The sequence below is a fragment of the Crocodylus siamensis genome, chromosome 13 (assembly GCF_052110815.1).
Source record: "Crocodylus siamensis isolate JL-2025a chromosome 13, ASM5211081v1, whole genome shotgun sequence".
Lineage (NCBI taxonomy): Eukaryota > Metazoa > Chordata > Crocodylia > Crocodylidae > Crocodylus > Crocodylus siamensis.
The window spans coordinates 3,658,452-3,799,754 of record NC_143407.1 but is presented as its reverse complement, the minus strand read 5'-3'; the positions used below and the strand labels follow the sequence as shown (position 1 = coordinate 3,799,754).

Below are 141,303 nucleotides of genomic sequence, written 5' to 3'. Positions count from 1 at the left end.
CCTGTTCGTGGAAAGCGAGCGCACACCGGGGGGTGCAAAGCCCCCCGGGCCAATTTGTTATGGTTTTGAAAGAAGATTTGCATATTTTGATTGCACTACATTCACCCAGTTGCAGTATGAATCATAAGCCCTGTATTTGGACGATATGAACTCGGAGACCCCTGGCTGACTCTTTGGCTGTATAATATGCCCTAGAAAAGTATGTCTGGAGGTCAGGCTGAGTGTGTCCAGCACAATTCCCTGCGTCAGCCAGCTTGCACGCTTTCTGGCTAGTGACCAGTGCAGTTACCTACCTATTTTCTGCGGCCCCCGTCACCAGGACATCTGGGAACCTCTGTGTCTGTTCTTGCAACACCCCTCTGAGCAGGGAAGTGCTGTTCAACCCCATTTTCAAGATTGGGGAACCGAGGCCCAGAGATTGCCCAAGGTCATGCAGGAAACATATGGCAGAGTGGGCATGGGGCCCGCGTCTCAAGCCCCAGGTTAGTACTCGAATCAGTGGACTGACCTTCCTTTGTAGCAGCTATCTGTTCTACCATCGCCCTGTGCTCAAATGGACCATAACAGGCGGCCGGCAGCTCTCTTTCAGTCTGATTCAACCTCCCAATGTTTTGAGGCTGCTTCAGATACCATGTGAAAAATCTTAACCGCTTGAGTCATAATACAGGAAGAGGTTCAAGAAGCCCTTTCTTTCTATGGCAATTCAGGATTTCCAGTACCAGTCGACACCAGAAGCCCAAAAGCAAACACCCCTGGCACTGTCCAAGGCAGGAAAAGGTCCCGGGCACTGGTGGCTTAACTGGCAACCTCCTTTGATCTGAATCGGAGCTGAAATTCTGGACAGTTGCGTAGACGCGACGCTTTTGCTTGGCCAGGTTTGCACGCTGGAAGTCCCTTGCCAGCTGCAGCGCGTGACATAGTGGGATCGGGGATTGCTCCCAAAGGACTGAGGTGATGGGGAACTTACCGTTTTGTACGTGTCCTTGATCTGCTTTACGGTTTGGCTCCTCTTCTCACAAGGGAGGAATCTGTGCTGTAAGAGAAAGCAAGAAAGGTTTTCAGACTAAAGAGCCTGCTGCAGGGAACTGCACTGTAGTGCGCCACGAGCTGCGACTCTGGGTATTCAAGAGAGGCAGCTCCGCCCCAGCTGCTGTTGCACGACGAGATCTCTGGAAAGGTGGAAAAGCAAAAACTGTTGCTTATTCCACTTTATCTTCCCTTCCCCTGTGACAGCAGCCTCCTCACCCCCCTCTCCCCTTACCTGCTCCCCTCCCTTAATTCTTTGCTTTCTTCTTTTCTATCTTCTGTCTCCCTCTTCCTCCAAAATTCCCCTGTACAAACCCACCTCAGCCCTGTGTCTCATTCAGAGTGAGATGTCTGTGACCGAAATGAAACTGGCTTGCTGTTTAAAAATAAGGCGGGTGTCTCGCATAGCAGCCCCTGGCAGGTGTTTATATCCTTTCCCCTCCTCTGTTTGACGTTTGAGACTGTCGGCTCTTTGGAGCAGGAAGTATGGCCGCCTGCTTTGTACAGAGCCCTATGCAATGGTGGTTGGGCACTGGTTGACATCTCAGGGTGCAAATACTAATTGCACGTAGAAATGTTCCCCATAGGTCCTTGCCTCCTAGACTTCCAGGTTTGGGATGTGTGCCAGAGAACAGCCCTCAGGAGCTGCTCTAAGGGGAGAATCTCTCTCCAGGCTGCAGAGTCTGAGGCTTGCTGTGTAGAGTTGCTTATTCACTGAGTCATTTTGCTGCCCGATGACACACTTAGGACACCGACAGCAGGCAGTTTCAGGAGCTGAAGCTGCCTTCTGCGTTAGTTGTGCCTTCTCAGCCTGTGCAAGCAGCTCCTTTTAGGTAAGGACTTCACTCGGACCCTTTTTTGAGCCGGTATTTATTCCAGGGCTGCTGACTGCCATTTAACCGTGAAGAATTGCTTCTAAAGCTTACTATTTAAATAATAGCATCTGAGATGCCAGAGGTTAGAAGAAGCCATTTGCTTCAGCTGATCTCGAATATCCCTCATCTAGCTAGTGATACCTGCCTCCGTCCCTCTGGTTGCGAGTGCAGTTTTGCCTCCCTTGCATCACACGAAGGGTTAGAGCAGTTTGCCTGCGTTTCTAACGCGCCTCTTGTAGTGTGAGCGGTCTTGTCCTGTGTTTGCCGATGCTGGAGGCAAAACACTTCAGCAGTGCAGGGGTAGGGTACCTCGGCAGCGTATCTAGGGCTCTTCCCTGCACCCCTCCCCTTCGCTGCTTCCTGAGTTTCCAAACCGCTGGGTTCCTAAACCTCTCTCTTCACTGCAGGGGCCTGTCTGCATCTCACATGGCTTTGGCAGCAAAGGGCCCCGTCCCTTCCCTATGGGCAAGTACAAGTTTCGTGCCGGAGGTGCTCCCGGCTATGCAGCAGCTTCCTGCAAAGGTGGGAACCCCGCACGGGGCATGATACTCACACAGCGCTTCAGCGTGTGCCTCAGGTCCAGCAGCTTGTTTCCAATAGTGTCCACATGCCGCTCGATGCTCCGGTCGCTGCCTTCGGCCTTTGGTAAGACTTCCTCCAGGTAGAACTGGATCATCTCTGAGACGGACTGGCAGCCCAGCTGGCCCTGGAGGAAGAGGCGTTAACTGCATTAATGGCGGGTCACTTTTTGGGAGAAGAAATCGTATAAATCATCACTGGAAAGAAGCCTCCTTCTGTTATGTTCGCTGCTCAGAAGACTCATTTTGCAGGTAGACAAAAGCTTATACAGCCCTTTCCCACCATCCTCCCCATGCAGTAATTCAGTGGCAGCAAACGGCGTTATCCTGCTTTACTGGTGCAGAGGTAAAGCAACATCATAGAAGCCACAAGATCCTGGCTCCCCCCACTCTCTGCTCTGACCCCAGGACAGCTCTGCACAGGGAAACAGCAATGGGAGCGACTATCTTGGATGGATGCTGGGCAGACAAAGCAACGAGCCGGTCAAATACTCCTAGATCAAACTGACCCATTGCACCACTGCCCAACAAATGCGCCCTGAAATTTGCATCTGCTTCATGCTGTCCTTTTGTTATAATAAAATCTGAGCAGATAGGCAAAGGAGGACAGCAGACTTAGCTGAGAATTCATCACAGTCCGCAACAAAAAATCTCACCTTGAAATCCTTTAGTAACTCCTCCTGTAGCAGCAGGATGTCAAGTTCATCATCCTTGTCTTGCTGTGAAAGAAGGCGGGAGAAAGGTCAGCTCCTATCCAGGTAGGCAGCCTTACAGTATCTTCATTTTTGCTTTAGAAAGGCACTGTACTTTCTCAGACTGACTGGTTTGCCTGACTCTGTATAATCTCATTAAGGCAAGTGCTGGAGATCAAGTATTTCCCCTGCAGGACTTGTGTACAGCCTACTGCTAACTTTCACATCCTCATAATCTCTAACCCGTGTACCCGGTGCTCCGGTGGAAGCGGACTGAAATTAAAAGTTGGGAAGAGAAATAGTTGTATCCTTGGGTGATTTTATTTTGCATGTGCTTAATTTCATTAGCCTACATTTCAGCCCTACTTAATTTCTTCTGACTTCAGACAGTGTGCACATGACAGTACTGCTTGCAAAGCACATCACACCTTGTGTTTCAAGTAGGTGGAAAATTGTGCCAACCACTTCAAGTGAATTGCTTACTCAATCTGTCTAGCTAATGTATTTATCAACATGGTGCATCACTGCTCCGGATAGAGGGGGGAGAGAGAGAGATAATAACAGGTCTTTAAAGGGGTCACCAGCTTCAGCATTTCTTTCAGAGACTTGTAGCAAACTTTAAATGAAAGCCTTAAGTCCCTTAAACCTACCATTCCTTGTAGCTCAGACAAGCAAAGTCATTATTCTGAATTTTAACTGAGACCCATGGCTTCTCATTTTAATTTGATGTTGTTAATATAGGTTGACGTTTGCTTTAAATCGAAATTTAGATGCATTCAAGCTACTGTACCAGCACTGATTCAGTGCAGACCCTTCTCCGTGCCTATTTTGCTCAGCTCCACCAAGACCTGCTTCATTGCAACTCTCACCCTAAAGCTCCCTGTAGCAGTAGCACCAGCTTGGAAACCTTTCCACAGACAACATTTTTCAATTGGATGTGGAAATGGGTGCAAGAATATGCAGAGCTTCCCTGGGCAGAGAATGCCTGGTCCCAGCTTTGATGCCTTGGTGTATTCTCTCTCCCAAAAATTAATTGTGGAGTCAAGTCTTTTCATCCTCCTCCATCACTGACTACAGTTCAGTGGCACCCTCTTAGGCTAGAGTTGAATGTAACCCTTTCATTAGCAGCATTGTATAATCTGCAGCGGATTTTTTTCCCGTGTAATATTAGCACGTGTTGAAATTCATTGTGAAAGCTTTTGCTTTTGCTATCATTGCAACAAGAAAGAAAGTGCTGCAGTTTTTCTAGCTTCTTAGCAAGCGATGAAATTGCACTACTTATTTCAGTCATAGACAGAAGCACAGAACCCAGCATCTAAATCTTTTTTTGCCCAGAGGAAGCTGCCTTGTGCATCTCTTTTGCTCTAAGCCAAATCACTGAATGTGCAGAAGGAGCCGGTAGAAGGACAGAGAAGCTGGCAGGTGTCATACTCACAAAAAAGTTCTTGACTTGATTAAATTCTGTCCTCAGGGTGTTGAGCCTTCGCAGCAGGCTGTCCCCAACTTGTGTGCAGCTTTCTTCTGGCTGCAGGCAGCTGGCATGCTGCAGGCTAGCAAGCAGGACCAGGCTAACGAAGGCAGTGAGAAGTTTCATTTCTCAGCTGAGTTTCCTTCCTATTGGTCCAGTTATCAGCTGGATTTCACAAGAGGCAATACGCGAGATCTGAATGCCTTCACCTTGATGGAGCCCCCGTTTTATACTCTCAAAACATCCTCTCAATTTCCTTTCCCATTTCCTGAGGAGTAATATTTGGCTTTAAGTCATTCATTAAAAATGTCACTTGGGTTTCCCGTCAAGAGGTTTCCTGTGCTCTGACCCCCTCCCCCCCTCCCCCAGCCCATCAAATCTTTTTGTGCTTAGACATGGCATTTTTTTTACATTAGCCACATTTAAATTTACAAGAAGTAAGCAAAGAGGAAAGCTTGAATGGTGATACGAGCTTTGAAAGGTGCTGAGTGGAGTTTGCTTCTGCATTCTCACGGGTCTTTCCTATTTTTAGGTGAAAAAGCCTTATTCTTAGGGGAAAAAGGGTTTCTATTTTTAAATCTCTGTAGCACACTTACCTCCTTTTTATATTTTCTTCTAGGCCAGTAACACCATAAAAACTCCATACAAAAAGTGGCACAGGTAAATTAATCCCCCCTCCACACCCAATAACCAAGAAGTATGAGTTTGAGTAGTTGTCTCTTTTAGCTACAAAAAAAAGAAAAAGAAGGAACTTTTTTCATCCACTAGAAAGTCCTATGAAAAAATAAAGGAAGGAATAAATAATGTCTTATCTAGGATTTATGAAAATTAGTATTGGGCAATTAAAATCCCATGCCAAGAATAGGGATGTTGCTGCTCGTGTTCTGGTTACAATGCAGCTTGTGCAGCAATTTGAGCTTGGCGAAAACTCCCCTTTCTCCATTCAGACACAAGAACCACTTTGTCTACTGGACAGGCTGTTCTTTGCAGGTCCCCCACTTCACTTCTCTTCACCCGCTAGTCGTGATGTGTCGTTGCTGTGCTCCGGCAAGTACCTGCAACGGTCCATCATGCGGGTGACTCCATAGCAGGGGCACGGGAAGCAACTCTCCTGTCTTGCTGCTGGCCTGTAAGCAATAGACAGCAGTAGTCTCCTCTTGGTCCAAAGAAGTTAGTGCCTGACACGCCCATAATCTGCACCGGGTTAATACACCTAGCAGTAATCCCAGTTTGAGCAAAGTTTAGGGTCTTGCAATCGCCTCCAGCAAGTGAAGGGTCTTGTCCCTAACTCTCAGGGAATATTCACATGGACAACACTTGAAAGTCTGTGTAGAAGATGATTTGATGAAGAGGCCTTGATGAAGAAGCTTTGTAAAGAGCTTCTGGGCTAAAGGGACTGTAGGAAGACCATCTCTTCTCATGAATTTCTCTTCAAAGGTTTTGCCCTCTTGCAGTAGAGATGCTCTCGTTCTTTAATTTCATATTAAGATATTTCATTTTCAACCACATAACACTTGGTTTCTTTATGGTTTCCAGCATAGAGGGAAAGCATGCTGCCCTCGTAACATCAGTGTTTTATCGACCGCCGCTCAGATGGCGACTTAGGCATCGGCGCAGGAATCGGTCTGGACCTGGCCCTGTGGTGTGACCTGCCCTCGGCGTGGGAGGAGATCAGACTGATCTCTAGTGGGTGCCATGAGCTGGCCTGTTTCAGAGTTGCCTGCCACAGGTTTCCATTTCGTGGACGTCTGAAGCATCTGGATCTGCTCCGTGTCGCAGGAAGATGTGGAGCACGGGTCTGATGTGCTATGGCACTAGCTACGCTCATGGCGTTGCCGTTGAGAACGAGCTGTATGCACCTCGACCACACGCTGCCTGCAAGGCACGGGCGGCGGGAACTGTGCAGGTGTCTGATGAGACTGAAAGAAAAGCAGGTCACTGGCAATATGGGACCTACCCTCAGTTGTACCCAAAGAAATGCATGCCGCACCCTATTAGCTTGATTTCCATGAGGATTAAGGAATACCCTCTCCCTGCTGAAACCGCACGATCATGGACAAGCTGGAAGGGACTTCAAGAGCTTGTCTAGTCCAGCCCCCTGCTCGAGGCAAGATCATCTCTGACCAAACCATCCCAGGCGCAAGCGGTTGCCTCTGCTTTTATGTTACTTGAATGTAATCGCTCGCAATCTGTGAGAGAGGCGTTTGCAGAAATCTGTCAGGTGCATTTAAGAAATTCCATTTTGTTTCAGTCAGCAGTCCAAAAAAAAAAAGGCTGTCTTAATTAAGGGCTGTAGGGCTAAATGAATCCTCTAGTGCAGTAAGTGGAGCTATACCAGGGAGCCATTTAGTTGAGAGGCTGAATTTCAGGCTGCTTTGCAGTGTATCAGGGCTCTGCATTTGGAGTATCAACTCTCAGGGGAGTAACACTTCTGTTTGTGCTCATCTGAAGACCTAAATATAGGATTTGCCCATCCTGTGGAAAAGGCGCCCTAGCGCACATAGTTTTATTACATTAAGCTCTGGGTGATGCCATAGAGAGAGCCAGTTAAACTTGTGCACTCCAAAAGAAATGCAGGCTTTCAGTTTTATGAGATGCTGGGGAAGCTGGTTAGCAGTTTGGCTGCTGACATTTAATTTTGCTTGTAATCTGACAAAGCTCCAATTCTGGAAAGAGCATTTGATGGCCATTTTGCAATTTTTTATTTATTTTTTTTAGGAATCTATGCAAATTAGGTACAGCCGTGGGGGGCCCCTGGGAAGTACTGACTGGGGATCATGAATTTTGGGCATCCCACTAACTGCAAACTTAGGAGATATCACCGCTCCAGTGGCAGAGCAGCCTGTGCATCACTTAGGGTCCTTTTTATCGGAGGAAGTGTAAGTATTGCTTTCTCCATTTCGCCAAGGCATGGTGAGAGCCGGTGACGCGCCGCAGGTCAAATGCAGCATCAGCGGCAACTCCAGAACTAGGTTTAAACCATCTTGAATAGTCCAGGAGCAGCTGAAAGCCCAGCGCTGGCATGATGGCTGGGCAGGGAGATGAACAAGATGACCTTTGAGGTCCCCTCCAACCCTGTGACACGAAGGCTGTGATCTTGCCTTGAGCTCTCGTGCATCGCTGGGCATCCACGCTGGTTCACAGGGAGGGAAGGCTTCTGTGCAGGTACAGAAGTCTGCTGACATAGACCTTGTTGTAGGGATGAATTTAACTCTGTTTCTTTCACTGCTTACCATGTTTTCCCAGAGACCAGGTCCACCAATACCACCGGGGCTCCAGAGACTTGCAGCAAGCAGCTTTGGTGCTGCTGGTGTGGGGCAGGGGTGACAGAGGTCTCCTTTCATAGTTTCGTAGTCAGTCGGGTCGGAAGGGACCTGAGCAGATCATCGAGTCCGACCCCCCGCCATGGCAGGAAAGGGTACTGGGGTCAGATGACCCCGGCAAGGTGATTGTCCAGCCTTGTCTTAAAGCCCCCCAGGGGAGGAGCCTGCACCACTTTGCTTGGAAGTTGGTCCCAGACCCTAGCCGCCCTGACCGTGAAGTAGCGCCTCCTGATATCTAGTCTGGATCTCCCCTCTGCCAGCTTGTGACCGGTATTCCTGGTTTGTAACAGGCCACCAGGTCCCCTCTCGGCCTTCTCCTGTGGAGGCTGAACAGGTTCAGCTCCCGGCGCCTCCCCTCGTAGGGCCTGCCCTGCTGCCCCCGATCATGCGAGTGGCCTCCTCTGGACCCTCTGCATGCCGTCCACATCCCTCCTGAAATGCGGCGCCCAGAGCCGGACGCAGTCCTCCAGCTGCGGCCTGACCAGTGCTGCATCGAGGGGGAGGATCGCCTCCCTGGACCTGCTCGAGATGCATCTGTGGCCTTCCTGACCGCCTCCCCACACTGCCGGCCCGTGTTCATCTCGGCATCAATGATGACTCTGAGATCCTTTTCCGCCTCTGCCCTGCTGAGAAGGGAGTTCCCCAGCCTGTAGGTATGGTGCTGGCTCTTCCTCGGACAAGTGCAAGGTGCTGCACCTGGGGTGTTGAATCCCATCCTGTTCTCATCCGCCCACCCCTGTAACCTGTCTAGGTCTGATGGCAGCCTGTTCCTCCCATCTAGCGTGCCCACTTCCCCCCACATGTTAGTGTCGTCCGCCCACATCTTTGACCTGGAACAGCTTCGCGGCCGAGGAGGAGCAGCAGTGCTGCAGTCCCCTCCGATGAATTTTGTTCTTCTTGCTGAGCTGAGAGCTTATCACCGAGAGGTTTCTTATCAGGAAGCTGCATGTGTGGCTCTAATAAGCTGTATGTATCATGGGAGCCAATACTGTAGTGCAAGATTTTGGGGTTAACACGTGCAAGCGGGAGATGTGTGCATTCACATTTCTGACTCGACTTAGTCCTATCGGGTTTCCTGGAAGTATACTAAGCCTGTGCAGGCAGCTTGGCACTGGCTGTTGAACTTCGGTGTGGTTATATCAAAGTCTGAGAATTATCACCACAGCCAAAGTACAAATAACCACTTCAATGCTGAAGAGTCTTCCTCTGACACTTCTTTACTTTTCCATTTTCCTCCCAGGACACACCTGGGTGTTTTTTAGTTATGTTATGATAACATTAAGGGCTTTTAATACCAAGTTAAGCATCAAGCATCCAAGAAAGAGAAAGTAGAAATCACTTTGGCATTTTCTTTTGAAAGGGCATGGGCTAGATTCAAACAGTTTGCCCTTCCCAGCCTTCCCATTGACTCTGCACGTGCCTGAGCAAATCACTTCTCCTCTTTGTGCCTCGACCAGCCGTCTGCCTCCTTGGGTCTCCTCACTTAGTTTTACTGGCCAGCTTCCCTGTGTGCCTTGCTGCAAAGATACTGGATCTGATGATTATAACTTAAGGTTACTGTCTGAGCAACTGAAGGAAACACACCCTGAGGAAGGAAGAGGACTGCTTTGGTCCCAGGGCTTGTGCGACTGTGATCAAAGTAATGAAATGGAGAAAAGGATAATTGCATCCAGGTAACTCCCTGCTCCGGGGAAGGTCCGTCAGCCCATCTCGCCCACTTCTGTTTCTTGTGAGGTCGCTTTAAAAGGGGCATTTCTAGTGATGCTTCATCTGAGTCATCTCGTGATATGTCATCTACTTGATGCCCATTTTTCTTCCCAACCTCTGACGCAACAACGTGCTTCCTTCTCTCTCACCAGCAGACGTTATGAGGAACCTCACCAGGAGAGAGAAGAGAGCATTGTCTCAACAGCCTGCTCATATAGGCATGCTTTTAAAAGTGATTCACGTTACGCTTGGGCTACAGAAGTTGCTTGGTGTGACTTAGCTAACGTCAGCTCCCAACAGATGTAAGCTAACCGCTCCGGAGTGTGTCCGCACGGGATTTTGCTCTGCTTAGTTAATGCACTTAAATGCGTGCTTCTAGGTTAAACCAGGTAGAGTTTCGGATGTAGGTAGCTTCTCAGAGTTTGCCCACGCAGTTATCTGCCGCAATACCTCGCCAAGCACGTTGGTGAACATCTGTGTGCGCGGACGGTCTTCCACACCGTAAGGGTGCGTGCAGCAACTCATATCAGAATACCAAGAGGTGCAAATTTGGTACTTCAGAGCAAGTGTGCACAGGAAGCAGCCGTAAAGAATGCATTTCCTGTCTAGTGCTTCCTCCTCTTGCCTTAGAGACCCTGTGTGCCCAGATCCCCCTTCCCTTGGACCATGACCCCAGGAGGAAGCAACTGCCTGATTCGGTGTCATGGCTTCATTGCACAAGGTGGTGGAGAGACGGGCTTTTGAGCTGGTGTGAATCCCAATTTGGCACCACCAAAATCTTCATGACTTCTGACTTCAGGCAGGAGCAGGAGCTGGGTGGTGATCTCTAGCAGGGGCTTCTTGGGGTGAATAGGAAGGTCAACATTTTATCTGTGGCTGGTATAAACTTACATAATTCCACTGAAATCAGTGGAAAACGCTTGCCTAGGCACTTTTTGCCCCTCCTCCCTCTTCACACTTCTCTGAGCAATCTTCAGCTTTCCATAGCGTCAATTCAGGCTGACATCAGAGTCACACTTGGCCCTTCGCAGTCCCCCCTTCCCTGCCCAGCAATCTGTTTTGATTTTGTGTTGTGCGCGTGTATATTCCAGGATGACTGGGCCGTATCCATTCCATAAAGGAAACTGCAGTCCATGCGCTCATGAGATGTTATGTTTACCTGTGTTTCCTTTTCGCAGAGGCTGCATCAGAGATCTTGACGGTGCAGTTTCAGTCTGACTCGCTCTTGCTTACTGCTGTGGAAATGCATTCACTGTGCACTACTACAACATGGTTGCATGAATGAATGAAGTACCTTTTCCTAAAGAGTGTCCGAGGAGTGGGTGTATCTCTGCACCTTTAGGAAATAGCTTTAACGTTTTGCCGACAAGACAGTTTCAGGAAGGAAAGCATGTTACTGAAAGGTCACGCATGCCTTTCCCCCAGTCTTCTAAGAAATTCCTTGTTTGCAGGAAATATGCAACAACTCCATGACCCTGCCGCACAACTTGTAGGATCCTGTATTCAGGTGAATCCTTCACCTGTCCTTGATGGTTTCATCCTTTTAATGTAGCTTAGCTGTATTCAGGACCGGTGCACTGCACCTGCATTCGGTGCTAGCTGAAGTAAAACCCCCCGGTACACAGAAGGACAAATAACAGTGTCTCGAACAGTTTGGTCCAGCGAGTCTTCCACCTCTGGTAAGCATTGCACGGGTAATAACAAGGGACAGCTACTCATAAAACAATGATCATATTGTGCTCCTGCTGGCTACGATATACAGCCCTGTTGCAAAGGTGTCGTGTTCTCTTTAATCACAGAATCACTGAGCCGGGAGGGCCCCGGACAGATCATCCAGTCCGACCCCCGCCACGGGCAGGAAGGAGCACGGGGGGGGGCAGGGGTCATAAGACCCCAGCCAGGTGCCTGCCCAGTCTCCTCTTGAAGATCTCCAGGGACGGTGAGAGCACCCCCTCTCTGGGAGCCTCTTCCCAGCTCTGGCCACCCTTACCGTGAAGTAGTTCTTCCTAATATCCAACCTAAACCTCTCCTCCTGCAGCTTGTGGCCGTTGTTCCTGGTGACTCCCACAGAGGGGGGCCCTGGGGAACAGACTTCCCCCGAGTCCCTGCTGCTGGCCCCTGGTAAGGTTGTACATCCCCCCTCGGTCTCCTCTTGCGGAGACTGAAGAGAGTCAGGTCCCTCCGCCTCTCCTCATCGGGCTGGCCACGGAGGCCCCCGACCACACGAGCGGCCTCCTCTGGACCCTCTCCAGGTTCCCCGCGTCTGTCCCGAAGTGCGGCGCCCAGACCTGGACACGGGACTCCAGCCGCGGCCTGACCAGCGCCGCATGGAGGGGGAGCAAGACCTCTCCGGGCCAGTTAGTGCTGCCCCTGCTGATGCAGGACAGGGCGCGGTCGGCGCTGCCGATGGCTCCGTCGCATTGGCGACTCGTATTCATCCTGGAGTCGATCCTGACTCCAAGATCCCTCTCTGCCGCTGTGCTGCCGAGAGGGGCAGCCCCTAACCTATAGCCGTAATGCTGGTTCCCTCTCCCCGGGTGCAGCACCCCGCACTTGTCCTTGCTGAACCGCGTCCTGTTCAGGTCCGCCCGCTTCTCCAGCCTATCCAGGTCTGCCTGGACGCGGTCCCTGCCTGCCGGCGTGTTCACTTTACCCCACAGCTCGGTGTCATCGGCGCGCTTGAGCAGGCTGCTCTCCGCACTCTCGTCCAGGTCGCTAACGAAGATGTTGAACAGCACCGGCCCGAGGACCGAGCCCTGGGGGCCCCCGCTACCCACACCCCCCAGGTCGACATCGACCTCTGGGTGCGCCCCTGGAGCCGGTTTGGCACCCGTGTGACCGTGCATTCGTCCAGGCCGCAGCCCCTCAGCTTGCCCACCAGCATTAGCGGGGACACCACGTCGAAGCCTTCTGGGAGTCCGAGAGACGACATTGACTTCCTCCCTCTCATCTAGGGTCTTTGTTCCCTGGTCACAGAAAGAGACCAGGTTGGTCGGGCAGGATCGGCCTGGCACGAACCCATGCTGGTTACCCCTCAACACCACTTCCCCTGCAGGCTCTCACAAATGTGGCCCTGGATAATTTTTCAAAGACCTTCCCCAGGATAGAAGTGAGGCTGACTGGCGTGTAGCTGCCAGGCTCTTCCTTCCTGCCCTTCTTGAAAATAGGGACCACACTGGCCCTTTTCCAGCCCTCAGGGGCTTGGCCCGAGCACCAGGAGTCCTCGAACAGCCGCGCCAATGGCTCCGCAATGACACCAGCCAATTCCCTCGGCACCCGGGGATGAAGGTCATCCGGGCCCGCCGACTTGGACACATCTAAGCCCTCCAGGTAATCCTTAACTAGGTCCGAACTAACAGTCGGGGGACTCGCAGCCTTCCCGGGCCTCCCTACGCTGTCACCCGAGAGCGCCCGCTGTCAGCGGACAGGGACACGGAGGCAAAGACCATGTTGGAGAGTTCGGCCTTCTCTCGCGCGTCCGTCACCTGCTGCCCTGCCCTGCCCTGCCCCGTAGGGGTCCAGTGTTACCCCGAGACTTCTTCTTGCTACCTGTATACTTGAAAAACGACTTTTTGTTATCCTTAATCCCAGAAACTAATCTAAGCTCCCGTGCTGCTTTAGCCTTCCTCACCAAATCCCTACAAGCTCGGGTCAGGGAGGTGTGCTCCTCCTTGGTCCCTGCCCCCTGCTTCCACCGCCAGCACGCTTTTTTCCTTGCCCTCAGGCCAGCTTGGATATCCGTGCTCAGCCGTGAAGGTTTCTTGGACCCTTTTTCTGCCTTCCTGTGCAGAGGAATTGCATCCTGCTGCACCCCAAGGATAGCCTCCTTGAGGAAGGACCACCTTTCCTGGACCCCCGGGCTCCGAGTGCCTCCCTGACTACTGCCCTGAGCTCGTCAAAGTTGGCTTTCCTAAAATCAAGCATTTGCGCTGTGCTAGTTACCCTCCCCACCTTCCTCTGAATAGCAAACGGGATTATTTTGTGACCACTGTCCCCAACCTCCCTTGTACTAGCACCTCCCCCACCAGGTCGTCCCCAGAGGCTAACACCAGATCCAGCATGGTGTTTTCCCGAGCGGGGACGAGCACCTCCTGCCCGAGGTGCAGGTCCTGGACGCTCTTCAGTGGGTGGCTAGATCTGGCCGACTGCTGCTCCCAGTTGATGTCAGGGAAATGCGTATCCCCCACGACCACAACATCCTTTGCACGCACGGCCTCCCTCAGCTGCCTGGAGAGACAACTGGCCCCTTGGTGTATACCTGAGCTCTTACCTGGGCAGGTCCTACACCCGGCTGAGTTGTCTCTTGCTCCTGTGGATCCCCGTCCCCCGACGAACTTAGTTTAAAGCCTGCCGGAGGAGGTCAACTAGCCTGTAAGAAAACAAACTCTTACCTTTTGGGGGAGAGATGGAGACCATCCCGCTCCAGGACGCCCTCTGCTCTGACGTGCGGGTCGTGGTCCAGGAAGCCAAATCCGGCGTGACGACACCAACCCCGGAGGCGCCGGCTCACCTCCAGATGCAGGCGCTCTGCTACTGACGGTCTCCACTGACCGGGAGGGGGGACAAAAAGACCACCTGGGCCCACGACTCTCTAAGCTTGGCCCCCAGAGCCCTGTCATCCATGATCTGGTCCAGAGTCCTCTGGGCCGCATCATTGGTTCCCAGGTGGATGAGGACTTTAGGTCAAGTTCTTATTCCTGCAATACAACAGCGCCGCAGAACGTTTCATTCCCAAACTGGTTTACAACGGTGGGCAAGCATCATCCCCATTTTACAGAAGGGGAACTGAATGGCAGTTGGACTAAGTGTCTCGAGCAAAGTCAAGAACCGTGGTGTCTTGTCAGCCTGCCCCCAGCTGTACTACAAAGCACATCTCCCAAGAAGTTATTGCTTTTGGAAACGACACCTTCATGATTCAGGGCTTGATTTTTTCTTTTTTTTCTTTTTTCCAACCACATTTTGGTGGTTTTCTGCTCCGCTGGCCAGCGCTGCAGGTCTTCAGGCCCAAGGGTGACTAACTTGGAGCTGCAGAGACCTGAAACCAAGCTGTGCTGTGCTGTGAGAAGCACTGCCATTCATTCTGATCCCTCCTCTTGTCATTGCTTGAATGTTGGCGCGGCAAGTGGAGCCACAAGTCATGTAACAGCTACAGGCTTTAGAGTAAACGATACCCACAAGAGAAACTCTAGACTTCAAGGAAGAGTTTGATGCAGAGACAGAAATGAAACGGAGGGGGAAGGTCCTCTTCAAGGCAAAATGGCAGGGGTGGGGGATGGCTAATGGAGAGTAAGGCGCGGTAGTGAACGGCTGGCAGAGGCAGTGTTATCATGGCATTCAGTGTTTCTTCTTAGAAGTGCAAGTGCGACTCCCCCCACTGTCGGACTATATGCTCCTCCTTATTTTGGCAAGCTCCAGCGCTCATGCACGTGCTTTTGTATTTGGCTTCTCCCTTACACTGCTCACGTGTTGCTGGGAGGTACCTCTTTGAAGGGGACTAACGCAGTCAACTCTTGGGGGAAATGTCTCCAGCTCCTACTCTTGTGGGGGTATGGGGAGATTTCAGTGGGAATCAAGCCTATAGATACTTTTGAAAAGCCTAGTTAGCACCTGTCTGCACCTATAGGTACTTAAATGCTTTTTGGAATTGGGCCCTTTGGTACTTGGGAGCTCCCCATTGACTTCAAAGGCCGGTGGGAGCTGAGCACCCAGTTCCCTTCTGAACCTTTGGACATAACTGACTACAGTATTTTCGGACAGAAATTGCTGATCTGTGTTAAGATTCTCTTATTTCTCTGATAATTTGCAACCAACAAAGGGAACGGGTAATGGCTGGATACGGTCTGCATGTTGTACACGCAAGGGAAACTCTATCCTCCTTATCGCATCTGACCTGTGTATTAATTAGTCATCTCATCTGCAGCATGTCTAGCAGATGCTGTTTACAGTCCCCTAGGTTTCCAATCTATCCTGTCAATGTCTTTCCTTCTTTCTCCAAAATCCCCATTCCATATCACTGTATTTGTGCAAAGTGCTCTCGCTCATGCGATCGTCCGGGGTGCCCCGAATGACTAATAGTTCCTGGCGGGCTGACCATAACGTGGATTACTTTGTACATTATTGCTAGCATGGTATGACACAGGATTTTCACTTCTGGAAACCTGGTTTTTAGCAAGCTGGCTGTGTACTCAGCAGCAAGACGCGTGTTGTTTGGCCTTAACAGGTGAATTTCATGCGACTCTTCAGAAACGTGCCTGTTGTTTTTGATTTATTCCTTCTGTAAGGCTAAGGATTGAGGCATAGCATTGGAGATTTTAAAGGGAGAAGGAGCCATTCTGACCCCTTCATTTGACCTTCTGCACGACATGCCCCATACATGCTGACAGTGACTTTCTTCATGCAGTCCATGATTTCAGCCTGAGGGACAGCTTTTCTTTTAGACAGGCCCAGGTGATGGTGACTGGCACATCCCGTGTGGAGTTGTTCCAGTGGCTAGTGACTTACTCTGTGGAAAATTGAGTCTCTTTCGTGTACTTTTTTCTCTACTGGTTTTCTAATCATTGGATGTTGTTTGTGCCTTTGTCTGCTGCCTTAACCTGTCACAAAGCTTTTTTCACATCTATAGACTTCTGGACTGTGATCAAATCATCACTTAACTGTTGGGTAAACCAAACAGGTTGCTGAAGTCTTGAGGTGCATGACCATATAGGATATATTTTCCTAGCCTTAGATGACTTCAGTAGCAATTTTCTGACCCCTTTCCAACTTCCCAATATTGTTTTTGAAGCACAGACCCTAGATACATTTAATAGGTGGGTCCTCTCATAATTGATGACCTGCTTCATTCTAGTTTTGGTATTGCTGGATGCAATTCTAAGTGCCTTGTCTGTTGTCTCTATTATGATTTCACATTTGCATGGTACATGATATGACCATTACCTGGAGATGCACTGTTTACACACACACACACACACACACACACACACACACACACACACACACACACCACACCCCAACCAGGTGTCATGGTTTGAAGGATCAGTTGATGCCCAGAAAGAATCAGGAAGGATTACCCCCACATATGCATCGCACAGTTGTCTGGGTGATAAATATATCGGTCTTTCCATTGACTTCAGCAGGTTTTGCATCAGTCTTATTTCTTTTATCTCTGGCACTCTTACCGTTAATTCATACCTAATGGTTTAAATGCACCTGATGATTTGTATGCGTATGGGAAATAAGGTGGTAGCAAAAGTTTTCTTAAAAGCTTAAATGGTTTGTGGTTGCTAAGGCAAAAAATACCCTTTAAAATGCTGATAAGGATCAACCTTTCTTTAACACAATTGCTCGAGCCATTTTCTGTTGATTGCAGAAGCAAAAATAATTCTGCTAAGAAAAAGGCAAACTGATGCAGTAAATTCTTGCTCTAACAAGCTCTGTGTTCTTCTAGTTCAACGGCCAGTGGGCTGTGAGGGTAAGAAGCCCCGTGCCAGCCTTTGAATAAGGAACAACAATGCCATCTTTCAAAAATCCCACTTGCATGATCTGATAAAACACATTCTATGTTTTGGCTGGCATACTTTCACAATGCACAAGCCCATTGTTGAGCCTCTAATTGCATGCTAGCTTGATGGGCTGATTCTGATCTCATCTGCATTAAGGTAAACCTGGAATAAGTCCATAGGAGTCCACTGAATTGCGGTGGAATTTATATTGGATTTACACCCATGTACTGAGATCAGACTTCATAGTAATGATGTTTTGTGGTCCTAATATAGCTAATTGCAGGGCAACACCTGTAGAAACCAAGGACATAGCTCACACCATAAGTATGTAGGCAAGCAGTGGCCTTGGGGAAGGGGTTCGGCATCACGGTGGATAACCAACTGAACGTGAGCTCATAGTGTGATGCCATTACGAAGAGGGCAAATGGGCTCCTCAGATGTATGAGCAGGAGCGTTTTAGGTAGACGGGAGGATTGTAGCAATGGGCTCCGTAGTGCCGTAGCCAGAAGTCTGTGTCCAGTTAAATGTTATTTAAAAAAAGGAATCGAGGAAGCTGAAAGAATGATCCGAGGTCTGGAGACCTCTGGAGAATCCCCGGCTGTTTAGCTAATTGAACAGAAGATTAAGATGGGCTTTGCCCACCACCTGTTAAGTACCAAGAGGAAGACAGGAAGGCCGAGAGTGTCCATCTTTTCAATCTGAAAGTAAAAAGTATTTAAATCAAGAATGGGTATCTGTTTAGAAGAGCTAAGCTAAGTTTCTCAGTCAAAAGCACGGGGTTCAATGCTGGAGCCACTTCATGGGATTTCCCCACCTATATAGTGTAAGGTATCAGTCTAGATGATCAGTATGGCCTCAATCTAGTAACGTGTAGCACCATGCATCTGAGAGTTGCAACGCACCACAGCAGTGCTCGTTGGCCTCAAGACATTTCTCTGGTGCTGGTGAGCAACAGTCTCACTTTGTGGCTTATTCTGCCACAGATTCAAACAGTTGTACATCCAAGCACAGGGTAAAAAACTGTGGAGATCTGAGGACCTGATTTAGCAGCAATGAGAGTTACCTCTACTACTTCTCCATTCCCTGGCTGGTCAAGATAAAGCAGCCTACTACTGCTGTTGCCTACTCCATGAGCTCAAGTGATAGAGGACTGTGCTACGATCTGAAGGTCCTAAGCCTGCTGATGAACCAGGTGAAGATCCATCCAATTCCCCTTGATAGAATTCATATCTGTATTTTTCTTTAAAAAATAGGAATTTACATTTAAAGATGATTTGAAGTGGTAAGATCGCAGTCAGAACGTGCAAAAGGTAGGAAATGCCAAAATAAAGGTTCTCTATACAGTCTGAATTCAGCCCCTTGGGGCACATGCATTATGTGATGCTATCTTTAATTAAATGATGCTGAGCTGGCTTTTCACTGGAGCCAGTCCACAGGATGGGCCGTCCTCTGGGAATGACCGGGGCTGGTACAGCAGATGAAACGTTTCTTGCTGTCTTTGTAAAGCGCGTAGTGAACGAGCCAGTGGATGGCTGGAAGAGTTTCATAGTTTCATAGTTTCATAGTAGCTAGAGTCGGAAGGGACCTAGGTAGATCATCTAGTCCGACCCCCTGCCTTAGCAGGAAAGAGCACCGGGGTCAGATGACCCCGGCAAGGTGCTCATCTAACTTCCTTTTAAAAATCCCCAGGCTAGGAGCCTGCACCACTTCCCCTGGAAGCTGGTTCCAGGCCCTAGCCACCCTGACTGTGAAGTAGCGCCTCCTAATATCTAATCTAAACTTACCCTCCGCCAGTTTGTGACCGTTATTCCTGGTCACTCCTGGCAGTGCACGGGGGAACAGGGACTCTCCCAATACCTGCTGATCCCCCCTGACCAGTTTGTAGCAGGCCACAAGGTCCCCCCTTAGCCTTCTCTTGTGGAGGCTAAACAGGTTCAGGTCCCGTAGCCTATCCTCATAAGGCCTGCCCTGCTGACCCCTGATCATACGAGTGGCCCTCCTCTGAACTCTTTCCATATTGTCCACGTCCCTCTTGAAGTGTGGCGCCCAGAACTGGACGCAGTACTCCAGCTGCGGCCTGACCAGTGCCGCATAGAGGGGGAGGATCACCTCCCTGGACCTGCTCGAGATGCATCTGTGGATGCATGATAGGGTACGATTGGCCTTCTTGACTGTCTCCCCACACTGCCGGCCCATGTTCATCGTGGAGTCAATGACGACTCCAAGATCCTTTTCCGCCTCCGTGCTGGCAAGAGGAGAGTTCCCCAACCTGTAAGTGTGGTGCCGGTTCTTCCTCCCCATGTGCAACACCTTGCACTTATCAGTGTTAAACCCCATCCTATTCTCATCCGCCCACCGTTGCAACCTGTCAAGGTCAGCTTGTAGCCTATTGCACCCTTCTAGTGCACCCACATCCCCCCACATCTTAGTGTCATCAGTAAACTTGAACAGGGTGCTTTCTACCCCCTCATCCAAGTCACTGATGAAGATGTTGAACAGTGCAGGCCCGAGGACCGAGCCCTGCGGAACCCCACTGCCCACGTCCTTCCAGGTCGAGAAGAACCCATACACTACCACCCTCTGGGTGCGGCCCTCCAACCAGTTGGCGACCCATTTGACCGTGTGGGCATCGACACCACAGTCTCTCAGCTTTTTGATGAGGACAGGGTGAGAGACAGTGTCGAAAGCCTTCCGGAAGTCCAAAAAGACTACATCCACAGCAACCCCTGCGTCTAATGATTTGGTGACCTGATCGTAAAAGGCCACCAGGTTGGTCTGACAAGACCTGCCACTGATGAACCCATGTTGGTTGCCCCTGAGCATGCATTCCCCCGCAAGGCCCTCCTGGATGTGTGCCAGGATAATTTTTTCAAAGAGCTTACCCGGGATTGAGGTCAGACTAACTGGCCTGTAATTTCCCGGGTCCTCTTTTTTTCCCTTTTTGAAGATAGGGACCACATTGGCCCTCTTCCAGTCCTCCGGCACCTCGCCAGAGCACCACGAGTGCTCATAGAGCCGTGCCAGGGGTCCCGCAATGACCTCAGCCAGTTCCTGTAGAACCCTAGGGTGAAGATCGTCCGGACCAGCGGACGAAAGCATGGTCTCATTGTAGGGTAGTTAAAAGCCAGTATTCAGAATGGGTTTCTATCCCAAGCCACGCCTGACAAGTTCTTTAAACCAAACTTTTCCCAGGTGGACACCAACCCACCTGGGAAGTGCTGAATGATCATGTCTATACCTGATGGTATGCGTTTTGATCATATAAAGTTCCAAAAACATTTCCCATACACTCAAAAGAAAAGAAAAGGGAAAAAAAGAAAAAGAGTCCTCTCAGTGTCAAACAGGCCATCCCAAAGGAGCGAATGTTTTCAGCAACTTTCATCCTTATCTCTGTGCCTCTGTTCCCCATCTGTATAAGGCGGGTAATTCCATCTCTTCGCAGGGAGGAGTGTTATGAAGGTTAATTCATTAATGCATCAGGAATATGCAAACACTGAGGACAAGATCAGGAACTGATGATAAACTTTGGTGAAGGATTTGGATGGTGTGCTGGAAGTCAGTTGGAAGCTACAAACTGGTCAATGAGTACAAAAGAAGAATTCATCACGCACTCCCTTTTGTTGCGCCCTGAATGTGACAGTAGTGTCATGGAAAAAATCAGTTGTCATCATGTTACTAAGGTCTGTACCTTAATATGAGCTAAATAGCCAATGAACTGCTAAGCAGCCTTAGTTGTGGCGTTTCCTGCCGGGTGAGCTCTTGATTGTAATCTTTTCATTCCTTTCCTTTTAGTTCTTCTGTGCAGTAGCAGACGGAGGTCCTGAGGTATCAAATTTTAAAGCCAATATTTGCAGAAAACGTCTAACACGGGGTGCCTTGCTGACTCAGTCACTAACTTGAAATACATGGGTCTGGTTCCCAGAGGCACTGAGCACATAGGATAGGAAACTGGAAAGGCTCGGGACCTTGGAAAACCAAGCACCTCAGATGTATCCAAGCCCCCCCCCGCCATGTCCCCAGTTAACAGAAACTGGTGACAACTTTGTCCTCAAATAACTTGACCGTAGCAGCACAAACAAGAAGTGAATATTAGAGGTTTGGCTCTGACATCAATTCCTGATTGATTGAATTAGACCAACTTTTAACGTCCTCAGCGCTCTCAGCTGGAGCTGGATTTTCCCAAAAGCTGCATTTTCAGCCAGGCGCCTCCTATGAGGGGCAGCTTTTCCAAGCGCTTTTGCTGCCTGGCTTACGGGCATCTCAAAAAGAGAGCTGCTTCTAGGCTTAGATTTTGGCTGGTATCATTAAAGTTTGGACACGTTCCTAGAAATAGCTTTTGTAATGAATTACCACAGCTCTTGCCACTCTCACCTGTGTGAGGATGATTGATTTTTTTTTTGTTTTTTTTTGCCAGCTTTAATCTTTCAGCTCTTTTATCCTTGTTCCTTCTGTGCATGGATATGGCAGCTCGTCCTGTGGGTTGGCGTGTGTTTGAGAAATCCTGGGCTTTCTTTCTCCCTCTTAGAACACGCAAGGGCGTGTGGGGATTCACGAGCAGCACAAAGGACAGCACACGTGACGGTGGGTCATCACAAGACCTTGCAGGGTAACCCGGGAGGCTGTGTAGCAGTAATGTTTTGTAAGAAGGGGATTTCCCCCCTCCCCTCCTCTATGGCTTATTAAAAAAACCTGAGTGTACACCACCATGGTTACCAGTAGGGGCTGTCCCCCTTCAGTTCCCTAGCAAAGAGTGCTGTAAAGACCAAACCGCCCCTCTGAGTAGTTATTACTCATTCAGATAAAATATATATGGATCAGCAGGCAACCATGTATTCAAATCTGACATTTGAATGAACAGTCATAATGGCCTGCACATGTTGCAGCAAGGGAAGTTTAGGTTACATGTAAGGAAAAACTCTCTCATCAGGAGGGTAGTAAAACACTGGGACAGGTTACCCAGAGAGGTGGCGCAGTCTCCATCCTTGGAGGTCTTGAAGACCTGGCTCGACAAAGCCCTGGCTGGGATGATGTAGCTGGGGCTGGTCCTGCTGGGAGCCGGGGGTTGGACTAGATGTGACCTCCCGAGCTCCCTTCCCACCCTCAGTTTCTATCATTCTGTGTTACTTCTGTACAGCAAAAACCGCGTGTCTGCAAAACAGAGTCAAGACTCTAACCAGCATTTGTGTTCAGAAAAAAGAAGGAAACCATACGACAAAAGCCCATTTCGGTGCTTTTCAATCAGAAGCCCCTTTAGCTTCGGAGGGGCCTTGGATTAAAAACTGCCTGGGTTTTGAGTTTGGGTGGTAACTCTCAGCCTGAAGCCATATTTTCATTTTAGATTACGTATGGGGCTGGAGCAATGTATTGATTTGGTTCTTGACGTGAAGATAGATGGAAATTCTTAATAACAAACACGGTGACGTCTTTTCCAAGAATAATAATCTCTTTGAGCCTCAATTTTTCACATGTTTGCCCACTTACCCATTTTAGGGTGTACAGGGAGATCTTTAGATGAAAGGCAGTGGAGTTCATAGATTGGACGGGACCTGGTAGATCATCGGGTCCAGTCCCCCTGCACTCGGCAGGAAAAGACAACTGGGGGTCAGGTGACCCCAGCGAGGTCTAGTCTCCTCCTGAAGATTTCCAGGGTCGGTGACTGCACCATGTCTGCAGGGAGTTTATTCCACAGTCTGGACACCCGGGCTGCGAAGGAGTTTTTCCTGGAATCGGGCCTCAAGCGGCTTTCCAGGAGTTTGTATCCATTGCTCCTGGTCTTCCCCGGGGAGTTCTCGATGTACCCCCGACATAGCGGTAAGCCGCTGCCAAGTCCCCTCGCAGCCTTCTCTTCTGTAGGCTGAAAAGGCCCAAGTCCCTCAGTCTCTCTTCGTATGGCGTGCCTTGCAAGTCCCTGATCGTATGGGTGGCTCTTCTCTGGAGCCTCTCCGGTTTTTCCACGTCTTTATTGAAGCGCGGCCCCCGCAACTGGATGCAGTGCTCCAGCTGCGGTCTCACCAGTGCGGAGTACAGTGGGAGTATCACTGCCTTAGTTTTGCATGAGATGCAGTGGTTAATGCACACCAGCGTGTCGTTTGCTCTGCTGGCCACAGCATTGCGCTGCCGGCTCACGTTCACGCGATGCGATGGTCAATCACTACCCTGGATCCCTTTCAGCCATGGTGCAAGTCAAATCGTCACCACCGAGCCTGTAGGTATGTTGGGGATTATTTGGCCCCATATGGAGCACCTTGTACTTGGAAGTGTTGAACTTCTCCTGGTTCTGGTCTGTTTGGCTGTCCAGGTCTGCCTGTATCTACAACCTATCTTCTGGCATGGCCGCGCTCCCCCATAATGTGGTACCGTCCGCAAACTTGGCGAACTTGAGTTTTTTCACCCCCACATCCAAATCGGTGATAAAGAGGTTGAAAAGCACCGGTCCAAGCATGGACCCCTGAGGGACGCCACTGGCCACTTCTCACCAGAAGCAGTCTCTGGGGCCTACAGTGCAGCCGGTTTTTCACCCACTGAACTGTTGAGCAGTTAAGCCTGCAGTCTTCCAATTTTTCCAGAAGGATATCATGGGGTACTAGATCAAAAGCCTTTTGGAAGTCTAGGTATATAATGTCGACCTTCTCTCCTGTGTCCAGGTGGCAAGAGACCTGTTCGTGGAAGGGGATGCGAGTGGTAGGACGAGACCTACCACGACAAGGCCGTGCTGGCTGTCGTTCAGCATCTTACCCTCAAGGAGTGTCTCGCACATGGATTCTTGAATGAGTTTTCCCAGGATTTTCCCTGGGATGGAGGTTAGGCTGATTGGCCTATAGTTGCCTGGGTCCTCTCTCTTCCCCTTCTTGAAGTTGGGCACAATGCTGGCCCTCTTCCAAGCCTCAAGGATCTCCCCTGTGCCACAGTTTCTGACAGAGTTTTGCCAGGGGTCCTGCGATGACCTCTGCCAGCTCCGTCAGCCCTCTCGGGTGAAGTCCGTCCGGTCCTGCTGACTTAGAAATGTCTAACTTTTCTAGTCGGTTTTGCAGAAGCTCAGCATCCGCAGTGGGAAGGCTATCATTCCCACCATGCCCCCTGTGGTCCTCATCTCGCTTGTCTTTCCCCTTGGTCTGGTGAAAGACTGAAGCAAAGTGGGCATTCAGGAGTTCATTTTTCCCCGAGTGTCCATCACCAGCTGTCCCGAGGTGTCAAGCAGGGGCCCTGCGCTTCCATTCGTTTTTCTTCTGCTCCCTACATACCTAAAGAAGGACTTCTTATTGTCCTCGGCTCCCTTGGCTATCAAATCCAGTTGCCGCCTTAGCTTTCCTAACTCCCCTACAAGTGCGGACCACTGATGTATAGTCCTCCTTGAGGACTATCCCTAGCTTACACTGTGTGTATGCCTCTCTTTTTCAAGAGGACTGCAATGTCCTTATTGAGCCAGGAGAACTTGCCAGCCCTTCTGCTACCTTTCCTCTTCACGGGGACGGTTTGCTTTTGTGCACCGAGGACCACGTCCTTGAGGAACGACCACTCTTTTTGCATCCCATCCGCCTTCCGTCCTCGCTCCCACATTGCCTCCCCGACTAATGCCCTGAGCCTCTTGAAGTGAGCGTTTTTGAAGTCCAGGACTTCCATCCTGCTAGTTGATTTGCCATCCTTGCGGCAGATGGTGATCCTGATGAGCTCATGGTTGCTGTTGCTCAGGCTACCCTCAACGTTCAAGCCATGCACCAGCTCATCTCCTTTGGCCAAGACCAAGTCTAGGAGAGTGGTACCGCTGGTCGGCCTTTGCGCTGCCTGGCTTAGAAAAGGCCCCTCAATTACAGCAAAGAAGCTACACGACTGATCCCACCTAGCCAAGTGTTCCCCCCAGTCCATGTCCAGGTACTTGAAGTCGCCCATGATGACCGAGTCCCTTGCATACGGGGCCGCTGTCGCTTCTCGAGAGCGCTCCAGATCCAGCTCCTCCCCTTGGTTCGGTGGCCTGTAGTAAACGCCAGCAATTAGGTCTCTCTCACCTCGCCCCTCCTCGAAGCTTGACCCAGAGGGTTTCAAGCTGCTCTTCTCTGGAGCCCATGTCAGCCTCCAGCGAGGTGTATTGTTCCCTCACGTAGGGAGATAACCCTCTGCCTTTTCTCCCTGCTCGGTCCCTTTTGTGCAGGGTGTAGCCCTCTACGGCTCTGCTCCAGTCCTGTGAGCTTGTCCCCCATGCTCCTGGCATTGGTGTACGAGGCCCCCAGCTGACACCCTCGACTTCCTGACATGCTGTGGGAGAACTGCTCCACGAGCGTTTTCAAAACCAGGTATCTCGGTGTCCTCCACGTGTGCCAGTCCCCAGGCATGCTCCACTTGGAGTTTCCCTGTCCCACAGCAAAGTCAGTTTAAAACCCTGTGTAGTAGGTCGGTCATCCTGATCTACTAGAGCAGTGGTCTCCAAACTTTTTTGATCGCGCACCCCTATCAGTGGAAAAAAAAATTTTTGAGCATGCACCCCAATATATGTATATCTAGTTATAAATTATTTACATGTACTACTGTACTAATATATTATGTACATTATAAAACATACACAAAAAATAGAAATTAAATTGTCATTGTTTTTACCTCATCATGTGGCTGATGAAGAGCTTGTAGTAGGAGTGGGAGAAGTGTCAGCTCTGCCATTTTCTTGCTGTTCGCTTGCGCTCGCATTATTAGTATCCTCTTCAAGCCGCAGTTTCTTTGCAGGAATCTTTTAAGCCGCTTGTCCATTTTGTGAGGGTTAGTTTAGTTAAAACTAGATAATATAATCTGTAAATCCACGTAAACGGCAATACGTCACCATACGCTGAAAGCTAACGAACGCTTCTTCCTTCAGGACACCTCGCGTACCGTACGTGACACGTGACCGTCCGACATACGGACTGAGTGAGGGCACCAGTGTCGACCTGTATATTAAATATTAGTAAAGCTTAATTTCTTTCTTACTTTTTTAGATAAAAAAAAATAAATAAAAATACAAATTCTAATATTTTCTCCACGCACCCCCTCGCATCATCTCGCGCTTTGGAGATCGCTGCCCTTGGGGACATTGCATCAATGCCTGAATAATTGTAGATGAAACCAACAGGGTTCCCTGGAAATCACTCATAAGACCTTGGCCAGCTGGGCAAGTTGGCCCACTAGCTAGCACTTGCTTAGACTCTGCGCCAAACCAATGTCCCTGTCGTGCCGCTGGCTCATGGCAGGGTTCCCCCTCCTGCCTCTGGAGGAAAATAGAGGAACGCAATGTCTTGTGCAGGTCACATTAGGCATGGGAGGAAAGCTCAAAGCAGAAGCTTTGTGGTTGCTGTGAGGTAGTTTATTTGGAGAAATTGCTTTTGACATTCAGATTTGTCCACTTTTAACCTGCAGGTGAGAAGGAAAGGCGAGCCTCAGTAAGGAAGTGGGAAGGTTTAGCAGGTCATCTTTGAATCAGAGCAACGCTGGTATTGGAATGACCATTGCTGAAGGAACGGTGCCCTCGGGGACATAATACGCTCTCGTCTCAGACGAAAACAGATGTGCCTGCAACATAGGTTTCGGCGTCTGGTTTGCATCCTGAAAACATGTTCCGCTTCGGTGATGTGCTGCCTAAATGCATCGCAGGGTGACAAGGTCTAGCACAGCAGTTCCCCCGCTCTTACTTCGTCTGCGGTGTAACCAAGGAGCAGCAGAGGCATAGGAGATGCACCTCATCGGTCACGGTGCAGGAAAACAGATCTTGGGTGCAGCAGTGGGAAACTTGAGCTCAGTAGTGCTTCTGGGGAAGGCAGTGGGGATTTTGTTCCTCGTGTCAGGTTTGGGCCCTGGGCTCCTCTCTCTGTCTTGGGTGCGGTTTCTGCCTCCTGTAATTTGGGAAGTGGCAGCTGAGTCTGAACTTCAGAAAGCCCCTGAGACAGCATTAATATGAGCGTGGCAGAGCATGGTTCCTGCTTAGCTCCTTTGGACTGGGGAGGGAGATCTGCAGTCTCTTCGTGGACCACTGCTAGGAAGCCCTTTTGGCCCCAAGCGTTGCTTTTGCTTTGAACTTTTTTCCACGCCAAATGTGACACGCTCAAGACACTGCATCCCTCTATTTCACGTTTGTGTCTCCAGCCCTTGAGAGGGAGGAGGGAGCCCTTCCAAGAGCCTACGCTTGCGAAGCAGACAGGATGGGCAGCTGCAGAACTAGAGGGACCTTGGCTTCCCAGATCTAGACACGACCCCAGGCGGGCAAGTCCTGGAACGAATCCAGACATGGGCCCAGTTTCTACGTTCACCTTTTGGTTTTGGTCCACTAGCTAAAAGGCCTGTCCTGCCAGGGGAGGTTTGGCAGCTATCTATCACTAAGGTCTTAGACATGTCAGGTGTTGCGTGTCTCTCTGTGGCTAGAAAAGGGCAGCACCAAGCACAGCAATGGGAGTCTATACAGAATAATACTAGACACACCGGGATTTGGCTGGGACAGTTGAGCAGACCCACCCTGATCCGGAGAAACTGTTGCATAGGAAATCCGATGGTCCCATGGGCAGGACCTCACTTCTAACTCTGCTTCCAAGCTGCTTTGATCAGGCTGGCTGCCCACCAGCGGCACGACGGGGATATTGGTTTGGTGCAGATTCAAAGCAAGTGCTAGCTGGCGAGCCAGCTGGCCGAGGTCTTGTGAGTAATTTCTAGGGAACCCTGTTGGTTTCAACTCAAAGTCTTCGGCCATTTCCGCCATGCCTCTTCTTACGCTGCTTCTGACTCCGTAAATTGCGACGCGACGGGCCGGCGGGCAGAGGAGCCGATTACTCAATGGCAAGAATCTTTTTTTCCAGTCGGATGGGCCAAGGTTTTACAGGCGGCGTGGGTGAGAACAGGTGGGGCTAATTATCTCCACGTGGTAGTTGTCTACCAGGGAGTTGGAGTTGCGTAAGGAGGATGGGAAAGCACTGCGGCAGAGGCTGTTCCCAAGATGCTGTCTGTACAGTTTCATTTCTGTGTACTTTGGTGATGGATGCAGAACGGCACCCTGCGTTGAGTGTGATAGCCTCCGTTTCCACAGGAGCTGTACTATCACCTAGCAGGCGAAGCAGGAAGGCCAAGTGGTCTTGCTGGGAAAAGGAACAGGCCTTTTGCTTGCTTTTCTCTATTCCTGCACCTCCTGACCCTCACTCTCCTGGGTCTCTCGAAGTGAACAGGCCCCATCTTCTTTCTCTTCTGCTTTTGAAACTGCTTAGGCTTCCTGGTTTATCTGTTGGGCAGAACTAGTCATGATCCCCCTCATGTTACAATATCAGGGCTGAACTGAGCAAGTCTTTTATGTGTGCTCAGGACAACTTTTATCGATAGAAACTGAAACTCGTATTTTAATTTTAAGAGTTGAGTTGGATACCAAAGTTACCAAAACAGCAAGTTTCAGTTTTGGTGAAAGCTAAATCTACTGGGGCTCTGAGTGGTGCACGAGATGATTCATGTCAGGCCAGGATAATTCGCAAATAATGGTGCGAGAGCAATGAGGAGCTGTTTTCCCCTCTATTAGCACCGTTTATTGGTTGCACCATCAGCGTATTTCAAAAGTCTCAGGCAAACCAGAGCTGCCATGTGTTGTCGGTGCTACTTGTTACTGGTAGGGGCAGGCCTTAAGAGCCTGCAGAGGTGACTAACGGGGTGCTGAGCGTGTGCCTTGTGAGCCAAGGCCAGGTCATTCAGATGGCTGGGCGGATGAGAACAGGATGGGATTCAACACAGACAAGTGCAAGGTGATGCACCTGGGGAGGAACAACCGGCACCATACCTACAGGCTGGGGAACTCCCCTCTTGTCAGCACGGAGGCGGAAAGGGATCTGGGGGTCATCACTGACTCCAAGATGAACATGGGCTGACAGTGTGGGGACGCGGTCAGGAAGGCCAACCGCACCCTGTCCTGCATCCACAGGTGCATCTCGAGCAGGTCCAGGGAGGTGATCCTCCCCCTCTATGCGGCACTGGTCAGGCCGCAGCGGGAGTACTGCGTCCGGCTCTGGGCGCCGCACTTCAGGAGGGATGTGGACAGCATGCAGAGGGTCCAGAGGAGGCCACTCGCATGGTCAGGGGGCAGCAGGGCAGACCCTATGACGGGATCTGAACCTGTTCAGCCTCCACAAGAGAAGGCTGAGCGGGGATCTAGTGGCCTGTTACAAACTAGTCGGGGGGACCAGCAGGCACTGGGGGAGTCCCTGTTCCCCCGAGCACCGCCAGGAGCGACCAGGAATACCGGTCACGAGCTGGCAGAGGGGAGATCCAGACTAGACATCAGGAGGTGCGACTCCACGGTCAGGGCGGCTAGGGTCTGGGACCAACTTCCAAGAGAAGTGGTGCTGGCTCCTGCCCTGGGGGTGTTTAAGAGGAGGTTAGATGAACACCTTGCTGGGGTTGTTTGACCCCAGTATTATTTCCTGCCATGGCGGGGGGTCGGACTAGATGACCTGCTCAGGTCCCTTCTGACCCTAGAAACTATGAAACTATAATTGAGGCCTGATTTGCTGTTCTGTTGCTGTTTGGCCATGCAAAATGTGTATTGGATTAGGCTGCTATAGTCTTACACTTTGCACTTGCCCTTACTAACACATAAGAGTGTAAGAGGGATGTAGTAGCGGTGACGGTTCAGAAAGTATGCAAGTGGCAAGAATTTCTTAGAGTGGTCCCTTTTATTGGACCAACCATGTGGATCGGAAGTACAACTACATGGTTGGTCCTCTAAAAGATATCTCTCTAAGACTTCCTTGCCTCTTGCATTACGAATCCATGCATTTTTAGACTTTCCTGATTTTTTTTTTTTTTTTTTTCCCCCCTCTTCTTTTTACTGGCCAGTTTTAGGTGGTTTGAACTTGTGGGTTTAGCCTAGTTAATCTGTGGATTTCATCAGCAAGAGGAAGAGTAAGTCTGTGCAACTCATTGCCACAAGATAACAAGGGCAAGAGTCCTATTTACTACTTAACACAGAGTTAGAAACAAAAGTTTGGACGCTTTGGTGGCTAGCCAGCTTGTTGTGAAGGAAGTGTCCACCTAATCCTGGGCATCCCAGTGTGCTCTGTGCTTTAGGAGAAAGCAGCACCTGTAACAGCATCAATATTTCAAGTAGAGCTCCTCTGACTTGAACTGAGCAAGCAGCTCGGTGCTTCATCTCTGAGCAGCAATCGCTGAGTCTGAGCCTGCAGTTGTGGTTTCGAGCTGAAGGAAAGCTGGGAGAACATATTTTTCTCGGATCACAAGACGAGGATCAAAACCAAAATCTATCCTCAACTGCCTATTGAAACTTAATAAGCTTCCTGTGCTTTGCAACTGTGGACTCTGTGCCATTGTTACTGCAACTGGCTCAATGTGATCTCTCTGTATTCTTTTGCAATACACACATGTTGCTAAAGATATTTGCTACCTTGCCTGTTACTCTAGGGAAATGTTCTGTGAATTATGCCCTATAATGCCCTATTGGTTGAGGATTAAATGTAGCGAGGGTTTTTCTGAGATAAAAGGATAGCTAGAGGACGCAGATGGATATTTTCAAGGCTAGGACCTTCAAGACTTGTCAGTCTAAAATATTAAAACTTGTATTTCAGAAAGGAAGCGGTAAGGTTTTATATTAATATACATACTGGAACTGACCGACCTGTTTCAAAATACTTGAACGGCTGCCGCTAGATACGGATGCAGATAATTAGAGAGAATCATTTTGCTTTATTTTACGTCTTTGAGTTGCAGGCTGAGTCGCACATGCCGTTCTGCGGCGCTCCATTTGCATTTGTCAGTGAAATACTTGCCATCTCTGAACACCAACCAGGCAGAAGGCTTTTCCTTAAAAATAAAGCGGTATGCAAGCTTGATGCACGCTGGGAGTTATTTACAGAGATAGTTCACCAAATGTCACAAGACTAAAGGACATATCTGAAGAAACACAAGCTGCGCGTGGGAAAAATCAGTGAGCAGGTGAAGAGGCAATCCTGAATCTTGTCTCAGTCCCTGATCTGCAGCTAGGAGAGAACTGCTGCTGTCCTCTGCGCCTCCGTTTCTCATCCCACCTTCTGCCTGGCTTCGGGGGAGGCATGCATGTACGGCTCCACGGTGCCCCACCACAGTTGCTGCTCTTTGGGACTACTAGGCTGGAAATAAATGATGCTAATGAATTGGACATCCAGCAGGAACAGAAGGACCAAGTTCTGGATTTGGGCTGTGGGTGGTAAGCAAATATAAATGACGCAAGGAAGGTAGACAGAGGGCTCTTGTGGACTTTGAAAATCTTAAAAACTGACCTGAGGAAATGAGCTTCCCACTCAAGGACAACAACATTGTCCCCGAGGAAAGGGCTTCCAAGAAGGGTTCATCCTTTCTGCTAGCTGGTTGATTTTCTTGTAGACCCAGGACCTGTGTCCTGCTACATCTTCTGGTTCCCCGAGAATCGCTATCCCTTTTGAAAGGGGTTAACTTTTTTTACACTTCAGTTTTGCCATTTACTTTTCAAACCCAAATACTAAACCATCAGATGCTCACCCAAAAGGTCTCTGAAACCTTATGGCAACTGGAACATCCCAGTGATTTAATGTCTTGCCAATGAATGCACCCTTGCAGATGAGAATAAACGAGGGGGATCTGAGGATACCGGATCGGTGGTGGTCTTTTCTTTTTTTTAACTTGATCAGAAAGCTTGGATGGATGTTTAGTTGCAAAGTAGTTGATTTCCTCTTCTTTTTTCCCCTGAGACATTATCTTCCTTGTTTCTCCTGAAATGGCAGGTTGCATCAAAAAAGATGGCAAAATTTCACTTTCTCAAATTGCCTGAAAAGGATTGCAACACTATGAAATTCACACCAATAGGGTGATTGTTAAACCTCGGGGAGAAGTCCCGGGATGTTGCAGTTTTCTTGTGAAATTTTCACAAGACCAAGCTGTATGTTTCTCCATTTGATACTTTAAATTAGCAGAAGTTCACTGAACTCCTATAAGTTGGGCCCCCATCCAACACAGCTCTTAAGTACATGCTTAACTTGAAGAAATTAAGCAGCCAGACTGTTTCGGTCTGTTTGCATGTTTAAGGTTAAGTGCATGTCTAAGTGCTTTGCTAGAAGCAGGGGCTGCAAATATAGTGAACCTTACTGGTTTCCGGGTGCTGAACGGTTTCAGGTGAGTCTCGACAAATCCACAAGTGTGTGTTTTGACAACCAAAGTCACGTACGGTTAACGTACAAGGTATTTGACATGCATTTTGTTTTAGATGTCACCTATGATCACCACAATACGAGCCCAGTATTAGCAGAGGAGAGAAGGCAAGTATTTTTATCGTCAACATTTTTCTTCTGGAGACTAAATTCCTGTGTTCATCTGCAGAACAGATACAGCTCATGCTTTGGCAGGGAAAGCATTCCCATCAGCCCTCAGTCGTACCCATAGGTGGAAATCTCCAAGGGACTGTAGTTTTTAAACTCCTTGGCTCTAATAGGATCTTTGCTGTTGACTTCAGTGGAGTGTTGTTTCTCTCTTGTCTTCCCTGAGGCAGTGGACACGTGGCTTGCTGATTGTGATGGTGGTCTTTGTAGTGCGGCTACTCGGCCAATTAAAATGTGGACTGGGAGCCACCAAAATAATGTGAGTGGCCACTGAGATGAATTGAGGATCCTTCCAGCATAGCTGCAGTGGGTGGGGCAGAAAGTGTCTTCACCCTGGGGGGTGTATAGTCCGTTGGTGACAGGACTTTTTTGGGACGTTGGTAATGTAGGCTCGAATCTCTTTGGTTGAGTAAGAGGTCAACTTCTGGTCAACCGAACCTTGGTCGCCTGCTTCTGCCACTATATTATATAACGGAGGTGGCCACCACCCAATTCCTCTCCTCTGGCTGTACTCAGAAATAGGAAGCATGTCTGCATTTGGCACGGAGCCTGCCCCCATCAATTTGCATGCTCAGAAGACTCCCAAACAAACCTCCCTCCCTGAGGCTTTCGGGGGTTTAGTTGGAGGAAGGAAGGAACTGGCTTCCAGGTCCCGAGGGGGCACAGGGGCAAGCTAGGAGCGGAGCTCTTCAGCTTCATCAAAGCTGGTGCAGCTCTGGGCTTGTGCAAAGGGGAACTGTAAGCACCCAGGGAACTTGAAAGCCAAAAAGGTAAGGCAGCTGCACCTTCCAGGATTGGGCAAGAGCTGGCGGCAGGGTAGTGCTGACTTCCAGTTTTGGATGCTCCCTGTGCCTAAACAAGGGTGTTTGTACCCCAAAGCTTGCAAAGAACAATTTTTCTAATGATTTAGTTGGCTTAATAAAAGATATCACATTTACCCAAAGAACCTGGTCTGCCAGTTTTAGACCCCTGCTCCTAAATCCCATGTTCACTCCGGGTCTCCCAAGCCATTGCCTATCCCTGTAGTAACTACTCTGTATTCTTGCAAATACTGCTCCAGTTTGCAGAGAACATATAGGGCCACGCTAGGCAGAAAAGCCACTGGGGAGCATCTGTGGAAGAAATCCTCCAGCTCTGCACACGGTAGGTTTAAGCTCTTCTTCGGATTCTCTTTTCTTGCACTGAATAAAAGTGGCTTCTTGCTAAGATTACCAATATGGGAGTTTCATAATTCTCTAATATGCAGCAGACTGTGTTTGACTTTCAGAATTATTAAAGTGGTTATGGTCAAAAACGTGACTGAAAAGAGGGCACTGAATCTACGGCACCTATCAGCCCATATCAGCTCCCAACGTGTCTTCTGAGTCATCTGTAGAGTTTACTGAGAAAAACAATTTTTTACTTCTGTCAGCGTGTTGCAGATCTGTGGGTGAGTGAGCCATATCTTACCTTGAGCATCACATTTGGCAATTTAACTTTGATACCAGACTCTTGCTAGCTGTCGGTAATGGTCTGCACAAAGCAAAAGCCCCATTCTCCTGAAGGCTGAGGACGTTGGGAGTGGGCTCAGGCTGCGTATGCATTTGGTTTCCCTAACGGTTTCCTAATCGTTACACATCCACTTTGAGATGGTCCTCAAGTAGGAGCAGCAAGTGCTGGGCTTGACTGAACATTACATAACACAAACAGCATCTGTTACAACCGTGCGTTTAGGACAGTTGGGCATCGTTGATGGTAGTGAGATGCAAGCAGCAAGCACTAACGAGTCGCATGATTAACTCAGCCATTAGATCCAGCTCTTAAGAAACCAGTGGGAACAATTAACCTTCCAGTAAGAAACAGAACTCAAATCCTTCGGCAAATCCCTGAAGCTTTCTCCCCTGTTATGTTGGAGCTGGTGATAGGGTTATTTCAGATCTGTGCTTACAGGAAACAAAAAGAAGAAATACTGTGAATGAGGAACATTTCAATTAACTTGTGCCTCAAGATGGGTGATTTTACAGCAAGGCTTTCAGTGCTTGGATCAGGCTCCTAAATAAGTGGCCTGGTTTTTCCTAAGTGCAGGGGAACCACTTTTGCTTTACACTGATGTGAGGGGTGAATCTTTCCTTTTCTCTTTCTTCCAGGGCTGCTGTAGGTTGGTGAGAGGTCTGGTGATTCGCTTTAGAAAATCAGAGTTTATTCTTGAGACTTTGGTAACTTGTGGGATAGTTTTCCTGTAACATTATCTCACCCATTGTCTGAGTGAATTCTCATGGATCCTTCCAAGAAGTCTTTCATAACCAATTTTGTGAGATCAGCTATTGCCGGAGGACACTCTCACTCAATTTAGCATTCGCTTCTACTTCACTAAGGCTAAGGAAAGGTGTCTTTATTACACAACTTCCATTCCAGGTCTTCGTGCAAATCATTACCCAGCTTTTTCTGGATCTGGAAGCTGGGAGGGGGCACATAATAATAATAATAATAATGATAATAATGATGATGATGATATTATTATTATTTTTGTAAATTGGTGGAAAAACAATATAAGCAGCAAATCAGCAATGCTTTGTAACATATTACCATTTCTTTACTTGAGAGTGCAACCATGTTCTGAGGGGTTGTTGGTTGGAGCCGTGTTGGTCTACAGACACAGGCAGGCCAGGCTCTTTGGGTAGATGTGATATCCTTTATTAGACCAACTAAATAGTTGGAAAAAAGGTCTTTGCAAGCTTTGGGGCACCAGCACCCTTCTTCAGGCATTTTCCCAGACTTCTTGTCACACTTTTAGCTTCTTTTCTACCTTGGAGATCTCCGAACAACAGCAGAGCCTCCCAGTGCCTGAAGAAGAGTACTAGTGCCCCAAAGCTTGCAAAGGCCTTTTTTTCCAACTATTTAGTTGGACTTGAAGATGTTTTACCTGAAACCTAGCATTACACTGTGCATTCAGACCTTCACAAGGCGTCTGCTTCCTGGACCAGGGCTTCGTGACCATGTTAAGGATAAAGCAATCAGGAGCGAATAAATCTGGGGTCGCACTGTTTGTGATCCCAGCTCTTCAAAGCAGTCTGCATGGGGGGGTAGCCTCATGGTTCTGCAGAGTCCTATTGACTTTGGAGCTGAATTAGGACCTGTGTTTATGGTTACGGTTATTATTGACTCTCGCTGAAGGAAGGTGTCTGTTTAGGTGAGTGAGTGCGTGCTCTCTCCCGCGGTGTTTCTGTGCTCTCCAGGAATGTATCGTCATTCAGTTCTTCATTTTTCCACTCGTTTAGTCATTTCAACAAGTCTAGCATAATGCCAAGCTGAGCTTTTCCTCCCATTATTGACATTTGTTTCTCATTATGGTAATGCTGGTGTTTTGCTGTTTTTACAATGTTGTGCATTCAGCAGCTCGTTTGACTGTGCACCGAATGATACTGAGTGACTTTAGTCACGATCCTAATCAGATCTGACTGCGGAGGTGATGCAAGAGGTGAGCAAGGTTGGAGCACAGTCATGGGAATTGTTTTCCAGAGGTCTGACCGCACTGTACAGGGGGCGAAATCTGCTGGGGAGGTGTGTGCATCACTGATGTCAATGGAAAAGACAGAAACACTGGACATTTCAGAAGAAGTTGGGCTAGGAAGAGTGCGAGACTTGACTCAGGCTAGGCAGGGAAACAGACTCTGCATTTCAGTAATGGCACTCTTGGTTTGATTGTGCACAGTGGGTAGGTGTGTGTGGTGCAAGTGGAGGAGAAATGAACTTAGGTGCTCGACCACGCACTGGCTGGTAGGTTCACCACGAATCTCTCTCTGTCGGGGCTCTGTTCCTTGTGTAGCTCTGTTCTCTTTCCTGCAGCTAGATACCAGGACACCAGGGATGTGCCGTGGTCCTGGGTATGGAGCACGAGGCTGAGAGCTGGGGAGTATTGGTCTCATTTTGCACCTGGGCATAGACGGAGTAGGCCCCCCACCCTTGAATTCTACCGCAGCCCCTAGTCTCTGTGTGACAGCCAGCTTGTTTGATTGAAATGACGAGGCTCCCTTCATCCTTTCATCCCTTGTCCCATTGTGGGGATCAAGATCAAGGCTCTAGTGACAAAGGGACGAGACCCACAACTTTTCCATGGCCTAGGAGGAGGATTTACCTCCTCTTCGCTCATCTGCTCAGGCACTGTGCTTAGGAATTAGTCCTTATAGCTTGACTGGGTTTGGGAAATCCTCATTGGTGTAAGTGTGCTTTTAACCCAGATTAAATGATGCTATCATAGAGTAACTTCCTTAGCTGTGTGCAAATTTTCTCAGCCTGAACATGTTCTTGGATAATTAGAGCTCCATGTGATCACGCCATGGTTGGGAGTTTGCTGCACTCTTGTGCTACCAAGTGGGATTGCACGGGGGAGCTGTTCGTTTGAGCAATGATTCTGATTCATCTGTATCTTAAAAAAAGCCTCTTCCTAGAAAGGACATTTCTCTGTTTTTCATGTACTGTATATATAATGAGAGTCATTGCTAGTGCAGGCATGGCTATATCCAGAACTTTTCTCTTGCTGCCTCTTGTAAATTGGTCCCTTAAAACTAAAGTGTCCAGAGGCCTTGGAGAAGTGGTGCTTGCAGTGTGGACTGCATCCGTTACCAGGTTAGACAACGTTTATATTACTGGGATGTACCTATGCCCTCCGTAAAGCTCAGTGCTTTACTCCTGGTCTGGAAGGTTAGTTATATTGCTCAGGTTTGTGTTAACTTGGTTGCGCGTGCTGGAGAGGCACACGGAAAAGCTATGCCCGTCTTAGGTAGGAGACATATGATGAACCTGGTCAAAACCAAGCGAGGTACAGTGAACGTTGCTCTGCACAAGGGATCAGCATGCAGTCCATTTCCATTTGTGGCTGTCATATAAACATGGTACATGAGCATATACTGAGGGAGCGACCTTGAGGTATTCTGTTTGCTGGTGGTTTAGTGGCACGTGAGCACGCCTGCGATGTCCTGCATGCTAACTCTGAAGTCCCTGAGCAGCCTTGGCTTGGAGTGAACATCAGCAAGAAGGAAGCCAGGGGAAGGTGGATCCACCATAAAAGATATATTGCTAAAGGACCATGGAAGAGTGAGGGAATTTGAATACCTGAGGTTGGTTTGATGACAGCGTCCTCCTCAGTGACGTCTGCCATCAGGTCAAAGCTGCTTGGTGCAAACAGTGGGACCTGACGCCCCTTCTCTCTGATGGCAGTCGTAAAGTCTACGTCCCCCATCCCGGCTTCTGTCTAAAGAGAGACAGCACGTGTCTCTGTCAGTCCCACACGAGGACACTCGCGCACGCATACGTAACTACTGGACAAATCCATGGACGGTCAGGGTAATCACAGGAGTCCTAGCTATAAGTGTCACTCAGCCCATTTTCCATCATAAGAAAACATCTGTTGTTATAACAGGATTTCTAGAAGGCGTCTTCCTGCCTTCTAATGGGCAATGATTTTTCAGCCACTTTGGTGGCGTTTTGGGTTCCCTTGATCCCAGGCTGAATAAATCACATTCATCAGTCCCTTTCTTATACCTTGATTGTTTTGATCCTGTCTACATTAAATGGACAGGGACGCATTTTTTTATTGTAAAGTCGTAAGGGAGGACCGTCTCTACTTCTAGAAAAAGATCAAGAGGGAAAGAAGATGAAGCGGGAAAGAATTCCAGCGCAAACACGGGGCGTTTCTAAGACAGCCAAAGAAAACAAACTCTCCCTGCTAATTTGCTCCTCTTGTACTTAAGAGGATTTAGTATTATAAGAGAGAGCCTCGGGATATTACGCAGTTGCTCCATATGTGTTATCATCCCACCAAGTTCCAGAAATGCCTACTATCCCTTTATTCCTTCCCAGCATGGAGGAGAAATAGATGATGTAGTTTGATAGGGGTGTTTTTCCAACATTTTTTTTCCTTATGTGAGAGCAGTGAGGCACCAGGGTGTGTGTCCATGAGAGAGGAAGAGAAACATACTGGGGAAAGCCAAGTCAAAGAAATGAGCTTCTCATTTAGTGCCAAGCTGATGCCCATTTAATTCAAAAGAAGCTTTTCCACGGGGCATTGGGTCAGACTGATTTTTTTTTTTTTTTTCATTGTGTTGGACATCCTTATTGCTTGCAGGAGAGAATTCCAGCTTCAGGGACAGTTTTCTGTCTTGGCCACACTACTTCTTGGGAGCAAATGTACTACTTCTGGGGTACATCCTAGAATCACAGAAAATGAGGGTTGGAAGGGGCCTCTGGGGGTCGCATCTAGTCCAACCCCCTGCTCCAAGCAGGGCCAGCCCCAATTATATCATCCCAGCCAGGGCTTTGTCTAGCTGGGTCTTAAAAACTTGCAAGATGGAGAGTCCACAGCTTCTCTGGGTAACCTGTTTCAGTGCTTTTTGACCCTCCTTGTGAGTAAGTTTTTCCTAATATCTAACATAAACTTCCCTTGCTGCAGCTTGAGCCCATCACTCCTTGTCCTGCCATCTGCCCCCACTGAGAACAGCCCAGCCCCATCCTCTTCAGATCCACCCTGCAGGGAGCTGAAGGCTGCTATTCAATCCCCCCTCACTCTTCTCTTCTGCAGACTAAATAAGCCCAGTTTCCCCAGCCTCTCCTCGTAAGCCATGTGCCCCAGCCCCCCAACCATTTTCATTGCCTTCCACTGAACTGTCTCCAACTTGTCCTCATGCTTTCTGGGCAGGGGGAGGCAAAGCTGGACACAGGACTTGCCAATGCTGAACGGAGGGGAAAAATTGCTCCCCTTGATCAGCTGGCAATGCTTCTGCTCATGCAGCCCAGGATGCCATTAGCTTTCTTGGCAACAAGGGCACACTGTTGGCACATGCCGCTGTCCCCCCCCAGGTCCTTTTCTGCAGAGCTGCTGCCCAGCCAGTCAGCCCCCAGCCTGCACCGGTGCAGGGCATTGTTCCCTCCTGAGAGCAGGACTTTGCACTTGTCCTTGTCAAATCTCATGAGATTTCTTTTGGTCCAATCCTGCAATTGGTCTAGGTTTCTCTGACTCCTAGCCCTACCCTCTGGCATAGCTATGATACTATAATAAAGCATAACACCAAATGTCTATATTATTTGCGATGTTTGCTACCAAACTCTGGTCTTAAATTTTGGAAAACTTCCTGTTTTGATTACTGTGACACATACAATAGCTTCAGGATGCTTTAATAAACACCTGTCTTTTTTGGCCGGGAACGTGGGTTTTGTTGTGAAACACAAAAACATGGAGGATATTTGGTTCAAAATATTAGTTTTGATTAAAAGAAAATTGTTCTTGGAAACTTGCAGCTGTCTCTGCAGCAGAGGGAACCCACAAGACCAGCCTGGCTCAGTTATCTTTTCTGTTAAGTCTCTTAGGTTTGTGTCAAACTGATAGATGCTTATGGAAATGCAGTCAGGCTCTGTGTGTGCGTGCGTGCGCTTGCGCGCATGCACATTTGCACACCCACCTATGGTACGTCTATGCTCTCCCAACACCATGCTGCGTGACCTCTCTCAGTCCCTAATGCATTTGTCCTCCATGCCTTCTTGAGGTGAAGCAGTGCCGTTTTAATCATCCAGCACATAGCGAAGAGAAGCACAAAAAGGCTCAGCGACTTGTCCGCAGAGAGTCTGGTAGGACAAGGAGCTGGACTTGCGTGTCCAGAGTCTCAGGATAGTGATCTACCTGCAGAATGAGCCTGCTCCTGCCTGCCTGTTTAAAGTACTGCTTAATATTACTTACCTGTTAGCCTAGGGCTGACATTTTTGAATACTCAGCTTTAAAATTCCCTTCATCCTCAATTTACATAAAATCGTACTAACAATTTCCTGCCCCTTCCTTCTTATTTTCTTACTGGGCTCTGGGTGTGTATCGGGAGAGTGGGGGGTTCCTGGGAATTTTATTTGCTCTAATGCACCTCGCAGGTGGAACATGCAGTTCGGTTTTGTTTGACAGGCATCAGCTGGGAACCCAGGGAGGAGCGCGCTGTGCAACACCGCTGCGGGCTAGCGGGGATCTTTCCAGCTCTGCGGCAAAGAACAAACAGATCGTGGTGCAGATGTAGTTCTGCTTGCGGTTGCACTAATAGTTTTTCCTTGTAGTGCAGGCTAACAGGGATGGAGCTGGGCATTTGCTTCCCTGGGTTGGAGGCTGTGTCAGGACTTGCAGCCAGCCAGCCTTTTGGGATTAATTTGCCTATAGATAATCAGACAGACTGGTCCTTTTCCAGTAGTCTTAACCATAGCAGCTATAATGGATTCTGTATTTGGTTCACTCCAGGGAGCTGGTTTCTTCCCCTCTCGACCCTCCGGTCTCCCTCGGTTACCCACCAAGGTCTTTATTATCTTTCCACATAGGGAATTTTTGTGTGTGGGGGGGGGGGGGGTAAAAAAAAAATCACCCCATAGAAATTAACTGTCAGCATATTTGTACGGTGCAGGACAACATATGTGCATTGCTATTTCAGTTTTAATAGCATGGCCTTTCTTAAAGAACATGTCTTAAGACATCTCAGAGCTGTCTGAGAGTCTGAAAGTTTTTGTTCTGTAGAGCGTGGTAGGGGATTGGAGACAGGTCCTTAGGGTGGCCCAAATGGCTATTCTGCTTCTAACTTTTCTGCTTCTATCAATTTTGCCTCAGCCAGCCACCTTGCTTCCTGCCAAGTACCCAGAAAGAGCCGCATGATTCCCTGCGTTGTCTGCAGAGCAATATGGGAGGATATGTATTGTGAGGTCTACAGCTGTCCCATGTTTCCAAATGTTGATAAGCATCCCCTTGCTTTGAGTCCCCTCACAGGAGACAGGTCTGCTCTGCAAGGCAGTCATGTATTTGGGGGTGGGGAGGCGTTCTTGCCCCTGTCACCCACGGAAAAACCCCTAGTCCCATTTTCCATTGTGAGTCCGTATGATATGCTTTGTTTCTGGGTCTGTGTCTATTTAAGCCGACGCTCAATCGCTCTGCAGGACCGGTTTGCTGTGTGGTTATAGTGTGGCTGTGAGAGGGGGCTCAGAGAGCTGGTCCTCCCGTGGCATCCCTACATTTTCCTGCTCCAGTTGCTCTGCGCATCTCCCACTCTGCTTTCTATTTCCAGAAGCTGTGTGGCACTTTATAGGACCCTGTGCTGCCAAGCTGAAGAGGCCTTCCTAACATGCAGCGACCGTGCTGGGGTGAGTATGTGGAGGGCATGCTCCCAGAGCTATACTTCCAGTTGCAATAGCAGGATCATTCACCCGTAGGGCACAATTTTGAGCCAGTTTGCTCAGCTGGGTACCTGCAGGGCCCGGTCACAGTGCCAAGGCAGGGCCGGGCCCCTCAAGCGGTTGTACTAAAGACGAAGGATGCAAACTGGGGGCGAGATTTTTGTCACTGCTTTATGCCCTGATTATGCAGAGCCAGAGAAAAGACTGAGCACCAAAACTCCTGCTTCCTGTGACGCTTTTCTTCTACAGGCCGATCTTGTTTACTGGAGGGGAGATTGGGATGAGCCTGTTGTAAAGAGCTATTAGGCCGTGGCTATGATTTTGGCACCGTGGTTCATGGAAACCCATAGCATCCTTCCAAGCCAGCTGTTTCACCAGATGTCCTGGGAGACTATCCAGAGAAGGAAAATCCGTGAACGCTCCTGCGGAGACTGAAGCAGAGAAGCCGGGGCCTCAGCTCAGTAAGTGACTGATCCCCATCCCATTGATCCTTCTTTTGAGGGGAAGTTTGGGTATAAAAACGGAGGAATTTCCTGATGGGTGGCCAATGGAGTCACAATTTGGGAGGGCTGGGAGTTTCCCAGGACGTGAGATGCTTCAGTTAAAGGCAGAAAGCACTTCAGTGGCTTGTTCATTTAGCAGCTGGATCTCCATTATTCCAGCCTCATGTGTCCCGAGATGGCAACCATGGAAGTTTAAAAATATAGAAATCAAGTGCTAAGTGTCTCCTAATGATACCTTAACACACTCCTATTCTCTCTCTCTCTCACACTCTGAGTCACACTTGCTCATTGGAAAACTCATGGTTGGTGGACTTGAGGACAGACTAGGGACACTCGTGCCATCAGTGGTGCCAGATCGGTTGGCAAACCCCGTTCTCTGAACACCTGCTGTTACTCCAGGCACGTTCCTGATGTCTGTGTCCCCTGGTACCACACACAAGTTAGCAGTAAAGTGGCTATGGGTCATTGGGGCTCGGCATGAGATGAGACAAAGCAATATGCCCGCCTTGAGGGCCCAGGCTACATGCCTAAATTACCAGAAAGATGGACAGAGATAATACAGCTCCGATCCTGAGCGCGCCGGAAGTCAAAGCACTACCGCAGTAGTGACTGTTCACTTCTCCTAGCAGGTGGACTCTCAAAAGTCCCTCTGTGGAGTGAGTGCAAACCTCTGTCAAGCTGTGCCCATGATAGTGTAAAGGAAAGAGCAATCCTGCAAACTCCATTCATTTGGTATCTGCCCAAACAATGAGGGTATTGACCTACTACTCAAATCTAGTCCCGGTGTACGTGAAAGTCAAATTTAGCCTTGCCCCACACTGGATGTCGAGCAGCAACAAATGCATGATCAGCACATTGGAGCAGCAGTTCCTTACTCCTTGCCATCATTTTTTCTCAAGATTATTTCTGTCTTTGGACATCCCAGAGGTCTGGCTTAGATTCTTCCAGTCGGCCACTTGCTTGAGGCCTGCGCGATGGTAGCGCTGACAGGGCGAGGGCCTCCCGAAGGCAGAGTGCGCTCGGTCTCTGCTCCAGCATCATGGACATTCCTCAAATACTTGAATTGCTGACAATAAATTCATGAGAGATTTCCAAGGCTGTCTCTTAGGTGAGCGAGGTAAACACCACTCACTCTGCCTCTCCATCACTTCTTACCAGGCAAGGCTCTCCCTGACTTCTAGGATTGAGGAAAACTTGACAAAGAGCTCAAGAAGTGGGTCCTCATCATAGTGAATGCTGTGCTTAGGCTAAACTCCTGTAGACACATACCTTCCTCTCTAATATCATTTGACCTAAAGGTGAATCCCAGCTTCCTTTAGGCACCCATTACTTACAACAGGTGGTAGGGTTTCAGTCTTCGCGTGTTGGAAAAACAAAAAAAAAGAATTGATGCATTGGGCTTATAGATTTATTTAAGAGTTGAGTGGAGTTTGTGTTGGATGATAGGGACCTGAACTTTAACTGTGTCTTTAGTAAAAGCAAGACACAGTAACAGCTATACACATGCACTCTGGACTTGCATGACGTGCACCAAAAGCACTTGCTTTCCTGCAAATCTAGCTGGTCGCTCTGTTACTAAAGGTTTGGGCCTTGTTGTGTTTCTAGGCCACTCTAGCGATGATAGTGGACCTCAGATGGACGTAAGGGACCGAAGGAGGCTTCTACCCATTTGAGCTGCAGCTCTGAAGGTCGGGTCTCTTATACCACAGTGGAAGATCCTGCTGTGATCTGCACAGAAACTATAGCTGGGGGCTCTAGCCATCCTGTTTCTTACCTATGCTGTATCTGTCTCCCCTCGATATACTCTGTTGAAGCTTAAAGGACAGTTTTGTTGGTTTTTTTGCCAAGGGAGATCTTTGCAGCAAGCAGCAGCTGGTGGCAGTGGAAAGTCAACTGAGCTCACAGATTCCTTAGATGTGCAAGTTAATAGGTGTTACCCTGATGCACCACCTCCTCCTACCTGTCTCCTGAAGTAAGAATCACAAGGAAATGCTACAAATTCCCAGTCTCCGAAGATGGAATAATGCCCGAGGGGGATAAATTTGGTCCTGTTTTATTTGCTAATCTGCTCAGAAGATTAAAAAGGGAAATACAGTGCTGAGGAAGGTGGGAAAAATCCCGAAAGTTGATCCAGAGCCATTTCCTCCCTACGCCAGCATAAAAATGATCAGCTCTCCCCGAGTGAGGCAGCACACGGAGCAGCAAGTGGATATGCTTCATAGCATTAAGGTAAGGCATTGCTATATCTGCATGTCTGTCACCTCCTTGTCTGCTATGCCTATTTACACGCATATAGGGATATTTGCACCCTTTGCATCTGCCTAGCTATGTGTACCTATTTATGTGATTTTGTTCGTAAATAAGATGAACTTCCATGACACCTAAAACCCCAGGTAAGCTGTGACAATTATTTTTATATACCAATCTGCTACTTACGGCTGCTTCCGATTTTTGCGAGGGGAAACATTTGCGATGAAATTTTCCAATGTTGGTCTCAAGGTGCCCATCACCTTCAGAGCAGAACTACATGATGCATAAACACACATCTGCTATATCGTTGATATACAGTTGATAAATATTCAGATGCCTGCTGTGTGCTTTATGCACGTGCACGTGTTACACATGTGTACCTGTCTTTTGCACTACTCCGCTTCCTGCCCTGCCCAAGTCTATTTCTCATGTACAGAAATCTGCATCCTCTGAGCTGTGCAAGGTTGGAAGTTGCTTATGTACAAATCTTAATGAGGTTGAATGATCTGGATAATTATTTTAGTGTGAGGGGAGGCAGGGAGTTTAAAAATTCAAGTTAGATTTAAAATTTCAGAAGTTGTCCGTGAATGCAGGGAGCCTTCTGACCATGTGTGTGTTTTACGTACGGTGACGGGGACCTGGATAGACATCGTGGCCGCATTCTGTTTAATGGGAGGTTTGCCATTGATTTCAGGGAGAAACATGTTTTTGCAGACCTTGAATGGCAGACTATTTCTGTTTGGGGTAATGGCATTTTTCAATGCCTCAGATAGAGGCTAATGAAGAGGGGGTTTTTTTCCATCTTGTACAGCTCTCCAGCACTCACTTCCCCTGCAGCAGTATGAAGGTCTCTTGCCTCTGCCTTAGCTTCCTCTTGGCTATCTGTGGGTTGCATTGGACACCAACCACCGCCAACAAAATCTTCCATTTCGGGTCATGCGAGATTTTGATGAATGTCAATGAAATCAGGACTGGCTTCGCAGCAATTAAAGCAAACATTGTAAGTATGGCAATGCACTTCACTGATGTAGACAAGACCGTGCGATGTCTCCTTTAGGCTGGGGGCTTGGTGGCTTGGCACATTGTGATAGCGGGCTTCCACGGTGACCAAGGGCCAAAATTTTCCTTGTCCCCATGTGCTGGGCTGTCACTCGCCCGTGAGTGGGCAGGGAATGTAAAATGTTACCATGCAGGTGTGCTAGCAGGATTGGACCCTCAAAGTTTCCCCAGCTGATAGCTCTACCGTGATCCATATTTGATATTTGGTCTGAGTCCAGTTCCTCCTGACATTGGAAAACAACATATCCCAGATATCAGCCAAACAGCTTGTAGGGCTGTCTCAGCAAAGGGGCAATGAATGAAGGGCCCGTGAAGATTGAATTCCCCTTTTCTCTCCTAAAAAATTACTCTGGGGACAAGATAGGGTGATAGGCCAAGCAGGAGACAGCTTGCATTAAGGCACAATACTCTGCAGGCAGAAGGTTTGCTTTGCAGAGGTCATTAAGAGCAACTTTAAAGAGAAAAGCTCTGTTTATGCTGGCCACCTAAACATCCCTGTAGCCAAGCTCAGCTTGACCGAATTTTGCCTTTTTCTGTTTAGCAAGCCAGAGACACTATCAGAACCACCAGCATTTTGTCCTTCCCATATTCGCTGCACAGAGTCAATGTAAGTATCATGATTGCATCTTCAAATCACTTGCTTTTTTTAAAAACTGAATATACAATCATAGAAAATGTGGGTTGAAGGGAACTCAGGGGGTTGCATCTAGTCCAACCCCCTCCTCAAAGCAGGACCAGCCCCTAATACAGCATCGCAGCCAGCGCTTTTTCAGTCTGGCCCTAATAACCTCCAGCACCTCTCTCGGTCACTCATGCCAGTGCTTCACCATCCTCCTAGTGAGAGAGTTTTTCCTAATACCCAGCCTAAACCTCTCTTGCTGCAACTTGAGAGCATTGCTCCTTGTTCTGTCATCTGTCATGACTGAGAATATGTCCCATACAGCTAGTTTTGAACGTGTACTTTTCAAGGCATCAGTTATTACTGCTTGGAAACATTTCAAGATGATGAGTTTTCTGTCAAAAAGATCATAAATATTATCCCATCTCCTACCATATTTGACACCAAAGCTGGCTGCGTGGTGGCAGTGGATTGAATGACTGCCGACTACATGTTTTATAGCAGTTTGTAAAGAGCATAAAATATTTCTCTCAAGTCTGAAGATACATGCTGCATCATTCATCACCTGCTGAAATTCTATGTGGACATGGTCTTCAAACACTGCGAGACGGAGGATTCGTGGGTCAACCGGAAAATCAGCAGCATAGCCAACTCTTTCCTCAGCATCAAGAAGAACTTCAGGCATTGTGTATGTTGGATTTTACGAAGTCTTCGTATAGCAAATCCTGCAGCTTTGGGGATATGATGGAAGCCGTCTTACCTAAATTAAAAAACACGAAACAAAAAAATGGCCCGGCCATTTTCTTTGAAGTTCAAAAAAAAGGGGGTGGGGACGGCATAAGAGTTAACGTCACTGTGGGTATCAAGAGGAAACACAAGCAGAAGCATGAGAGTGCCATGAAAAGTGGGGTTCATCTGTATTTGGCTTTAGATTTTCCTGGGCACTACTTAACTCCCATGTGAGCCCTCCAAATAGTGCTGAAGTGAAACCATGTGCTGATCCTCTCTGCGGATTGAATTTCACCCTTTGGGGAAATGTGATTGAACTCCATGCACTTTTTAGCAAGGCCCTTGCCTATGAAATTATCTCTGTCAATCAGAAAGCCACAGCTTATAAAAAAACAAAACCCCCACCCTATTAATAAATTCTTTTCTTTTTTTTTCCAGCATCAACAAAGTATGTGCAGATGTGGAGAGGAAGCAACGCAGAAATATAAACAAATTCTTACCAACTACGGCCAGGTAAATGGATGGGACTATCATTCAACATATTAATTAATGCGGAGTCAGGTACTCTTTTGCTCATTGCAAATCGCTGAAGTTACTTAACTGATTTTTCTTTCAATCCACTTCCAGCTGAATGTCAAAAATGCAGCAATGAAATCCCTAGGAGAGCTGGATAACCTGCTAGACTGGATGGAGAAGGCTCATTAGAGCAGAACAACCTGCCAGCAGCATGTAGCTTTTAAAGGTGCTTGAAAACCGCTCTTATGCAGTGATGCATTCAAAATCAAGTCCTGATTCAGCGCTGTCTGGCATTTTCTCATTGGCTTCAAGGGGCATTTAATCACAACATGATTGTTGGGGTAGGTAGGTAGGTAGATAGATAGGTATTTAGACCCGGGTGGCATGTCCATATGCTGCAAGGGAGGAGCACATTGAGACATATTGCCCCCAGGCTGAGACCCGCTACATCTGCTCCTTGTATGTTGATTCCCAGCGCAAAGGTGCCTGTCTGTAGGCTCTGCATCTCAGCTAAACTACTTCTGGTTCGGGACCTGATGCAGGTGGAGTGGGCATGACATCTCAGCATGGACCTGACCCTAGCGTCTTGCACGAAGAACCAAACATTTCAAGTTCACCTTCAGCTTTTCCAATTAGCACAATTCTACCAGGGCTGATATGGCTTAAAAGACTTTCTCTGTTATTAAGGGTAATCGTTAACATGGCCTCTTTATCCTGATAGCGGCCAGGTCCTGCTATCTTATGTATCTTCAGCGGATTTGGGCGGGGGAAGGAGGAGGGGTGCTACTGTCGTCTGACGTTTAAAAGCTACGGCTGAGCCTTGTAAGATGCCTGTGTGTGGTGTGCTGCATGGGAAGCTGACAGAAGTGCTGTCTGCAAAATTTAGCAAGGTTAGTCTCTAGTTTGCCTTGATTAAACCACTAAAGAATTGCTGTTTTCTCTGAAAATAATAGTCTCTGCTTTAGTGTAATTGTGTTTTTCAGCATGAGAAACTATTCTCTAGGTACGATAATTTTTTGTCGAACAGAAAAAGAACCGTGTTCTTCTCGTATGTATTGCGCTACCTGCAATGATACTCAGTATGCAAATACTGCACTGATCTGACCTTAAATAAAGACTATTTCAAATGATGCAGGTTCTGCCTAGATTGCTGTGCAACTTCTGAACACTCACTTCCCTGGGTCTAATGTGTGATGTTTCTCTTCTTTTTCTACAAAGGATTTATTTGATAGAGTAGATACACTGGAGGAGGGTAGGGCTAGGATTCAGAGAGACCTAGGCAAACTGGAGGGTTGGATCAAAAGAAATCTCATGAGATTCAATGAAATCTCCTGCTCTTAGGAGGGAACAATCCCATGCACCGGTGGAGGCTGGGCTGACGGGCTGGGCAGCAGCTCTGCAGAAAAGGACCTGGGGGGGACAGTGGACAATAAGCTGAATAGGAGCCAGCAGTGTGCCCTTGTTGCCAAGAAGGCTAATGGCATCCTGGGCTGCGTTGGTAGGAGCGCTGCCGGCAGATCGAGGGAAGTGATTCTTCCCTTCTGTGTGGCACTGGTGCAGTCCTGTGTTCAGTTTTGGGCCCCCCACTACAGAAACGATGTGGACACATTGGAGAGAGTCCAGGGTAGGGCAATAAAAATGGTGTCGGGGCTGGAGGACGTGACTTGCGAGGAGAGGCTGAGGGAACTGGGCTTATTTAGTCTGGGGAAGAGAAGACTGAGGGGGGATTTAATTGTAGCCTTCAGCTCCCTGCAGGGCTGTTGCAAAGAGGATGGAGCTGGACTGTCCTCGGTGGTGGCAGATGACACAACAAGGAGCAATGGGCTCAAGTTGCAGCAAGGGAAGTTTAGGATGGATATTAGGAGAAACCTTCTCACTAGGAGGGTAGTAAAACACTGGGACAGGCTCCCCAGAGAGGCGGTGGACTGCCATCCTTGGAGGTTTTGAAGACCTGGCAAGACAAAGCCTTGGCTGGGATGATGGAGTTGGGGCTGGTCCTGCTCGGAGCAGGAGTTTGGACTAGGTGGCTTCCTGAAGTCCCTTCCTACCCGTATTTTCTATGATTCCTACGGTGGCTAATTTACAGTATAGATGAGGGAATAACACAGGGTACCTGAGGGATCATACAGCACTTCTGCTTTTTTGAAGTGCCCAAGTCAGGACTCGTGCGGTGCACAGATTGTGTGCTAGTCCTCTGTGATAGATGGTTCAGTGATTGTAAGGCCGGAAGGGACCTCAGAAGATCACTGGGTCCAGCCCCCTGCACCAAGCAGGAAAGATAACTGGGGGCCAGGGGACCCCACCAAGGTGACTGTCGAGTCTCCTCTAGAAGATTTCCCGGGTAGGTGATTGCACCGCCTCTGAAGGGAGCTTATTCCAGTCGGGACACCCTGACTGTGAAGAAGCTTTTCCTAACGTTAAGCCTGAATTGATCTTCCAGGAGTTTGTGGCCATTACTCCTGGTTTTCCCCCGGGTGCCCAGGTGAACAGTTGCTCACCAAGTCCTTGATGTACTCCCCCAGTGTAGCAGTAAACTGCTACCGGGTCCCCTCTCAGTCTTCTTTCCTCAGGCTGAAGAGTCCCAGATCCCTCAGCCTTTCCTTATATGGCTTGCCTTTTAAGACTCTGATCATACGAGTGGCTCTTCTTAGCACTTTCTCAAGCTTGTCCATGTCCATGTTCAAGTGTGGTGCCCAGAACTGGACACTGCCATTTCACCAGCACTGAGTAGAGCAGAAGCATCATGTCGGTTTTGCTGGAGATGCATCGATTGATGCATACCAGAGTATTATTTGCCCTACTTGCTACAGCATCACACTGCCAGCTCATATTCATCCTGTGGTTTATTATTACCCCCATGTCCCTTTCATTTGTGGTGCTGCCAAGCCTGTAGGTGTGTTGGGGGTTGCTCGCCCCGAGGCGGAGCACTTTACATTTCTCAGCATTGAACTTCATCAGATTCCAAACTGCCCAACTTGCCAGCCTGTCTAGGTCTGCCTGTATCTGTAGCTTATCTTTCAATGTGACCACGCTCCCCCATAGCTTGGTGTCATCTATGAACTTGGATCGTGAGCTCTTCAGCCCACAGTCTCCCAGTGTCTTCACCAAGGAAAGGGGGAGTAGGGGGCCTGGGGTCACACAGGATGGGAGACGGAGTGAAAGCAGGAATCTAGACCCCAGCTCTGTTCTATGTCTGACCTGGAGCCCCCTTCCACTAACCCTTGGAAACCCGACTGCCCTGGAGGTGCTCTGAGCCAGCTCCTCTATCCTGCCATGGCTGTAGTAGCGTAGCCTCTCGGGGATAGGAACTAATTGGGGATGGGGAGCAGGGGTGGGAGAAGGGGAGGTGCCTTCTGGGTACTCTGCCAACTTCAGCTTATTAGTCAAGGAGAAAGGACATATAACAAAGTGATGCTGCTTAACTGGTGTGATGAGGCAAATGCTTTTCTCCAACCTGTGTCTCCAGAAAGCAGCTGAGATTTTTATGGGGTAATTTATTTCCCTCCCTGGAAATCTTGGCTCGGCCCCACTGCTGGTTTGCGAGACTCCCCCTGCTCTCCTGACACCACATCTGGATTAGGAGATGCGCATGGAGGTCAGGTGGTTTCCTCCAAGCAGACACCCGACCCACAGTTCTTCCTGCTTCTCACAGGACATTGTATGGGCTGCAAGACCCAGCAGCCCCTGGCATATGGGAATGAACCTGACCAATTCGAGATAAAGCAGCCAGTTGCTGTCTTGGAGCATGAGTGCCCATGCAGGGTGTTAAGATAGCTGTGGAGCTTGCCTTGCACCCTGACCCTATCCTGCACCAGGGGCTCACCCTGCCTGGGGCTAGCAGCACAGACAAACATACCTCCCTCTGGCTAAGGCCCTGCTGGTACTGGTCTCAGAAGCTGCCCTGTTCACCCCTAGTGGCAACCTAGCTCATCCAGGGAACATCACTGTTGTGACCCTCACAGGACACCCCCTGGTTGGGGCTACCATCTGAGGTTGGTGTTGAAGCTGTTTCTGTCCCAGTACCCCTTTCTCTCTTCCTCCCACCTGTGAAGCCAACACCACAGGGCCTGTGTCTATCAGCCTCTGACTCCCCTTTCCCCTGAAGGCCTCCTATGAAATCCCTTGTCCCACCCTAGTCTCCAGTGGGGCTGCACCAGTATTTCCCAGCTGCATTTTGGAGAGTTGCGAGGGGGTGGGGAAAGGCCCTCCTGCCCCCTACACTCTTTACTTCCCTCAGCTTGAAGTTGTTTCTGTCCCACTGCCCCTTTTCTCTCCCCCTCTTGCCAGCGTAGCCACCCTGTCTCCTGTATATGCTGGGAAGTGGTCTAAGGGGCTGCATGCGGGCCCCCAAAAGAGGACTGTTTGTTTCTGAGTTGACATAGAAACGTCTGTAGAGACCACCTTGCAAAGCAACAAATTTCCTTTTTTTAAATAGAAAAAGAAATGAAAAACCTATTATTTAGGAAGCACTGCAGGACACCAGTTCAATTTCAGGGGGGCATTTGGCATCTTTGGTGTAAAATAGTACAATACTGAGAACAGGGAGTTGAAGTGATGGTGTTGTCATTGTGTACTTACTTTGAAACAACTGAAACTGTACAGAGATGTATCTAGTAAGGATGTATGTGTATACTGGGGCGGGCAAAATACAGCCTGCTGGCTGGATCCAGCCTGCCAGGCCATTCTGTGGGGCCTGTGGGGCCCCTAAAAAATCGAGAAAATGAATATTTATCTGCTCCTGGCTGCCTATCAAAACTGAAAGGAGCCAGGGGCAATGGGACCCAGGGGAAGCCAGTATGACACAGCAGCAAGACCCTGCCCCCTCCACCCACAAGTCTCTGCCTGCTGCAGCTTTAACTGCTCCCCTGCACGTGGCTGCTCTAGCACCACATGGCCCCCGGCTGAATCGCTGGACCGCCAGGACTTGGGGACGGTGCGGGTACCCTGGGGCCGGGAGTGTGTGTGCGTGTGTGTCTGTGCAGTGAGAGGGGGAAAGGAGAGTTTTCACGGTGAGTCCCTCCCACCATACACCCCTCACACTGCTATACATGCAGACCCCAACACCCACACCCCCTCGCACACAGGGTCCCTGCAACTTGACCCAGAGGGCTTCAAGCTGTCCATTTTTGGAGCTGATGTCAGCCCCTAAGGAGATATACTGCACTTTCACATAGAGAGCAACACCTCCACCTTTCTTCTCCACCCTGTCCCTTCTATGCAGGGTGTAGCCCTCGATAGCTACGCTCTAGTCATGTGAGGAGTCCCATGAGGTCTCCGTAATCCCTACTAGATCATAATGTCCACTGGAGAGTAGGAGGGCTAGCTCCTCCTGCTTACTCCCCATGCTCCTGGCATTAGTATACAGGCACCTGAGTCCTCCCACTGAGGGTCTCATCTTCCTGTCCCGCTGATGGAGAACTAGTCCCTCATCTGCCACAAAAATGGCTCTCCCAGTGATGTGTGCAATCAATATTTTCTTCATGTGCAGCTGTCACCTGGAGGATGCATACCTGCTAAATGTGCAGCTTGCTAAAGTATCATGATTATTTCCCAGTCCAGACAGATAAGCAGCTCGTAATCCTTTACCAAAACAGCGATGGCAGTTAGAGAGCTAAAAACATTTCACTCGTCCCAGGTGCCAAGAGTGGATAGAAATTTCTCAGCCTGGGTCTGATGATGGACATGGCACCAAAAATGATTAAAATGGCTAGTTACTGATGCTTGACAAACACCTGCCCATGACAGACGCACACAGATGAATGAGTTTGGCTCCAGCAGGAAAAAAAGCCTTCGAGCCAAGGCCTACCCTTCCCTATTAGATGCATAAGTGACCTTACTCCGTATCACACAAGTGCCTGAAAAATCTTTAATGCACCCCTCTTTGTAACACTATCATTTTAGCCTTATGGCTAAGTCACAAAAAGCAGTGAAGAGGAGGAGGATTTGCTTGCCTCCTTCATTAATTATTTTTTAGGGACTCGAGCAGGGTGGAAGAGGATCGCGGTCAGACAGCGTTAGGTGCCTAATCAGTGGAGTAGAATCTGCCCCCTAAAGCCAGGGTTTTGGAGCAGGTAGCACTTGAGAGGGTGTCCCACCTTTGAGCAAAGGTAGCAGGCTAGCGTGCAGCCCCGCTCAGCCGTTATCTCAGCTACAAGGTGGGATTGTGGCCATAACCTCTTGGTGCCGGTCGCCTGTGGTACTGGAGTCCTGGGTAAGAGTGAGCACAAAAGCAATCATAAAGGATGTGACTATATACAGGTGTGTCCATAGCTATTGCAACCTGGAAATCAAAAAAAGAATGACACATCTACTGGAATTTTTAGCTTTGTCTTGCTGCTGCTTGATTCGCATGATCTCTCTATCTCAACGTGCTTTTTTCCTTATATTGAAAGGCACAAGGAGGAAAAACATTCATTTTCCAATAGGTTAAGGATGTGATGGCATATAAAATGTTGATCTGGACACTCTCAGGAGCTGTTGTAACTGGCATTTCTCAAGGTGCTTGGCCCTGGTATCAGCACTGTGGAACTTTCTAAGTTGTTTCATTTAAGCTCAGCAAGGAAATGCATGGAGAAAATAGAAAGCCCGAGGGAATTCCAGATTTCATTTCCTTTGCTCGTCTGTATATAAGTGGGTATCAGTCTCTGGGGCTGAGAAGCAATATACCACAGAGACGAGAGAACATACCGTGAAACAAGGTAAGATATTTCTAGCTCTCTGATCTCCTCTTATACCTTTTTCTATGTTATTTATGCCTGCATCACACCTGCTGTCGAGGGTCAGTGGTAGGATCCTAGTCTACCATGAGGGAAACCCAAGTTCGCTTCCCAGACAAGTGCATAACTACCGTCATCGAGGCACCGCACATCTGGACTCAGTCTGGCCTTTGGACTCTGTCTTGGTGGCCTAAAGGGGGATGGAAAGCCTGGGCAGCCTCTACTCCTCACAACCTCCTCTCTGGGCATGCATGTCAAAGGTCTGGGTGACCTCTAGGGTGGCCATCAAAGAGGACAGTCAAGTTATCCTCTGTCCCCTATTGATACATAACCCGATGCCTTTATGTCCTCTACTTCTCTCTTCTTCGAGAGAAAAATAGAGGACATAAAGGCATCGGGTTATGTTTCAGTAGAGGATAGAGTAGCAGAAAACCGGAATGTCCTCTATGATGGTGACCCTAGTGCCCTCTCGTGCACATACCTGATCCAGAAGGATCAACGTTTGCCTGGTACTGCTGCTCAGAGACAGCTTAGATGGATGTCCTTGCTCAAATTCAGTCTAGGTGTGATTTCACTGGAGTTAAAACATGATTATGGATTTGTCTCATAGTATGTAAAGCCAGACACTGATAGTCCTGTAATTTTCTGTGGACTTGAGCACCATGCACCCTGTCCATACCAGCTCCATTCCCCAAGTGCCAACGCAATGAGATGGATTTGTCTGGAAACCGTAAGGGTCTATCTCACTGCTTATCTTTAACCAGTCTAAATGCTTTTATGATTAAAAGTGGCTTTGCCTGACAGGATGCCACTGAATCCTCTGGTGAGACCTCACAGAAGATGGGCCATTATTGTGCATAGGCTCTCAGTGGTGCTTTGCACCCTTACGACATCATAACCTTCCAGGAACCAGAGCAATGACTTGCTGGATTTCTGCAAGGTGTGTCACCTCAAACACGACACTCACGTCACACAAGGGGAGTAAAACCTTGCGATGACATATTCCCCAAGCGCAACGGATGAAGTCCTAGCTTAGCTGTCCTCCTATCCTATTAGATAACGCTTAGTGAAACATGTGGCAAGACTCTCATTGGGAACAGCTTCAGGTCCAGATGTGAATAGTGAAATACAAATAAGAAACAGTCTGGAAATCTATATTGCTCTCGCCACATGAAATAATTGAACTAACACATACATCTTTGTCTCTGGATTTCCTTCCGCTTTGCCTAAGCTCCGTGTTACAAGAGTCAAAGTCCTCTTTTCATTCTGTTTCTCTTTCTGTCACCTGTGCTTTGGAGCTGTCTGGCCAGTAATTTCGTATTGATTTGTCCTCAGATTGGATCTGGTTCAAGACTGGGATCCAGACGTGAATATCCCCAGTTAGGGGTTTCAGTCCTTGGGGTTCGTGGCTCAGACCAATCGGACTGCAAAGTGGAGATGTGACCCTCACTGGCCCAAACTTTCTGCTGCTCAGATCCAGAAAATTGTCCAGGGCTTAATTCTAATATATGAGATTAAAACGACACAGGCTCTGTCTGTCCTGTAGGTCAGATTTCAAGGTGCTTTTTCAAAGTTACCCAGTAGGCCAGATGCAGAAGTGATGTCTAGAAGAGAGATGCCAATTGCACAAGGATAAATGGCTGAATAAATCTAAGCAAAATCTAAGCAAATGCAGAAGTATTAACAGAGGTAACAAACAGGTTGAAGGGAAGCAAATAGGAAGGTTTCATCCACAATAACGTGGTCTCTCACTAAACACATTGTGCTTTGAATTCCACCTGTCTCCTATGTGGAAAAAAAACCCGTGATCACTGTAATCCAAGGGTAACCGAGACCTGCTTTGTTTTCTATTAAGCAGTTCCTACGACTGAAGAAGTGAGCGTCAGCATCCTTCAGAGAAATGAAGGTTGTGTGTCTCCTCTGTCTCGTTCTCTCTGCATTTCTGCTGTGTTTGCAACCCGCTGCCAGCCTCAGAAGGCTCCACTTGGCACGGTGTGAGATCGCTGTGAATTTCCACGAACTGAGACACAACTTTGCAGCTGTCAAGGAGATGCTTGTAAGCACGGCGCGGGTGGAAATACGTCTGTAGCTCAGAGTCCTGCTGAACTGATCAAAAGGTCAGCTTCCTAAGTCGGCACGTGCATCTGACCCTTTCTCTCTCTTTCTCCCTTTCAGCAATCTCGAGACAAGCACACTGACATCAGATTCTTATCCAAATCATATTCCTTGCGAGACATTGAGGTACGTACAGGATCTGCGTGCCTTGAATTATTCAAGGGATACACGGGCACAGGGAACGGGTGATCTTTGCTGCAAGAGTTGGCAGCCATGTGGATAGATGGCAGAGCCAATAACACAGGAACAAGATTAATTTGGTTTAACAATGACTCTTACTGGACCTAACAGAGCCCTTTTTTGTCGTCTTGTAGCCTGCGGACAGGTGTTGTTTCCTACGTCATTTGATGCGGTTTTACCTGGCAAATGTTTTCAAACACTGTGAGGAAGCCGGTGCCCTCGTCAGGAGGAAAGTCAGCAGCATAGCCAACAGCTTTCTCCATATCAAGAAGGACTTGAGGCTCTGTGTAAGTCCGAGGCAGCAGGCCACATTCGGCTCACAGCCACGCTGGTGCGAACTGGAGCGCAGCCAGCCACGTCCATAGAGCACGCACATCTAGAATACCCTAGATATACACCCACACGCCAGGGAGCGGGGACGGCCCAGGAACACCTCGAATATTCTCATTATGGGCCAGATTTCATTTCCTTTATTATTCATTTCCCAGGGATCATTTCCTGGAAAGTTAGGGTGGGAAGGGACCTCAGGCGGTCGCATCTAGTCCACCCCGCTGCTCAGAGTAGATCATTGCAGCCAAGGCTTTGTCTAGCCGGGTTTTGAAAACCTCCTTGTGCAAGTTTTCCCTAATATCCAACCTAAACTTCCCTTGCTGCAGCTTGAGCCCATTGCTCCTTGTCCTGTCATCTGCCCCCACTGAGAATAGCCTACCTGCATCCTCTTTTGAACCCCCTTTCAGGTAGCTGAAGGCTGCTATTAAGTCTCCCCTCAGTCTCCTCCTCTCCAGACTAAATAAGCCCAGTTCCCTCAGTCTTTCCTAGTAAGTCCTGTCTCCCAGCCCCACCACCATTTTTGTCACCCCTGCTGGACTCTCTCCAATTTGTTCACATTCTTGTTGTAGTGGGGGGCCCAAAACTGAACACGAGACTCCCAGAACAGCTCTTCCCTCTGATAGCAGTCCCTAGGGATTGCCTGAGAGGAGCGACTGCGAGGTATCCACACGGGGAAGCTAGTGGCCGTAAATTGGGAATGACTGCATGCAGCTCTAGGTCCTCGCTGTGAATTCTTTGTTTGGATGTGGGAACTCTAGGACGTGCAAAGGCGGAGTTGGTATGAAGTGGCACCTTCGCTCAGTGGGTGCTCACTTCTGTACTTGAGAGCAGCCGTATGGGGCCCCGCATGCACAATCCTGTATCCTCCTTTCCTGTGTGCCCACCGTTAACTCCGTTACCGTTATCCTTCCCCAGCATGACGTTGGCGTGTGTCACTGCACCGAGGATGTGAAGCAAAAATACACGTGGCTCCTGGGCCGGTTTGAAGAGGTACATCCATGTTTGCCTGCTGACTTAGCTAAGGGAGTGCAGAGGGATTTCTGGCGGCAGGGGTCTCGTATATGGGGGCTGCCTCAAAGCGACGTTGGGACATAGCCCTTTCTCTCCAGGCCGACAGTGGCAGGACACAGCTGTTCTGTGGGGGTCATGGTGTAACTATTCAGCAAAAGCTGTCACGTTTCAGGGCTTTCATGGGGGCAAATGGGAGTTCCCTGCTAAGGGCCATCTTCTTTGGGTCCTCTGATGTGCACACCTAGCCCTTTGTCCATTTTTCTTCTGCCCCCCTTGTGTGGTGGACTTTGGCGGCTCCCCTGTCACCTGAAGGAACAGGCCTTTGTTGCTTTGAGCTCTGCCCACCAGCCTTGGGTATTGAATAAGCTGTCACCAGCACTGTCATTGCCTAAAAACTTTATAACAGAAAAACAACTGGAGCCAGCAGATGTGGTCAGCCTGAGGGTGGGGAGGGATGTGCCTGTCTGAGCAGAGCACCATTTTAGACGCATCACGGAGCGGCTCTTTCTCAGCTGCAGGCCCGTAGTCGGGTCTTGCTGGGAAACCAAGAGATCGCTTGGGAATGTGCCTCGGTCGTCGTGGCTGGAGTGGCTGCTTAGGGGCATAATCCTGTCTGTTCCCTTCCAGATGGACGCTCGGTCTGCAGCCATCAAAGCCCTTGGGGAGCTGGATATTCTGTTGGACTGGATGGACAGGATGGATTAGGTGAAGATCTGTGTCCCTCCTCTGGTGGCCTAATCCTGCAAGCAACAGTCAGTCAAAACTCCCGATATTGAGCAAACACAGTGGACAGGACGAGGCCCTACAGCATTTAACGCTTCTTGGAGGCCTGAATCACAGCTTCCACTGATGTCAGCAGGAACGGTGATTCGGCCTTTCATCTTCCGAACTGAGACTGCCCTGCACCGCATTAGACCCCTGTGGGGTCGGCCCATATAGTCTATAGGCCTAGTCTAGCAAAGCGCTTAAACAAATGTATAATTTGAAGCGGATGAATAGTCCCAGGGGAGTCATCTGTGCCCTAATTAAGCGTTTGGCTGGGCTGGGGCTTGTGTAATTAGCTCTCCAGTGCAATTAAGCTGCACTACCTGGCCACTGTTTTACTTATTACAGAGAAATATTGTCTTCAGTGAAGAACTCTCCAGAGATTTCTTATTACAGAGAAATATTGTCTTCAGTGAAGAACTCTCCAGAGATTTCTTATTATTTATAACTTGCTATTTTTTATTCATCATTTCCATTATTATCTGTTGCTGGTATTTATTTATTTATTTATCTGTGTATGTATGTACTTAGTTTATTTATTTATTCATTTATTTATTATAATTATTTCCTATTTTGTAATGTTTAGTGTAATGTATAATGATATCTGTTGTAATTTTATATTTTAATACTTAATTTATTATTATTATTATTACTTCTACTACTGTGACTGATTGTATTGCTCTGGGAACACTTTTTGCATGCAATGGATGTTTCATCTGTTAAGCTCAGAAAGTGCTGTTCTCTCCAGAAGGACTGGATAAGAACATGGTGTGCAACTCACACTTTTCTTAAATAAAAGCACTGCAATGAAGCTGTTAGACCTAGCCTGAGTGTGGAAATATCCCTAAGTGACATCTCAAAGAGTAATATAGCTGAGGACCATTGTTCTACAAAATGTAGAGCCTTCCTTGCAAAGATCTCAGGCCCTTACAAGCGTCAATGAATTCTACATCCTTAGACCCCTGGTTGGGCGAGAGAAGAAAACCCCATTTCTACAGATGAGGAAATCAAGGCAGAAGAGTGAAGGGTTGTCTAAAGTCAAACAAGATGGTGTCCTGCCTTCCAATCGTAAAATGATGGGAGGGACCTCAAGGGTCCTGTAATCCCATCCCCTGCCCGGCTGCTAGAAGTGTCATTCTTCAAGCATCCCCGAGAAGTGCCCATCCAGCCTCTTCTTGGAAACCTCTGACGATGGAGACTCCCCGGCTTCTGGAGGCAGCTTGTCCCATGGCCCTTATTGCCCAGAAGCCTCTTTTTCCCCGCTCCGAGGCATAATCTAAACCTGCTGTGCCGCATGTGTTTCACATGAGAGCTGATTCTTGTCCTCGCATTCATGGTGCCCCAAATGTCTGTACTAATCTACTGAACTGATTCTTCTCCGACCATTTAAGAAGCAGCTGTTGTCACTTGCAGCCTAAAGAACTGGCTCCGACATCGCGTCTCATCTGTCCAGGCAGCGGTGCCACGACTATTTCTGTGACATCGGAGCGCCTGCCGTACTCGGCAGCGGCTGCTGACTAGCGCATTAATAACTGAGCCAGGTTCACCAATCTCGCTTACCCAGGGTTGACATGACAACCTGTTTTCTGGGCAGCCGGTACAGAAGCTGCGATGATGTCAGGCCCCAGATGTGCGTTGCACATTAGCCTGGGCATTTTGCCAAAGCACTCATGTGTCTCGTGTTCCTGGTATCGCTCCAACCTGAAGATTTCCGATGTTGAGACAGCCCTGGCTGCACCTGTTTGAAGCTGGAGTGGGAGTTGGCTCTGAAGGTTTGAGCTGGTTCCTTTGGCCCTACAGGAGAAGAGCTCCGCTGCCAAAAACAAGGCGTACCTCCTGCACCAAAGAGCTGCTTCTCACAGCACCAAACTGCTTCTCTTCAGACAGGAAGGGAAGGATCTCCCGTTGTCACCGGCTGCCATATCCCTTTGCAGGAGGGTGACCTACCTCGGGCACTACACTTGCTGGCTTCAGATGAAGATTCACAGTTTCAAAGAGTTTCCTTCTTTCTAGCTGCTAAAACTTAGAGAGGAAAATTTGAAACCCGAATGAAATGTTCCCCCTAGTCAGCAGGGGACATGTTATCCATGCCGCTGATAACATGGCCCAGCTCTTCATGCTGACGCACGGAGGTTCACGTGAGCCTGGCTCCTATCTTGTCTCCGCCTTCCCATAACGCTTCGTTCTCCCCGGAGGGATCTGGCACCCTCCAGACGAGAGGGCAGAATGATCCTGCTCCGCCACGCCGCAGCGCCGCCTCTCCACGCAAAACGATCCTACCGGTGCCGTGCTGTCGGAGGTGGTTTCCAGTGATGCCACGGAGGTGGTTTCCAGGGGCTCCTTCCTGCAGGAGCAGTGAGAGCAGCAAGAAGCCAGTTGGGGAAAAAGGATGTTTTCCAGAGTTGTGAAAGTCTTTTTTGTATTCTCATATATGGAAATGAGCTTTTTCCAAATGGAGTTACCTAACACTTGTGATCTCATCACCGTCTCAGTCCCAAGAGGAACCAGCAGATGCCTCAACCCTCCTGCGTGCATCTTGCTGGTACCCCCACCGTATCAGGTCATTGCTGCAGGTGCTATTAGGGATTTTTGTTCTTGTCCCTAGACTGTCCCTGGTTTCTGAGACGGTCATAGGTATGCACAAGTGCTTCCCCATAGTTAACTGCAAACACATATCACCCTCTTTTAATGACACAGTGTGATATCATTATTTTAACATATTATTTGATGCATATACTCATCAGGTAGATATCTTAGTACATTTTATCTACCTCCCCAACTATAAGCCCTATCTAAAATGTCCCAGTGTCTTGATTCACTAATAAAAACACTCCATGTAAGATGTTTCTAAATCATTTAAGGTAACCTGTGGTCACACTTTGCCATGAAGGGTCCTTCTCGTCTGAAATAAAGCAGTCCTATACAGCTTATGGAGAAGCGCTCGTGTTTATCCTGCACATTTTCTCCCACGACTGTGGTGTGGAGACTGAAAACCTCTTTGCTGTCCCGTGATCCAATTCTGCTGTCTTTATTCATACAATTTTTTTAAATGTGTAGAAATAACACCTTCACCAGGTGTTGTCTTCATGGAGTCCATATATGAAATTACAAGCTACCCACATGGATAAGAGTTTCCAGGTCAATCCCTTTTCCTGCTCTAAATAATGTTATCCCCTTAGGGTGATCAGTCCTGAAATTAAAGAATCAAAACTAAAGTTAAAGGAAGGATTTAAAACTGCTTTCATAGCATCTGATGCTGCTACCTACTGGTGCTCCCGAGTCACTGCAACAAGTCCAAATCCTAATGTAAATATTTGCAGAATAAAAGCTGCGGACTTAGAACGGTACCTAACGTTGTTCCCAGTTACACCATGGACTTCTGGATTAAAACTGCTGTAACTGGAAGCCAAATTTGGATCACACAACCTGGCCCAAGGTGTTTAGGAATAAATTTGCCAAGGTGCCAAGATGCATACTGCATCTTTAGGCACTTAAATACCTTTGAAAATCTGGCCCTTATTATAAATAGCGTTGGTTTTGTTGCCACCTGATTTTTTTTTTGGTGATATCAGGATGTTTACTCTGATACTCTAGTTATTGTCATGTAGAATAAAAGTGAACACGTGTGTAAGGGACCCAAAGGCGTCAGGTGGGAAGGGTTGAGATCGCAGATTTGTACAAGGGACAGAGCATCAAACCTTTGGTGAGAAAAGCATTAAAAGGAGCTTGCGTTGTCACCACCTGGGCTGTTCCTGCTCCCTACTTAGAACTGGCCTGGAAAGCTGTTGGCATGGCACTCTTTACCACCACCAGATGAATATAATTCATTTAATATCTGTGTGGATGTCTTTCCATTTAAGGATTCACCCTGACTTGTTGATCTCTCCAAGCTACCTGCTGTCCTTTTTCACCCCAGCTTTGCCCTGTGTCAGACATAGGGTTGCCAGTTCTGTTTGATGCTATTCCAGGAGGTTTCACCACCAGACATAAAGACATTAATGAGTCATTACATCAGGAAGGCACATTTCTATTATATTTTTAAAACCCACTGGACCACTGTATAAATCGGATTCAACATTTAATGTTTATTTTAATGAATGCCCTGTCGTTTATCTCCCGGGTGACTCTTGGCAGCCTCCTAGAGATGTATATCTAATTCCTGGAGACTCCGGGGCAAGCCTGGAGGGTTGGCCTAGTCAGACAGTAGCCTGCCAGGTGTATTTCCTCTTTGTCTGTGATGAATCCACCTTCACGCAATGCGGCTTTCCCATTTTAACTTCTTTGTCTCCGTGTCAGTGCGCTGTGAAATAATGTGTTAGTCCACAGTGTTTTTTCCCATGTGCTGTGATCATTTTCCTAGCCTGAACCATTATGCCCAGGGGCAGCCAATTAAAAATTACACACGTTGCACATTTCCTGAGTTCCAGTCAAAGAAAAACAATTTGCAAGACATGATGACTTCATGAAATGTTACCCTCTGTTTTCAGGTGAAATTCTTGTCCCGGAGTAAATCCAAATCAGGCTCCCGGTTCTCTGTCCCTGGGGGGTAGTTCCAGTGAAGGCAATGGTCCTGTTTCTGCCACGACCTGGCCCAAAGCTCACAGAGGGCAGTTGAAAGTTTCCCAGTGACCTTTCTGAGCGTTGGGTTGGAGTCCAGGTAAGAAACCCACAGCTGAGCTCCAGGTCTCGGCTGGCCGCCTGTTCAGAATCAGGATCTGAAGTCTGTCCCGCTGCCTTCCCGAGGGGCATGTCTACACGTGCACTTGAATGCACATTAGCCTATTTTAATGCGCCTTAAAGTGTCATTAAAAAAACCATGCGCTTTCACTAACGCTCATTAAAATAAACCAACGTGCCTTTTTCTAGTGTCTCACAATGCGGTCCGACACGTAATGTGTATTACCAAAAGTGCGTTAATGAACACGTAGACGCGCTCCAGCTGCCAAGATAGACGCAGCTATACCCTTCATCAGGGGATATTTGCATAATGTATGGGGCAGCAAGATGGACTTGTGCCTAAGAAGGAAGTCTGAGGAGCGTTGGTTTAAGCTCTCTCTGCAGAAGTTGCCTTCCTGCTATGGGCATCTCTCTGTTAATGAGAGAGAGTGTTGCCCCCCTGCTTCAAGCGTGGACCGTGGTAGAAGAGCACAGCAAGAAGGCACCACAGAAATATAAATGTCTTGTTATCTGAATACTTCAGGGGCACATGCTAAATTGGCGAGACCACAGGTAATGGTGTTTAAAATGGGGATCATCAGCTCCTAGCTCTACTTTCAGAAATCTCAAGACAGTTGATAAGCAACAGACCATCCTGAAGCGTTCAGAACAGACCTGCGTTTCAGGATGGTGTGCTGGAAACGACTTCCTTCCCAAATGTGAACAAAAACTTGTCTAGGATTGGCCCTGAGAAACATCCTAATCAGTGCCGGGTTCACAAAGCTTGCAGCCGCACGGTCCTGCCTCAGGAACGTTAAAATCCCCAAAGCACTTTGAGCACCGTGGAAGACAGGGGTCAGAGTAGTGCCGGATGCTGCTCTGCAGTGAGATGAGCATGAGAACTTCTGTCCCTTACTTAGACACCCCTCGCTTTGCAGAATAAAGGCAAATGATTTACTTGGCCTACACGCTCCTTGATGGTCTGCTTCCGTCTTGTACTGAACGCTAAGCAAGGGGGAAAAAGGGGCAGTAATAAAAGGGGAAACTTTTGGGAAAGCAGTGATTGGGGGTTCAGCAGCTTGCCCGTGCCTTTTTGTGTCTACCCTGATCAGTGACCTCGTGTAGGGTTTGGTAACGTGTCCTCTTTCAGCTGACTGCTTGTGGTGGATTGATGCATTGGCTAGGATGAGGAGCCTGGAGTAGAGTGGCAAGGGTGTTGTCTGGCAAGGGTGAGGTGCATTTTTGGAGCTGTGTGCGAGGAAGTTTGCACAACACCTCCCCATTGCCCGCTCCTAGATAATCCTTAGGTTCGTTAGAATTGAATTTACTCTCATTTTGTTTGCAAAGTGGGATAGTTGGGTGGGGGGGGGTGTAGGGAGGGTGACAGAACAGATGAGAGTTTGTTTCCGGGGTGAAGCAGATACTGTTTTTCCTTCTCAGGAATTTCTGGACTCTCAGCATTACCCCTTCACCTTCCTCCCCCTCCACTCCCTGGGGGACACTTCAAGAACACACCTTCCTGCATTACACCATCACCATCCTCTCACTTCCAGCAACTCTGGGCAAGCTCATGCCTGTCCAAAACCCCACTCCTCCCTTCCGATGCCTGAGCGCACAGTCCAGAAGGGTCTGATACAAAGATGAGCGGACGAGGGCAAAATACGAGCAGTTTCTCAGAGCCGTATCCCATTCTGGAGAATTTACAAACACTATATATGATGTATACATATGCATATATGTATATCTATATGTGTGTGTGTGTGTGTATATATATTTATATTTATATATACACACACACACACACATATCCATATAACCTTATATATGACATATACAGTATAACTGAAGATAAAGAAAAGAAGCACTATTTTTACAGAAATGACTAAAATCCTGCAAGGATTACTAGAAAATGCTGATCATTGTATAGGTCTCTTGAACTATTATAGAAGGATTTAGGTTTATATTCAGTTCTGTAGAATTTATTGTACAAGGGATGGTACAAATTTATCCTTGCCGCAATTCGGCTGAATTCAATACCTTCTTAAAATGCACTACAAATTTAATAGGAAAAGAGAACTTTTTTGGAACCATCTCAGGTGATTTAACAGCGAATCATAGCCCAGCTATAGAGTGCTAGGGGATGATTAAAAATGGGGGGGGGGGGGAAAAGCACTTGTTCATACCTTCTGTTGGTTTAGGGTAATTTATAGCGTGCCTCATTTAATTTTCTCTTGAACGTTATTGTTTTCACTCTATAATATTAATATCTTAAGAAAGGATTCTAGTGTACATTAATGTTGATCCTGAACATAGATAATAAAATAACAAAATCCAGGCTCCTCAAAGAAAATCACTTATGCCATCATTGACCAAAGGATTTTGCAAATGAAATTCAAAACTCCAGAAAGTCCTGAAATAGTTAACATTCACTCTATTAGCAACAACATTTGGTTCCTGTCTCATATCATAATTAATACACCTTTATTGATTTCCAGAGTTGTTCTCTAGAACCATCATTTCAAGATCAGAACGGACCATCGTGAACTTCTAACTGGACTTTCTGCACAATGAACACCATAGACCTTCCCTGAATTAATTCCTGCATCAAGTTCAATAGTCAGATTTGAACTAGAACATGTATTTCAGAAAAAAAATCCAATTTTGCTGTAAAATTTGAGCGATGGAGAATCTGTTCTAGTCCAATCATTGTTGCTCCTCATTTTTAAAGACACATGCCTTATTTCTAATCAGAACTTATCTGGTTTTAAATTTGAGGTTTAGCGGCTTGTTATACCTTTGTCTGCTGGACTGCAGAACGCTCTGTTACCAGAGATGTTTGTAGACAGGGATCAAGTTGCCCCTTACCCTTTGATTTCAGAAGACAAGTAGATTGAGCGCTTGGACATTTTGCTGTATAGTATATTTTCCACGCCTGCAATCACTTCTGTGGCTCTTCTCTGAACCCTTTCAATTTTTAACATCCTTCATGAAGTTGTGGACAGAGGATTCTTGTAGGAGTCACACCAGTGCCTGATTCAGAGGGAACAGACCTTTTCTCTTCCTCTTTGGTATGTGTAGATTGGCCACACCATTGCACTAGAACCCATGACCTGTAGTCTTTGTCCCTAGGTGGATGACCTCACATTGATCAAACAAGGTTTTTTCCCGACAACTTGCCAAATGATCCAGTTTACACTGAAGATGTGACCCCTTGTCATCACTAGTTACCGTTTCCCTAATCTGTGCGAGTGTCTGCAAACTTGACCTATAGCAATGTGATTTTTTTTGCAGGTTATTGGTACAAAATGCTATATATATAGCCTAGTGCTAAGAATTAATCCCTGCTGTACCTCACTAGTGTCATTGCTCATTTGATGATGCTTCCCCATGTTGGTTACGTTTTGAGATCAATCAGTTAGCCAGTTATTAAATCTATTTGAAATATGCATCCCATTGTCATGAACCTTAGCACAGTTGGGAAGGATCCAGCCCCAGGACATTTTAAATGGAGAGCAGATGGCAGTGGGGCTGTCAAGGTAAAGACCACTGGGCTCGGCTTCTAGCCACCTGGAAATCTTCACTCAGACCTGATTCCATCTCCTAACCCGGCATTGTTTTGGGTTCTCCAGTCCTGACTTGGACCCCTAAAAACTCCAGTCTCTTGCCTTTGGACCTTGATGCCAGCTTCTGGATCCTGCCTTCACCACCCAGGTGATGTCTCATGACTGCCCATCCTTCAGTCTCTTCCAGACATGTTGAATTTGTACTGTTCAAGTTTCTAAATTGAAAGGCATCAATAGTAGTTATATGGAAAGGAAATATGAAGTAATATCAGAGGCTTTGAACTTTCTGTGAAAGTATAGGCAACTCTGATGTAAACCTGCCCTGAGGTTGAACGGAAGGGTTGGTATGGGGAAGACTCACAACTAGCACTTGAACTCTTTCCAAAAAAAAGAAGAGTTTTAATTGTTCTGGTCTTGTGCACTATGTGAACCAGGTTCAGCAGAGGTATAACTCCTGTGAAGACAATGGAGCTAATTCAGGGATGGGTTTGCCCCCCCCCCCCCCGGCCTTCCATTCAAAATGAAAGCTTAAAGTAGAACTCCCAATCTGGAAAAAATCATTGACAAACTGCCATTGCCTGACTAGTCATCTGTCTTTATTCCTCTAAAATATTATTAATGTGTTCTAAATGTGTGTGTTTTCTATGTGCCCCTGCCATTCGTGCAATCTGATCAGCTACGATCATTACAGCTGTAGAGGGAACAGGAGTAATGCAGTCTAAGTTTACTGTTTTGTGCTATCATCTCCTGTGAAACATGCAGCTCGTAAAGGCAGGGAGAGACCAGGACGTTTTGGGGCCTCCGAATTGCTGTCTATGCTACTCTGGTTGTTCTGCTTCGGAAGACCTCTGCTCCTTGTTCGACATCTCCACCAAGCTCTCACCCCCCACCACCCTTGTCCCAGTCTAAAAACAGAAAATTCAGAGAAACTAACCTCTCTGCTTTATTGCAACTGTTTCATCATTGTTTTTTTCCCAAATTGCTTTAGCTTACTGCCTGCTATGTGTCTCCCCATCTCACTGACACGATCATACAGTGCAAACAGCTACATTTAAACCTCTACATTGATAAAGGGTTTCTGAATATTTACCCTTCCCTTGTTTCCATGTCAGGCTAAAGGCTACGTATTTTAATGGCAGCTGTTGCGGGTGGATGTTAGCAACACAAGACAAAGGGAAAGCTTCTAGATCCGACGGTGGAACTAGCAGTTAACACTGCTTGAATCGAACGTGCGGAGGGCTACATTTTGCAAGAGCTCAGTCCCAGTCACCTGCCTTCCTCTGCAGAAACATCAGTGCAGAGATCTTCCGAAAGTCTTGCTCTGTCAAAATGAGAGCTACCAGGTGCCGAGCTACACTGAAAATCTGTTTTGCTCCATGTAGATACATACTTCTGAGTACTGAATTAATGACTGGAAAAGGGAAGGAAATGCATTCCTGTTGCTTCAGTGTTTCTGGGTCTGCATTAGTCTTTATGCTTTACCACCTCTGATAGGCTCCTTTTTTATCATTTTCCATCTAAATGAGGAACTGATTCTCAAGATGCTGGCGGCTGCCAGACTCTTGCTGGTGAATAGAGCCTGATTAGCTTGTGATTAAGGTGCAGGTGAAGCATGTTGGAAATCACTGAGGAACTGTAGCACTGGCTGCTGCAGGCGTATGAGGGACCTCTGAAAAGGCTCTGGCTAGTTGGAGGAGCGCTAAAGAAAAGCTCTGAAGCCAGGTCTAGGGTTGACTAGTGAGTCCCATGTTGCTGATGGGTTAGAGACCTTTTAAGGCCATTCAAGTTCTGGTTTTGGCATGGTAATAGCTGCTGCAGCACAGGATGGTTAATGGGTTTTACTATTTCCCCCTTGTATTTGGCCCTGCTTTTATGTAGGTTTTTCTAGGACTAAAGTAGGCACTTAGTGCTTTGTTGACGATGTATGGCCTTGAGCATGTGTTAAGTGCTCTATTGAATCGTTGTCTTGAGCTGCAGATGTATTTTACAATAAAACAACCTGGCTTGTCTTGTTGGCCTCTGTGAAAGATCAGTGGCTTGAGATGATCATTTTACTCCCACTCTGCAGGTATAATAAACTATATAATGGCTTCTTTTTTCCTTTATAGTAACTGCTTATCCTTCCTTATTCTTCCTGTTTATCTTGAAAGGGATTAGGAAGCATCGTCCTATAGATACAGGGCAGCTAAACTGTGCGTTTATGTGCTTGGTGACTGTTTTATAAATGCTGCAAAAGCAAAAGAAGTTCCCCATACATGATTTTCTTTTCTCTGTGCTGTTCATCCTATTGGCTTAATTATTTTGCCTTTAGAAAAACTAAACAAACTGGCTGAATAGGAGCAAAAAGTAACCTATAGGAGTGCATCTTTTCTTTGTGAAAAGGCTTGGGACTGTATCCATTAACTCCAAGCACAACAAATATTCTGATAACTTTTCTAATGACTATATATACACTCGTGTTAGCGCGATACACCCTGAGGCCTCCTTTTGGGTACATGCATCTATGTATATATGGATTTATACAGCCCTTATAGGGTGGGTGGGTTGAAAATTTTTTTCCAGCTGAAAAATTAATATTTTTGCCACAAGTGTCAGGCTTATCAAATGAAAAGCTGAATATTTTTTTCATAGCTAAACTTTAAAAATGATTGTTCCCAAATTACAGAATCTAGAGCGACAGTTTGATTTGGGCTGTTTTTTAAAAATAAAAAGTTGAATTTTTCATCGGAGAGAAAATCCTGGTTTGGGACTAGGTTAATATTGACACACTATGAATTCTAGTTCCCAACCTTTATAATTTCAACTTTGCCTTACTCCTTATTTTTTTTCTCTCAAATGCTCTCTTTGATCCATCTGTGGGAATTTATCTACTTCTGGCAGCAGTTGTGTTTATTTTAAAAATAAATTGTGTTTTTTTTAAAAAAAAAAGAGATCTGGGGTAAGATCTGGATGTATTAATACTGTAAAGCATTAGTTAGGTCTCATCTGGTTCTGGCAACTTGAGTACAGAAGAGGTACATTTAACTTGGCATGAGAGCAAAGACTGACTACTAAGATAATGAGAATGGAGAGCCAGTCTTATGAGAGGAGCCTAAAGAATTAGGCCTCATTTTCCTAGGTTAAATGAGCCAAAGAGGACAAACGTCGGGAGGGGGGGGGATCTATTTAAATTAAAGGACATTTCAGCTGCTAAAGAAGCAGAAAGCCAGGTTGGAAACGGGAGAATTTGTATAATGGTCAGAAGAACACCTTTTTTGATCAGCCCTCCAACAAGAGCAGTGGGGGCAAAAATCCAACAAATTTCAGGCTAGTTTTTCATAATCCCATTTTTAATGGGAGTATCGGACAAAGTTTCTTGCGATTGTAGGAGACTAGACTCGATGACCCAGGAGGTCCTTTCTAGTTTTGTGTTGCAAGTGATTCACAAAAGAGTACGAGAAATTATGTAAATCTTAAGTGCTCTGCTAAGAAGGCAAGTCCTGAGCCCATCTGCAATGCAACTGGAAAATCATTATGCTAGTGTATGAAGTCACCTCCTAATTGCTCATGACTGGAGTATTTTGGGGGGGTTGCTTACTTTAGTGAAACTTTCTCTTTTTTTTTTTTCGAAATATGCAAATAAAACACAGAAATGAAGGTAGGAGAAGCCGCCCACAACCTAATGCAACTGACAGGTTAAATGTTTGTGGGAAACTTCCCTACAGGTGTATAAAGGGACCAGTTTTTGGCCCTTGCAAACAGAAATCCATCCATTCCTGCTACTGTCTCCAAGTAATTCAGGTAAGAAATTGAATTACCCTATTACTGTTCTCTACAATCTTAGTGCAGAAGTATTTGGAAGAAAAGTGCTATATATTTTAAAAATGTTAATATTTAAATAGGTTTGGTTTATATGTTGAACCTGAATTGTTTTTAGACTAGAGGAATCAAATTATTCTATGTAACTAGTCTTTTATTGTAGCAGTCAAAGAAAATCTAAAAACCGCTTGAAGGACAGGCAAAGAACAAGCAACTTCTTGGGCATAAAATCAGTTTGGGATGGACTGGACCAGGACAAAAATATGATCTAGATTCTAGACTAGGCCCATGTATAGGCAGAGAAGCATTGGCTGTATGTCTAAACATCACTTTTTTTTATAAATTGCACACAAAAAGTCTAGACTAATCATTTCAGATCCTAGCTAGAAAAAAGCTACTAGTTAAAAATGATACTGAAGATACAGAATTTTTGCATTTCCGCTGTGTTTGGTATAAAATCAGGAAGGGGAATTGGAAACACTGGGTTGTATTTTTGCTTTGTCACAAACATCCTGTGCAATGTTAAGTCATTAACTCCCTGTGCCCAGTGTCCTTACGCATGCAACTTTTACACACCTTGCAGAAAAGCTTGGAGGATGAATTCGTTCGTTAGTAAAGTATTTGGAGACCCTTGCATGGACAACGGGAAGGCAAAGTACTATTAGTGAATACATTACCGTTTTCTGGTTTCTAACCCTTAAGAGCCTAAGTAGATTAGAAAAGAAAGGCAAGTGTCAGGGATCAACTGCATTTACTATTAGACTCACTTTTGTCAGTAGCTTGGTCACATTTGTTGGTGTTTTTCCACACATTATGTTCTTGGTTTGTTAAGCAAAATGAATGGAATAATCACCTAAGGGAAGTGAGGGTGGTCCATTATATTAAGGCTTTGATCTGTGCCTTAAGTGCTGCTTAAAATTAAGCACATGCCTAAAATCATCCTCATTCAGAAAAGCACTCAAGCGTATTGTGGTTTACTATTATTATGCTGATTTCTATCAGCTCAGCATCTGTCCCATTGAGTCGATGTGCTGCAGGTATAATTAATTCTGTGTGTCAATAAATAGCAGAATTAATGGTGGGAATGGAGTTTTCCATTCCTACCCATAACTGAAAATGGCAAAGTGGGGAATCATCCATGATCCCACTAAACATCAATGACAGCTGTGCCTCTGAAAGTCAGGCTCAAAAGAAACCTTACCTTTAGCATCTCCTTTCTTTTAAGCAGGCATTCAGCTTGTCTGGGCAACCGAATGATGAAGACCATGGGATGCTGCTACCTGCTTGCGCTTTCATTTGTCTGTGGTGCACTCACCTTCTCAGAAGGCAGAAAGCTGCATTTTGGCATTTGTGAACTGAGTGGTGCATCTCTCCAGGAAACCAAAGCCTACTTTGATGCAATTAGAGGAGCTGTTGTAAGTACGGTTTACACTTCCCAGCCAAAGGAAATTGTGAGGTCTGAATAACAGAAGACCAGTCAAAGCACTGGCATATGTGACATCATCCAAAAACAGGTTCAGAAAGAGACCTTCCGGTGAATGGAATCTCATTGGGCAATTCCCCCTTGAAGTTATAGGCATTTGCAGTTAACATTACTCACCTTTTCCTTGGGATGTTGCCAGTTATATTAAAACAGGTGCCCATGTATAACCCCTTTTGGTGCAACGTGGAGGCAATATAAAAAAAGGAACAGTTGCCCAAGCCATAATCTCAGATGCCCGACTATAAATCTAAGCTACCTATAGTAGAACAGGTATTCTTTCTTATTCCACCTTTGCATCCAGTATCCTCATTCAAATCATTTATCTTTCTTCTGTGATTGCAGCAAGATCAGGACTGTGTTACTGACACTGTATTGCTGAAGAAGATCCTTCTGCATGATGTCCCGGTAAGCGCTGTGATTTGGCTAGAAAGTGTGGTGCTCCGATGGGGGAAGCTCTATGCGACCTGCTTTTTCAGCCTTCCCTCCCCTTGATTTGAATGTTGCTTCATCTACAAGCACTCTGTTTTCTCTTTGAACTTAACTCAAGCCTTTGACCCCCTTGTTGCTTCGCCTATGGAGACGTTCATGGACCTATCACTGCCTTTATTCCCTCCATCGTGTCTTTCACTTTTTTGTATGTGGAATCTCCTCCCCTCCCTAACTTTTACTTCTTCCCACAGCTTCTGCGTCTATAAGGCTTCCCTACCCACTTTCCCTCTTCTTCCAGCATATCCTGCCCCAGCTCCAGGGCGAGAGCAGTTCTGTCTCCTGCAATTTCATCCTTCTAAGGCCATGTATTTCATGCTGTCTAAAGGTCTCGTAAAAATGGCAGTTCAGCCTTAGGAACAGTTCCCTTTGGAGGACTCTTGGATGAAGACTAGTGTGTTAAGAGCAGATGAGAGCATCTGTTTTAAACTGCGCTTACATCTGTTTCTTACCTTGTTTCCTGCTTTGTTCCCAGCTCCCTCTGGCCTCCGTGGGTGGCTGTCAGTCAGACATGCACCCCTGGTCCAACCTCACAGTCATGGGTACAGCAAGGAGGATTTTTATCCAGCAAGTGTTGCAATAATCTCATTGACAGGACCATGCCAGTGAGATTATTGCTTTCTCAATTCAATATGGGTGCGAATACAATAGAAATACTGACGGAAAATGTGTTTGGCAAATCAGGGCTTCTTGGAAGGGACAACTTATAGGGTTAGACGTGCGCATTATACAGAATTGCCTTCATTTTCCAGATGGACTGTATAAATGTGCCCTCTTCTGAATAGTCTCAGTTAGTTCAGGTACATACAGGTTATTTTGGCCGTGCTATATGCTTCATGCCCTTTCTTCTTCTCTCAGGTATTGGAGAGCTGCTGCTTACTCCGCCACCTGCTGAGGTTCTACGTTGAAAAAGTTTTCAGACATTACCAAACCACAAACCCCCTGCTGCGGAGGAAAACCAGCAGCCTGTCGAACTCTTTCCTCAGCATCAAGATCACCCTGAGACAGTGTGTAAGTGCCCCAGGGAAGGGAGGCGCTGGCAGCGTGACAGGGTGGAGTTCAGTGGCTCCGGGAGCCGAGCGTGGACTGTGTTATAGAAGAAACGCTGAATAGGATAACACTGTCTGCGCTGGGTATGAGTAACACTGAAGCGCTTGTGTACTGGAGAGGGCATAATGGGTGCTACTAAGTCGTGAAGCATGAAAGGGTAGATCTCAGTCTAGATCCTGGTGGGTGCTTGTGGGGAAAAGCACCACCATGCCTGCTGCTAGTTTCCCCTTCTCTCTAAGCAAAAGCCAAAAGGCTCTAGGCACTGAGCAACTTTTCTCCTTCTGCAAGCCCAAATCAGGGCAATACAGAATAGTCTGTGCTGCAGACGAGTCCTGCTCAGCTCTGGAGGAGGAACCCCCCTCTCCAGGGCTGTCCTAAATCCACTTCCCGGACTAAGCAATAAGCATATTTGGTTTATTTTGCCCACTAGTTTTAACTGTGGCTTTTTTTTGCATTCTCTTTGCCCAGAATGATCAAAAGAAGTGTGCCTGTGGGGCGGAGGCAAACCGTCGACTCGAGCTCATCAGAGAGGAATACGAAAAGGTATTGGCTCCCAGCCATCAACCACCCAGAAAGTTTCCCCTCCTAGCTGGTGGGGGAGAAAACGGCCCGCTCCCTGGCTTGTTTGTATTTCTGGGAGGCCCCTCTTAAAGCAGGACTCTATTGCATCAGGTGCTGCGCAGAAATGGAGGAGTTATTTTCCCAAGAGTCTATTTAGGCAAAGCCAACGAAGCGTAGGCAGAGAAATGGAGGAAAAATAATTGACTAAGCTGGCACTGGGTAGGACTCTGACTGCTGGGCATCCCTTCCAGCCCTACTGCTCTATGAATACAACAATGGAATAGCCCATTGCTTGTTCGACTAGGCTGTTTTCAGTAGTACTAGAATTCAGCGCAAACCCTTCAAAGCACCATGGCTAGGGACACAAATTACCCATAACTGGTATAAGTGATTGGAAACTGGTTCAAATCTGTAACGTAACAGAAGTTCAGCGCATGTAACCCACTTTCAAAATGGCTGAAACCGATTTAAGATAAACCTAGATGGATGCAGTATCAGATTTAACTAGGTTAGGTTAAATTGGTTTATTGAACTTCTATCTCAGATCCCCTCCAGATTCAAGTCAACTCTCAGTCCCCTAGCATCCCAGGATGCTTTGCACCTGGCCTGCAACTCCCCACTTTCAGGGAGGGTGGGCTAGCCCTGGTCCAAGCTGTCTGCTCTGAACTGATTCAGCCTCAGGCTTTTTGACTATACTTAGCCCATGTGTTTGGATGTGGACTCTGTAATTGAGCTCTGGCTCTTAGATCACCAAAGCATGTCGGCAAATTTTACCCATTGGTCCTAAAGATCAGTATTTACAAATGCTACAGTCTTCCTTCATATTATATTTAGGAAACAGCGGTATTGACTGCATGGTACCAGCTGGCAAAGCTGGACTTGTTATAGTGATTCCAGCTTATAAGAGCCAGAGAAAATGAATGGAAAATTCAAATCAAAGTGATTCAAGTTTGAAATGTCTTGATAGTTGACATTTATTGCATAAACAACACCAAATCAAGATGGCCTTTTATACAGCCTTTCTGAAGGCACTAACACCACAACTTCTATTTTCCTTCTTTAGATGGATAGAGAAGCAGCAGTCATCAAAGCTCTGGGTGAGATGGATATTCTCTTTAACTGGATGGAAAAGTCTAAGAACTAAGAGAATGGACAGAAACTAGAGCAAAGCGGGTTTTTTTTAATGTCTTAATTTATTTGAATTGTTTACATGTTCTTTTCTGCTTGTTGTTTGCAATGTTGTGGGAAAACTCAGCAAGTGGTGTAAATCAGTGTAGCTCCACTGAGTCTCGGGGAGTCGCTGTCTTTTACCCCAGCTGAAGAGCTGGCCCTGTGCGTGTTGCTTACAGAGGCCTGGTGTCCGTACAGCTCCGGGAGGCATCCTGCAAGACACTGATCTCTCGAACATCAAAGTGGCTCCGTGTTGCTTTCCTTTGAGAGAGCGGTGTAACCAAAACTGGCCTCATCCCCGAGTTATAAGCTCTTGTTACTTTGCAGCACAAAGCCTGGGACTAGGGCAGAACCAGGCTGTTTTTTAAAATCTCATATGGCTGCACTTCCATCATTTATTGTTAATGATGGCCTTGCATCAGAGTTTGGAGCTGGATTAATTCAGGAGCATCCCTTGTTTCTACCTGATTGCAATGCATACTTGGTAGCCGTGGGTAGTGAGATGAAAGTCACAGAAAAAAAAAAAAAAAGCTAGAATCTTTACCCACCCCCGCATTTGAATTGAATCCATTGAACATTTCTGCTAAAAAAAACAAAATTGCGGATAACTTTTAAAATTTGCCCCTGTGGCACCATAGCATCATAAGAACCACTCTTCCAAAAGCATTTCCAGTTTGTCTAGTAGTGAGAGGTCCCTTAAATCTCTCAAAAGCCTCTTTTACTTCCAGTTTGACCTCTTTTGAATTCTTAGAGAGGTGGTTAGCTGTGTTGGTCTGAAACCGTGCAAAAAGCAGGGCAGGGTGACACTTTCAAGACTAAATTGTTCAGAGAGGCATGAGATTTCATAGGCAACTGCCTGCTTCGTCAGATGCTTAAAACCATTGCGTTCCTAAATATCTCATTGAGTTGAATGCGACCACCTCTCTGAGTGAGGCGGTGCTCTCGTTTTCCAGTTTGCTTAGTCTCCTTTCACTTAATCCCGTGCAAACCCAGAAGAACCCCATTGTAGCAGAGGATGTCACAGGGCTGTACAACTGGAGTGAAATCCTGGTTCCATGCAAGTCATGTTGACTTTAAATAGGGCCAGCATTTTATTCCAAGTATAAGCGAGATGAAATCAGTCCCAGTGTTACATGAACTTGGATAAGCCTTCATCCAACCTAACACCTTGTGAAGTTCTCAGTTCTCTGGCGCAGGCTTTGGCAACTGGAGCTTATCAGACACCAACAGGCCGGCTGGTAAAAAATATAGCCATTAAAAATAGTTTTCCCTTTTTTTAACATTCATCCTTGCAAAGGACTTTGAGATCCTCTTTTGAAGTTGCTGTGCAAGTTCCAAAGGCGATTTATTTTAAATATGCTCTATTTATAAACTAATTTAAAAGTATTTATAGTCAAGAGGATATTTAATAACTGTCTCTCTTCTATGATAAAAGGCACAATTGTATTGCCGGTATGTACATATTGTACAAGCTGCTGTTGTCAGGTGTAAAGACAATATTTGTTTTTGCAGTTCTCAAGTTGTTTAACTCTGTATTGAAATATGTGGTCAGAGCTGTTTTGTTTTTCTCTCTCAGCTAATAAAATTTTAACCGCTAACTTAAAAAGCAAATGTGGGTAACTTCTTTCCTTAGACGGTGTTTAAAGGAAGCACAGCATCTAGGAAGGGGGAGGAGTTCCCTGTCTGCAGGAGGGAGAGGATTTAGCTATAATATAAAGGGAGTCTTTAATGAGGCCAGATGGAGACAGGACCTGTGGTCCTCCTCTACTCTCCTACTAACACAGCCATTCTCCCTATTGTTAATGCAGCAGGGTTACGTGGGGTCCTGGGCTAAATTCAAAAATCATGAAAGGGAGAGCTAAATACCCCATGAGAGCCTCTGGAAAGCAGCCTGGGGTGTATCTGCTGTTTGGACAGTGGCAGCAAAAGTTTTCTCCATGGTTCGAGAGGGGCATACTCCAGGGCTGTGATAATTGGCTAGGGCCTGAATCTAATCTCTCTCAAATAAATCTACCAATAATCCAAAACTTCACTGAAGTCAATGGAGTTACACTAGTATAAGGAACAGGAACTCCTACAGTGGCCGCCTGCATAGGAGAAAACTTCACGTGCACTGAACAACTGTTTAGAAGAAAATGTTGCCTCTATCTATGCACTAAACCTTGCCAGTTTTGGTACCCGTCAGTATATCGACATTGAGCAAGATCTAAGGAAAAAACTAGGACATAACTTCCAGGCAGTGTGTGTTCATTTGATGGCTGATGCTTCTATTGGGTGGATGACTGGGGAGCGTTTCACATATCCATAATTGGGTATACAGCTCTCCTGAGCCAACTGTGTGCTGATTCAATTCACCAGGCACATGGGGACCTGTGAAAGACCATAGATAACAGACGGTGCATAAAAAAAAAAAGACTTATTTATCGCATTGTATATAAAGCAGTAGGTCTAATAGCAAAAGATTTGATCTTTGGGGTGCTTGGGTTTTAACGCCCAGACTGGGCCTGACTTCTCCCAATGCTGAGCTGACCCCAAACTCAGTCTGAAGTCAGGAGAAGTATGGCATTCTGGACATCAGGGGAAAATCAGACCCAAGTAATTGAAAGCTGAACATCTGGAAGCCCAAAATTAAAGAACACTTGGAAATCGGATGGACAGTCTCTTCCGGAAAATAAATTCATGACCTGATGACTGAACAGCTTGAGACAGTCAGGCCAAAAATAAAATGCAATTTTTAACAGTGAGGGCAATGAACTACTGGAACAGCAGTTTAAGTTTTTAAATGTTGATTGAGATGCTTTTGTAAAAGATAGAAATTAATGCATTGTGCTCCATCACAATGTAGGGGACTTGATATCATAATGAATGAGTAGACCTCTTGGGAGTTCAGAGGAGGACCAGAGATTTCCAAGGTATTTATTTGCCTAATTATGCAGATTGATGCCTAAGGGATTTACAAAAGTACCTTAGCGTATTAGGTGACTAACTAAAATGGGATTTAGATGACTAGGCATCTAGCAAGCCTGTTAGCAACGTTATGTCATGGCAAACCTGGTATTAAATGGTTTTAGTGGTGCCTTCTGATTTAAAACTATATTGGCTAAATACAGCCTCGTGGAAGTCAATGGACAAAGCTCCCAGCTGTAGTGAAGGAAATTTCCCATGCTGAATCTATTCAAAAGAGGCTTACACTTTTTATGACATGATTGACACCAGTGCAAGAACTTTATGAAACTCTCCCCCTCTGCTCTCGGGGAAAGCTGTGGGGAGCCAGGCCACAAGACTATAGTAAGAACTCACTTGGAAAGAATGAGTTGAAAACATGCAAGTCGAACATTTGCCCAAATGCCCAAATTATAGTTGGCACCTTGCCCTAGTTTAAGACCTGGTATGGGTATTTCCAATGCACCTGGGGCCTTTTGCAGACAGCAGGCGGAAATGTGGGGAGTTAATGTTGTTTTGTGGTATGTTTGTGGGAAGTAAAACCTGTGGTTGGACAGGAACTAGTGATCTAACATCTATGGGCTCTGTGTAGGCCCATTTTGTTTGCCAGAAACCACAATGAATATTTATTTCCTGGTCAGCATCTGGGCACGGATTGACAGAAGAGGGAGTGGAAGCTTGCCCGTTAGAGGTGGGGTTTTCGGGATCTGGCGGAAGGTGCCAGGACAGGTTTTTCAAGACGCCGGAGATCAGGATGGTAGGCAGCTTGCAATCGAGCTTAGTGGGCAGAGTTTCTAAGTGGGAAGTTTAAATTGAGATCTGGCCAAAGACTTGTCCTGTGCCGGAAAGCACCCCAGAGAAACTTTCAGGGTGAATATTCGTAGGTCACTAATTGGTAGTAATAAAGTGAGAGTTCCTTCACCAAATCAGGAGTGACTGGGTTTCCAAGGAGCACTTCCATTCTTGCCGATCGGCACCCCTTTCTAGCTAGGGTGTGATGGCACAGCCACAGCTCTAGCTCCAGAGGGCTGACTTTAAGCCCTGCCCTGGACTTGTGCTGAAGACTGTCCTCAGTCAACGTGACCATATACGTGAGCTCCTTGTCATTCAGGCTGGGAAGTCCAAAGCAGCCAGCCATTAGTCTAGCCCTGCTGCTCCCTTGAGTGCTTTTGCCTAAAGAAGACTAAGAAGTCCTTTTTTAAATACATGGGGGCCAAAAAGAAGGTACCAGGTAACGTGGGGCCCCTGCAAGACACGCTAGGAAATCTGGTCGTCACACCAGACGACAAAGCTAACCTATTTAACGACTTCTTTGCCCACGTTTTCCTGACCAGGGACCGGATCAGCCCCCCACAGGGCTCCCCTCAGGCCCTGGGCAGGCGCACCCGGGCCCAGGGTCAGGGAGGATCTAGTCGGGGAATGTCCTGAGGGACAGGATGGATTGAAATCAGCCGGTCCGGATGATCTCCACCCCCGAATGCTGAGGGAATTGGCTGCGGTCATTGCGGGACCCCTGGCCCGGCTGTACGAGCACCCGTGGGGCTCTGGTGTGGGGCCGGAGCACTGGAAGAGGCCAACGTGGCTCCCATCTTCAAAAAAGGGAGGAAGGAGGACCCAGGGAACTACAGGCCAGTCAGTCTTACCTCGATCTTGGGCAAGCTTTTGGAGAGAATTATCCTGGCTTATGTCCACAAGGGACCGGGGGGAGATGATGCTCAGGGGCAACCAACACGGGTTCATTAGCAGCAGGTCCTGTCAGACCAACCTGGCGGCCTCTACGGCCAGGTCACCAAATCCTTAGACACAGGGGGAGCAGTGGACATTGTCTTCCTGGCCTTTAGGAAGGCCTTCGACACTGTCTCTCACCCCGTTCTCACTGAGAAACTGAGGGGCTGCAGTGTCGACCCCACACAGTCAGATGTGTCGCCAACCGGCGGGAGGGCCGCACCCAGAGAGCGGTGGTGGACGGGTCATGTCCAGCCTGGAGGGATGTGGGCAGTGGGGTCCCCCAGGGCTCGGTCCTCGGGCCCGCACTGTTCAACATCTTCATCAGCGACTTGGACAAGGGGGAAAAAGCACCTGTTCAAATTTGCTGATGACACTAAGATGTAGGGGGACGTGGGCACGCTAGAAGGGAGGAATAGGCTGCAATCAGACCTAGACAGGTTACAGGGGTGGGCGAATGAGAACAGGATGGGATTCAACACTGACAAGTGCAAGGTGCTGCACCTGGGGGGGAAGAACCGGCACCATACCTACAGGCTGGGGGACTCCCTTCTCGTCAGGGCAGAGGCAGAAAACGATCTTGGAGTCATCATTGACTCCAAGATGAACACGGGCCGGCAGTGTGGGGATGCGGTCAGGAAGGCCACCCGCACCTTGTCGGGCATCCACAGATGCATCTCGAGCAGGTCCAGGGAGGTGATCCTCCCCCTCTATGCGGCACTGGTCAGGCCACAGCGGGAGTACTGCGTCCGGCTCTGGGCGCCGCACTTCAGGAGGGATGTGGACAGCATGGAGAGGGCCCAGAGGAGGCCACTCGCATGGTCAGGAGGCAGCAGGGCAGGCCCTACGAGGAGAGGCGACGGGACCTGAACCTGTTCAGCCTCTGCAAGAGGAGGCTGAGGGGGATCTGGTGGCCTGTTACAAACTAGTCAAGGGGAGACCGGCAGGCACTGGGGGAGTCCCTGTTCCCCCGAGCACTGCCAGGAGCGACCAGGAATAACGGTCACGAGCTGGCAGAGGGGAGATCCAGACTAGACATCAGGAGGCGCCACTTCACGGTCGGCCGGCTAGGGTCTGGGACCAACTTCCAAGAGAAGTGGTGCAGGCTTCTACCCTGGGGGCTTTAAGAGGAGGCTGGATGTGCACCTTGCCAGGGTCATTTGACCCCGTACTCTTTCCTGCCATGGCGGGGGGTCAGACTCGATGATCTGCTCAGGTCCCTTCTGACCCGACCAACTATGAAACTATAACTATGAAACTAAATAAATGGGACTCCCTTAGCCATATGAGCTGAGGGACCCTTGAGTTTCTGTCCCCTCTCCTAGGTCCCCCTTTCTGGGGATCAGGTCTGTAGAATAAAGGGCCAGAGCGAGGGGCATCTGACGGTGGTGGCTCTAATTGCCCAGCTCTAGTGTATAGGACATCGGCCATTTGTGCCTTTGGAAATCTTCCTCGTGGACCCCCTTTCTCAAGGCCTGGGCCCTTGTGAAAATCTCAGTTTTAGAGGGAACACAATATAATGAGTTAAACTGAAGAACTGGGTGCCTTTAAGTCGGCAGGCCCGGATGAGCTCCATCCGAGGGCACTGAAGGCACTGGGCGACATCATTGCAGAGCCACTGGCGGGAATATTTGAACGCTCGTGGCGCACGGGTCAAGTCCCGGAGGACTGGAAAAGGGCCAATGTGGTTCCCATTTTCAAGAAGGGGAGGAAGGAGGACGCGGGCAACTATAGGCCAGTTAGTCTCACCTCCATCCTTGGCAAAGTCTTTGAAAAAATTATCAAGGCTCACATTTGTGAGAGCCCGGCAGGGCAAGTTATGCTGAGGGGAAACCAGCACGGGTTCGTGGCAGGCAGATTGTGCCTGACCAATCTAGTCTCTTTTTATGACCAGGTTACAAAACGCCTCGACGCAGGAGGAGGGGTGGATGTCGTATACTTGGACTTCAGGAAGGCCTTTGATACGGTATCCCACCCCATACTGGTGAACAAGTTAAGGGGCTGTGACTTGGATGACTGCACAGTCCGGTGGGTGGAGAATTGGCTGGAGGGTCGCACCCAGAGAGTCGTGGTGGATGGGTCGGTTTCAACCTGGAAGGGTGTGGGCAGTGGGGTCCCGCAGGGCTCGGTCCTTGGACCGATACTCTTTAATGTCTTCATCAGCGACTTGGATGAGGGAGTGAAATGTGCTCTGTCCAAGTTTGCAGATGACACTAAGCTATGGGGCGAAGTGGACACGCCGGAGGGCAGGGAGCAGCTGCAAGCAGACCTGGACAGGTTAGACAAGTGGGCAGAAAACAACAGAATGCAGTTCAACAAGGAGAAACGCAAAGTGCTGCATCTAGGGAGGAAAAATGTCCAGCACACCTACAGCCTAGGAAATGACCTGCTGGGTGGCACAGAAGTGGAAAGGGATCTTGGAGTCCTAGTGGACTCCAAGATGAGCATGAGTCGGCAGTGTGACGAAACCATCAGAAAAGCCAATGGCACTTTATCGTGCATCAGCAGATGCATGACAAATAGGTCCAAGGAGGTGATACTTCCCCTCTATCGGGCGCTGGTCAGACCGCAGCTGGAGTACTGCGTGCAATTCTGGGCGCCGCACTTCAAGAAGGATGCGGATAACCTGGAGAGGGTCCAGAGAAGGGCCACTCGTATGGTTAAGGGCCTGCAGGCCAAGCCCTACGAGGAGAGACTAGAGAAACTGGACCTTTTCAGCCTCTGCAAGAGAAGGTTGAGAGGCGACCTGGTGGCTGCCTATAAGTTCGTCAGGGGGGCACAGAAGGGAATTGGTGAGTATTTATTCACCAAGGCGCCCCCAGGGGTTACAAGAAATAATGGCCACAAGCTAGAAGAGAGCAGATTTAGATTGGATATTAGGAGGAACTTCTTCACAGTTCGAGTGGCCAAGGTCTGGAACGGGCTCCCAAGGGAGGTGGTGCTCTCCCCTACCCTGGGGGTCTTCAAGCGAAGGTTAGATGTGTATCTAGCTGGGGTAATGTAGGCCCAGCACTCTTTCCTGCTTATGCAGGGGGTCGGACTTGATGATCTATTGAGGTCCCTTCCGACCCTAGCATCTATGAATCTATGAATCTATGAAGCAAATCTTTGCTGTTAGTGGAATTAGTGCTTCCTGCCTCTCAAAAATGCATGGCTGGCAAGAGGATGTGACGACTAAAGAGTTTTACAAATGTGGAAAAAATCCCGCTGATGTCTGAATGGACACGCCTGCGAGCAGGAAAAGGAAAATACCAAACTTCCATTCTGTCGCTAGTGCGGATGAGTGCCGATGATGTAAACGTTGTCAGAAATGAATTGAATTGCAATTCTCCAGCTTGCCTTAAGCTGTTCTGAAAGGGCATGCCTTCCCTGCCTCATCCAGGACTGAAGAGCCTGTTGGAACATCCAACGACTCGGTACCGACTTTGAGTTACTGCCAGCAGAGAGAAGCTCGGGCTTGCACACTAAGTAAGTTTGGTACGTTTCCTGTCTTCTCCCACAGCATCAGTCTCTGGATATGGATCCAGCTTGACTGGGGAAAAAGAGGAGGAGGAAAGCAACAGGATGTATAATGCAGGGGTGGCTCCACTGGATAGGAAACAAACCAGTTCGGGAAATACCCACGCACACATCCTATCTACTGGTCCTGAAATAAGTTTTAATTCCCATCTACTTTAACCTATGTCCTACTAACACATTGTGGCTCTGTCACTAATCTGAATTCATTATTATATTAGTATAATTTTCCAGCTTCTCTAATTACTGGATCATTGCACAAGGATGCCTTGCTTTTGTTTAGCGGTTGATAGGGTCTACCATATCGTCCATCAACAGACTCAGCTTTGCTCCAACGTAAACAGCAGTGATTTTCCCTGTGTTTTAAACGTTTTGGTTCATGGCATTTGGATGGAAAAGCAATAGAAACTGGAAACAATTAGAGATCAGGATGGAGCTGCCTCCAAGTCCTAGACTGCAAAACTCCAAGGTCTTGGATATGTCCAGGTCATGTGCCTCTTAAGGCTTGAGGCTATAGCAGAAAAGCATCTGGTTATAAAAATCTGGCACTGAGTTTCACAAGGTGCTGCAAAGGGCTGTGGTGCTTGAAGTTATGTCTATTAACACTTAGCGAAAGCGACACCACATACACACACACACAGACGAAGCTGGTCAGCTGCTGGCAGACTTTGTTCATATCAGATTGGGGATGTTCCCTCTCTGTACTGACCGGGTGACTACTACTCGGCCATTGCATTTAGTTTGACATACCTCATATAAAAAAAATAATGACACTTTAGGGGGAACTCAAGGAAAAACAATAAACACGATATTGGGATCGGAGGAATAGCATAGCCTTAAAAAAAAAGTTTAGAGAAGATGGTAAGCTAAAAATCTATCGGCTCTACTGCCTGAAATAACTGAAGAGTATAAAATCTCAGTGTTATGAAATATATAGGAGTTTTGCCATTGATCCAGAGGGTTCGGTTTTCACTGTAGGAAGGGAAAGAAAACGGAGTTCCATGGTGACATATGGACAAAGAAGATTGAATTGAATAAGCTAAATTGAAGCTGAGTTTCAGAAAAACATCCCTAGTTTCAGATTTCTTAGGCAATAGAATAATGTAAGGAACCGAAGCCCCCATCAGTAGGGTTATTTAAACTCGGCTGGACAAATCTCTAGATAATCAACTGTAGTGAACATGCTGTTCCAAGGCTAGGTTACCGATTATCCTTAATGTCTCTGGTACCATGTTACATCACTGCATGTCGCATTCTTCCATTTGTAAAAAAAAAAAAAGGAGATAGCCATGCAGACATCATTTCTAAACAACCATGAGAGCCGTGGCTTCATTTTATTAGTATGACTATTGTATTATTAGCTTATTGTGATCTACACCCTCCTAGAGCTTCATTGCCCTCGCAGCTGGAACACTGTCACACAAAGATGAACTGTCCTTAATTGTCGCACACCTTGCAAGTACACAAGCTGCTTCCTATTGCTGTAGTTGCTTGTCTAACTTCTCCTGGGAAGCCTTACTGCGGAATAGCACAGTGTGTGCGGACTGACTTGGGACGAACTTCAGTCCCAAGTCTGTCCACACGCAGTATTACTTCACTTTAACGGCTGCACATGGAGACGCTGAACTAAAAACCGCTTACTGTGCAGTAAGTCACTGCACAGTACATTTAATGCAGAGTAAACGCATGTGTAGATGCACTCCCTGTCTCTCTTTTCACATGTGCAGTATTTCAGTTTTCCCACTTCTGTTGCCGCTTGGAACCGGGGCAGGGGCAGCAGTGAATATTCCTGCAGAGTCTGCAGGAATAACATTAAGTCTTTTTTTTTAAGCTATTGGTATTTCACTCTTGCTGGACCACACATGCACTCCTCTAGTGTGACTTAAGTGAGGTTACATCAAGGTTGGATTGACTCAAGACCTGATGCATGTACTTTGGCTGAAAACATAGGAGCAAAGTCAATGGGATGGGCTGTATTTCGAATCCACTGAATGGTATGGCAAGTTGATTCAGGTGTAAATTGTCACAGATTTACACCCGAGTCAACTTCAATGGAATCAGGAGAGGATTCCTTACTGAAACAAGGACTAAATATAGGTCCCAATCCCTGGGAGCTTCCTGTTTGGTTCACCATGCAATGTCCCATGATGCATAGCAAATCCCACGGCTCGGGGCTCTCTCTCCCTGGTCAGATTGACACAGGTCCTGCTGTCCAAACAGACTGCAATATCCACCCACCCCTCTGGCATATGGAAAAGATGACATGGGTGTTAATGGCTCTGCAGCTTCTGAGCCGTGAGCTGAAATGTCACTATGGCCTAAAGGAAGTGGTGGGTGATGCAATGCAGAAGCACCAGCACAACTGCTTGGGAAAGCGTCAGAGGAGGAAACAGGTATGATGAGAAGTCGGACTCATCTGGATATTATCGGGCATCTGCAGCTGACAGCTCAGGTAATTGTGAATGACTCTGCTTGCCTAATTATCCTGGAGACAGACAAATTCCTAGTGAAATGACAGGAGAGGGAGAGAGCGAGAGTGCCTAAAATAGACTCCTAACCTATTTATACACTTCCTACTGTTTCCATGTTGTTCTCTTTCAGTTGTGGGTGGGTCACAAGCAACCTCATGCTGACTTGAGCTCAGCTGGGGAATAACCAGGTTCCCTAGTTCCTCAGATCCAAATGTCCAGGTCCTCACCGGTATTTAGGCATCCGCTGCTGAACTCAACCAGAATGCGGTGGCCGTGTACCCAGGAGCATCTGTCCCACCGTTCAGCAGTGCTGTTCTCCGCTCAAGTACATGAGCTATAATGTATGTTTTACATGTAGCACATGCTGACCAGGCCAACCATGAATCAAATTGTGCCTGCTGAAAGGTTTCAGTGTGTTTTTGTCTGCTGTACTTCCCAAAATCAGCCTGAATGCACAAGCTTTTCTGGCTGGGCCACCAGCAAAAGGCGGTCTCACCTAGTTTGCTGCCTTAGAGTCCATCAGGAGCATTTTTGGTGCAGTCTATCCAGTCTATTTGGCTCTCTCCTGGTGTTTGAAGCATCTTGCCCCTTCTCTGCAGCCACTTCCCTGGCTTCCAGCGTGCTTCCAGGTTTTGAAATGGATCTATAAAATGTCTTGTGTAACAGCTAGACTAATAGCTGCAGTTACGTGGTCACTTTAGTCTTAATAATGGGCCTAGGCATTTATCCCTTCTGTCGATTCAGCAGCACCTGAGTGGGCCAAACATCAGAGCCTGGTGCAAGACTTCTCACAGGCCTTTGCCCTGAGAGTGGTTGGGGAATGCAGGTAGGAATGCACTTCCTCTGATGTAAACTGCATTGTAAACTATATAGTGTACATACGCTCCCCTGGCTTGGAGTAGGCAGTCCCCAGCATTAATTCCCCAGGTCTGTCCCCTACGGGCCATTTGAGTTTGGGTCTGTTGCAGGGGCTCGTTCTGCACCTCAGTGGTCGGTGCTCTCCACCACCGCGGCCCAGGAGAGCCCTCGCTTGACGCCTTTCTGCCCTTTCCTGGCCTTCCCAGGTGCTCTGGCAGCCAGATGAGGCACGTTGCTATAATTAGCCCATCCACTTTCTTTCCCCTTCCGCAGCACCAACGCTTATTTGTCCTGTTGTGCAACTTTGCTTTGGTAATTTTTGTGAACAAAAGGCGGGGAAGGAAGGAGCAAGACAGGTTCCATCAGGCTCTGGCTGAGCTTAGGAGCACCTTGTACTGCAGCCAAGTGCTTTAGCAGCGTAAGAGGCATGTGCTGTATGAGCCAGAAGAGAGGGGTTACCAGGGTATTTGAGGACAGCTCCATAACCAGCTTGCAAATACTTGGCGATGATCTGCTCAGGTCCCTTCCGACCCTAGAAACTATGAAACTATGTACACCAGCCAAAGCCGTGTGTATTTTTCTTCTTGTGATATTAGATACTGAGGACAGTTCTGCTTTCACTGCTGAAAGCCCAGGTTAATCCAGAGATTTTAGGGAACTAGTCCAGCCTTGCACTGGTGTCCCTGGAAGTCGAGTCACCCTCTGCCCACTGAGCACTGGTGAACCCCTGCTACAGATTAGCAAGAGCAGAGGTGGGGAATAACTAACAAGGTGGGGGAACTTACCGCTCTGCCGAGGCAGCCGGGGACACACACTGTAGATATTCTCTGCTCCACCCTGTCCTTGGAGACGTTCGAGGGCGCTCAGCCTCTGGCTTATTTCACGGGTCCCATTGGAAACTGCTTCTTGGAAAGATCCAAACGTGTCGATAGCAATGGCAGCACACTGACTGCCTTCAAATCATGCCAAAAGCTAAATGTGTGGATGGTTTATGATTCAGGATACTGCAATAAGCTAATGGTCGAAACTTCAGAAGTACCAAACGTGTGCATGTCCCATTAATGGAAGTCATGCACACTCAGCACTTCTCCAGATCAAGCCCTAAAGCAGGTACAAAACGGTGCTGCCAGAGCCATTTCTGGGCCAAGACTCTGTTCATTAGGCATTATTGTACGGATTACAAGTTGCTTCTTTAAAGGTCATTGAAATACAGCCCGCCCGTCCCCGAGATGGCAACGGGACACAGAACGGAAGGGCAGGGCCCAGGTTTCAAGCCTCACTGGAAATTGTTTTGTTGACTGTCCAGCTGTTCTCTGGAGGTGAGGCCAGGTGAAAAGTTGGCAATGGTTTGCTGTACTTGGTAGCTACATCACTTAAAGTACTACTGGAAGGGCTCAGATGCCAAGAGGAAGGGCATGCCATTGCAGCCAAAAAAGCAGCTATTTTTGCCAGTATTTGTGAATTGTATCCAGGTTACTATACTGCTTCTAGGGCTGCCTACCATGTTGACAGTGAAAAATAAAATTCCTTGCCTCTTGGGGGAAATCAAATGAATGCTGTGACTGTATCTAAAGCAGAAACCCACATTTTTTGGAAGAGAAAAGAAAATTCTCTTCAAATGGAAACGATCCTGTCTGTTCTTAGTACCGCACAGTGGCACGCACTCTTTGTTTTAGGCCGCTTTTTACTTACCTTTCTTCCATCGTAGTAGTTTCCTCACCATTAAGAGAGAAGCCATTAGCACCGGAATTACCAGGATAACGCTTATCAGGATATGAAAGTTATCTTTCCGTTTGCGCGTCACAGGGCTGGGAAGTCAGAGGAGGAAGTGGTTTTAGTGCCAGTTCTAACACGCAGATCCACTCCCCACCCAAACAGCTTCTATGTCAAGACATAATTATGGGACCTGAGGAGTGATGTCATTTTGGGGAGGGTTAATTGTACAGAAATCGGTGATGGAGGAAAGCTGCTGGAACTCACCTTTTAGGATAGTGGCGGCGAGCAAAGTTGTTTGTCCTGGGACCCCACATGACTCCCTGGGTCATGCTCCCAGTTGTGTCATAGGCAATAGGGCTGCTTGTGACTCTCGCGGGTGTGCTCGTAGTGCCTGTAGTGGAGCTGGGGCTTGATGCCACGGGCGAAATAGATGTTGCCTTTCTTTGCGCCGTGATTTGGGCTGGCTTGGTGGCTAGAGGAAAGCACAGCACAACCTGATCCTAATGAACCCCCAAGCAACTGGGAGAAAAGTTAATTAAAAGAAGCTGTTTGCTATACAAGGCTCCGTCCATTTACTGCGTTGTGATAAAGGAAAAAAAGAATTGATCCCTGCTGCTGTTAAAAGCAGGGTTTGTTATGATGCAGCTGCCGTAAGTGTGCAGGAATAACACACTTCAGTCTGAAGTACATTCAAATTAACCGCTGCTGCATTTTTTTTTCCTTGCAATTTCTTTTTTTCTTGATTGATTGATTGATTTCCTAGCCAATGCCCCAGTCCAGATGAGGGCTGAGTGTGAGGGGCCAGTGCTGCGCTCGCTTACAATGGTATAGATCTCGAGACACACCATTGACATCGGGGTGTGACCTGGGTCTACACCGAAGTAAGCAGAAGCGCGGGCGGCGTGGCAGTGCGATGGAGCGCAGCCGCGGGTGGAGACCGTGAACGTGGAAAGAAAACAGAGAGGTGACAGCAGTGACAGGCATCCGCCAGATTGACAGTGCTACCTGACTGACCGAGTGAGACCAAAATCGGAGGTGGGCAAATTTTAAAAATATAAAGCTCTTGAGCAACATCCTGCTTTCACTTCCTCTTGTCCTACCCTGGCACGGCCGCGTGAGTGGAACTGAGATTCGCCTCGTTTGATCGCTAGGATGAAAGGCACTAATTGGAAGGCCGCAGCCCGGCAGTGTCGGTCAGAGGATGTTATTCGTGACCTGCACAGATGTTTACAGCAAACGCTACCTTCTTGAACTCGGGGGAACGCCTGCAGTCTCACTCTGCTAATAACTCATAAGAAATACTTCTTATTAACGACTTACATCCCTGGAGCTCAGAACACCTTACCGCGGAAGTCCCATGGTTATCTCCCTCTTGCAGACAGGGAACCTGAGGCACAGGTGACGTGAACAGCCTGAAGTTACCCGCTAGGCCAGTGGTAGAGCTGCAAACCCCAGGGGCCGATCCTCAGCCAATATAAATTATCGTGCACCGGCTAAGACATGCTGACAGACCCCCTGAGCCTTACGCCAATGCCTTGCTCACCAGGCTGAAGCGCCTCTATGTCCCCCCCAGTTTACATCTGTGTGACTCCCCCGATTTTAATGGCACGACTCCAGAGACCGGTCCCAATGGGAGTAGAAAGCAGAGTTACACTGCGTGCAATCTCTGAAACAGAGCCAGGTCTGCCTTTTCCTCAGCCAACAGCCCCAGGGGAAGACGTGGTGGAAACAAGAGCTATTGGGGAGGGCTGCGTGTTGCATAGCACCACCTGGCCCTTGTGCTGGAGCATTGCAGAGAAGGGAAAATAGTACCAAGCCCTGCCAACAAAGCTCTTGGAGTGCCTCTGTTGCAGGCAGCAGCTGCTGCGGTCGCGACGTGTTTGAACATAGAGACAGTACAAAAAAAATAATGTTGAGTTGTGAGCAGCGTCTTCCTTTGTGGGAACATAGATACATATCTGAGTATTTAGGCTTTGTGAATGCTTTTCTTGATTAAGTATTATAAGGTGCTCAGGCATGCCAGAGAGTCAGTTAGGATGTAAGCGTTCCTGGGTAGAGAGGCACATGGACAGATAGGGATGATCTTACTGCCCTATTCCTCCTTTCCTCAACACTTGAAACGGGGATGGTCCTCATTTTAAAGTGAGAGTCAAAGTTGGGATGATGAGAGGAGCTCTGAAAAGCACCCAGCAGGCTCAGCTCAGGTAGCTGCAACCCACATTTCGCACACAGACGACCTCCTTGTGCTCGCTCTTGCTAGAAAAGAGCCGAGGGCCTGTTAGAGCCAGTTCTCCAGCCCCAACCCATTAAAATGAAGAGGGGGATGAGGTTGACATTACCTTGAGTGGCAGGAGCTTGGCTTGGTTGTCTCCGTGGTAGCATCTGGACAAGACTTATCACACGGGGGGTGTCAGGCCTCGGGGATTCAGCAGTCACCAGAAGGCTTGATCCAAACAGAGCTTTCTCTACATGGAATACAAACCAGTGCATGCTTAGGGCCGTGGCACACTGTTACACTGCTGGGCAGGCAGAGTGTGCACGAGGTGCTGGTGCCCCATCAGTGTGGCTGCACCCACAGGGTACACCTGCGCTGCAGACACACGTCCTGTACACACTGCAGCACCCAGAACAATACTGTACCGTCAAAAACTTTCAGGTCCACTACGAGGGTCCATGTACTGGCTCTGTTGTTTGTCTTTCCAATCCCACAACTGTACCGCCCAGCATCCAGCTCCTCCAGGCTCCTCATTTCTATTTGAAACATCCCTTTCTTGGGCAAGTTTGTGAGGGATACTCGGTCTTTGTATCTGTCATGGGTGAACGGTGAAGTGGAGATGATGGTGATACAATCCCCTTCATTGCTCCGTTTGCACCAGAATTTTCTCATGTTCTGGTCTTCTGTGGGACACTTTATAGTGACAGAGCGTCCACGCCAACCGATCACAGTACTGAGTCTGAATGCACTTGAAACTGAGGGCAAAGAGTTGAGAGTCACGGGACCTGATTTTCATTGACACTAAAGCAGAGCATCGCATAGGACTGTGTTTTTTATCTCTGTTCCCAACCAGGGCTGCAGAAACCCATCCCGCCCCCGGCCTTTCTCCCACTCGGTTCCACCCATAACAAAATCCATTTCTCCCATGCGCATTGGCAGGTCTCAGCTGTATCCCATTCTTGTTGTAGTGCTCTATACTTCAGGTGTGTCCTTGCTAGGAAACCTGCTGTGCTCTTAGCATGCGCTAGCTAACAGGAGATAACTGAAATAAGGGGGAAAACAATGATTTGGACATCTACAGATGTGTAAATTGGATTGTACCTGTATCATAGGTTATGTTAAAAGGGGTTATGTTGCTAATGTAAAGGAAAATCAGCCCCAAGCACATTCTTAAAGGAAATGACTGTCTCAACCTGAGTTTCAACACGGCGTTTTGAAAATGGGGAGTTTCATCGGTACCCACTGCCCTAGGAGTGTGATCCCATGGGAAGTCAGCACTTCCAAGTCACTAAGGTGCTTTTGAAATTCTCACCCAATATTTCTAAAAGCAGGGATTCCCTGCAAGCCCTTTAAGATCCTAATTACTGAAGAAGCGAGATTCAAAAAACCAGGAGCAGGATATTTTCATCACTGAGAAAATACGGAGAGCCTACAGAGACACAAAGTTCGCCTGCCCAACATCGTATGTCCTCAAATGGGTTGGTTCCTGTCTCTTCCACCCCATGTGTCTCCAAAGTAGTTCGGAGAGATGCAGTTAGCTGTGTTCATCTGAAGCAGATGGCAACGTAGAGGTGCACGTTACCAACTAACTGAATCAGAGACCTGCTTGTCCTTTCATAACATCTGATGAAAGAAGCTTCATGCATCTTGGATTCAGCTAGTCGATAAGGTGCACCTTTATTTTGCTGTTTGATTGAAGCATTGCAGGTCTCGGGGAGCACTTGTTTGAACTCTCCTTGCCTGTAAACATGACGGTTCTCACATCTGGACTTCACTTCTCTGCTAATGAGACACGTCCCAAGCCTGTCCCTAAGGAGACACGTCCCTTTAGGACATAATATAGTGCCTTTCTCCCGCATCACAGTTTACAAAAAAACAACAAAACTTCTGTGATAAATATTGCTAAAAAGAAATCATTCTTCATCCTTAAAAATGCAAAGGTTTCAAGCTATTCACTCTTCTGGGAAACCTGCAGAAATATTACCACCAGACAAACCTGACATTTCAGACTTGCTCGGCTATCTGTGCCTGTTCTCCCAGAAGGGCACAGGGTAAAAAAATTCGCAAGAGAAAGTCTTGGAGGGGGAAAGAAGACCCCTTTCTGATTTACGCTCCAAGGAAACAGGCCCACTTGGTTGTTTAGCTCTAGGCACCGTCCACATAAAAGCAAAAATGAAAAGCAATAGCTGTGTTCCCTTTGATTAGATCCCTTTTAAATCCTGAATATGCTTTTTAATCAATGCAGCTCTTACCTTGCACCAAGAAAAAGAATACACTGCTGAAGTCCATTCTCTCTCTTTGTGAAACGAGAGCTCCCAGAAGTGAAGTACAGTGAAAGCAGAGCGCACACAGCGATACCGTCTCGGTTCCTTGTGCTATGCGTTTCCGGAAACGGAAAGAAATAGAGCAAAAAAGGAGGAACCTGGTTGGGGTATGGTTCTGTATCAACCCCTTCCTCTCCATACAAGCAGTATGCAAACCACAAAGGAAGTCTTATAGTAAGGTTCAAAATAGATTATACTCAGCCAAATTCATCCTAGGTGTAACCCTCTTGTGAGGCTACGCTCAGGATGAATGATGTATTTCCTTAGAATTTCGTCTTACACAGCCCCTGCGCCAGCCAGATGTGTGGGGGTTTTAGGGATGCCCCTAAAAACACAAGAGGGTCAAAGGAATGGAGGAGTTTGGCACTTGCTCCACCGAGCTAGTCCTGCTGCGTCACAACTCCCATGACGGATATGGCTGAGTTTGCCGTGATCCAGGGGACCGAGATAACGTAACTTCTGTTCGGACTTGAATTTGGATTGGTCTTGGATGTCGCGTAAGGGAAACGGTGGAGTAGGGTGCCCCAGAGAAAAGCCATTGGGAAAAATATTGGGGGAAGCTGGGGTGGGGAGCACAGAAGAGAAAAGGGAAAGGGACTACATTAAGAGGACAGCAGCCCTTTCAGGCCTGGTCCCCAGGCCCGAGGGCTTATTTTTAGAAGGCATCTCCCGCCCTTGCTGCCCCTACTGGGGCTCCTCCATGGTTTCAAGACCCAAGGACTGTCAGCTTAGTACCACCTGGAGATGAATTGCTTTCTTATTGCAAAGAAGGGCAACATTATCTATCTCCACCCAAAGTTTTCACCGAAGGAGTGAGCAGGGCAGTCCACGTGGGGCCTGCGGCGGGCACGGCCCAGTGTGTATTTATGTTGATTTTAGAGGGCGTGAGAAACCAGTCAATGTTACTTAAAATAAAAACAAACCAAGAAACCCCCTGGGTTATTTTTGCTCATGCTGTGCAGTACAGTCACAAACACAGCCCTCATGTGCACTGGAGCAGGTGCTCTGAGGCAGGGCTGCCTCCTTCCCTCATTTCGGTATTACTGTAGACATCGTCCCATCCCCTGAGCCGAGCAGCCGTGCAACCCCCTGTTATCTGCTGGCAAACCACAATGCTCAAGTGCACGGCGGGCAAGGTCCGGAAGTAACAGTGAACCATACAGGCCTTGAGATGGAGCCTCGAGGCGCTGAGAGCCTGACTGAATATTTTCATTTAAACCTACGAGCTGAGTTTTCTCCCGCTTGCACCAGGTTCCTGCCTGTGTGAGTCCATTGCCATCAGGGCAGCAACACCTCCTTGTTTCTATCGCTGTTCCTGACGGGGAAATGAACCCCTGCAGGCCTAAGACAAGGACGTTTTGGGAGGGCTTTTGATTGCTTACAGATCAGGCCTTTGAGTAGGAGTCAAGCCACTTGAGAGTGGTAGAGAAGCAGGGCTGGAAGGGATCTCCAGAGGTCATCTAGTCCAACCCCTGGCCTGAAGCAGGATCATCCCTATACAAACCATCCCATATGACCATGGTCAAAACTTGACATCAGACTACCATCAACCCTGACACGGCATCGCCCTAACCTGCCACAGGTAAACCAGGGAACCACAGCAGTCCGCGTCCTGCTTCTGTAAAACTTCTCCCTCCGCTCTCAGTGCCGTGGCTTCTTCTCCGCTAATACAGCCCCCTCTCCATTGCACTTACCCCGTACAATATCAGAGCTGGTACAGAATAAGTGATCTGCTGGAAGCCAATCAGTCTTTATTGGTTGAGAATACAAAAATTTCAGGCTACTTGTCTGGCATATAGTCAGTGCCCTATTGATTAGAAAAGTTCACAGGAATCAAAGGAGTGTCGCATTGATCTAAAATGTTTCCAGGTTGGTATAAGATCAGATGAAATCGTTAAGTACATTTTCAGCCCTTTGCCATCGCAGTGACCTGGTAAACTTGGAAAGACCTATATTTGGACTATCAAAAATCAAAGATATTTTTATTTCATGAAGTTGCTAAACACCAAGGCCCTTTACCCTTAAAAAACAAACAAACAAAAAAACAAACAAAAAAACCCAGCAGCATTTTGAGAGTTCATCTCCCCAAATCCAACCCAGTTTTGAACCAAAACATCCTCGTTAAATCATCTCTCAATGCTGGAGTAAGACATTCTTGCTGTACTAAGTGATCAAAATGCATTGAAACGTTTGTCACAGTAATAAACGGCATGGCTGGCTGATCTGGTGGTGAGTGATTATGCAGATAGTGTTGTCTTCAATCATAAGGACTTCCTGCTTGTATCTTCTTCAGAAACAGTTGCACCAGGTCACCTTAGGCGTTCAGTTGCTAAGTATTACTGTCCTCAGCAGTATGCTCCTGAGCAATGTTGTTCGTCTGAAGCAGGAACGTGCTGTAGGCAACATCAGCCTCCTCCTTAGATCCCTAAGTGAAAGAACAGGAATCGCATGACTATTGGCAGGGACTCAAACACCGCGATTTAGAGCTTTCCACAAAAACCAGCATAGGTAGGGAGGTGTAGACCGCAATCAGATGTAGCAGACACACGAAGATGGAGAGAATCCCTTGGTCACACTGTCGCCCACTGAAGAGGTTGAGAAACTTTGGGGAAGTATCTAGACTTTTGGAAACTTACAGTTCTTTGAAACACCCTTGTCCCTGCCTGCCTGCTTTATGGGCATTAACAGTGGCATTAGATTTGCCTGTTTTATAGCAAAGGCCACAAACTCCTGGATTTTCCACACCATTGTAATAAACACTTTGCCTTCTTGTACTAACTTTCTTTTAAGCATAGTGGAAAAAATGTACAAGCATGGTTAGTGAACAGAGGATAAAAAGGCATGCTCTGTGAGAACGGTGGAATTTCTTCCCTATCCTAGCTTCTCTGGGGGACCAAAATCTTCCAGGGAGGATGAAGAAGCATCTTTATTTGATAAAGGTTGGGAAGGAGTTTTTAGGAGGGAACAGAGGTTTGTCTGCTGTTTGTTTAACTGTTGCTCTCCTGGCACCGTGGATTGTTAGGCTGCTTAAAGTTTTATGCTATGGGTCTTTTTAACAGCAGCTCAAATCTGGAAGCATAATAATATACAACTGTGCCCCAAAATACTACAGATAGCATCATCTCCTTTTACAGGTGGCAAAGTCGTAGCAAGGGGAAGTGACTTGCTGGGGAACACACGCAGAGTTAATGGTAAACTTTGCAATATGAGGCAGGAGCACTGACTTCTAGTCCCCACTATCTGAGCCCAGCTTCAGTAAACTATCTGATTTAAAAGGAAGGAAGCTGCTTTGCATTTGAGTTTCTTCACTGAGATTCAGGCTTTGAGAACAATAACATCCTGCTCCCCCTTCAAGCTGAACTGCAATCACACATCAAAGCAAACTGGCTGCTGTTTTGTTCCTTGCCACAATGCAGGTGCCAGGCAGGGCTCAATCTCCTGTGCAAAAGCTGAGTGTGCCACAGCTGAGATGCATAATGAGGTGGTCACTGAGAAGGCAGAGCCCATAAATAGGGCACATTGTGGGTTATGGAAGCTTTTGCCACTGAAGGAAAGACCGGGGTTGTGCTAGTCTGGGAGGTATAGGACTCTATTCTGGGCTTACTTACCCTTTTTGCCTTCTTTGGCTCCTCTACCTCTTCAGTGCCAGCAGTAGTTATGAACTCTGAAAGAAGAGGAGGCATTAGGGTGCCGGGCAGGAAGGAATATAGCTTGGGTCATGACACGCTCACTCATTAGCTCCTATATGCTGCACTGCTACTGAGGTGCTCTACTGTTTGTCAGCTTCCAGAATTCAAATAGCACCACATAGCAGCAGCTCCAGCGTTAGAAGAGCCATAACTGCTCTATCACCCTTCCCCTAACAAAATAAGAGCTGCGCTGTGTTGGCATTACACGCCTTCTTTCTTGCTGGAGGCAGGGCAGCTGCCTGATTTCTAGGGTAGAAGTCCTTCTCATTTCTTTAGCAGGCTTTAATTTTCTCTTTATGAAGATCATAATTGCTAGTGACTCTATTGCTCTCACCTGCAGTTGGTTAAATGCTGAAAATCTCTGCTTATCATTCAGCCAATGGTAAATTCAACCAAATATCAGGGCTTGGCTATCACAGGCCTGGAGACTGAAGGTCCTGGCTGTAGCTGTTTGTGTTTCTGCAGTGTAAGCACTTGCAGGCAGAACCTCTCTGTGAGCAACACCTTGAATCTGCCACAGCTTATTCAGTTCACATTTGCTGCAGTGCATAAATTAGAAGCGTATTTTTTTGGTTTGCACCCCAGGGAGGGAGAAGAGGCCCTGGGCATCCTTTGCAGAAAGCTGTGAGCCTAGTCTTGCGCCTTCTGCGACTTATCACACCAGCCCAGAGCTAGGCTACCTCAGCTGATTGCCTGAATGCAAGTTGGATCAAATGCCAAATTTGATAGACTTCCTCTGTAAGGTGTTCTGAGATCCAAGGATGTAAGTTGTTAATGATCATTTAGTTCAAGTTTCAATATAAAAAGAACACGTGCAATGATAGGCAGGACTTGGGCAGTCGGGTAACTGGACAGTCATACCATTGTAAGATCTTTTCTATGCCCAACAGCCTCAATACACAATCCCCTATACATACAATATCTCTAAGATTACTTTCTATCTCTCTAGACACATCATGGGTAACAGTTTTAATCAGCAACTTACCATCCATTCCCCCAATCTGGGTCTCCTGAGTCTCTCTCATAAATACGTTATCATTTGCTCCATGCTCTTTGGCATTCTCAAACTCTGACATACTGATGTTAGTCCTGTAGCTTCCAACTGATACCAGGTCTGTTAGGAGAGGAGGGGATAGCATATTATTATTTTCTGTTTTATAATTCCACTTGTAACCATGTCCAACTCTTGGCTTTATTAAAGCACCCTGCAAAAACTCAAGCGTTCACTGTTTCAAGCCCTGAGATGTTTATCTGAGCCACTTGGGACCTACCTTAAGGCTGAAGATGGGGTCAGTTAGTTATGTCAAGTGCTCTGCAATGCAGTCCTGTTGCTTAGGCCTGTCCTGACTCTTTTACACTTTCCTAGCAGTGCTTTCCATGGAGTTCATGCTAGCTTTGACCCCCAGGGTTCAAACCCTCTGGTGGGGCAGCGTGATAGGAGCTACTGTGGTCAGTGGAGGTGCTGTATGTGTCATCTGCCCCTAAATGTCCATCTTTCCCTTACCTGAAAGATTATTAGAGGGTGTAGGACTTACCTGATCTGTTCACGGTCCTGTATCTAAACACAGCAAAGGCCAAAGCCAGGATCAGGAGCAGACCACCAATAACAGCCAGAACTGGGACAAGCACTTGACTTTGTCCAGAGCTAGAAAGGGAGGAACTGAGCATTAGTTACTCACAAAAGAACACTTAATAGCGGAAAGAAATCATCCCTAGAACTGCTGCATTCAAAATCAAGGGGGATCATTGCTTTCACACCACTCGCAAGGCTCCAGAGTGCTGCAGAAACCATTAGCAGCCTTGTGAAGCAAGTTTATCCTCATTTTGCAAGTGGAGTACTGAGGCATGGAAAGGTAAAACCCCTTGCTTCAAAATGGAAGGGAATGAATATAGTAGCCAAGACAAGAACCTTGGTTCCATGGTTTCCAGCCTGCTCTTCTAACTTGAAAAACACCTGTATCCCATATTTCACGTAAACCCTTGGGACAGTCAGTATATGGCAAGTGGCATCTTAAGAAACAATAGGTACAAGTTTAAAAACAAAAATTGGAGCTGAGAGCATTCAGGATTTGGCTGTTTATCTCAACCTTGTAAAAATGACCCAAAGTTATTTTATGGGCAAAATCTCCCTGGAAGACATGACACAGTTGTCCAGCACTTTGCCACTGCCTGGCGCTGAACACTCAATGCCTAGAACAAGTTTCAAAATCAAATACGGAGTTGGGGAAGTCTTACTTTTATCCAAACTACTTGCCCTTCCCTAATATTTTTGAGGGAAATGTAAGCCTAAATATTGATGCAAGTGGAGGGGGAAATGAAGACTACATTAACTTTAATGAGCAATACTGGAGCCAAGCATAAGAATGAAGAATAAGAAGCAGAAGAAGGAAGAAAGAATAATTTTGAAAACGCAGAGGTGATAATGTGCTATTATCCCTAGATCAGGTGACTGGATAGCTGTTGTAGACGGTGGTATTTTAATCACAATATAGCCTCTTAATGTCCTATACTGCATTTCTAACCATTTACTGTCAATATTTTGAATGCTTATTAAAGTTTCTAGAGTATGATTTCACATATTCTTGTATTTATTTTGAAAAATTAGTACTACTCCTATTTCTCATCATATCTGGTTGACAGAGATCACTGGGGCAGTGACTCTCCCAATAATGAATAATCAGTCACATATTTATAAAGCTTCCTTAAGTAAAGCAGTGGGTTTCTATGAACCTAGCCAATCGGAACTGGATTTGTCAGGTGACCTTGGTTAAAATGCAACAGCTAGATCACATAATAGTGGGGAACAGGAGTCGTCCTAGCACCCTTAAGGTCCTTTGACCCCCGGTGAGACGTGCCTTTAATAAACAGAACAGACTTTGAGAGACTCACCTTTTTTCAGAGTCTACTTGTACCGCTCTGTTTTCAGGAACAACACGTTCAGGAGTAACACCATTTCCAGTGTCTTCCTCGAGATTAGTGTTGTCTATCAGTCCTTCGTCTGCAGTTCTGAGGATTGCTAGGTGGATTTGAGATATTCACATTGAGTATCAGAGTGCAGGGGTGGAGGGGGGAGAGAGAGAGAGAGACCCAATAGAAAGTCAGCATTTTTATGCATCAGTAATAGGTGACTTCATCAAAATGTGACTAAGTCTGATTTCTCAGAATATTCTCCTTGAGATTTAGTATGGCTTTGACTTGTTTAGGACTTTAAAAAATGGGACTTAAGTGAAACTTTTACCCAATGGCCACATGTGATAATCTTGGCACTCTTCTTAAAGACAAATATAAATATATTCTTTCCAAGTTCCATTTACTCTTTGCGCTTCGTTAGGTGAGGACAGTGAAACCAAACTGTCCCTTTTACTTCTAGATTGTTTTGTTTCCTAATATTGCACATTAAGACGTGAACATCAGGTTTGGGTTTTTTCCAATTTTCCTGCATATTCCCAACACCCCCTCCAAAAGAACAAGACCTTTCCTTTTAAATGTGCTCAGAGTTGCGAAAGAGTCCTTCATCTGTAAAACAGGGATAGCAACCAGCCTTTCTTGCTCTCTTTTTGTTTTCTAATCTGTTCAAATTAAAAGCTTCAGGAGTGTCGCTTACTACGAGCGTGTGCAACAGCCCCTAACACACCGGGCCTCTGATCACGAATATGCCTTTTAAATGTTCTTGTAAAACATATATAAATAGCAGCACATCAGGGGCAATTGTTATTAAAAGAGGACTCCAATGTGGAAGGGGGTAAAAGTATAATCTGGAAGTGGAGGAGGCCCAGGACCCACGGATAAATTGTAGGAATATCTGTATTAAGGTCTGAGCAGCTGGGTAAACAGAGCCTTGTTCATTCAGCATGGAAGAGTTTGTGCTCTGAAGTGGTGTAGCCTAGAGTTTGCAATCACTCTTTCTCGAGGGAAAGACACCGTTACGGGTGAGCGTTTGTAGCTGCACAGAAATTCTCGCCTGGTTTTTTTGTTGAGAAATCTGTAGTAGAGCTCACCTCCTCGTACTTGCACGTTCACCGCCAGCGTTTCCCCATAGTGACCGTTGCGGCTCACTCCACACCAGTACCACCCCTGGTCTGTCTGTGCCACGTGGTCAAATTTGAGGGAAAAGGTTCTGTTGTCCTGGTTGCAGTCAACAACACGGCCGGTTTGGTTTTGCTCATATGAGATGAGAGGCTGGCAGCTAGTATTATTCCACTTGCACCAAAATTTCTGAAAGGAATAGTATTTGCACGGATAAGAGCAAGTTAGAGTGAGGGGTGCACCAACCACTGCACTGACTTCCTTCTCTCCCGTTAACCCAGGCATCCCTGTTGGAGAGAAAACACAAATGAGGCTGTTAATGACTCGCGCGATTGAAGCCTGGTACCAGCAAAGCATGAATAAGCCTGAATAGCCATCTGAAGAATATGCCCATGAGAGGAAACACTTTACTTTGCTCTCATAACAGTAAAGGTCATGAATAGATACTCCTATGGCCTTGCTGAGTTTTTATAAGACACAAAAGAGATTTCTGTTAGGAAAATTTGAAAATTGCTGAAAACTTTGGTAGAAAAATAGTGAGAACTTTTGGGGGGGGTGAGAAAATGTTTCAAACATTTTCAAACGCTTCGGTTGAAAAATCATAACAACCCCGCCACTCAAACTTAAACCTTTTTAAATGTTAAAGCATCGCCCATTCAGCTTAAGAAGCTACAAATGAGAAAAGGGCTCTCTCCTCAAAAAAAGATACAGCTCTGCTCTTTGCTCTGGGATTAAGAATGGATGAAATGCCCTGTATGCCTTTTGCTGGCTGAGAGAGGAGTCACTAACACCCATTCTCGTACCATTTACAATCTTCAGCTCCTTGGAAGCTTTCCTTTCCTTGTCTCCAGCGGTCATACACCAGTAATACCCCGCATCGCTCTCTTTCAAATCATTCATTATTATGGTAAACGTTCCATTTTTCCGATCATCGTACATGGCTATCAGCCCTTCGTATGCTTCTGTGACAAACCCATCACTCCTTATTATGTCGGTGCATCCTTGTTTTCTCCATTTGCACCAGTACTTGACTGTGTATGTCCCTCGTGGATCATAGTGGCATTCAACAGCTACAGAACCACCTCTGACTCCTTTTATTACCTGTGGCCCCTGGGGAATAGATGTTCCTGGAGAAACCAAGTGCAAGGAATGCAGTTAGTCACCCTGAGATGATATCCATGTGGTGTGGGCTGGGCCGTGTTAAAACAAGGACACCAGCTATATTGGCTTTCTTATTGCTTAATTTTTAACATGTCTGATGGATGAGAAGCATGGTGACTGCACTTGAAAGCCAAGTGCATAATAGAAGATCAAGAGCACCCGCTCAAAACTTCAGGTTTTCTGTACACAGCAAAGCAAATGGTAACAGCTATATGAGTGGCAGCAGTTGGGCAAAGAAATACCCTTTGGCTTGTCGGCTCTTTGCACTTGTCCTTTGGAAGCTCATCCTGAATGAAGGACTGAGGCAAACTTGCAATGGGCAGATCTCCTCCATGCAGTAGTGTCATGAAGGGAGCAGTGGAAACCCCTGATAGGAGACATTTGAAACCAGACTGGACAAAGGGAGTGAGTTTAGGATTGTGAAGGGAATAGGGTGTATGTGGGATCAAATGAGTCATCTCTAAAGTCCTTACACGGTATTTCTAAGGACTGCTTAGAGATGTGGCATATTTACTTGGTCCAAAAATGTATTTTGTTCCCACCCCTCCACTTCCCCGTTACAAATCAGTATGGAAAATAAGCAGTAAGATGGTTCGAGCAGGGATTTGCTCCTTGCTATGTGAATGCCTGAGTAAAATAGCAAATGGATGAACAGCACTTAATTTTTTGTCTGTAAAGTTAATGGACATGAATGAGTTTTTAAAGAGGAGGAACGGGTGAAAGGACTGGGATTGTTTAGTGTGGAGAAGAGAAGACCTCAGGGTGGTTAAAAGTAGAAGACATATGATTGATAGACTAGTCTCTGTGGCTGCAGGAAACAGGACAAGGAGTGATGGAAATTGCAGCAAGGGAAATTTAGGTTGGATGCTAGGAGAAACTTTCTCACTATAAGGGTGGTCAAGTATTGAAGCAAGCAACTCAGAGAGGCTGTGGGGTCTCTGTTTGGAAGTGTGTAAGAGCAGGCTCCACCAGCACTTGTATAAAGTAGTTTAAATAGGAATGACCCTGCCTGGAGGAGGGAGTGGGACCAGATGACCTCCTGCAGCCCCTTCCAGCCCAAACACGAAGGAAAACAGAATACGAGACTGTTGGGAGTGGCTGAAATCATACACAGGCCCTCTTCAACACTTACCTACATAGACGTGTAAATCCATTTCCTGGGTTTTTCCCCCGTTGTTCCCAACGCCGCACAAATAGATCCCCGAGTCTTGTGGCTTCAGGTAGCCTATAATGATGCGGAATGACCCTGGACTTTGCTGGTTGGTCAGCAACGTTCTCCCTTTGTAGGGCTCGCCGGTAACTCCATACGTGTCGATCACAGGGGAGCAGCCCGTTCTCCCCATCTTGCACAAGTATTTCCTGTCGCTAGCGTGTTGCTCCCCAAAGTCACAGTCCATGGTCACAGAACCTCCCTCCTCAACGTAGAAGAGTTGGGCTTCGCTAGGCAGAGGCGATTCTGGGTGAACGAGAAATCAGTCAGAAGCCGGTACCCATATGGCCTGCACTTACCGCGCTATTCTACGCCTGGCTCTATCACGTGGCGGCATTACTGTAGCATGGGCTGCTGTGCTTTCCAGGGCTACCCCAGACCTTGCTACAGTATAGGGTATCTCGCTGAACTGTACCCCCGCGCACATCACTGTGTCTTTCCGTACTAGCCTACCTAAACAGCACCACTCCGCACCATGCCACCCCCTGCTTTGCTGTGCCCGCTGCAGAAAACCCTGCTATAATCCTGCTGTAATCTCTAAAATGACAGGCACTGTAGAAGGAGAGAAAAGGAAAAATAATGATTTCAACCAGCCTGGAGGCCACAGTACCTTGAATCACATCCACTTCGACTCTGAAGTTGAGTCCCCTCATACTTATACCAATGCCGCATTTATAAGCGCCCATATCTTTCTGTTCCAGGTTAGACATGGTCACGACGAAGATGCCTTGGTCGGGGTAGTCGGTGAGGTTTGCTCTGTCTTGATATTTAGGATGAACATAGCCGTTGGAAGAAACTATTGTCTCGCATCGCCTTGTTGATTCTTTGCACCAGTACTTCCTGTCATGCCTGTTTACAGAGGTGTCAGGGTAGAAGCATCGCACTGTAACCGATCCTCCAACCAGTCCGGTCACGATCCTTGGTCCAAATATGGTACTTCTAACTGGGAAAAGGAAACACACGTTGCACGATAACTGCTGCAAGTGAAGTCATTTTGTTATTATATTACGCACCTACTGGCCTCAGCTGAGATGGGCGCCCCACAGAGCTAGGAACGCAGCTGCAGACATATAGAAAGAAGCCATTTCCGTCCAGAAAAGCTGACAGCCTAAGTCAGCAAGACTGAGAAAGGAAGGATTAAGTGACTTGTCCAAGGCCAAATAGAGAACATGTGGCAGAATCAGAAAGTAAACACGGCTCTTTTGTATTCTAGCCTGGTACCTTAACTGTTTTTCTTTCTGTAAGCGTTGCGAAAATGAGTGGGCAACAGAGAGTAATAGATACTTGTGGTGGTCAAACTGGTTTACGTAAAGACAGAAGCAAGTCAAATCTTTACTTTGCCTGCTGCAGTTTGTTTCTTTGGGGGGTTTTCCCTGCTCACCTTGCTTTTTCACTTTTAACCCTCTTGTGACCTTGGAATGGCCTGAAGACACAGAGACTGCATAGCTGGAAGGACAGTCACTGTTGTGATAACTCTTCCAAGCAAGGCTCAAGCTAGAATATAGCTGAAATTCCCAGACACGCCAAGGCAACGACTTCTTACTGGTAGTTTTGCCTGCTGATTTTGTTGCAAGCCCCAGAACTCTGGTCAGGTTTCATCCAAAGCTTAACTGAGGTTTAAGAATCTTTTGGGACCTTCTGTAGGTCTTGTGTTTCGAGAGAGCCTGGGGCTGACTTTACATTTAAGGGGCACAAGGCTAAACTTGAATGGTATTTTGGGCCAAGGCCAATCTGTATGTGACTGGCTAAGTTTTGCATTGGGATTTCAAGTCTTCTTGGGCCTAAAATTTTAAACGAAACCCAGTGTATGGAACCGAAACTGTGAAATGGCACAAGCATTGCTGTGAAGTTCAGGGCCAAAACTGCTGGGTGTCACTTAATTAAATTCCTAAGAGATGTCAGTCCTAGTTCCACCCTGAAGAGATGAGGATCCACAGATAGGAAAACCAAAAGGTCTGACACAGCAGCTGAATGGACTTCATGCTGAATGAATGCTTCGCAAGGCTATCGCTGAGACATCAGCATGGGTTGTGGAGAGCATTCCCCTTTATGGTGTCCATTGACAGATATCGCTAACGTACATCCGTGCAATGGCTGCGGATGCCAAGTGTCTGCTGTGACGCAACTCGGCCACTTCTAGCGTACCGTCCACTTGTTCAGCTACTTACTTCCTACAGCCTCAGTCTGGACGAGGGCGAGCAAGAAGATGAACACTAGGAAAGTCATTTTTCTTTCATACCCCGGGCTCTTCCAAGGGGCAGAAACCTGTAAATAACCACAATCAGAAGGTTACATTTGATTGAGTTGGATCATTAACATTTAGATGTTAAAGGAACCTCTTGTTGAATCTATGCATGTTACAGACACGCGAGTCCTCAGCTAAACCACAGGCCTGGAGTCGATCAAGTGTCACCAGAAACAGGCGTGCCGGCCCACTTGAACCTAAGGGAAACGCAACATTGAAACAGTGGGAGGTGGTGTTTGGAGCAGTGGAAGGGGGCTTGGGGTAGCTGTTCTTGGCTCTACTGTTAAGTCCTTTTGCAACCTGCAGATAGGTCGAAATGAGGATAACAATCTTTACCAGCCGCCCAGCCAGGATTGTTGCAATTACTGTCTATAAGGTGTTTTTCCCCCCCGCTATTATCAGTGGATAAATTCCCGGCAGAGATGGTTCAGGAAGGTCTGAGTCAGGCCAGCAGAGGGCGGTGCTGGCCTGCAGAAGGACCGTCCGGCGCCCGGGCTTTTCAAGCGTCCAGCGGGACACTCAGACCTGGAAACGGTCCGCTCTGGGCAGCCTTGGCACCTGCCATATCCCTGGAGTGAACTGACTCCTTGCAGAAGAAGTGTGCTGTAGATCTTTGCCCAGCCCAAGGTTTGCCCGGGACACCAGTGATGGGACTTGCTCCAGGGAACTAATCGCGGGTCACACAATTTCACATTCGGATGGTCATTTTTTTGGACGCTAGGTGCCGTCTTTGCCTGGAAAACAGATTGACATGGTGGCTTTCCCTGTTCTCCACGTGGGCAGTGCCTTTACAATAGCTATCGCGTGCCTATTTATCCCACATACAAAGGCCAACTGTTGCGTATTGTTAAAACCTGCCAGTATTTATAAAGCAGCGTCTCAATTTTGTCATGGAAGCCTGCAGCACTGAAATATTGGGCTTCCCATGGCCTTATGTCCCTCCTATTCTTGCAGTCATTTTGTTACACAGACCACCTGCTATCCTAGCCACTTTTACCGTGCAGAAAAGTATTGGCATCGAGCAGGTGTTTCACCTGCAATGAGGGACAGGCCTGATCCAAGCCTGCCCCACACTTTCAATATTCCAAATCCATAATAAAAGCAGGATCCCTCTTTCCTGCTAACATCAAGGCTTCTTACAAGTTGAGCTCAGACCTGCATCCAAAACAGCTCAGAAATCTGGTGATTGTTTGAGCCAGCCCGAGATCTCTGCACCCTCGGCCGAGATCCTGCAAGTCCGGTCCACCTGAGAACGAAAGCCCTGCTGAAGAGCTTAGCATCTTGGCTTTTCCTTTCTGCCTTTTAACACCGTTCACTCAGTGGAAGGAAAGATTGTGCACTTGACACCTCAGCACCTGCCAAAACCACTCCTTAAAAACCTGTTCCCGTAGCTGCGAGTTCCTGGTCTGAGGCTCTGTTTGATTTTATGATCTTTGCTCCTCTGCCTTTCAATCAGAGATGCAGCTCAAAGCATAAAAACTATTTCCCTTCTCCCCCACACTCCCTTTTATTTTATTTTATTTTCCTCAACATCTCTTGAAAGCGATTAGAGATGCAGGATAAACCATGACAAACACGGGGGCAGATTTAGTGACGTGAGGCCACCGGCAGAGTCAAATATTTCTGAGCCTCCCAGTGGCTTGGACTCCGGATGCAATGACAGCCTGAAGGGGGCTGAGGTTCTTAAGTCTTTAAACCCATTTTCCCCTCCCCGAATTGAACACACTGGATGGCCGGGGCATGCACGGGCATGGGGAGTGTGCATGTGTGCAGGTATATCTGTTATGCACGATCATTGACCCATCCAGTGATCCCAGGTTTCAGAGAATAAGAAGGATGCCAAGAAAAGTTTTATGCAAACAGCCAGAGGGGTTTGTTTTCCACGTATCAAGTGACAAGATTTATTTTATACAGGGTAATTCCCAGCAGAGAAAAGGGCTTTTATTTCCTTGTAGAAATGAAAGGTATTCTGTTGTGCTTTCTTCTTCCTGCTGCTGTATCTAATTGCTCAAGGGCTATTCGGCTGCGGCTAATAATTAACTCCCAGAACATGAAAAATGCCCTTCGATAGTCATCCCAGAAGAAGCCAGTAAGATAAACATGGCCCGCTTGACTGTAGAAAGTGAATGACACAACTCAAAAGAAGGACCCTGCTGCTTACAGCAGTTACAACATCTTTTTGGAGCTGGCCTATGAGGCCTTGTACTTCTCTTGCCTGGGAGAGGTGGGGAAAAGCTGGCACCTCTGATCATTCACTTTCTTTCTTTGCCAAAAAGATTAGAGAACCCGAAGGAGATGAAGCGAGTAGGGGGTGAGAAACCTGGGGCATTACTAGCTAGATGGACTCCTTCACAGACCACTGTTCTGGGATTTTTTTATTGTAGATATTTGTTAGGTAGCAAAGGAGCATCAGTAACTGTGTGCGAATTGCTTGCAATAAAGCTGCGCCCTGACATGAGGAAGACAGCATTGATGTAATTGTGCGGTTTGCACGCCTCTGCTGTGCTAATTGCCTCTCATCATCTGTGTGTGTACTGGGGCTTTTCAGGACCTGTATGTGCATGCATGTACATGCAAACACCTTTATTATGACTGGAACAACCGCTGCATTACTCTGTCAAGCCCTATCACCGATTTAGTCCTATCTCTTTACCACAGTTATTGTTATGTATAGAGAAAACTTCCCCGCATAACAAGTCCAAGCAGGTACAATTATCCAATGCGTAAATCCGCTTTCTGTCCAGAGCCTCCATCATAAAAGCAAAGACCAAACCTTAGACTTAATGTTACTGGAAAGCCCCTCTTCTGCTGTTCATCACATGCCATACCCAGGAGTGAGGCCATTTCCCAGGTTGGGACATAGCACAGCAGAAGGGTTTGCTGCTAAGTTTACACTATCCCGGACCAGCCAGGCTGCTGCAAGAGAAGTTTCTCAGTCCTCTGTTGCTGGAAGGTCTCGTCACTCGGTGATGCCACCGAAGACCATTTGCTGGTGGATTTGCTGCCTACGATCCAAGTAAGACTGAACTTCAGAGCACTGGAGAAAGGAAGCTATCACAGCGCTGGTAGGAAGGGGAGAGTAAGTACAACTAAAACGAGCTAAACGTGCCTGCTTGTGCAGAGCAGGGGCTCCCAAACAGGGGGAGGGTGAAAAGGTGAGGCAGCTGCAAATGGGACCCAAGAGGGCTAAATCATGGGGGAAAGCCACGTCTGTGTTCCAGTCAGGCTCCCTTATACCAGTAAAAGTGTAATGTCTGTACCCGGCCCGGCTGCCGTTGCTGGGACAGCACTTTGAGCAACGCCAGCCTGAGGCAAGCCCTGCATCAGCAGCTCACTGCAGTGAATGCAGGAAATGGTGACGGAGGACACCGAAAAGGTCTCTGTCGAGTGAGGTGCGTTTGTGCCCATAATGTACCTTGCAGCTCAACAGCAAAGAGGATTTTTTTTCTATCCAGGTTTGGCAGGAGAACAAGAGGAGAAAGAGCCTTCCCCCACTAATAAATATGGCGGGGTTGGGGGTGGGGAGTGGAAATCTTTACCCCTCTGCAGTCGACAGTAAAGCTGTCTTTGACCCGGCAGGAGGCTGCAGGGGGATAACCTGACATAGGGGACTTTTCTGCCCACCCTCTCATTAGCCCTTGGCTAATCCCTTCTAAAAGCTGCCGGGGGAAGCTGAGCTGGATCGCCCTATTTGAAATGAACTCTATGCATGCCCCTTGCAGTAGCCATGCTTGCCCCTGGCATCCCAGAGTCTCGGCACCCCGTGCAAGCATTGATCGCTGGGTTAATACTGAGCATGAGTCCGGTGGGTGGAGGGTGCCATGTGGTGCTGGGTAATTCACTGCATTTTTCCACTTCCATTTCCTCCTCCTTGCACCTATGCAGATGCATGGCTCTTTCTGCATGTTCCTGGCCATTCGCAGACCAAGAACAGCACAGCCGGGGGGGAGCAGGACGGCCCAAGGCACTGTATGAGAGAGCGAGAGTGCTTTACCTGTAGCTCCCCAGTTCAAACACCCGACAGGCTGAGGCTGGCCCGAAGTCGCTGGCTGTCGTCATGTGCTCCATCTGGAGCTGGTGAAACGCTTCCAGCCTCCGCAATAGCCTCCAGGCCTGAAACGGCTCCCGAGACAGAGCCATGCTGTCACTCGCTGAAGGGCTCTTTCTAGACCGGTGGTGCTCAGCCTTTTCTAGTCTCCAGCCCCCCTCATTTCATTACACTCAAGGTCCCCCTCAAAAAAACGTCAGCTCTTAGCTTTTGCTCGTTTTTTCTCTGCCAAATAATAATGGAGCAATTCTGCTGCTGCAAAGAATTCCCAAAAATCACAGTTTGCAACACCCTGGATTCCTAATTTAAAGTCTCCGGGTTTACCTTGTGAACCGTGTAGATGTTTGCACGCTTAACAGGTAAAATGCAAGGAGTGCGTGATACCCCACAGGGTCGCTGGTTGTCGCCGTGTTGGTCCAAGGGCGTAGCGGACGAGGTTCTTTGGGTAGATGTGATATCTGTTATTAGCCCACCTAAATAGTTGGAACAGTTGTTCTTTGCAATTCTCACAGACTCCCTCTACGCCTGAAGAAGGGCTTTTGTGCCTGAAAGCTTGCAAAGAACATTTCCCCCAACTTTTTAGTTGGTCTAATGAAAGATATCACATCTACCCGAAGAACTTCGTATGCCTGGTACCCCACAGTACCTTCAACAGGAACATGTGGCCCCCTGGTTGAGAACTGCTGCTCCGGATTTAATTCTGCCACGCCATGGGGGTATGGTGTGTATGTGAGAAGCCTGGATTTCCATCGGCACAGGCAGACTGAAGGCTCCTGTCCTCACGGCTGCCAGTGCCAGCACCTTTCCCCAGCAAGAAGACATCTAAAACCAAATGTCATTAAAATCCCAAGGGATACCTCCTTGGAGGCTGGTCCACTGCCTCGCAATTGAAGCTAAACAGGAACGAAAGAAACAAAAGGCTCTGTTTTATCCTCAGGGTGTTGAGAGACAGCAACGCTGCTACCACGCGGGGCTCTTCGGCCAGCCAGCACGCGCACAGAGCGGTGATGCACGCTGTCGACACTGGTGCCCCTTACCTGCGGTCCTCCTCCAGTCCCTGCCTGTCAGCTGGACTGGATGGGGGAATGGACGCGTTCGTTTTCCTATTTATTTTTTAGCTATTCTGATAAATCGTTTCAGCAAAAATGTTTGAAGAGAAACAAGGTGTGCAAGTTCCCACAGACACGGTTCGACTCTCGCCAAATAACCAGTGTGGGGGAAACAGAAAGGGAAGCTTTAACCGCCAGAGCATGTGCAGGTATGTCCTGGGGGCTTGGAACTTGCCCTCTGCAAAGCCAAAGGGCTGCTGCCCATCAGCCAAGGGCCCTGGAAGTCAGTGGATTCAAGGCTAAGTGAGGATTTGGCTATAACTTTTTATTTTTCTTTCAAAAGCTCTCATCTGACTGTTGGATACGTAGGCTCTGATTCTATTCTCTATCTACTGCATGACAGCTGGGCAGTGCACCCTCACTTCAGTTCTGCGTGCTTTTTTCCAAGCCCACAATACAGAAGCTTTGAAGTCCTGCTATGGTAGCTTGGTGGATCAGAAACTTTTCTTTCTCTCAGACAAATGTGTGCGTAGCATGTCCAAGAAATGTGACTCTACCTGTGGGTACTTCAGGAATAAGCACCAGACCATGGGGTGACATAGTCCATTCAGCTCTCCCACCCAGCCCATGCAAGATAGTTTCTCAGAGTGTGTTTCTCATTGCTTTGGCAATGAAACACACCACTACTCCTACCAGCTCCATTCACGCTGGCCTTTACTCTTCTGTCTCATAGGTGTATTTTTATTAGCGTTCCAAACTATCCTTTATTTAATGCTCTGGGGTAATTTTTTACTATGGCCACTGCCCTGAGATCACATCAGAAATCAGACAGAAAGAGTATGTGCAGAATTGCCACCCCAGTCCTGCCAGTCTGGTCAGAGCAAAAGATGGACAAATGCCATTACGAGGAGGATATGAGTCATTCTTGTCAAATAGATCTGGCTATCGGTGTGAAAGCTGGCTTATAATGGCCTTTGATTTACCACTCTGTGTTCCTGTTTTCTTTGGATTAGACTGAAGTTTATCCTAACTTTCAAGAAGGCTAAAAGGTGCTTACTTCTTTACAGATGAAAGAGTCCGATCCCTTCCTGATCACTTTAGGGGTTAGGATGTGGACTGCAGTCAGGTTAAAGGCATGGGATGTGTATTAGTGGAGATACGGGGGCAATTCTTGTGAGGGGTCTCGCTACAGCCAGTGCACAGTAAGTTGCTCTGGCCCTTCGCATGTTCCCGCCGGAGACCTGTCTCAGCGAATCTCCCTTAAGCCAAACGAACTGTTACACTCGCAGGAAACACTCTACAGGGATCTTCAGGAAACGATCGGTCCTAATGATTGCCCATGTCGGTGAGCCGATACGGTGGTGGTGCACAGAAGTCCTATTCAAGGAGGATCTACTGTCTTAGGTACGGTACCAACACAAAGCAGGAAGGGCGCTGCTAGCACAGAAAAGCCAATCTACCTTGGTTCCAAAACCATGCTTGTACTGTCTGGAAAACCTGCAAGAACAGCTCTAGGAAAGGGATCTTTTTGCACCAGATCTCTCACCGATCTATTAGCAACTCCCCCCGACCCCCCACTAATTATCCTTATTAAAGAATTAGTGACCAGTCTGTGCCACTAATACCACAGGTGCTATCTGTGGGGCACCTACGTCCCAAGTTTTTGCCTCTCAGCAGAGCATGTGTTTACTAGGAACTGAAGCTTGGTGCATGACTCAGTGTCTCTCTCGGGGTGCGATCTGCAGCGCTGTGTCTTTCTGGATTATGGGTGCATGTGAAGCGACCAAAGATGGTTCAATACCCCCTGTCCAGCTGCCTCAGTCTGTGTGTCACAGTGTGCGAGGTCTCTGAGACTCCAGTAACTGCTCCGGGCTGAATTCCCGTGCATCGCTGGGCTGTAGCGGCAAGGAATGCCAGGTTGACACTTCTTCTGTGCTATGATACGATGCACGTAGCTGGTGGGGACCAAAATGAGAGGAGGTGCTCGTGGAATGCTGCAAAGCCGCTCGTAACAGGGTGGATCGCAGACGAGGAGGGCGTCCTGCTCAACACACCTGCGTGGAGATGCAAGGTGTTTCTGTGGCTAGAGCAGGGGATTAGATGTCAGGACTCCTGTTGTCTCTCATCGCTGTCACTAACTTCTGCTAAAATACACTTAAGTCCCTCAACATCCCTGGAAGAACAGTACAGGCTCGGGGCTTGTCTGCATGAAGGAGTTAGTGCACAATAGGCTTAGATGTGAGTTTGCTGCACTAGCGCCTTTGCACTGATCCCCTGCAGGGACTCTCTCTGTGCAGGAGGGATGCGAAGTATCTTACTCTACTTCAGAGCAGGTTCATGTGGAGTAGCTCTAGTGGGGTTTATGCCCTAGCTTCCTTGCACAGACACAAGCATTAGATACCAAGGTGGTGAGAGCCGCGTAGATTCCTAATAGCAGAAAATGGACTAACCCCAGCACAGGGGTGGAAAACAGAAAATTCCTTTGTGGGAATCTGTCTTTGCCTGGAAGCTTCTCATCTTTTTAATCCTTTTTTTTTTCTTTTCCTTTTGCTCAGATTGCATAGGAAACCCAGACTAAAAAACCACTTCCCAGGGCTGTAGCCCAGCCTCCATCTAAACCAGCAAAACTCTGTTGATCTCAGCAAAGCCGCTCCGGCTGGGCCGTGGTGCAACTGAGATCTCGAACCTGCTCCCAGACTTAAACAAATCGGGGTGCTCAGTGGCTCATGTTGGAAAGGAAGAGTTCATTCCCAAGTCCCATTGACTAAGCTCAGACACTGAACCCTAAAGCAATGATATCTGGGCCTGCAGCCTCCACAGCCTCATGCAATAATCATTAATTATTGCTCTTAACAATGGCTGATGTTGAGGGAACACTACTTGATCACTGAAACGTTGAAAATGCAGCTGGTGATTTTCTGATTTTAGGAAAGCACAGTTTAAAATAACCTTTTGTCACTTTGGCCGCATTTACCAGAAAGCGAATAAAGATCATCACTTCCTTGTGAGGGGCTAAGCCTTTGCGGTAATCCAGTTGGAGCTGTTTGTATTTGATCCACATTGCTGACTCAGGTGAATCAGAAAGTGGCACAAGTGACTGTAGTCAGGCTCCACAGGGAAGGAAGGAGCTGAGTTGAAGGGTCTTGCAAACTTGCAGATCTTTTCTGAATATTGCACAAACTTCTGTAGCTATGCTAAACAGGATAAAACTGTTCTAGATTTTTCTCCTCCTGCTGAATTTTGCCTCCAGTTCAACTAGAAGTTGGGCTGTCCTTCACCTTGAAAGAAAAGTCAATTTTCTGCGCACTGCACAACATTAGCATGCCTGAGGCTTTCAGTTATATTTCTGAAGGGTGAAACAGTCAGAAGTCAGACTAATATGATTCCAAAAATTCAGACATCAAATTCTAATGAATTCTTCCAGTTCCTGAGATTGCAGGGTCCTTTACCCCAATTAAAATATTTAAGAAATTAGGACATTCTTCATCTTCGTTTGTATGGCATTTTTGGATTACAACATTCAAAGATTAATATCTAAATTTGATAACCATTCGACTGTTTCAGGGTGAGCTGCATGGATTAATTTTAGATCACCATTACATGGTCTATTTGGGCAATTGCCCACAATGTGTTGCACCGTCTGAAAAATCTCACCACCGTTGCAACCCAGATTTTTTTTAAGGACGTTATTTTAGAGCGGGAATGACTTCCCTCTGATGCCTTTGAAAGTAAGGTACACTAAAGCAATGTAGCCTGAGAAGGAACGGTGACTGGAACATCAGGAATTACTCTCTACTGTTTTATTATTTAAGGTGCCACAGACTCTCCCCTTTCCATGTGCAAAGTCCCTGCAGAGTTTTGAGCAGGACAGATGTTGCTACATGGGGACATTGGTGTGCAGTTAGTTAACAAGGGTGTGAATCTGCAGTTTGCTAGTGGCTGGACACCACCTGCCAGCATGTGCGCTCCTCATAGACCCCCTTTCTAGGACGTGCTTTATGCCACTTTCAGAGTGGAGTAAGTTACTCTCCACTTAGTGCTCAGGAGGAGTAGCCGCCTGCCTAGAAGCAAGTTCTCATAAGCACTGCTGCAGAAATGTAGGAGGATGAATACAGATGGAGGAAAATCTAAGCTGAGGGCCTGATCCTGCATATCTTGACTAGCATAAGTAACCTTTCTTTTTTCCAAAAAGACTGAAATGAGATAGGAGAGCATGTCAGACCAACCAGCCTCCAAGAGAGGCACGGCTACAACCATCACATTCCTTTCCTGTTTAACACCGGGTTTGAGCTAGCAGAGGATTTTGGACTAATAACTGACTACATAAGACAAATGTCTAAAAATCCAGGATGAAATCCTGAATGCCTTAATCACTTCTGCATTGAATTTGTTACGTGAGGAAAGACAGCCAAGTCTAGTGGCTCCCCAAGCATTAAAGCATGGCAGCCATGTACTAGAAACAAGGAGGGACTCCAGGATAAAAAGAATCAAGGGCCCGAACGTGAAAGGCGAGTAAACTGTAAGTAGAAACAAGACACACCGATGGCTACGCTTCATGTTTTCCTCCCTTTTGTGATACCTAATGCTTTTGTGTCTGAAGATCTCAAAGTTGTATATGCACGCATTCAAACTTTAGCCCTGCTTTGGCGGCAGATGCTATTATGCATATTCTCCAGGTAGGTGAAGTGAGGCACAGTGTGGTAGGAACTTTTCTACGGTCACTGGTAGAATATCTGCAAGGCGTGACTTCCCATCTCGAGCTATAACCCCCACACAGCATCCTCTCCCACAGCATATTGCATTCTTAGGTTTGGAGAATTAAGCCAATGGTCACTTCTATATATATAATGCAGTGGAAAATTGGCTCCATCAGTGGGATCATCCTCCTGGGCATATAGAATAATGACTCTGCACACCGACAAAATATTTCCAATGCATTTCATGGGACGGCGAATAAAAATTCTCTCCCCCCCACCCAAGTGTAAGAGTTCAAGCCGACCTGAGTACCCATGAAAAAGAAGAAATATGTCATCTTCTGAATTGATGGCCCTTTTACAATAGAAGACAAACAGCAGCCACTAAATCGTAATGTGCTGGAGAGACGGTGTCTGAGAAGATTTTACTGAGGTGCCTCAGGAGTTAGTACACAGTTCAGTGTCTGCTTTTCATATTGCGGGGCTTTCTCTAGCACCAAGAACCTTGGTTTCTATGCACTTACAGGCTACCATTAATATTTTAACTTTTGGCATCATTCACAGGTGTCCCGATTAATAGTGAGCTCTCCGTACCGAACAAGAACAGAACACAGGATGGGGAGGCGAACGCCTTCATGACCTGGTTTTGTGCTCAGCCTAAAATGCCAGATGCTACCAACTAATCATTTGCAGCCTCCCAGTTGGTTCAGATTCTTCTGGTTCTGCTTCTGTTCTGGTAAGCTGCTTAATTTATGAAGGGAACAGATTTATAGGTGGTGAATGCCATTGAAATGCAGAGCAGGTTATACTAGTCATACTGCTGTTGATTGTACAGTAAAAATTTTGCTAACTAGAGTTACAAAAAGAGGGGATATTTTTAGGGGCAAATTAAAAAAAACCCATGAGTATGTTGTTGCTTCTCTGCACTCTAAATAACATGGATCTATAACTGTATGAGCATATTTCCTGAGCTGAGTAATTGTTCTGAGGCGCAGCAACAAAGCGTTTGGATCCATGTGGGATTATGTGATGATAGGGAGCATAGTGAACTTTCTCTTTTCACGGGAGATAATAATGCATGACTTACTCATTGATCATACTTCCATGCCTGCCTGTTTGGCTATGGAACAAACCTTGATTAAGATTTTCAGAGCTGACGCAGTGCATCTCCCATTGAAAATAGCAGGACCTGTGTGGCTGCATTCCTTGCCTGGCTTTACAAATCACCCCCTAGAGAAATATGGTACAAGGCACATGACTCAAAAAGCTGCACAAACTCTATACTGATTTGCAGGGTTGTGGATCATTACTTGGAATGCAATGTCCCTTTTTTTTTTTCTATAAGAGAAATAAAGAAATATAACGGTTGCAGAAAGAAATATAAAAGTCCTACACTTTGAAACCCGCCGCCCTCCATTGAAATCCATGACACATCTGGCTATCTGGGCACACCGTGGAGAATGATCCCTGAGTTCATTCAGACTGGAAGTCCTATCAGAGTCCTTCTGTTTCTGCATTTCACACCAGCAATACCAGAGCTCTTGGAGTTCAGGAAGACAATGAATAAGTGCTACTCACTCTCCAGGTGGGATCTGCTGGCTAGGTGGTGATCCTTCGTTTTTCTGTTAGTTGGATCTCTTCAGCTCTGCGAGCCTGACAGGTGAATGACCTCTAAGGATCTCCTGCTTGTGTGGTTGTGTGTCCTGCCTCCCTCTGCCAGCAGGACACTGAACACTGTAAGAACAGAAACTGTTTTAAATACTGCTCTCCACTGTAGCCCTGGACTTCTACCTGTTGAGTCTTCTTAAAGAAATATCCTCCAAAGAGGCATGCAGGTGGGGACATCTCATGTGACTGTGGGTCAGCCAATCTGCCTTTTCATTTTGCTGTCATGTTGCCTGTTTGCCTGTTTACACTGGCACTTACTTTCTGATTGTATTTCCAAGCGTCCAGTGATGGCAAGGCAGCTGCTAGCAGGATGAGATTGCTCAAGGGCAAGGCTGTGACCATGCCTCTCCTGACTTCCACCATCAGGGAAGGAATCTGGGGGGCCGTTCTGAGCTGGGTTTAAGGCCTTGCTTTGGGAGCTCACCTGGGCCACCCATACAGAAGAGTCCTGCCTTCTCCTTTCGTCCAGGTCATGGCTCCCACAGCCATATGTAGGGGGCCGGCAGCAAGAAAGTGCTACTTGCAGGAGTCTCCAGAAGTTCCCCACAGACTTTTGGATGGAGCTCTGCCCAGAGGTGACCAAGTGCACGGTGCAGGCCTCTTTTCTCAACTTGAAGCTGCTCAACTGCATGGAAAACCCAAAAAATACAGTATTTTTTTTCCTTGTTGAGTTCCCAAAGTGTTGTTAACTGTCACAGATGGGCAGGAAGGGATGAAGGGAAGCAGAGGTGTCCACTAGACAGTCTCCCTTTGGGAGATGCCTTACCTGATGAACATCTGAGGTTCCCAGATCCAAAAATGGGTCCCGATGAGGTTCAGTCCCAGTCTTACTGATGCAGTTAATGCCAGCGGGACTCCCCGGGAGATGGGTCAGACCAGTGCTTCTGTCCCCTTTCTCCCAGTCCCAGGAGAGCAGCTCGCAGCCTGCTGCAGCATGAGACTTGCAATGGCGCACGTGTCTCCTGCTGTGTACAAACTGGGGGATGATTATTTTTTGATTAAACAGTAAATTCACGGCAAAATGGAGCTGGGGAAAGATGGCATCTGCGCAGAGGCAGGCTGAACGTAGCAAATGTTTCTAACAGAAACAACAGAAGTGGGGGTGTGAAAACCCTGAAACATTCTGCTTTGTTTCCTAAATGTCAAAATCTTTTTCCTTTCGGCATTGCCTAATAGAATCTTTTTGCTTTGAAATGGCTACTTTTTCTTAAAATTGAAAGACAGAAGGGTTTGATAACTCCCAAACAGAAGGAAAATATTTCGTTTTGAGGAACATTATTGGTTGACCAAAAATGGTTAGTATTCCCCCCTCCTAAAACCCCCCAAACCCAAAACATTTCTGTTTTGACCTGAACCAGTGTTCTTTCCAGTCGATTCCCCCCCCCCCCACCCTGTTAATCATGTAACTAAAAAAGCAATTCATTGCCCAGCCTTGGATGTTTTCCTGTGCAGAAGCAAGGAAGGTGAAGTCCTGGCTTGACCAGTCATGGGATATATCATTAGACTGATTTTTACCTAACATCACGGCAGTTGTCACCCGCACAGCTCCAATCCTTCTGTGTGTATATGTGTGCATGGGAGGTGGTGGCTCTGAGCCTGCAGGGATAAGCATTTTTTGCCTCTGAAGTCATGATGGTACGGTGCAGCAATGAGCAGCGCTATTAATAGGGCAGCCCCAGACCAAAAACTGTGAAGTGAAATCAGACTGCAACAGGAGATGGGGAAGAAGAGAGCAGGGGGAGCCACAATACATGCGCCACAGCCGTGGCAGCTCGGGATTTCATACGAAGATGAGGAAGTTAAGAGATCGTGGGACGAGTATTTGGTGCTCACGCTGGGTAGTTGGTCTTGTTGGTCGGCTCTCGGTGCTTTATCGCCTCTCAGCTCAGTACGGAGGGAATTAGGAAAGTTCAGCTTGCTTTACAGCTGCTGCTGTTCTTTGCAAACCAATGTCATTCTGCTTTTTTTCCACCCACACAGACCAGCTGGCAGAACTTGGGGCCTTCCAGCACAAGCAGGCAGGGGCGGATCCTGTATGGCGCCGAGCACACTGACAGCGTGTCCCAAAAGACAAATAACAAATGAGCCCTGCTGCCGTCTTTACCAAAGTGCCCCCATTGCTGCCCCGCCGGGGAAGGAGGCGTCAAGTAAAGATCCCATGCTGAGTCCAGTGAGACCAGACACCCAGCTGCACAGCAGACTAAGGCCAATGAAGCCCTTGGTGAGGGATCAGACATTAAATTGCTTCATCCATAGATTAATGATGCAAAAACCATTTTAGCAGTTCATTTAAAAAGCCTTGCTTCCACGAAGTCCCAGGCAAAACGTTGTCCTGATATAGCTCAGTTACTCGCTCCAGACAAGAGGAGTGCATTTTATATATGTCTGCATATTTCTGTATACTTGGTCCCCCCCACCCCCCCAGACACTGGGTGATAGAAGCACCTTAGTTTCAGTTCTGCAAGCCCAGCTCCACGCAGCTTCCTACGGCAGACATCTGCAACTGGGTTAATTCTTGCATGTAACGTGTGTGAAAATCTCAGCTCTTCAGAGAGAGAACAATTGTGAGGTGCCACACCAAGGGCATTTGCCCATTTATCTGGAGCCCTGTAGTCCTCTCTTTACCGGCAGAACAAATGCAGATAACAGCATTAATGTTACCTCTGCTTCCCTGCTAGCACGTCTCAGCAAAGACCTGGAGGGGAACATCAATGGGGCGATCTTTTTTCTAACCTTCAAAACACCTTTAATGTATTTCTCATGTGAGAAGAGCTGCATTTTGTCAGTTAATGAAAAAAATGTTCACAGTTCTTTGAAGTACTCCATTTTCAGGGCGTTTTGTCTCTTTCTGCAGCTGTTTCTTGGTAATAAGATGGCATGAAAGAAAATTCCCTCTCTGCAACTTGAAAAGACAAATGGTTCTGGCTTTTAACGTACCAGGATACATCACTTTACAGCTCTGTTCTAACGCAGCCAAGCATTTGTAAGTTTTGACACTGACATTTTTGGACCCGTGCAATCCAGGAGGCCAGATTGAATGGATGATTATTGTGATCCCTCTAGACCTTAAAGTCTATGACTATATTAATTAGCTGTGGTGAAGAACGGATCAAGCTGAAAGACACATGAAGGTGCCTTTAGCTCAAGACCTAAATGGTGGTGCACGCTTGTCAGCGGTGCACACACCTGTAGCTTCATTTGAGGACCAGACTGCTTCTGCCTGGAGTGTAGACTAAAAGTCTTAACAGAATCCCATTTTGGGAAACTTCTCCTGCCAGGAGGGGTACCAGTTGTATTATTTGGGAGGCTGTTGGGTCTCAGTCCTGTTGAAGTGGAGAAGGGAAAAGCCCTTCCCCGTGGATCAGACACCATCCTACCTGCCATACAGTAGGGTTGTACCTGCAAGGAACAGCCTAGCCCTCACTGTAAGGTTAATCTATTTCCTAGGCAGTAGCTTGCAGCAGATTAGACCCATCAGGATCCATGTGTTGGGCCTTGGAGAGGTAGCAGAGTCCTCCGTAGCACCGGCCAGGCCGTTCCCAAGCAGCCTTGCCCTCCTGGATCTTGCAGCATGCTTGCACTCCCACGTGTCACTCTAAAAATTAGTTTGTTCAAGGAGCGTGAGTGATTTAATAGTTTGCAACCAGCAGCAATTTGGCCTTTAGTGGGGAGGGAGGTGCACTACAGGGCCCGAGAAACCTCAGTGCAGGAAACCAACCCAGGGAGGCCTGTGAGTATCTTGCACAGCCATGTGACAACACTTTGGTATGAGGGACTCTCCTCTACACCTGTTTCCTGAAACTACTTGCCCTCCTCCCCGCACTTCCCACTTCTAAAATCTCCAGTGAAGGCGAGCCATTGTCTCTGGCCCCAGTGGAATTTCACCAATATATTTGCATGTTTTAACAGACAAGGAAATGTCTTCCTGCCAAGACGCAGGCGTCCAAAGCACTTTGGCATCTCCAGAGCACAAACAACCCCCAGCGAGTGGCTCTCCGTGCACAGCCCAGCCTGCAGCATGGCCCGGCAGCAGCTCGGCCCTCGCCTGCGTCTGAGCTAGGCGGTTTGAAATCACGCCGTGAAACTTGGGGGAACTGAGCGCGGGACATGAATGAAAACCAAGGTCTCTTATTTAGGTCTCCGGAAACTCGAGTGCCTTTGAGATGCCGAACCTCTGATCTGGTTTCTGTTTTGCCCAAAAAACAAGGTGGATGAGGATTTCGAAACACCAAAGCCACCCCTTAGGTTTTGCCTAATGCTAAGGCAAATAAACAGCGTTTCACCTGCTGGCGCACTCAGGTTTGCCACCTACACACAATATTTATAGGTAACGTGCCCCATGGATACATCCGTGTTCTCCATGCCGTCCCCTAGCCATAGCCTTCAACTGCAAGTGTTCTGCCTTCCTTTGAAGAGAGACGTGCCACACAACAAAAGTTACCTCTGGAAAGATTTGGCTATAGCACTTTGCTTTATTCTTTTTTTTAACAAACACTTCTCCTATAAATGACACTTATCAGCTCAAGATTCATCTATTATACAAAAGCACAGTTATCATGATGTATTAAATGAAATGCAGTCTTTTGAAATGGAAATAAGCTTAAGAAGTCTGCTGTGCAGTATGCAATGTCATGTGTATATATATTTTTAAGTTGGCTACTTGGCTTATGTATGCTAGCCTCGGAAAGGAAGGGAGCCCTGATTGTTCTCCCTTGAGTCTTGATAGATGCAGTTGAGAAAACAACATTTCTTTTTTCATAGGACACCTGAAACAAAAGAGAGAGAGCAAAATGTCACTATTCCCTGGCATTGTTTCTGGCTAACATATTTTTTAGTGTTGCATTTCCAGGCACCTAACATAAGCCACTTTCAGGGGTGCCTGTTTTCAGAAAGTACTGAGCAGTTGTCCTCAGGCCTTGTCCAGGTGTCTTACTATGGGCCCCCCAAAATCAGTAGGTAGCTCTAAAAAGAAACAAAAAAACCCTCTTTTCACTTTCTAGATTCCTGAAAAGCTGTGAAATACTGTTACTTTTATGATCACATTTTCTTTCCCCAGAGTCATAGTTATAAAGAGAAGCTTTTTTGAAGACCTAAATATTAGATAAAATAGACACCCCTTTTTAAGACATAAGATTTTATCCTGAACAAATGTCCTGAACCTGTAAGGTTTTATTCAAGGCTATTCTACTCTGTGCAGGATATTCCAGATCTCAGACATTATGACCAAAATTAAGCGTGGCTTTCTCCTCTGGGAGCCTATACTAAATTTTCAAATCTTTTGTTTCATTGCCTAATTGTCATTAAATGTTATAGCACCTATTTTCATGGACCCCTTAGACCTAGTCTGCGGACCCCCAGGGGTCCAGAGACCACACATTGAAAACCACTGGTTTGCACCATTGGAGAGAATAAGTTTGTAACATTCTGCAGACGGGACACTGAATGCCATCACATTTTTCAAATGCACAGTAAGTTTTCATGTGTTTTGGTTGCATCTCAAAGTTGAGGCATAAACTTCACTGAGATCAAATGCCTCAAACCAACAGTTCTTTAAAATATTTCAGTTTGCTCAGCTGTTTCCTTGGCAAGCCTACACCCAAGGCTATGAATATTCCAAGAAAACCCTGTGTTTGTTTCATGTTGCTGGAAAAACAGGGAATTGCACGTGACCTATTATCTCAGTAGTTGTGCAGAATATTCTGCACTCAAAACAAGAGCAAAAGGAATGATTGCAATGCAATAAATAAGAATTGCTTATTTGTCATATTGCCATATTGGAATAGGTCACAAGCAATCAAATATTATTAAAATGACTGGAGCAGGAAGTGAGATAAATCGGAAGCTTTGAAAGAGCACAATATAACCCAGTGCAACAATAAACGTGCAAACTGAACAAGGGGCCTCCAATTCTGTTGAAATCCATGAGCCAAAGTCACTTCACAAGGCCAGGAAAGGAGAGAGCAGATTTTTCATTCAGGTCCTGAAACTATAATCCTGGATAAGCACTGCAAAGCTGATATCTGCTCTGTGCGGCTATTGATTAGGTCTTATATATGAGCAAACCAATATCAGATATAAAACATAATCCTGCACACCCACGGCATGCAACTACATTCCTCCAGTTCTGTGCAGAGAATTTGCCGTCCAATACATTTCACATATATAATATATGGATGAAGGGGGAAAGCCACATATTAGTATGAGAGCTCCTCTGCTACCTACAGTGATAGGGAAATCCTAAAATATCCAGCTAGCTACTAAAGTTGGGACTTTCACAAAAGTCAAAGGACATTCATTCAGCCCCGGCTGAATTAATGGGAGTTGAGTTCTTTATGGTCCTTCTTAAAAAAACAAAACAGAAAGCAAAAAGCAAAACCCCCAAACCTCAGGTGATGGATAGATTCTGGGGAGATGACTTAAAAAAAAATATATCAATACCCGAATGAGGAGCTGGGAAAATGCAACGTTTTCATGGCTCCCAATCACTAGAGCTGGTTAAAAAAAAGGGGGAAAGAGAGAGAAATTCAAATGCTTGAACTTTTCAACGACAGTTTGCAACCGAACAGTTTGCTGGGTTTTGTTCAATGTATTTGCGCCGTGTTGGAAAATGCTTGAAATGTGGATGTTTCCCCAGTAACTTCACTGAATTATTTTGCACATGAAAAATACCTCTATTTTTTATTGGTGCACTTGACCCTCCAGTGACTGAGCCTTTATTTATTATTTATACAAATTCTTCTAACTTGGGGGGTGAATACGGGGTATAAACCTACTTTTTTGAAGGCTCAGCTTCCGCTTGGTTGTTTGCACGTTATCCTCTGTCATATTCTTTTGAAGGTCCTTTAAGTCAATTAAGATGGGGGCAGTTTCAGGGTTCCTCCCGGCCTGACTGGTGTTTCCTAAAAGAAAGATACAACTTAGGGCCTGTTCCAAAATCTGCTGACGTCCATACAGAGATGCCCACTGATGTCAGCAGCCGTGGGTTTAGGCCTAGAGCTGCTGCTGATATATAAAGCTGGGATCTCTCTTCCAGACATTGTATTAATTAACATTCGCTCCCTCGCTCTGTCTCTAAATTCCCAATAAATATTATTGTTCCACAATAAGAGCTAGCCACAGGTTCAGGGCATGGAGTTGCCCACACCCCCGGTAAAGAAAATCAGTGCTTAATTGTGATTATTCTGGTCAATCTTTGTACCATCAGGGCTGAAGCTGCTATGGCATCGATCTGTAAGAGAGCAATGGTTTGGTCCCGATTGCGCACTGCTGTTCGATGGGAGCATATTCAGCCTCGAAGGAGTGCAGCATCAAACGCTCATGCTCCGAGTTTCCCAAGCAAAATGGAACCATAAAACTGTTATGATTTTTCAACATGCAAAGAGTGAATGGTCTTTAAGTGTAAATGATGTGTATGTGTTAGATTTATGACCAGAAAGGACGATACCAGGGGGCCTCTGAGAGAACTCACGCTGGAGGTTTCTTCTCCAGCAGCCTACACAAAACTCACTACAAAGTGGCCGCTCATCTCTGGAAACATGGTGGCTCGTCAGAGTTTTAAAAGTAGAGCATGTGGAAAACACCCCAAGCCACCCCCAGGGTGTTGCCCGTTAGACTTACTCTTCTTTTGCAGCTTTACTTTAATAAGGACAGCAATGCCAGCAAGAAGCAGCAGCACCAGGAGAGCTGGTAACACAGCTGAAAGGAACGGTGAGCCGCTTGATGAACTGCAAAGATAAACCGTAAGCGTTACGTGGGACTTTGTGCCATGTAGGAGGCACATAAAGCACTTGACGAAGGCTTGGTTTTTACATGGAAGAATGTTAAAAAAAAGGGTCATAAACTTTCTTTCCCAATGCAAGAACTGTCAACAAAGTCAAGCTGAGAGTAAATCATTCGATCTAGGTTTTGATCACGAGGAAGTAATTTCTGTAGTGACTTAGTACTGTGCCCTACTCCAGGGGATTTATAGTGCTTGGTTGAATTGCCCCCTTAAAAATTGAAACGGGTTCCTCCCAGTTTCCGGGCTGGGTTACTGCTCGGTCTACCTAGGTTTGCGTGCCATTCCCATCTCCGTGCTGGTGGAGTGCCTTCTTGCAAAACCCCGTAGGGGCCATCAAGCTGGAAGTGCCCAGAGTTGCAGATCCCCAGGGCATACACTGGGCTTGCTACTACCTAGAAAGCTGGCTCCTTATTAGATAGCAACTTAATGCTTGTTTTGTAATGGGCAACGCTTGTCTCTGCTGCCTGGGGTTCAAGGAAGGAACAGGTCTGAGGGATATGGCTGTACTAGTTATTAGTGTTTGTAGGCAGGGTGGTCTCCCTAGCATATGCCGGTGTGCCAGAGCTCTTTACTGACAGGCATGTAAAGCACAGGAAGGATCATTTCCCCTGCTGCAGTGCTGCAGCCACATCTGGTGTGGTGCGATGCAACAGCAGCCCATGGCAATGCTACGTAACCATTTAGGGGAGGAAGCGAAGAAGAATACTGCACTCGGTTTAAAGCATACAGGAAGGTAGGGAGGCAGGATCTCAGCCCGGTCCCTGGAGTTAGCAATTCTGCTCCTGTAGTAAAGTGACATAAGGTCATTACTGACAAAAATTACGTAAATCTTCCAAAGGCCTGGCCTATTCGGGCTCACCCCTCAGCCTCGGGGGTAAGGATTACTGACTTGCGGCAGAGAAGGTAGTATGGTGGCTATTGAATCGCCAGCATCACATCCTGCAGTGCTCATGTGTCCTGAGAGATTGTCTTTCCCAGGCTTGAGCACGAGGACACATGGCTTGCTATACGAGATCAGCGGGCAGCGCTACTTCTCGCCCTGCATCTGACCTGCCACAACAGCCAGCACCAGCTAGTTCAGAAGAAAGCATAAGAATGGCTCCAAAGGCAAATACGGATCATTTGACCTGCTATTTCTTCTCTTGCTTACTAATATATAGATTGGATTCAGTCCTGTAGCAATAGAGCTGGTATCCCTTACAAATATTGTGAGCATCAGCCATTGGTACTCCAGGGGTTTCTTTATCTCATAAAGATGTCCCTTCCCTTTGGCCTCAGCTTCTGCTCCCGGCAGTGAGTTTCACGGGGTGATTATACCTGGGGCGAGAGAATATTTCCTGCTCCCAATTCTGAACTTGCCACCTTTTTAATCACTGCCGACATCCCCTTGTTCTCATCCTCGGAGACTGGACAAGTGAAGTTTCTGATCTATCTAGTCATCTTTGTGCAAATGATATATGCCTGCCTCTGACTTGTCTCTTTTCTCATCCTGCATAGTTTATGAGAGAGGATTGCAGTGATTGCAGAATTAGATGGGAATTAGCCTTCCTTCCCTGGGTACCAGAAGATTTCAGACAAATCCAAAGGCGTCATGTATCCCATGGGCCGTGCTTGTTCAGGATCTTACCTTTCGCTCTGGGCTTCCTGACTGGACGTTACAAATCTGTCGGCAGTGGTCGCTGTTCCCAAAGGCTTCCCGGTACCTGTGCGTGCAGGGTATGTGTGGTCTGGGGTGTTTATGTGGTTGGGGATGCTGTGGAGGACAGGAGTTGCTGCTCCGTGTGCTCTTGTTGCTGCTGCTATAGTTGCTGCTGACCCTGTTGCTGCTCCTTTGGCTCCCGTAGATGCTGCTGCTGGCCCTGTTGCTGCTCCTTTAGCACTTGTAGTTGCTGCTACTGATACTGGTGCTGCTCCTTTGGCTCTTGTGGCTGTTTTGGGGCTGGCAGGTGCAGGGGTCTGTGACTCTAGTGAAGAGTAGGATTGCAACAAAGAGCACACGTTTAGTGCAGGGACAGAAGATTGGCCCTGTGCTGGTGTGATGCCTGGCCTCTGTCCCGGTGCAATGCACAGTGCATGCTTTCCAGTGACGTTTTCCCAAAGCTGGAAGATGCAGCTTTCACATTTAGCTTCAGGACTGCATCGGTGTGGGTGCTGGTACAGAACCGGGCACAACGAACCCCGACGGGGGCTCTGGGCACCGCTGTATTAGAAGCAGTGAAAAATGAATGCTATTATCTCTCCCTAGGGAGAGACTGCCACTTAGACCCTTCCATTGACACTCCTGATTCTCATTAGTATCTTCAAAACTCTCCCCCTTAAGCTCTACACAACATCTCAGCATTGCTGAGCTAGACTGGTACGCCTGATGGGCCAAGGCAGAGTACAAAGCAGAGCTTTTTGGACAGTGGGTCTTTTCTTAGTGCCTGCAGGGGTGATGGGCCAAATGCAGAAGGAGATTGAAAGAAGAGGCTCTTAGCTACCCTTCAACACATACCATTTTCGATGTATAACATGACAGAAGATGTCTGCTCTGGGTTTCCACCTTTAGCCCCACACCAATACCATCCTTCATCCTTTTCTCTCAGGCGGCTCATCACTATTGTGTACATTCCTTTTTTCTGGTTATCGCTGACTATCCTTGTTCTTCCTTTAAATGCATCATCTACAAATCCATGGGTGTCTACCACCGGGCTGCATTGTGCCTTCTCCCACTTGCACCAGTATTTCATCTCATACTCCTTTTGGGGATCGTAGCGGCACGTAGCGGACACCGAGCCACCTACAACTCCACTCAAGCGCCTCAATTGCTTGGGGATGGTTGAATCTGGAGGTGTAGAAGAAACGGGGTAAGCTGCTTAGCCCAAACTGCTCTGAGTCCTGCCCCCCGAAAAGACAATATATGCCGGATTTTGGAACATGGCTGCAAATGCAGATGCTGTTCAGCAAATAAGGACCTAGAGCAGCTGCTAATCATTACCTGCCCTTTCTTCCTAGCCTTACCTTCAGTGAGCTGCAGGTCTATGGTTTCCGTGTCTCTGGAGTCACTTGGCGTTCCTGTCCCACACTTGTACAGCCCAGAATCCTCTGGTTTTAGTCCATTTATCAAGACGTTGAAAGTCCCAGAGCCCTCCTGGTGGGTGATGACGATTCTCCCGTCGTAACTCTTGCTCACGTAACCGTCCGTGTCTGCTATGAGAGAACAGCCACTTTTTCCCAGTCTACACCAAAAGCTCCTTTCGCTGCCTTTGACATTTTCCGTGTGACACTGGATTGTCACTGATCCTCTGGGCTCCCCAAGCACCAGCTCTGGTGATTTTGGCACGGTGGGATCTGTTGGAAGAGAACAGAAGAGAACACCGTAAGGAGCAGCTTGGAGCAGCTTCCCTTCTTAGCCCTTCCACGTTTCCTAAGGGTGAGTTTTGGTCAATCTCCGGGCACTTTTCATAAAGAAAAGGAAAGAAATCCTCTTCTAATCTCGCAAGTAAATGACTGTTCTCGGCAAAGGGGAGGAAGAGCGTGACCAAGCAAAGTTGATGCCACAACTGTTGCCTTAGATTGAGGTCATCGTAAGCCACCACTAAAACACGTGGCTCCCAACACCATAAATTGGGCATGAGGGTTTTCCAAGTCTGGGTGCGTGGGCTCAGAGGAGAGACCTCAATCTACGTATTTTGCAATCAGTTGGCTCTGAAGGCATCCGGCTACTGTACCGTCCAACACGGTGAGGTTTACGCTGATAAATAAGCCTCTGTTGGTAACGCCGATGCCACATCTGTAAATCCCACTGTCGTTCTTCCTCAGGCTGGTCATTCGCAGCATGGCTGTGCTGTTATGAGGGAAGTCGGTGATTTCTGCTCGGTTTTTGTACTCGTCGGAGGTGTAACTGTTGGTAGAAATGATGGTGTTGCACACTTTGGTGGCTGACATTTTACACCAAAACTTCCGGTCGTGTCTGTTGGCTGGAGTCTTTGGATACAAACATGGGATGGTGACTGATTCTCCAACCCCCGCTATCAACAGCCTGGGCCCGTTCATGGCACCTGAAACTGTTTATTCAAAAAAATGTAGACAGTGCATTAGCCAGATAGCCAGCCAGGTGGTACAAACCAGCACAGCAGCACAAATGTGAGACTGATGACCTGGCCCAGACGGCTTAATACTAATTTTGGAAGATGTAAAATTCGTGTAAAGCAGATCCACATTTCTTGGCTCTCCCAGGCTTTATTACTCTATACCTGGGCAGGTAAGGGATTTGGATAAAATCCTTCATCCACGTTGTGTGGCAGCATCTAGGGAGAAACCCTGATCTACCGCTCAAGTATTATGCAGCCCTTTCGCAGGCAGGACTCCTATCAATCCCAGCAGGTGTTTTACCCGCCAAAAGCTGAATGGATCAGAGCAGCTGGGCAGTATTTAGTGACAAAGAGATCTCAGAGGAAGAAGTAATCCTGTGTTGTCCTTTACATCTCTGTAAAACGTTTCTACCCTTGAGGTCTCCACTCCTGGAAGCAGAAGCACTCTACAGCCCATTGCATCTGCCTCCTTTCTATTGGTTTCAGGAAAGTTTTGGTCAGGTCTTAATGAGAGATGCAGGGTTTGATTCTCTGTTCCCCGTACCTCATGTGATCATTTACACCAGAGCCAGGTAGGTATAAATACTGTCCTGATCTGGATGCTTTTATTTGCCCTTTGCAATCACACTGCATGGCTATGAATGGCTGCAGGATAGGCAGGACCATGGACACGTGCGCCTTGAGCCTTCACGATATCATTCAGAATCATTAACTGTGTCTTGTGACGGGGACGTTTCCCTCGTCTCCACTGTGAAGAGAGGGAGTTGCCCTCCTCCAGCCCTGCGTTAGAAGGGATTGTCTTTTATTTCACTCCAAATTTCCTGTCATTCCCTGCAAGCCCTGAGATCTCTCCCTCAGTATCGTTGCAAGTGCTTTGCATCACAGAGATGGTTCCTAAACTTACTCACCGTGGAATAAGAGTGGTAACAGGAGGAGACCATCCATGCTTGCCCTTTACTCTTCACTGGGTAGACATCTGAGTTGCACTTTGGTATCGAGGCCAGGGTCGCCTTTCAACTCCCAGCTGGAAATCCAAAGCACTTAACTTTACACGTAGCTGTCATCAAATATGAGAAAAAGGTAAAGATAAAGACCAGGATTTTCAAAGAGCTTTATACCCAGAGGGAAAGATTTCCAGCATAAGCTTCCTTTGTGCAAAAATGAAGTTTATTTCCTACATATGAGGACTTTTTACCAACTTTTCCTGAGCCTGAGGAAGGGCGTGTAAGCCCAAAAGCTTGCAGAAATATATTTGCAATGCAATTTCTCAGTTGGTTTAATAAAAGGTATCATCTCTGAGCCAAGAGTTCTGGATGTTTGCATTTCTTTTATGGAAGTTAGGTACCCGACCGCTAATGAAACCGCATGGGAACCGGGCACCTAAATCCCACTGGTGCCTGTAACCATTCCAGCCACTGGGAACTTTTCCTGTTGAAATAGGAGACCGCTTGCTGAAATGTATGATGCTGCTAGCATATCGCCTTGCATCAAAGCCTCTCAAGCAGAGAAGCAACTTGTCCAAATTTACCGTGAGCAGCAGAGCCGCAGATAGGACTCGGGTGTCCTGCTTGCCAAATCTGTGCAGGACCCACTAGACTCCATTTGAAGTCTCTGGGCAAGCTCAGCCAGAAAATAAAAATGAAAACTTTGTTATGCGTACGGTGCTGGGACCGAACGCTGCGCCTGCTGTACCGGACAGGGATCAAATGCGACTTCCTACAAGAAGTGTGGTGTGAGGGTGAAAACCGACCACGCAACATGAAGTGGAGAGTGCTGGCAAGGAATAAGTGGTGCTGAGGGGGAGGAGTGGAGCCTGGTAATGACAACTAGCTCTGTGAGCATTTTTATTCACAGATCTGAAAATGCTTTACCAACTCACATCATTGCCATTTTTAGAGATGGGGGAAAAACGGAGGCTCAGAGAACGGAGAGGGGCTTGGTCCCCGGATGGATCAGCGGTTGAACTGGGGCTTTGCTCTCCAGGCAGTGCTGGGGCCGTTGTGCCCCGCGGGGGTGGGAGGCTGCCCCAGCACTGAGCTGACTGGAAGAGAGCTGTGGGCTTGAGCATGTCTGATTTAGCCACTGAGGTGAATAATCTGTTTTGCTAGAAGTCCGCGCGCCTGCCCCGAGGCTGCAGCTGGCCTCTGAGGCCTTGGGCAGCCAAAATCCTAGGCAGGGAGTGCAAGATTTTTATCAGCTCAGCAAACAATAGCAGAAGATGAAGGGAGACGCAGGCAAATTTGGTGGTAGTCTGGGGAAGCCCAGAAGTCCCCTCCCCAGCGGGGGCTGTCTGTCCAGCTTCGGACCTGCTGGAAACGACATCCCCTCTTTCCAACCCATACACTTCTCGGTGGCGCTTTTGGGACATCTGCGCAGCCAATTACGGATCTAAGCGACCCACTGTTTGTGCTCGGCGCTTGGATTCACTTCCTCATCCCGAGTTAAAAATTCACTCCTGATTGCTTTAGTGTTTCAGTCTGAACAGTCTTTGGTGCAACTCTCGGCTTGACAGTTGCTCAACACTCAGCTTGGTTGAAACCTCAGCCCCCACCGCAGGGCGCTTCCCCAAGTCCCTCCGAGACACCTCCAAGCATTTCAGGAAGCAAAGAGGTTAAGTCACCTGCGTTTGAAACCAGCTGTAAACTGTGTAAGCAACTCCTTCCACGTGCGCTTGCTCGTGTGCTTAGAAACACTTTAGGGAACTGCTATCCCACTGGAGTGTCAAAGAGATGTGCCCAGGGTGTGAATGACTCCCTGCCTTCAGCTGTGAGAAGCAAATTAGCGCACCTTTTGTAAAGCACGGTTCCACGCAAAGGCTTTTGGGAGGAGGGCCAGTGATATCACCGTCCTGCAGACACAAGCAACAGTGGGGCAGTGAAATGAATTGCTTAGGAATGAAGCGCAGAGCCCAGGACTGTGGACTGCTAGGCCTGTGCTCTAACCATTAGCCCGACTGCCTCTCTCTGCCTTCATTTTGCCCCAGCAACCAAGCGGAGAACGTGCACGAGCTGTTAAAAATAAGCAGGCGGGTAGAAAAATGATCGATCGGTTTTCTTTGGCTGTGTTAAAATGGACTGCGATACCCCCACTGACCTCGTCTGGATCATTCCTTGGCGGGGACCCCGGTAAAGCTCGGGAGAGCAGCGTGCGGCGTGACGAGGCGGCGGACCTGCAGCGATGGAGCTCAGCTGGGATCGTCCATCTCGGCACCACTAGACACTTCCCAATGGCGGGGCCGGCTCTAGCCTGCCCTCAGCTTGCAGCAGTGGAGCTTGGATCGGGCCCTAAGCCAACGAGGAAGGGAAGAGCACCTCTTACAGGGGTCGGAAGCTGCTGAGAGCGGCCCTGGGCTGTGGGGAACTGCAAAGAGCTGGGCTAGGTGGATGCGCTGGCTTGCTTCCCACCCCCTGCCTCCCCCCAGCTGCCTGCCCTGTTGGTAGCATGCGCGTTTCCACCCAGATCACAGCAGCAGCAGGCGTCAGCTAGGCTGCCCAGCCCGGGACCTCAGTTCCTCCTCAGTCCTCATTCTTGCAACACTGGAAGGACAAGGGAACTGTGTAAGATGGGGCTGGGGAAATGCACTTTATTTAGGCCAGAGAGTGAGTCGGCCGTGCTGAGTCTGCTGAAATGTAAATTAGGGATCATCTGCGTGTTAACTCCTTGCTTCCAACAAACCAGACACCAAATAGAGCTCCCTAGGATGCCGGTTTGTTCTCTGGGGCACCGAGATTTGCTGCACAATAATGAGCTTCTCAAGGAGCCTTCAAAGCCCACCACAAACTCAAATTCATTTTTATCCATAGCAGATAAGCCTTGTTGCTGCCATCAAACAGGGTTTCTGACCCCCTGTGCAGCTCAACTGCTTCAGAGTCCAACTGATAGCGGCTAGTCATATGGGAAAGGGAGCGCCAGGTCATGCAGTGAGGATATCTCACCAAGGCTGTTTGGTCTGTGCTATGCAAGTGGTCACAGCAGAGAATCACAAAGGTCTCCTCTGCCTTTGGCAGTGCCAATGAGAAGTGTCATAACTAGATCAAACACGGTGTAATTGGTGTCAGTGCCCACTGACTTCAATGGGACCGGACTTTGGTCTCCTCCCCTGTAAAGCCTGACATTGCAAAACGGCTCTGGCAGCATCACTGCAGCAGTAGCTTGGTAGTTAGTGCCAAAAGTACTGTAAGCAGAGTGAGACCAACGGTATAAAATTCCACCCTGATTTGCATCTTGGTTCAAGGTTGCCCAAAGGTTAGCGTCTGAATCTGAAAGTGGTGGCTTAACTTGTGTCCTGGTGACTGACCCCCGATATCAGCACCTGCCTGGGGCTAAGATCCTTTGCTAAGAACACCTTACAACAGCTATTCCTGTTCAGCTTACTTTCAGGAACTAGCAAGAACGACATCTGAGCCAGACTTGGCTTTCGTGGCATACACTGTTATAGCTGAGCTAGCATTTGCCATCTGTTCCTCCTTTTGGGGTTGCGGATATTGGGTGAAGTTCTGACACCGCAGAAATAGAAAGAAATTCTGCTCCATTGCCTGGGCTGTCATCTACCCTGCTGGTGTGGAAACCCCATGTTCGGGCACTTAGCACTGATCAAGTGTTTCTTCCTTAAACAGAAAGTTTTAATAGTGCTCTGTCTTAAAATGAGACCAGAAAGCACGTTTCACTGAGCTAAACTGACCTTTGGGGTCAGCCCAGTTAAGTCCTTTAACATAAGTATAACTCAATAATTCCTTTTGCTCTGTCGTTAGGCGTTGGTTGCCATGCCTACATGAGAACATCTCTGCGATCTTTTGAGATCTTGTACATGGGTTGTATAGTTACAGAGCAATACTTTGCCACTGAGTTCAAAGATAATCTCTCTTTTCATACCATCGAGACAATACCAGTGATTTAACAAAACTGCTGAAAGGACTTGAAATACATGTTAATGTCACCGTCTCAAGGTGTTCTACTCTTTATAGAAGGATAATCTACAGCCCTGTCCTGTGTCAGGATTCAGGGAAGAATGTAAAGCAGTTTGTGAGCTATGGTGGAGCTGCTGAAACACTTTCTCATTTGCTCTTCCTCAATAAAATGCCATTTTCCAAAGGACCTTACACGTGGCCCAAAGCACTCAGGCTGAATATGGCCCAAGAGCGGAAAGCTGGCTTAGCCATCCTACCCATGCACGCAGTACCGCACCCCCTAGCAAACTGGCATCCTTTTATTTTGTGGCTGAAGTGGCCTTGCTTACTGCAGGAAAGGGAGGAAAACACAGTGATATAGAGGTAGCTCTTTGTTATTCAGTGCCTCCTCTCTTGGAGCATCTTTGTGCTGTGGGTGCTGAGTGCTCTGAGCTCTCCTTTTAGTCTTGCTGAGTTTTGCAATGCAGCTGTGGGATGGCGAGCACCCTGCCTCGTGAACCCTTGACAATTGCCACTACATCCTGTTCATTAGGGGCACAGCAGCCAGGCAGCAGCAGCTGCCATCCATGTGCCCTCTCTAAGTGGGCACCCGGGACCGATTGCCCTATCACCCACCATTCATTATGCTACTGCTGAGCACCAGTTCCTTCTTACTGGTAAAGAAGTAAGAAGCAGAAAGCAAGAGAAGACGCAAAGACAGGAGGAGGAGGGCTTGGATGTTCAGCTTCCTCAGCTGGAGTGGGCAGCTGCAAGCATTATAGACAGCACACATGCCTGAGCTTATCTTAGCTGCTTTCACTCGTTTCAGTCTTGCTGTAGTGTGTATTAGCAGAGTATCAACAAACTCAATTACTGCTTTTTAATAATCACTAAAAATGCCATTATAGGTGCTTACAATGCTCCGTCTATTGCTATAGGTCTCTCTAGCCTCACACTTAGTCCAGCACTGTTTTCATAGTCTAGAAATACAGTTTAGTGACGGCTGGCCAGACTTGAAGGAAGCAGTGCCAGATGGAGCAAATGGTGAGTTGAACTCAAAAGCATAGTAGCAAGTGGCCCCTGGGACTCTCCTGTAGAGCTTCTCCTGAATACAGACTACTGCTACTAGGTTAGCACTTTGCCCAACTTTTAAAGTGTGCTTTACCTACCATAGGCTAAAATGGATCTCTACTGCAGGCTTTCTTCCATGCTGTGTCTCGAGCTGGATTTACAGAGCTCCCGTCTTTCCAGCACCGGTAGTATTTGCCCAGCTTTCTCTTCTCAGATCCAGTCCTCTTTAATGGCTCTTGGCTGTCGTCACAGATTCACACCACCAAGAAGACCAGAAGTGATCAACGACCCTTAATGGAGTGATGGAGCGACCACCAGCACACTGCGCATGGGACTTGCAGTCTTGTCCTTTTGTATTCAACCCTTTTGATGACCTCAGATGCTAATGATGTCATTGAAAAAAATGAAGAGGCTCTGATGAGAGAGAGCTAGCAGCTAGGAGGGGAATTTCCAGCTGTCTGGGCAACTGGTGAAAATTTTAGCACAAAGTACTAGTCCGTTCAGCTCAGTAAATCTCATTGTTTCGTGCACAGCTCTGGGGCTATATTGCAAGAGCAGAGAGAGGTCGTTAACTGTGTTAGGCTAGATAGGCACCTTTTATAGACTAACTAAATAAGATCCACATATCTATATCTATATCTATATCTAGCACAAGCTTTCATGAGCTCACACTCACTTTATGTATTCCAGAGCAGTATTCTAATGTGAATTAATTTATTAGCTTCTTTGAATCAAACTTTGTGCATCCTCCTCTCCCCCAGCCCCAAAACACTGTGTTGCTCAAACAAAGGGGAAGGTCCTAACACCAACATGATTATTGCTGTAATGTAGTAGCACCTTAGAGCCCCAGCTGCAGCCAAAGAGCCCGTTGTGCTAGACAAAGGGAAATGGAGATGGATGAGCATATCAGACGCTCAGAGATCTTCAGCGGCTCCCATGTTACCCGTGAAGTTGCAGTCTCAATGGCATGAAAACTGCATGTGCCTATGCATGACATGGCGGTTTTCTGATTCCAGACCAGTCTCTTAAAGTCATGCTAATGGAAGAAAATATCAGAGCATTGCAACATAGCCCAATTGAACTAAATGTCCACTTGACTGAACAGATAAGGATTGGGAAAGCAGAGCGGCATACTTTCATTGTTCTGTGGACATTTGAAAACTACTTCGGTCAGCTCATTATCTTATCTTATGGATAGATGTAACACCAGGTTAAGACAGAGAAGAACTTACTGTCCATGAAGCTGATCTGCTGCAACTGTTTTGTATGTTTGCTGTCTCCCGTAGGAATTAAGAAATGGGTGCCTCTGTGGTTAGCTTCCACTTCCAATAGAAGAGAGCAGACACACAAACTCTTACCATGGAGCAGCCAATACATATGAGGTTCCCCACTTCCTCTCCCTGTAATTCTGTAACCCAGACGTGGCATTATTTTGTTGTGGTATGTCTAATCTGTTGCATGTTTGATGGTGTTAATGCAGATTTGGGGAACAGGGACAGCAAAGAAAACCTATTTAACATAGAAAAACCAGGGCTTTCTGTATGGATGTGAACAGTGAGTAGACATTGCTAATGTCACGGTTATTACGGCTATTGCAAAGTGAGTTTCACGTGTACTTTCAATGCACATTTGTGGGAAGATACAGTACACAAACATAGTCATTTCCTTGTGGGAGCTGAAGAACAAAGAAGGTGTTATTCATGCACAGGGTTTCCACATAGCTCAGAATAAACTGCCTTCATTAAGGGAAAAGTAGCTATGGTGAGTTTGTAAGACCAAGCGATGCAACAGATAGCCTAAAATGCTGAGACTCATGGCAGAGTTGGTAGCGTCTGCCTGAGGGCACAGTTTCTTTTAGTGGCAAAATGGTTATAAAGATCCTGATCTTGCCTCTTGCTCGTGTTTAGCGGCACTTTGAAAACCCAAGGGCGTATTAGTTGCAAATCTGTGAAGCATTGTGGCATCCTGTTAGCTGAAGACAAATACTCCAGTAAGCAGAACTTGGGATTAGTTCAATAACAGTGAAAATCTGTTGCGCGGTGCTGAATCAGTGCAATAAATGTGCAATTACTTCCCTCCCCATGCCACCTGTTACTCCCGTGGATAGCAGCGCAGCAGAAATGAACCTCCTGTTCCCTGCCAGGTTCAGAACAAAGCTCTTCAGGGAGCAGAGGCACAAGACACCAGGAGATGTACACAGTCCTCTGGACCCACGCAATCACAGTCCCTGGCTTAGAAACTCGAAATGCTTGGTTTTGCATTGGACGGGGTTCTTGAACATGCTTGGAGGGGATCCAGCATGGTAGCTTCAGGACTAGGGCTCAGACCTTTAGACTAATTTGTCCCTGTCTTCAGTGATACCCTTTGCAGAGCAGTGGCACTACAGAGGCCACTCCACGATGCACATTTGCGCCATCCGCCAGTGAAAATCAGGGGCAATGCGATTGGACTCACCGGACGTTGATGGAGTCAAACCCCTGTGTCGGAGAGGGGAACCAAGCCCGCAGCATTCCCTCGGTAAATTATTTGAATGAAGCCGGTGCTGGGGAAAAGCACTGAGTTGGCAGCTCTGAAAGGTGAAGTTCAGTGCCTCTTCCTGAGATGGATACAGCCCAGGCACTTTCCCCCGGGGCAAAGCATCAGGAGGGGAGGGTATTAGGAACGTGCTAGACCACAGCCATAATTCAACTGACCGTTCCTTTACTAAGACCCAAACATTTAGGGCAACCGTTATACAGTTACATCAACCAGGTTGCTACTGTGCAGTCTTCAGACTAGCCGCAAAAGCAGTTACCCTGAACTAGTAGTGACAGTCACAAGCTTTCCATCAGATACTCACGACAGGGCTAGCGAGGGGAGATGCTGGCTCCTGCTAGTTGGCTCTGACAGATCTGGCAATCAACAGCACCCATCTACTGCTGGCCGTTCCCTTAAGTAACATTTCCCCAGTAATCCTACATAATTTACCTCTTGGTCTTTGTGGGAATCTGTTTTCCTGTAAGAGCTGGCAGGGGCTGGGGACCGCTCGTTATAAAGAGTTGTGGTGTTATCTGTTCCCCGACCTTGAGACATTCCCCAAACTCATTCCTCCTTATCTTACTCTCTTCCTAAGCCTAGCTGAACACAATAAAGTTTAAAACTCAAGGTCTAAAATCATCTGCCCCAACCTGACTTGTTTTTTTTTCTGGTCTCTCCTATTTTCGCGGCGGGGATTGGGAAAATGCCTATTCAAAAGGTTTGTCGGTGGTGGAAGCCCAGGGGCCAGTTCTTCCATGCTCGGTTTCCCTTAGTGTGGACTTGGGGTCTGAGTGAGTGAGCTTTGCAGGGGTTTGCCCCTCTGAAGTAAGAAATGAAAACTTTGTCCGCAATTCATCCGTGCTGTAGTATGCGATGAGCAAAGATACTTATATGTCTTATTTCTTACATTTGCTTCTATTCATTTTAAATTCCCTCAGAGCCAGAACTGAAATGCCTTCTCCTAGGACTTTGCTTCACCATCTGCTAGACCTGGCAGGGTAATATTCAGCTGTGTGCAGAGGCGCCACCGCAAAGACCGGGCACCGCTTAGAGCCTGCTCTAGCTTCGTTTGAGGTTTCCAGCTGTGCTCGGGCCTCATTCCTGTGCTAATTTCTCCAGCTCCGAAATACTACCTCCCAATATGCGTCTTGGAAGTTTCTCCTGCTTAATTTCATTCTCTTGCTCCTAGCTCTTCTCCTAGGATGCACAACCGTTCTCCTCTCACCTCGGGTTTGTGCCTTCCACGTCCTTCTGTAGGATCTTCCACAGGCCCTACATTTTATAAATGTGGCGGCTGATTTTTGGCACTCAACTTTGATATGCTAAAAGGTTGGATTTTCACGCAGCACCGAGCACCTTCCCTCTGACAGTGCGGCCCCCTGAAGGTATCAGGCTGGGGTTCCCCAATCACTAGTCACTTCTGGAAGGATACTGTGAGTTTTGCAATGCTGGGTGCTGGTACCTGTGAAGGGCAAGCAAAAAGTAGCAGGACATCATTCTCGAGTACATTTCCACTGTAGCCCATTGGCAAAAGTCACTGGGTTGCAGTTCTGTGCAGTCTTCCTTCATGTTAATGCACTTTTGCCAGCATGCATTGAGGCCATTCTTCCAGGCAGGTCCTGAAGAAGTATTTTGCACCACCATCATGGGATTGTCGTCTTCCCGGGGCTCCCTTTAGAAGACCAAAATCACATGGTGCAAGGACCGAGATGGGACAGAGATGAGGAAGGACCTCCAAGTCCAAGGCATTTGGTGGTCTCCATGCGATCAGGAGGTCAGGTAAGCATGGGCATGGAGACTTAATTTTCTCGCCACTCCGCCACACCTGCTGAGAGACCCTAGCTTGAGCCTCTGCAGTAAAGTGCCTTGTGCACCGTGGAGTCGCAGCTGAAGAAATCCGTCCCACAAAACAGCTGGGAGGATTTTACTGCCTTTTGGGCCCTCTACAGCAACAGCAACAGCAACAAGGCAGGTCAGAGAAAGCAGCATTCCCTTGTTCCAGTCAAGAACTACAACCACAGCAGTGCATGGCCACGTGAGACGGTAGCTGTGTCCACAATCATCGACTGCCTGATCATACGTTCAGACCTGCGGCGCTATGCGCGCATCGTGTTGCTGGCTCTGTGGCCTGCTTTGTAACTGCGCCTGTTCGACCCTTTTGTCATATTACTGATATCATACTCGTGCGATACTGATTTGGGGGCAATTTTCGGAAGACTATCCACACCTTAAAAGAGAGAGTAGCTGGAGCGTGACTTCTGCCTGCTATAATAGTGCTCAGGGTGGTCTCTCTAAAAGGCTTGATCCAAAACCCTTGCAAGCAAGGGACCCCACTGAGACTCAGGGAAGGGGAAGCTGGGAACAATGTACAGTTCCTCTCTTTAACATGCACAATGTTTCCTTTGAACTTGGAGTTCATGCCTCAGCATTTCTGAGCCCAATGGCTTACAGGGAGAAGCAACGAGATGATACCACTTCTGCACAGAGCAGAGGGGAATTTGGGACGTAAGCGAGAGACATGGCCTGACAGTCGCAGAGTGCGGACGTCCCTTGTGCACTTCACGTTCACACCTCCAAAAATGGATTGGATTGATGATCCCCCCCACCCGAAGCAGAAGCATGGTGTTGGCTCTTCTACAATAGCTCATTAGCAACGGCAGCTGCACGGCAGTCATTAAGGGTGCTCTGGTTTGCATCTGGGGGTCACCCCAGCAAAGGAGAGTCGTAGTCTGCTTTCTGACTCTACACCCACACTGGCATGGAGATGAACTATGGCCCGACAGTGCAAGCTTTGTTCCTGTTCACCAGCCTCAACCTGGCTCTACAGGAGCCCAGCCCAGGGGTCACAAGGGAACTTGATCTACAAGGCCCATTCAGTCAAAAGCTGTTGGCAAAGCTGCAGGTAAACACTTATTTTGCAATCCCTGCTCTCCCTTCAGTCTTCAGCCTTCTACTGACACCCCTGCACAGCCCTGAGCAAAAGTGCAATGTCCTTCTCCCATCCTGTTAGTTAATAGCACATGCAACTGCTCAGTGCCCCGAGAAATTTGAACTTTGGGCCAGTTTTCCAGTCTCATCAGAGCCCCCCTCTGGCAGTGTTACTGGGGAAGGACAGTGTAGCTGGTTGGGGATGAATGAGAGACTTGAGTTCAAATCCTCGTACTGACATCATTTCCTGCAGGATGCTGGCAAGTCACTTACCTTCTCCAGGCCCTAGGTACTGGCATGCAAAATAGGAAATGAAATCACACTTTCCTGCCTCACAAGGTGGGGTCTGCGAGATGCTCTGATACTACCATAGCTGGGGCTATGGAAATACAACAGATAAGTCCAGAAACCTGCAGTCCACAGTAATAAGAACATAAATGTCACACCAACGGTCCACCTAGCTTGGTATCCTGTCTCCAACCACGGCAAGTAGCAGACGCTGTGGAGGAAGGATGCAAGAAACAGGTGCTGGCCAATTCTGTAACCCCCCCATCCATCATGTCTTCCCAGCCTTCAGCCCCAGACACGCATCCTAGAGATGGTGCTGGCCAGCTGGCTTTCCCCGTTTTTATCCCCTCCTCCTGCCATGTTGGATATGCACAAAGGTCACCCTTATAATAATTGTATTGCCTCTGATAGGGCAAAGCCAAATTATTTCTTTAGTACTCTTAGTAATTCATTTCAGTTGTGGTATCAGCTAGCCCGCGGGCATCCCATTCGATCTCCTCTCCTTCCTTAAATGATTGAGTGAACTTTGCGCTGAGAGAGATGCTGGGTCGGCAGCCTGGGAGGGTGAAGTCCTCTCAGTATCCCACAGGACAGAAACAGCAAGGGCCATGGTGAAGTGGGAGCCATTGCTGCCTCACTTGTCGTCATGAAGGTCTCGGCGCAGCTGTGTGAAGGAAATAAAGGAAGTTTTCTTTAAAAAACTGAACTGCCCCTTTTGTTCTCGGTATTAAAACCACCAAAGGGGTGGCCTCTGCCACTGGGCAGTAGGTAATTCAGTTGTTTCAAGGTAAACTGCACTTGTGGGGTGCCAATGGTCATGCTTTTTTTTCCTCCAGGCTGGCCTTAGCACTGGCGGAGCAAGTCCTGTTCACACTGGCAGTATCCAGCCTCTTCCTTTTATTTCCCTAGGCTGCCTTTGCCCTCTCCCTAGCTTCAAAGGCAGATTTGCTAGCAACACTGTTTGTAGAACTGATCTCACA

At 47.4% G+C, this 141,303-nt stretch overlaps 5 protein-coding genes and 1 long non-coding RNA gene across 6 annotated transcripts in view; 2 read left to right on the top strand and 4 right to left on the bottom strand.

Annotated features, from left to right (window-relative positions):
• Positions 1-4,814, bottom strand: part of IL10 (interleukin 10) — a 6,430-nt gene extending 1,616 nt beyond the window's left edge. The window contains exons 1-4 of the mRNA XM_090025462.1: positions 4,607-4,814; positions 3,136-3,198; positions 2,455-2,607; positions 968-1,033 (exon numbers count right to left, since the gene is read on the bottom strand). Of these exons, the coding sequence (XP_089881588.1) occupies positions 968-1,033; positions 2,455-2,607; positions 3,136-3,198; positions 4,607-4,765 (441 nt within the window). The 5' untranslated portion in view covers positions 4,766-4,814. The remainder of the gene's footprint in view (positions 1-967; positions 1,034-2,454; positions 2,608-3,135; positions 3,199-4,606) is intronic.
• A 39,139-nt stretch (positions 4,815-43,953) lies between these two features.
• LOC149853696 (interleukin-20-like) lies at positions 43,954-58,395 on the top strand. Its single transcript, XM_090026327.1, has 9 exons — positions 43,954-44,394; positions 45,227-45,415; positions 46,016-46,081; positions 46,629-46,781; positions 47,261-47,335; positions 47,450-47,518; positions 56,230-56,295; positions 56,484-56,636; positions 58,318-58,395. The coding sequence occupies exons 1-9, from the start codon at positions 44,329-44,331 to the stop codon at positions 58,393-58,395; spliced, it is 915 nt and encodes a 304-aa protein (XP_089882453.1). The 5' UTR covers positions 43,954-44,328.
• Positions 58,396-71,725: 13,330 nt separating this feature from the next.
• On the top strand, positions 71,726-75,228 carry LOC149853695 (interleukin-20-like). Its single transcript, XM_090026285.1, has 5 exons — positions 71,726-71,887; positions 72,298-72,360; positions 73,300-73,452; positions 73,960-74,034; positions 75,116-75,228. Exons 1-5 carry the CDS (start codon positions 71,726-71,728, stop codon positions 75,194-75,196), a joined length of 534 nt encoding a protein of 177 aa, XP_089882411.1. The 3' UTR covers positions 75,197-75,228.
• A 2,198-nt stretch (positions 75,229-77,426) lies between these two features.
• On the bottom strand, positions 77,427-93,024 carry FCMR (Fc mu receptor). The gene is made up of 7 exons (XM_090026284.1): positions 92,919-93,024; positions 91,092-91,421; positions 90,791-90,916; positions 88,716-88,923; positions 88,428-88,543; positions 87,521-87,637; positions 77,427-77,592 (listed from the first exon to the last, which is right to left on the bottom strand). The coding sequence occupies exons 1-7, from the start codon at positions 92,953-92,955 to the stop codon at positions 77,441-77,443; spliced, it is 1,086 nt and encodes a 361-aa protein (XP_089882410.1). The 5' UTR covers positions 92,956-93,024; the 3' UTR covers positions 77,427-77,440.
• Positions 93,025-94,724: 1,700 nt separating this feature from the next.
• Positions 94,725-132,066, bottom strand: PIGR (polymeric immunoglobulin receptor). Its single transcript, XM_090026326.1, has 19 exons — positions 131,727-132,066; positions 129,542-129,690; positions 128,271-128,606; positions 127,561-127,890; positions 127,055-127,384; positions 126,188-126,524; positions 124,398-124,504; positions 123,554-123,679; positions 123,219-123,271; positions 105,245-105,341; positions 103,687-104,019; positions 102,999-103,322; positions 101,509-101,832; positions 100,678-100,992; positions 99,569-99,695; positions 98,215-98,324; positions 97,665-97,793; positions 96,599-96,654; positions 94,725-95,415 (listed from the first exon to the last, which is right to left on the bottom strand). The coding sequence occupies exons 2-19, from the start codon at positions 129,576-129,578 to the stop codon at positions 95,320-95,322; spliced, it is 3,567 nt and encodes a 1,188-aa protein (XP_089882452.1). The 5' UTR covers positions 129,579-129,690; positions 131,727-132,066; the 3' UTR covers positions 94,725-95,319.
• Positions 117,226-118,341, bottom strand: LOC149853693 (uncharacterized). The gene is made up of 3 exons (XR_016438940.1): positions 118,296-118,341; positions 117,547-117,756; positions 117,226-117,405 (listed from the first exon to the last, which is right to left on the bottom strand). It is a non-coding gene; the product is annotated as an uncharacterized LOC149853693 (long non-coding RNA).
• Positions 132,067-141,303: the final 9,237 nt, after the last annotated feature.

What these genes read in the sequence shown, in the direction of transcription:
- LOC149853695 (XM_090026285.1), top strand. Translation starts at nt 71,726, where the DNA reads ATGATGAAGACCATGGGATGCTGCTACCTGCTTGCGCTTTCATTTGTC. An exon ending in ATGCAATTAGAGGAGCTGTT is followed by an intron (nt 71,888 to 72,297) that starts GTAAGTACGGTT and finishes CTGTGATTGCAG; the next exon opens with CAAGATCAGGACTGTGTTAC. An exon ending in TCCTTCTGCATGATGTCCCG is followed by an intron (nt 72,361 to 73,299) that starts GTAAGCGCTGTG and finishes TTCTTCTCTCAG; the next exon opens with GTATTGGAGAGCTGCTGCTT.
- FCMR (XM_090026284.1), bottom strand. Translation starts at nt 92,955, where the DNA reads ATGGACTTCAGCAGTGTATTCTTTTTCTTGGTGCAAG. An exon ending in ATTCTTTTTCTTGGTGCAAG is followed by an intron (nt 91,422 to 92,918) that starts GTAAGAGCTGCA and finishes CTTTGCCCTCAG; the next exon opens with TTTCAAGTGCATTCAGACTC. An exon ending in CCAAGCTCCTGCCACTCAAG is followed by an intron (nt 88,924 to 90,790) that starts GTAATGTCAACC and finishes GCTTTCCTCTAG; the next exon opens with CCACCAAGCCAGCCCAAATC.
- LOC149853696 (XM_090026327.1), top strand. Translation starts at nt 44,329, where the DNA reads ATGATCAGCTCTCCCCGAGTGAGGCAGCACACGGAGCAGCAAGTGGAT. An exon ending in CAGCAATTAAAGCAAACATT is followed by an intron (nt 45,416 to 46,015) that starts GTAAGTATGGCA and finishes TTTTCTGTTTAG; the next exon opens with CAAGCCAGAGACACTATCAG. An exon ending in TGCTAGACTGGATGGAGAAG is followed by an intron (nt 47,519 to 56,229) that starts GCTCATTAGAGC and finishes TCTCCCTTTCAG; the next exon opens with CAATCTCGAGACAAGCACAC.
- PIGR (XM_090026326.1), bottom strand. Translation starts at nt 129,578, where the DNA reads ATGGATGGTCTCCTCCTGTTACCACTCTTATTCCACG. An exon ending in TTTCCCAGCTCCTCATTCGG is followed by an intron (nt 105,342 to 123,218) that starts GTATTGATATAT and finishes GGTTATTTACAG; the next exon opens with GTTTCTGCCCCTTGGAAGAG. An exon ending in AGCCAAAGAAGGCAAAAAGG is followed by an intron (nt 95,416 to 96,598) that starts GTAAGTAAGCCC and finishes TCTTTCACTTAG; the next exon opens with GGATCTAAGGAGGAGGCTGA.